The sequence below is a fragment of the Siphateles boraxobius genome, unplaced genomic scaffold (genome assembly GCF_051911475.1).
Source record: "Siphateles boraxobius isolate OS27281-9 unplaced genomic scaffold, OSU_SipBor_1 22, whole genome shotgun sequence".
Classification (NCBI taxonomy): domain Eukaryota; kingdom Metazoa; phylum Chordata; class Actinopteri; order Cypriniformes; family Leuciscidae; genus Siphateles; species Siphateles boraxobius.
The window spans coordinates 10915415-11059593 of record NW_027508833.1 but is presented as its reverse complement, the minus strand read 5'-3'; the positions used below and the strand labels follow the sequence as shown (position 1 = coordinate 11059593).

Sequence of the window (144179 nt, the reverse complement as noted above, 5' to 3'; positions counted from 1 at the left end):
CTGGATCACAAAACCAGTCTTAAGTAGCACGGGTATATTTTTGGGAATAGCCAACATTGTATGGGTCAAAATTGTAAATTTTTCTTTTATGACAAAAATAATTAGGATATTAAGTAAAGATCGTGTTCCATGAAGATATTTTGTAAATTTCCTACCGGAAATGTATAAAACATTTATTTTTGTGAGTGAATGCAGCACAGTCGCAAACATAAATGGAAAACTTTAAAGGCGATTTTCTCAATGTTTCGATTTTTCTGCACCCTCAGATTGGATATTTTCAAATAGTTGTATCTCGGCCGAATATTGTCCTATCCTAACAAACCATACATCAATGGAAAGCTTATTTATTTAGCTTTCATTTGATGTATAAATCTCAATTTCAAAAAAATGACCCATAAGACTGGTTTTGTCATCCAGGGTCACATTTTTGTAATAATCAAACAATATAAAAATGCATACAAAATCGACACCTTGTACAATAGTTATGTTTTCTCTTGAGATAAGGGTTGGTGTATGGCCTATAAAAACAGAGATCCAACATAATGATGTACCGGTATCCATCCATACATCCATCCATCCAATGAGAATAAATTCCAAGGATTGTCCTTGGGGAATGTTGTTGTTATTTGATTTTGTGATTTTTGTGTGTTCATATTTATGTACATTGTTTGTTCTTTGTGTGTATGCATGTTAAATTTCATTGCATCAAATTTTCCCCATGGGTATAATAAAAGTAAAAAAAAAAAAACATCCATCCATCCTATTTGCTTTGCTAAGAGAACATGCAAACTCCACCTAGAAAGGCCTTTTTGCACATCTGGACTCAAACTGGGACCTTCTTGTTGTGAGGCACTAATATGATTTTTTTTAAAATACATTGTAATTGCAGTTATACAGAAAATGACAAAACATGTTTTATATTGAACATGTTTTGATATGTTTGTAGAGCATAAAGTTAACGATGGTTGAGGTATTCCTCAAAAGGCTGAAAAAAAATCTTTGAAATAGTTTTATTTGAAATTTCATTTAGAAGCAGCTTGTTTTAAAAATAACCTATACAATTATAGGCCTATTTGGAAAACAGAGTGAGAAGTACAACATAAAAGTATATAAGAGAAGACTTTCACGCTATAGTGTTTCAAGGTCTGAAGGTTTCATATATCAGTTATCACATTTTATGACATGGCAAGGTTAGTTCAGGAAGTCAAATGGAAGAACCTCCAGAAAGCTTTATGATTCTCATAATTTCACAATCATACACTGTCTGAAAAACAGCAGCCTGTCACTGGGGAATACCCTTAACCCCGGTAATGCCTGAAATAATAGTCAGAAAATACAAATTTTATGTGTTTATATATATATAAAGTGCACAAATTATTTTTTTAAGTATCAAATTTTATATATCAGGGTTTTATGGCAGATATCGTGAGGATATGGAGCTCACACTCAAGGTGTTAGGGTTCTGCAAGATATAGGACCCAGACGCAAATGAGCAGACAAGGTTTTTTATTAACGGGACTGAAGACTTGAGACAGCAGGGAGTGAAGCGTGAATCACAGTAAAACAGTAGGGCAAGGCAGACGACAACGACAGGCAGGATGGATGACCAAGGAGACCGTCAGCAAGATGGCGATGACGTGAGTGCAATAGAGGCAGCTCTGAAGGATAGACCAGGCAGGAACTCTAGGAACATACAGCTTGATGTAGATCTCAGATGTAGCTCCAGTCTTGCCACCAGGTAGAGGCTCACAGAACCAGAGGCTCGACACAGGGGATAGCTGCACCAGTCAGGCAGTTGAGAACCAGTGGCCAGGGAACTCCGGATACAGGACAGAAACACATAGAACAACAAGACGAGACTCAAGACAAGATAAGGCAACAATTAAGATAAGCAAAACTAACCTGATAAGATCAATGACAAGAGAAACAAAAAGTAGAGAAATAAATATATAAAAGCAAACTAATGAAAACAACTAAGACAAAAAACTGGAGTAGCTAAAAAGACTTCCACTTGACAGGGAAAAATAAGAACTAAAGAAAATAACTAAAAAACATAATTCTAAACAAAAGAGAACTCTAACTAGATTACCAAGCACAAGTGCTAAAGCTTAAGCTTAAGCAAAACAAAACAAAATAGTAACAATGATAACAAACCAGCGTAAACACTAGGATAACTTCAAGATCACAAACCAGAAAACACTGCAATGTGCATACTCACAACACACAACGAACCAGCAAAGACATGAGGGAAAGAGGCACAATATGAAGGGACCAGAGCACATGAGGATCAGGTGAGCACAATTAACGAAACAAGGACAAGACGTGGACTAAACAAGGGGGCGTGGTAACAGGAAACAAGGAGGCGGGACATGAGGAGCACATGGCAAACACAGACCAAGACAGAGCCATGTGCTCAAACACAAGACAAACACAGAAACATGAAACCACAACAAAACAGACAAGGCTGCCAGGGCAGAACCCGGACACAAAGAGTAAAAACACCTGGCAAAAATATGGAATTTGGTGCAGATGCTGATATTTATATGGCCAGAAAGAAAGATGAAATTCTGATAGCTTGCAATGTAAATCAATGAGATCATTATAACAGTATAGCAGCCAACTTAAGTAAACTGCATATTATAAATATCATATATCAACTGCAATGCAATACAATGATTGAGAGATGAACAAATAAATGTTCCTTAGAAGCCTGATGATCATGATTGATACTCACATTTTAACACGATCAAGTAAACCTAAGCTGCTTCAGTCCAGTAGGTGTTCATCTTGAAATATGAACAATATCAAAGTTATTCTTATATTTACTTAATAAAAATCAGTAAATATTTCACAAAGAAAAATGAAAAAAGAAGGGGTGAAGGGGGACGTTTTTTTTATAATTATCCTAAAAGGCATTTTACTTGCTAAAACAGTATAAACTATTAGTCAGACGACAGAAGGCATGTAGTAGATTGTGTGCAACAGGTTTTCACCAAAATTGTGATGAACTTGATCTTAGAAATTTGCGTATCAAATATGACACTGTAGGCTTTATAAGGTTAAAAGGACAAATCTGCACCTTATCTATCCCTGAAAGATGCATATTAGTACCTTAGAATAACCCTTCAGAGGTAAATAAGGTACAAAGATGTCCTTTTGAGAGTACTGACCCAGTGACAAGATGTTGTACCCCTGAAAGTAAAACATTTATTCAAAAATGTTTATGTAAAGTTAAAAAAAATAGATTTTTTCACCCCTTGAAAAATGTATGTAATATTACATTATAAAGAACTACAAATATAATACATGACAGTGTCAATTTACACTTACACAAGACAAGTATCTCCTAACCCCTAAGAGTAAGTCCATCACTCTGGGAACATGGCTAATTCATTTAAAGTCACTGTTTATCTGTTTGCACATGGCTTGTGTCCACTAATAAGCTTAATCAAGTTTAATTAAGTCTAGCAAATTAAAAGACCACTGCTTGCTTCATTAAGTGGAGATGAACCTAAGAATGTTGGCACATTTGTTATTGTGTGAAATCCCCTCATACAAACAGAGCAAGACAGGCCTAATATGCTGCGTACACAAGGCCAAAGAGCAGCGCAGGACCACCCACTCTCTTTCCAATTATCATCTTGCGACAACCTGTCTACTCTTCACAATTCATCAATAGACGCACCACTCCAAAGAGGGCATTACAATTAGATGCCTGTTGTTCCCCTTAATAAATTTCTAGACTGTTGCTCGGAATCAATAGCTGGCAGTCCATGTTCCCCGGATGACAAACAGGATTACACCCCAAATCCCGCTTTCGGTCTCCTGCGCCTCCTCCTAAGTCAGCCAGGACGTCAAACACTGAGAGCTGGCTAATCAGCAGAACACAGGATTGAGCTGCGGACTGAAATAAATTAAGATTTCTCTTCACAGCTCCTGCAGTGCACTCACAGTGGCACACTTTCAAACTCTTTCTGTCTATTTGTTGCCCTCTTTCCTTACTATTCGACAATTATATAAACAGAGAGTGTGCGTCTGATCGTATGTAAATTTATCTGTGCATCCTGCATCACTTTTCAGGGCCATTCCCTGCTGCGTTTATCCATAACCTGCATAATAGTATGATGCACACGACCCATGTATATTATGCAAATAAAGCCAATTAGGCCAGGAAGTGCATGAGACAAAAGTGCGCTACAGCTGGCTAGCCTCTTGGCCACGGCAGACGGTGGAGTGTTTGCTTGCCCTGATTTAAGCGGATGGTCACAAAGGTTAGGCTTGGACGCATTCACCCTGCTTCACAGGGGGTACCGACACACTCAAAGAGAAAGTTAAAGAAGTTTTAGCTCAGCATTTACTTTTGCTGGTGGGGGTCAGTGATGATAGCGAAAACAAAGATGACATGCAACACAGGTTTCCCACAAATCCTCGGTCTAGCCGCACTTAATGGTTAATTAGCAGAGCTTGGGCAGTTCCCTAATCATTACACAGCACATTAAACCTGTCCTAATCAGGCCTAATCCTGAATGTGTGCTCCTGATCTTCCTCCTCGACTCTCACCAGAGATGGACGCTCTCTCGTAGTATTGATTAAGTGATAAGTGCCTGCTCAGATGTGTACATCCTAATAATTAGATTCTATATTAAGAATGGGACGTTTTTTTCCTGATCAATAGCTGCTTTGGGCATCATCAGGATTTCGATTTTCTAAGGCCGTTTTCATCAGTAGCAATTTGAGATACTATGGAAGATAATTTCACGTTTCATTTACATTAAAAAAATTAACATTGCATTTGCAAATAGAAAGTAGGCTAATTGCGATGATAAGTTTTAAAATGTCATCTTTTCTAACCAACCAAGGCTCACTGGAAATACACAACTCTGGTGAATTTCTGCAAAACTGAAATTAACACTAGAGGCAGTAAAACAACAACAACTGTTGTTCTTTTTTCACTCAGATTTTGATCTACGATTCAGATGAATGATTAATAAAGATTTTTTTCTTGCTGAATACTATCTCATGACCAGAGTTGGGGAAAGTTACTTTTTTAAAGTAATGCATTACAATATTGATTTACTACCTACAAAAGTAATTGCGTTACTTAGCTACCTTTGCGTTAATTTTTCTCACCTGGGTTGGGCTTGCTTGTTTGTTTGTTTGTTTGTTTTTTAATTACAACAAAATTGGCAAATGTAAAGGCCCTCTCACACCAGAAGTGAAATAAATAAGCATCAGACTAAAGGCAATGTAGATTTACACCTGTACAGTAGAGGGCGCTGTTCAAACAAACCTCTGTGTTGCCATTTTGGATTGAAGAAGAATGGGATTTTTAACAAATGTGAGTTTTATCTAAAGTCTTTTTTTGCATAGTATCGTTGAATTGGATCATTGAAGGTCAGCAGCAAAGACATTGGTTAAAGCGACAGGCCTAGTTCACCCAAAAATGCAAATTCTGTCATAATTTACTCACCCTCAAGTTATTTCAAACCTGTATGAGTTTCGTTTTTCTGTTGAAAACAAAAGAAGATATTTTAAAGAATGTTGGTAATCAAACAGTTGATGACATAACTAGTTGCTCATTTTGTTGCTTATTTTTTTGATACAAAAAGTATTTTGATGACAGAATTTTTATTTTTGGGTGAACTATCCCTTTAAAAAAGTGAGATTAAATACATAAAGTATTTTTGTGTGATTTCATATTTAATTATTGCAGGTTTGTGTAATATTCCAAGTTGGCATTTCACTGTTTATTAGAGTTGGGGTACTCGAACTCAAGTCCGATTTTTAATGAACTCGGACTTGTCCTAACCCTAACCCTAACCCTACTCGGGTGAATTTGTACTCGGACTTGACTCTGAAAATCTTCCGAGTACAGTCGAGTCCGGACACTGGAGGACACAATATAGCCTAGTATTATTCAAAACCGAAACAAAATTACTTACATTGTGTTGTTTCAGCGTTGAGTATTGTAGCCAATTACAGACATAGATTCACCAACAATTACAATTACAGAGCTCTCTAATTCAATTATTACTAGTAAGAATTACAGTTGCAGAGCTCTCCAATTCAATTCTCACTAGTAACAATTCCAATTAGAGAGCTCTACAAATGAATTTTTACTAGTCACATGTCTCCATTGACTTCCATTCATTTTTAATTACCGAGCTCTACAATTGAATTGTTACTAGTAAGAATTACAATTACAGAGCTCTCTAATACAATTATTACTAGTAACAATTACAATTAGAGAGCTCTCTAAATAAATTCTTACTAGTAGAGCACTACAGAGCTCTGTAGTTGAATTAAATAGCTCTGCAAGTGCATTCTTACTAGTAACAACTGAATTTCAAAATTTCATTTGTAGAGCTCTCTAATTGGAATTGTTAGTAGTAATTGAATTAGAGAGCTCTCTAATTGAATTCTTACTAGTAAAAATGCAATTACATCGAGTAACGCTGGGTACAATTTAAGCTAAAACGGCTTGCCATACCAGTGGTTACGTTCAGTCTGTTAAATATAAGGAGTGATAACTGCATTTTAAACTGTATTTTAACTGCATTTAGTGAATCTTTATAGGACTATAAATTATAGTCCTGAGAGTCATGACATTGCGATGATTGACATAGTAACCATAGGAACATGAGAACGTGATAACATAGCAAGATTTTCGCATCTAATAATGTTATGATTTTTGTCACATTTTGCCTAACTTTAGTCATACGTTTAGATACACCTTGCAGAACCTCCAAAATGTTGTTTTTATTTATTTTTTAATAAAAAGGATCATAAAAACATTGTTTTTATTTAGTGCTGCCCTGAAAAAGCTTACAAAATACAGGACAAATTACATACTGTACGCTTGATTTTTAATATTATGTGTCATTACCTGGATGATCCACAACTGTTTTTTTTGTATTTTTTTGTAATGGTTGTTCACGAGTCCCTTGTTTGTCCCGAACAGTTAAACTGTCCAATGGTCTTCAGAAAAATCCTCCAGCTCCTGCACATTCTTTGGTCTTCCAGCATCTTCCAGCAACTCCTTAGCAGTGACTATGATTGTAAGATCCATCTTTTCACACGGGTGACAACTGAGAGACTCATACACAACTATTAAAAATGCCTAAAACATTCAGTGATGCTCAAGAAGTAAACATCTATTAAGAGCCAGGGGGTGTAAACTTTTGAACGGGATGATTGGTGTAAATTGTTCTTATTTTGTTTAAAAATTCATTAATTCGTTTGGTACTGCCCTTCAGAGGCTAAATAAGATATTAACATGTAAAAGAAAATAAGAAAGATTTACACATCACCATCGTCTTGCTCAAAAGTTTACCCCTGGCTCTTAATGCATCGTGTTGCATTCTTGAGAATTACCATGCAGATTCTGAAAGATGTACAGTAGATAAATGTATGACTGCAACAATACATTGCAATCCTTTTGTAAAGGTTAAAATATTAATTTAAGAGCACAGTGTTGAGACCTTTTGCCGGAGTTTGATTGACAGGCAATCTGACCAATCATAATGCAGATATCCGCCATTTTTGTCCCACAAACAAACCAAACCAGTTAGTAGATTAAAGTCAGTGGACTTGAAAATGGTGTGTATTGATGTCTTTTTTGCAGTTCTGATGTCATTCATGTTTAATTCATGCTATAACTAGAAGAGATGATCAGTTACCTTAGTTACTTCAGTTATCAGTTATCAGTTATCAGTTACTTAGATAACTAAGAGGGGCGGGCCTTTGTGAAAGGTCAATTTCAAATAATTTAAATCTTTGTGGACTCGGCCGTACTCGACTCGGATGCGTTACTTAACGTTAAGTAACTTGCGTTACTTATTTGAAAATCTAACTTAGATATTTTGCTGTAAATTTAAAAGTTATGCATTACTTGAAAAAAGTAATCTAATTACATAACTCAAGTTACTTGTACTGCGTTACCCCAACACTGGTCATGATCTCAAAGCACTTTTACTATACTGCATGCTTTGCAATGTTTAAAACATTTAGTTTGTATCACATAATCCGTTCCTTATGTATGGCTTTTTTATCGTAGCAAAGTTGCACGCTATTTAGAGCCAGTCACTGGACATTGAAATATGATACAACAAATGCACTTTTTTCCCCCCATGACATTATGGTGTTTAATTAACCTGCATCTGCAATAGAGAAAAACATGATACTGCTTATAGCGCCTCTTGTGGACCTGTCACCTAAAAAGTGCAGCGAATTGTTTCTAATTTGATACGCCACAGTTTATTCCCTGGGAAATGCTGAATTTCATATCTCAGACACTGGCTCATTTAACTGCGCTCAATTACTTTGCTCCTCCAAAAAAAATGAGCTGGTCAGAACTTTCCAAGCGACCACATTTTATTCTGAGTGCTGTGCTGCAGAAAACAGATCAGGTAATTACTGTACTTTCCAGGACTATAAGGCCATACATTAAAATCTCCAACAACTTCTCAAGTGACAACTCATCTAATCACAAGGACAATCACAGAGAGGCTGTGCTGTTTACTGATTGCTCTAATCAAAAATAGCTTCTTCAAACACCGCTAATTGGTAAGGTTATCCAGCGAATCACATGGTAGACATGCAGGGGACACGGTCCTGATTTACCGAACCCAAATATCCCATTTGCATTAAGTGCCACCAGAATGCTCTTGACTCCCACAAGTTATCAGCAAACCAGGCAATTATTCATCAGCCGCAAATTGGCACATCAAAGTCAAATCAGAGAATTACGGAGAAGAAAACCCAACACCGGGGCTGAGAGATGTTAGGTGGCCTTTGATTGACCGCATTGCCCTCCCAGAGTCTTCACCGACATTACAACGCTTAAACCCCTACCGAGGCCCATTTGCCTGCTGAACAAGTGTTATATTCAGATAATGGCCATTTAGACGGCGAATGAAATCTGGCCCCGTTTTTCCTTATAAAATTAGGATATACCGCTCAGGGTCTGTACATCTCATGAAATTGATAACTTTAGCAAACTAAGAAAAGAAATTCTGCACCAATAATAGTATTAGAATTTAAATATCAGTTTAAAGTTACAAGAAGTTTTTTGAGACCATGAGACAAGAGCAGTCCTGAAAAAAGGAAAGATGGAGGTGTAATACAACACCGCATAAATCTAATTACTGACTGAAAACGAAATACTGTATGTTTTGTTTGCTGTGCCTGAAGCCAAAAAGGAGTTACTTAGTTACAGTTAGTTTAACACCATTAACAAAATGTTATTTTCCAACAGTGATGCTCAGAAAAGACTTCCAACTGAGAAACTACATAAAACAAGATACTAGAATTGAGATGTTGCATGAATGACCTCTCCTTTCAGAGTCAAGCTCAAGAAGAAACATGGGTGAAGAACAGTTTGGAAACAAATGAATTTTAGGAGTCACATTAAATTATGTTTAATGGAAATTAAATGAGTTTATAGGGAATGGTTCTGCAGCTGAAAGGTAGCTCGAACAGTAGATAGTCAGCGCTTCAACTACATGAATGCGACTTGGCCTTCTTTTTGCTTCGGCATCGCTTGACGGTCTTTTATCATCAGCTGAATAGCATGTTTTCACTGCTCTTGTACGAGTCCATCATTAATAAAAGACAGAGATGTGTGTATACGAACAGAAAGACACTCTCGTTCGAGGACTAGCCATTCGCAATTTTATCACTGGCAACTGAAACAAACCATACAAGCAGCTATCCAGCGGTGGTCGCAAAAGAAATGCACTTAAGGGCAGCCAACCCATTTTAATCATACGCTGTAAATCGAAAATGTGTGGCCTTGCTTCTGCTCGATGAGTCTTTTAATGCAAGGTGATGATATTTTTGACGAATTGGAGCATCTTTTGCCGGTTCCTCTAATTTCAATAAAAATTCAACTTGATCAGTCATATTGAATAAAGGTGTAAGTTAAATACAGATTAATATTTTGTGAGAACAATTTGCACCTAATGGCTGGTTTATATGAAATTAATGTCTAGGATAACAAAAACATACTCAAGGGTTGCAATCATACACTAAAATGTTGCTGATTGGATGATCAGCAACAGTGTCCCTCCTCTGAGTCTTAACCACATTGCATCAGTCAAGTGTTAAGATTTCTTTGACTCGATTAAGATTATTAAGATGATGTGGGTCCTTTATAAGGAAACTGATGGTGCTCACATCTTATTCAAAGTATGTGATATTCACATAAACACAAATTCAGCATTAGTGGCCTCTTAGTATATGGAAAGCATTGAAACTTGAGAGCACTTGTTCCTTATTTCAAGTATGGTGCAGCACAGTTTGCTTCTGAAATGCTTCCCTTCTCTTCACACATGCACCTTGAGTCCGTTTATTCTGGCAGAACATGCTTTGAAGTCATATGGGTGATGTTTCAAAGTTTTGGGCACAATGTCTTATAACCTATATGCATTGCGGTAAACACTTAATGGGTAAACACATTTCTGTGTGTATTTACTCCTCTTTGGGGGAATTCTGACAATTATTTCAATGGCTATTTAATATTCAAACTAATACATACACATTTAAACCTTCCAACTTCAGTAAGTATAATGAATTACTATATTAAACTATACGAAGAGATATTTTTAAGTGAAGGCAAGGTTATCCAAAAACATTTTTAATATATATTGCTCATGCACTTAAGGGGGAGTTCTAACTAAAAGTATCAAAGCTGCTAACTTAACTACATCTTTCAGTAGCTCAACAGTTTTTCAAAGTAGCTTTTTTCAAAATTAGTGGCGTAGCGTGACTAATGCTTCATTGCTGGTTTTCATGTCACATTTTAACAGCTTTAAAATCAAATGCAGTCTGCCTCTTTCAAATAGCATCGGGATGTCTGATTCATTTTAGCGATGTTTCGTTGCATTAATTAATTTCTCTTCTTAAAGCAAAATTATGAGGTTAAGGTTGCCGTTCATCACTACGCTATATTTTGATAGGTTTATTCAATTTATTAATTGTTTATTCATTAAAATATCCTCATTGTTTTTTGTTAACACTTTGTATGTATATGTATATACACATACACAGATATAAATTATGCTTAGTTATAAGCACCCCCCCAAACCAAACCATAATTATATAGAAATTAGGCTACATGTAGTCAATTCATTTTACTCGGTACTTACTGTGTAATTACAATGTAATAATGACACCTTATATATTAAGTTATAGTTTAATATGTTGTTACTTTTGCGTTACTTTTTCTCACGTTACCCGAGCTTGCTTGTTTGTTTTTAATAACAAAACCAAACAAAAAAAGTTATATTTTGGCAAAAATAAAGCCCTTTCACACTAAAAGTGAAATGAATAAGCCTCGGACTGAAGGAAATACATATTCATGCCTGTACAGTAGAGGGCACAACTCAAACAAACCTTTCAGCAGTACTGGCATTCTGGATTGCAGAAGAACAGGATGCAGGAGAAGAAAGTGGAACACTCTTACTTCAGCAATAAAAAAAAGAAACAAACGTGATGTTTAACTAAAGCTATTTTTGCTTATTTTTATGGCTGAATTAGGTCATCAAAGTTCAGCAGCAAAGACATTGGTAATAAAGTGAGATTAAATACATAAAGTGTATTTGTGTTATTTAACAGATTTAATTATTCCAGGTTTGCTTAATATTTTGAGTTTTCAATTCACTGATTTAATTCATTTTGAGGAATATTGAATCTGTTTTTATTCAAGTGAGATGAGTAAATGCATGTTCACATTTATTTTAGAACTATATACACTGAACAAAATTATAAACGCAACACTTTTGTTTTTGCCCCCATTTGTCATGAGCTGAACTCAAAGATCTAAGACTTTTTCTATGTACACAAAAGGCCCATTTCTCTCAAATATTGCTCACAAATCTGTCTAAATCTGTGTTAGTGAGCATTTCTCCTTTGCCAACATAATCCATCCACCTCACAGGTGTGGCATATCAAGATGCTGATTAGACAGCATGATTATTGTACAGGTGTGCCTTAGGCTGGCCACAATAAAAGGCGTTTTCTGACAGTTTGTGCAGAAATTCTTTGGTTATGCAAACCGGTTGATGCAGCAGCTGTCGGGGTGGCTGGTCTGAGACGATCCTGGAGGTGAAGATGCTGGATGTGGAGGTCCTGGGCTGGTGTGGTTATACATGGTATGCGGTTGTGAGGCCGTTGGATGTACAGCCAAATTCTCTGAGACGGCTTATGGTAGAGAAAATGAACATTCAATTAATGGGCAACAGCTCTGGTGGACATTCCTGCAGTCAGCATGCCAAATGCACGCTGCCTGCAAAACTTGCGACATCTGTGGCATTGTACTGTGTGATAAAACTGCACTTTTTAGAGTGGCCTTTTGTTGTGGCCTGCCTAAGGCACACCTGTGCAATAATCATGCTGTCTAGGATTGCTCCTGTTTGATCGATTGCTCCTGTCTGCAGGGCCGTTTCAAGATATTTGGGGGCCCTAGGCAAAAGAGTGAAGTGAGGTCCCAAGTCCTCCCTCAGGAAAAAATTTAAAATTCAGATGGGATTTCTTGTATTCTGGTGCATTTTAAGAGTCATGAATTACTCTGTAGTACGCTACACAAAGTGGCCACTAGAGTGTAGTAAAGGACAGTGTCTTCAATGAGGCATTGTTGATGGGAATGACAATTTGATTAATGTTTATTTTTGTCAACAATTCAATTCAATTCAAATTTATTTGTATAGCGTTTTTCACAATATATGTTTCAAAGCAGCTTTACAGAAAGTGCATTTCAGAAATGTACATAGAAAAAATACAGTTAGTTAATCATGTAGTAATTTAGGGCATAACATATCGCCGGTGTTGAGTCGTCTCTTCACAGGCGTTTAGTCATCTCATCGCAGGTGTTGGGGGATCTGAAGTCACCGTGAGAGGCTGGATACAAACTGGAGCTGACGAACGCTATTTACCTAACAGCAAAAGAGCAGATGGGAGATAATTAGCATAGCTGCTGTTCAAATTATTAATGCATTCGATCTGATTCAACAGTGATATAAAAGGTAAGCATTATGTGAATGCTTGGCTAAAGAGATGCGTCTTTAATCTAGTTTTAAACTGGGACAGCGAGTCTGAGCCTCGAACAATATCAGGAAGGCTGTTCCAGAGTTTAGGAGCCTCCCTCCTTTAGTGGACTTAGATATCCTAGGAATGACCAGAAGCCTCGAATTTAGTGATCTTAAAGAACGTGATGGACTGTAGGGCGATAGATGGTCCATTAAATGCACAGGAGCTAAACCATTTAGGGCTTTATAGGTCAGTAGTAATACTTTGTAATTGATACGGAACTTAATAGGTAACCAGTGTAGAGATGATAAAATTGGTGTTATATGATCATATTTTCTTGACCTAGTAAGAACTCTAGTAGCTGCATTTTGCACTAACTGTAGCTTGTTTATTGAGGATGCAGGACAGCCACCTAATAAAGCATTACAGTAATCTAGTCTCGAGGTCATGAATGCATGAACTAACTTTTCTGCATCAGTAACAGATAGCATGTTACGTAGCTTAGCAATGTTTCTGAGGTGGAAAAAGCTGTTATTGTAACATATGAAATATGATTTTCGAAAGACAAGTTGCGGTCTAGTATAACACCAAGGTCTTTTACTGTTGTGGATAAAGTAACAGGACATCCTTCTAAATTAAAGTTGTATTGTACAAGGTTTTGTGGGTAGTTTTTTGGAACAATAAGTAATACCTCCGTTTTATCAGAATTTAATAGCAGGAAATTACACGTCATCCAGCATTTTATATCTTTGAGACACTCTGTCAATTTAGATAAGTTAGTGTTTTCATCTGGTCGTGATGAAATATATAATTGAGTGTCATCAGCATAACAGTGGAAATTAATTCAATGTTTTCTTATAATATTACCAAGTGGCAGCATATATATTGAGAATAGCAGAGGGCCTAACACCAATCCTTGCGGCACTCCATAGTCTACTGACGTTATCTTCAATTTTTCCCCTTTTAAACAGACAAAATGATAACGGTCTGATAAGTACGATCTAAACCAGCTTAATGCCTGTCCCTGAACACCAGTGTAGTTTTGTGGTCGATCCAAGAGTATTTTATGATCTATAGTGTCGAACGCAGCGCTAAGATCGAGTAGAACTAGTATTGAGTCAGAATACTACAGAATACAGAATACAGCCTTGGTCAGAAGCTAAAAGTAAATCATTTGTAATTTTAACTCTCGCAGTTTCTGTGCTATGATGCGGTCTGAATCCTGACTGAAATTTTCATGGATATCATTTTCTTGCAAGAAAGAGCACAATTGAGCGGACACAACTTTTTCTAGAATTTTAGACATAAATGAAAGATTTGAAATGGGTCTGTAATTTGCTAGGTTATTCGGATCTAATTGCGCTTTCTTAATGAGAGGTTTTATTACTGCCAGTTTGAATATTCTTGGATCATGACCTAAAGATAAAGACAAGTTAATAATATTGAGAAGAGGCTCTTCCACTACAGGTAACACTTCTTTCAGTAGTTTAGTGGGTATTGGATCTAATAAACATGTTGTTGGTTTAGATACAATGATAAGTTTATTTAACTCTTCCTGTCCTATAGTTGTAAAGCGGTGTAGTTGTTCTAGAGGGGCGATAATTGAGGCTGAATCATATAAGACACCATGAAAGGTTGTACATTTACAATTGTGTTTCTGATGCTTTCTATTTTCTCATTGAAGAAATTCATAAAATCATTACTACTATAATGTAACGGAATATTTTTCTCTGGTGATGTTTGTTTATTTGTTAGTCTAGCTACGGTGTTGAATAAAAACCTTGGATTATTTTGGTTATTTTCTATTAGTTTGCGGAGATGCTCAGCCCTGGCTGCTTTTAGAGCCTTTCTATAACGTGACATACTGTCTTTCCACGCGATTCTAAACACCTCCTAAATTAGTTTGTTTCCATTTACGCTCTAAGTTACGAGTTTCTCTCTTGGTAGCATGCGTAGCACTGTTGTACCATGATGCTTTAGTTTTCTCTCTAACTTTTTTTAATCTAATTGGTGCAACAATTTCTAGTGTAATAGAGAAAATGGTGCTCAAACTGCTAGTCATTTCCTCTAGTTCATCTGTCTGTTTGGGTTCACTGAGCAGCTGAGATAGATCAAGTAAGCTATTTGAGAATCTATCTATAGTGGTTAGAAGGATTGTTCTGCATGGTTGATAACGTGGCGCAACATGACAAATTTCAGCAGTGCGTATTATGCAAGTTATCATGTAATGATCAGTGACATCATCACTTTGCGGTACAATATCTATCGGTTGGATTGGTTCCATATGATATAATTAAATCTAGTGTATGATTTAGATGATGAGTGGGACCACTGACATTTTGCTTGACCCCAAAGGAGTTTAATAAATCTGTAAACGCAGCCCCTAACGCATCATTTGTGTTATCTACGTGTATGTTAAAATCTCCAACAATTATTGCTTTATCGACATTGACCAATAGATCTGAGAGAAAGTCTGCAAACTATTTTAGGAAATCAGCATAGGGCCCTGGAGGTCTATATACAGTAGCCAAGGCTGGAGATAATAGGGATTTGTTTCTTACATCTAAGAGCGTAACATTTAGCACAAGTACTTCAAACGAATTAAACCTGTGACCTGTTTTCTGAGTAACATTTAGAATATCTCTATAGATTGTTGCAACACCACTGCCACGACCGATCAGACTGGGCTCATGCTTATAACAGTATCCTGGTGGAGTAGACTCATTTAGGCAGAAATAATAATTTGGTTTAAGCCAGGTTTTAGTAAGGCAAAATACATCAAAACTATTATCTGTGACCATTTCAGTTACAATAACCGCCTTAGGTGTGAGCGATCTAATGTTTAGAAGACCTAGCTTTAGAAATTGTCTTTGTTCACTGATATTGAGATTTTCTGGTTTAATTACAATACGATTTTTCCTGTATCCTACAAAAGATTTATTGTTTGGCCTCACTAAACAAGGAATAGACACAGTTTCTATATAATGTTCTACACTACTTATATCAATTAAGTTGGGACAGCAAAGACTGTGATTTGGACTTTGACTTACTAGTCATATGGTGTGTAACGTCTTGGAGATGTTGTCCGACAGAACCGCCACTCCGATTCTGCTGGGGTGCAGGCCATCAGCACGGTAGAGCCTAGGTCGCTCCCAGAACAGATTCCAATTATTTACAAAGAGCAGTTTCTGTTCATTACACAATGACATTAACCATTCATTTAGTCCAAATAATCTACTGAACCTTTCCTGTCCTTGTCAGTACGTGGGAAGCGGTACAGACACGATGATCGCTGCTTCAGGCGATGTGCTGCGTACCGTCTCGATCAGGCTCCTGTAGTCCTTCTTCAGAACCTCCGTCTGCCGCAGCCTGATGTCGTTCACTCCCGCGTGCAGCACAACAGCTCCGACGCGCTCGTCACCGTTCAGGATTTTGGGAACATGTGCAGCGACATCTAGAACACGAGCACCAGGAAAGCAGTGAGTGTGCACCTTACCCTTACCTGAGGTAGCACGGACATGACAGACGATGGAACTGCCGATGATCACGGCGTCGTCGCGTTCCGACTCGCGAAGAGGGGAGAAGCGGTTCCGGGTGGAGATCTCGAAGACCGGGAGAGGCGGAGAGGATCTTGGTCTGGTCCTGGCTCGTGTCTTCCGCTGAGGAATCACCCAGGGCCCATGGTGTTGTGTCGGTGCCGGAGTGAATGAAGCCAGGGATGATCGCGTCCTGGGTGCTTGCGTCCTGAGCAGAGAAGCACACGGAGTAGATGAGGTCGGAGTCAAAAGTTACTAACCACTGACTTGTGAGCATCGGCGCGTGATATTTCAAGCGCTGATCGCTGATCTCGCAGCTCAGCTTGCCTCTCTAGCAGACCACGGATCTGCTTCTCCATGGACTCCAGCTCCAACAGCACCGAATGCACTTCGAATGTGTCCTCACCTGCACTCAGAGGTAACGTTAGACACACATCCGATATATTCGCCATTATAACAGATGAACAGTAAATTAGTAGTGATACTACCAATATCACTACTAATTTAGGACTGAAATCCTGGATATAACCCGTATCATTTCAGTGAAACGGGTGTAAATGAGACGATCAATAGGCGAGAGGCCACGCGTGCGATGCTAGCGGGCTAAAGGCTAGTAGCGGAGATTCGGAAAGTTGGATCTAAGTAGCGAAATCAAAGCAATCCGATTGGTTTTTTTATAAGGAAAAGTATCGAAGATAAGTTCACATGCTATAAAAATAGAAAGTGCTTGTTTATAAATAAGTGGTAAAGAAGAAAATCAAGGATTTATGAATCAATTCGACGGAGCTCCAAACACAAACACAAACCGCACACGCATTTCACATGTTTTCAACAAGGCAAAACCAAGGTAAAAAAAAGTATAATTATTCATATTATTATTATCATTCTTAACCTGCGTACACGGACTTGATGGATTATTTTGTTTGGACCTAACTGCATGGGAGTCATAGGACCAGCTTATTTTGCTTGGAATTGACAAGGTTTTTACCATGGCCGCAGCCGCGGGCAGACAGCCGTCAAGAGTAAGTGACAACACTTCTCTAGCTTTTGTCTTTATATATGGCAAAAAATCTCATGCGATCGAAATCTGGGCTCGTGCATTCAAAGGATTTAACGTTAGCTCAAAGGAAGTTTTCGAATGCTGTAACGTTAGCTACAACAGTGAAGGGGCGAGAAGTTGTCTAATGTGTGTATTTAATGTTTAAATTCTGCAAATAGAACAAAGTTGTGTATGACTATTAATTAGTTTAACTTTTTCACCCTCTAACAACGCTCACATCTACCGTTGTGTTTGGTCACTGATGTCAAGGTTTATGTTCGCAGAGATGTGAAAACACGTCAGACAGTTGTATTTGGAGATAATAATGGTTTACTTACTGCTGTGTCTTTGGCGTTTTTCCTCTTCTTCTTTCTTTCTCTGTCTTTTGGAAAATCCGGAAAGGTATGAGCGCTTCATGATGACATTTTTAAATTTAAATGCCCGCGTAGCGCTAAGTGTGAGAACTTCAGTTTCTCTTCAACTGACAGCTAGTGGGGGACCTGATGGGGGGTGCGCGACGGTGGATGTCACTTCAACATTACAGTGATTAGGGCACTCGTAGTGTTTGTCATTGCATAGGAGGAATCCCTTTAGTGAGCCCTGTCTCAGTGTGGTGGTTGTTTACAGTGGTTGATACTGTTTGACGAGGGCAGATACACAACCTAAACGATTGTGCAGCCATCGGGGGCCCGCTTCAGCTGGGGGCCCTAGGCAGCTGCCTACCTTGCCTACCCCATTGCGACGGCTCTGCCTGTCTGCCTTGCTGCTGGTCTGCGTCTGTAAGCTCCGTATAGTTTTCTGCTTGAATCTCTATTTACTATCATTCCTTGCTGTTCTTATTTGCTATATTTAACTTATTCGTAAACATATATTAGATATTGTCTAATATTGCCTATCATATTAATCTGACATCGCTAGCTTTAATCTAAATCATTATCGCTAGCACAACACGCTAGTATCTCGCTAGCCTGTTAACCTGCCATCGGTGCTTGCCGTCTTCTTTTTTTTTTCTCTCTCTTGCGTGCTCGCACCTTTTACGAGTCAATCAAGCTACTGTGGTAAGTATAATCAGTCAACAAACACGGTGGGTAATGTCTTCTCCTGTTATTGTCACTTGCACTTCATGTCACATGTATAGTATAGCATTCTCTGTCAACATTGAAGGATTTACATGTGATAAATGCAGGGAGAAAGTCAGGCTGACAGAGAAGATTTCAGATTTCAGACACACATCCAAACTTTAATCGAGGATAGTAAGAGTGCAAGGGCTTTAGATACTGCTTTGGATGCGACTAGCTTAGTGAACTCTGTACATTGTTCAGTTCCAGCTATAGAGCCCGTGCAGCAGGGCAATTGGGTGACCGTGAGACGCTGTAGTCACGGGACAAAACACGACTCTTCCGTTCCAATTACAACATTAAACAGGTTCTCCCCTCTCAGTTGAACACCCACTGAGAATCCTGTTGAAAGTGCCCTAGTTATTGGCGATTCTATTACACGGAGCGTGAAAATAGAGACACCAACCACCATAGTCACATGTTTGTCGGGAGCCAGAGCGCCTGACATCAAAGCAAATTTAAAAGTGCTGGCTAATGCTTATTAGATTATTATTCACGTCGGCACTAATGATGTTCGACTTCGCCAGTCGGAGAACCCCAAAATTAACGTTAAAGAGGTGTGTGAACTCACAAGTACGATGTCAGGCACTGTAATTTGCCCTGGCCCCCTTCCTGTTCGCTGGAGTGATGAGATACTTAGTAGACTGTCCTCACTCAATGGCTTGCTGTCTAAGGGGTGTCCGCAAAATAATATAGAATTCATAGACAATTGGAAAAGTTTTTGGGGCAGACCTGACCTGTTGAAAAGAGATGGTATTTATTCCTCCTGGGTTTGGTGCTGCTCTTCTCTATAGTAATATGGCACATAGTCTTAGACCTCAAACATGAATTGGGGCTCAGTTCAGGAAGGCTGGCTAAACCGACCGTCTGCTAGCTATCTCACGTCACTGAGGTCAGATAAATCCCATCACACAGAGACTCTTTCACCTAGATAGCATCATATAGAGACTGTGTCTGTTCCCCGAATTAGGACATACAAAAACCCATTTAAGGGTAAAAATGTAATTAATGTTCAACAAAAAAAAGCATATATAACACGGATGAACTAATGATATAGCTTGGGTTGCTGAATATTAAATCCTTTACTTCAAAAGCACTTGATATGATTACAGATTATAACCTAGATGTGCTGTGTTTGACAGAAACCTGGCTAAAACCAGACAATTACATTACTTTAAATGAGTGCACCCCGAAATATTACTGTTATAAACATGAGCCTCATCTGAAAGGCAAAGGGGGAGGTGTTGCTGTAATTTATAGTAATATCTTCAGAATTACTGAGAAGTCTACTTTTAAATATAATTATTTTGAAGTGTTGGTACTTAATGTAACATCTAGTGTAAATGATAAATCACGTTTGAGATTTGTGCTGGCTACTTTACAAAGGCCACCAGGGTACCATACAGACTTTATCAAAGAATTTGCTGATTTTCTATCAGAGTTAGTACTGGCTGTAGATAAAGTCCTAATAGTTGGTGATTTTAATATACATTTAGATAACAAAAAAGATGCATTGGGATTGAGATTTAAAGACATTCTGAACTCTATTGGAGTTAGACAACACGCGTCAGGACCTACTCATTGTCGTAATCATACTCTAGATCTAATATTATCGCATGGAATCAATGTTTATGCCGTTGAAATTCTACAGCAGAGCGATGACATCTTAGATCATTATCTAGTCTCGTGTATACTTAATTTAGCCATACATGTATTCATATAGGCCTTAAAAGCTGCTATATATGCTTATTTTTCAACCATATTAGAAGAAAATAAACAAAATAGGTAATTATTTGAAACGGTGGCTAAATTATCGAAAAATAAAGCTTCAACCCCAGACGTTTCCAAGCAGCACAGCAGTAATGACTTAATTAACTACTTTACTTACAACATTGATAATATCAGGGAGAAAATTATAACTATGCAACCGTCTACTACATTATCGCATCAGGCAGTGCATTGTAGTCTCCCTGAGGATAAATTTGATTCATTTATTCCTATAGACCTTACGCGCCAGAGAAACGAGGGCGCAGCCATCTTTAGAATATTGTCTTTGAACTTCCGTTTTTGCAGTCACTCTGTATATTTCTATGGCATTGCTGTCCAGGACTAATTAGCATTTGAAGTGGATTTGCTTAATGTAAAGTTAACGAAAGTTATCATGAGGATTGTAATGTTTAAAGGAGATGTCTTAATAAATGTCAGTAGACAGGGAATATTTTAAAACAAGCCGTTCATTTATAAATATTCAAGATCGCAGTAAAAATACAGACCGGAAGACAAAAGACAATAAGGGCGGGGCTACATAAGGTCTATAGGAGAGGAAGAGTTTTCTAAACTCGTTAAATCATCTAAATTGACAACATGTATGTTAGACCCTATACCGACTAAGCTATTGAAAGAGATGCTTCCAGAGGTCATGGATCCTCTTCTTAATATCACTAATTTATCTTTGTCATTAGGATACGTACCAAAAACTTTTAAGCTGGCTATGATTAAACCGCTTGTTAAAAAAACGCAACTTGATCCTACAGAATTAGTCAATTATAGGCCGATCTCGAATCTACCTTTTCTGTCAAAGATACTAGAAAAGGCAGTATCCTCACTATGTTCCTTTTTAGAAATAAATGGTATCTGCGAGGATCTCATCAGAGTCACAAATGATTTCCTCTTATCATCCGATCGTGGTTGTATCCCTCTATTAGTGTTACTCGATCTTAGTGCTGCATTTGATACCATTGACCACAAGATTCTTTTAAATAGACTTGAAAATTATGTTGGCATAGTGGAATTGCATTAGCATGGTTTAAATCATTCTTATTTGACCGTTATCAGTTTGTAGCAGTAAATGAAGAGATGTCTTATCGATCAAAGGTTCAGGATGGCGTACCACAAGGCTCAGTACTAGAACCATTGCTGTTCACTCAGTACATGCTACCCTTAGGAGATATCATTAGGATACATGGCATTAGTTTTCACTGTTATGCTGATTATACTCAGCTCTATATATCTTCAAGCCCTGACGAAACCTACCAATTCACAAAATGAACGGAATGCATATGTCAGAATGCAACAAAGGGATCCAAATGCAAAGGTAGCTCAAAAGAAAAGTCTTTAATGTTCAACAACACAGGCGGATTCGATAATACAGAACTGGAACTCAAAATAGGCTCTCCAGAGACAGCTTAACAGAAGATGCTTGATAGGAGAGAAAAACGTGGAGCAGACGAATCTCTTGGTCAGAAGGAACTAGTCCTAGTAGAAAGCAGGTCGAGCAGAGTTGGTTAGTCGGGGCTCACCACAGCAGCTGACAGGACACAGGTAGCACTTTGACGAACACTGCTTCACAAGACAAAAACAAGGTGATAATAAGCTGACAAGAGAAGAGAGCATAACGCAGAGCGTAACACACACACACACAATAATCCAACACAGAACAGAGAGAGCAAACACCAGAAGTAGACAGAGTAATCAGACAAGACTAGAAACAGGTGTCACTGCAAATCAGCGCGAGCACTGATTGAGATGATCAACAGGTGATGAATGAGTGGAGGCATGTAAGAGTGTGTATGCTGGTGTGTGAGTGAGATGAGTGTGTCAATGAGTGTCAATGAGTGTGTGTAATAGTGTGAGAAAGAGAGAGAAGCAACCCAGATCCTGACAGTACCCCTCCCTCAACGAGCGCCAGCAGGCACTCCAAAGGAAGAGGCCTGGCGAGCCCGGTAGAAATGCTCGATGAGCGAGCGGTCCAGGACGTCCCGGGACGGAATCCACCGCCTCTCCTCAGGACCGTAGCCCTCCCAGTCGACCAAGAACTGGTGGCCACACTCCCGAAGCCGAACATCAAGCAGCTTGCGAACTCTGTAAATGGAAGCCTCTTCGTCAAGAGGTGGAGGAGGAAGGGTGGGACGGGTGGGAGTGCGAATGAAGGGGCTTAATATGATACACATTAAATACAGGGTCTTCACGGCATAACTGACGAGATAATCTCAGCTTAACTGCTACCGGACTAAGTACCTTCAAAATAGCAAAGGGACCGACAAAACGGGGCATAAGCTTACGTGAGCCCTCGTGTATGGGAAGATTCTGAGCGGAAAGCCACACCTTCTGCCCAAACACGTATCTAGGGACTTTAACCCGACAACGATTTGCAGCTCAACGAGTTCGTTCTCTAGTGCGACATAACGCAGATCTCACTCTCCTCCAAGTACGCTTGCACCTTTGAATATAGGCCTGTACAGAAGGCCCAGATGTCTCTAAATCCTGAGATGTAAAAAGTGGAGGTTGGTAACCGAGACAGCTCTAAAATGGGGATAACCCAGTGGCGGACGAAGGAAGTGAATTATGGGCTTATTCAGCCCAGGATAGCTGGTCGCTCCAAGATGCTGGGCTCTGTGAAGTCAAGCTGCGCAACATGCGTCCGAGAGTCTGATTGGTTCATTCGGCCTGCCCATTAGTCTGAGGATGGAATCCTGATGACAGACTGGGGGATGCCCCAATCAGTCGGCAGAATTCCCTCCAGAACTGAGAAGCGAATTGGGGCCCTCTGTCAGAAACAATGTCAGAAGGAAGACCATGAATCTTAAATACGTGATCGGCCATTAACTGGGCGGTCTCTCGAGCGGACGGTAGTTTAGGAAGTGAAATGAAATGAGCCGCTTTAGAAAAACGGTCGACCACAGTGAGAATAACCGTGTTGCCAGCGGACGACGGAAGACCGGTAACGAAATCCAAAGCAATGTGCGACCATGGGCGTGACGGAATGGGCAGTGGTCTGAGAAGGCCAACAGGCAGAGAATTGCTAGATTTAGTCTGGGCGCAGACAGGACAAGAAGCTACGAAGCGACGTATGTCACGTTCTCTAGTGGGCCACCAAAATCTCTGGCGAATAGCGGCCAAGGTTCCCCTAACTCCGGAATGTGCTACCAACTTAGAGGCATGACCCCATTGAAGAACGGCTGAACTAGCGGTCTTGGGAACAAATAACGGTCCCTCAGGGATACGAGGCAGTCTGACAACGTGTGAAAGAGCTCTCCTCACGGTCTGCTCGACTCCCCAGACGACAGCTCCAACCACGCAGTGTTGGGGTACAATAACCTCCTTGGTTGAAGCCTTTTCTGAAGAATCGGACTGCCGCGAGAGAGCATCGGGTTTAAGGTTCTTAGAACCCGGCCTAAACGAGAACGAAAAGTCAAAACGACCAAAAAATAACGGCCAGCGGGCCTGTCGAGCGTTAAGTCTCTTAGCCAGCGGCTAAATTTTCGTATAATTAAACATCGTATAAATTTTAAAATATTGCTGATTACTTACAAAGCACTAAATGGTTTAGCTCCCCAGTACTTGAGCGAGCTCTTAACGCATTATAGTCCTTCACGTCTATTGCGATCTCAAAACTCCGGCCAGTTGATAATACCTAGAATATCTAAATCGACTGCTGGCGGTAGATCCTTTTCCTATTTAGCACCAAAACTTTGGAACAATCTTCCTAACATTGTCTGGGAAGCAGACACAGTCTGTCAGTACAAAGCTAGACTAAAAACACATCTCTTTGACCAAGCATTCACATAACACTCTATAGACTTCTATAATTCAATATTAGGCTGCTTAGATTAGGTCAGCCGGAACTGGGAACACTTCCCTCAAATCCTGATGTACTCGTTACATCGTAAGAAGAATGGCATCCCGCAGCCTGCTGGATCCAGGCCGTTTCCAGATCTGACGAAGGACTTTCGCCTGGACCTGATGACAATGCAGTGCTGAAGTGCCAACTAGCCTCTCCCTATGGAGGATCCCTATACCACTCTACAGATAAAGCGTTGTGGAATTTTTCGGTTCGCGTACCTACCCAAAGTGATAAGATAAAATAAAAATTCTGCATCAAAATTTATAGACAAGTAGTTTGTTTAGGAATGGTTTGTAAGGAATTACAAACCTACGCATATATATTCAAACGCACATAACTATAGAATCAATTCTTAATGCGCATGTGAACGCCATCAGCGTCTATCACAGGTTCACGTTTAAAGTCTGTTTAGAGAGAACAGTGTCGTCTTAGCGGCCCCTAATTTAATAACAAATGATCATTTAGACGGAAGTGAATCAATCAAAACTAACTTTAGTTGGAAAAAACATTTTTCAAGAGCCACTATAAAACCAAACTAATCTCTGTTACCTTAAATTATATGTTTATCTCTGTAAAGCTGCTTTGAAACAATCTACATTGTTAAAAGCGCTATATAAATGAGGATGACTTGACTTAGCGGAACGGATGTATTCGAGGTTCCGGTGGTCCGTCCGAACAATAAACGGAACACTTGCTCCCTCCAACCAGTGCCGCCACTCCCCCAGAGCTAACCGAATCGTCAAAAGCTCCCGATTACCAATGTCATAATTGCGCTCAGCCGTCGAAAGACGATGGGAAAAGAAGGCGCACGGATGGACCTTGTCATCAAGAGAAGAACGCTGCGACAAGATAACCCCTACCCCAATGTCGGACGCGTCGACCTCGACTATAAATTGTCTCTCAGGATCCGGAGTGACTAAAATGGGCGCGGAGGAGAACAACCTCTTTAGTCGATCGAAAGCATCTTGCGTCCCTTCTGACCAAACGAATCGAGACTTAGTCGAGGTGAGGGCAGAGGGGCGACGACCTGACTAAAATTACGAATAAATCCTCTGTATAAGTTAGCGAACCCTGAAAACCGCTGGAGAGCAACTCGAGACTCCGGAACAGGCCAATCGAGGACCGCCCGCACATTCTCGGGTCTCATGCTGATACCCTCAGCAGAGATCACCAAACCAAGGAACGTGACCGATCGAGAATGAAATTCACATTTCTCTGACTTGACAAAAAGGCGGTTTTCGAGTAATCGTTGTAGGACTCGGCGAACGTGTTGGACGTGTACTTCAAGAGAGGGTGAGAAAATGAGGATGTCGTCTAGATAAACGAACACAAAGACATTTAACATGTCTTGCAAGACATCGTTGACCAACGCCTGGAATACTGTGGGAGCGTTGACCAGCCCGAAAGAAAGAACGCGGTATTCAAAGTGACCTATAGGGGTGTTAAACGCGGTCTTCCACTCGTCCCCCTGTCTAATACGAACAAGATGGTATGCGTTACGTAAGTCCAACTTTGTGAAGACTTTTGCGCCTTGCAAGATCTCAAAAGCCGACGACATAAGGGGCAAGGGGTAGCGATTCTTGACCGTTATGTCGTTCAACCCTCGATAATCAATGCAGGGACGCAACGAGCCATCCTGTTTTCTTCACAAAGAAGAATCCCGCACCGGCAGGAGAGGAGGACAGGACAATAATCCCAGCATCAAGAGACTCGGAGAGGTATCTCTCTAAAGCCTCCCGTTCAGGCGCAGAGAGAGAATATAATCTACCGCGGGGTGGCGTGGTGCCAGGATGGAGATCAATGCAACAGTAGTAAGGACGGTGAGGCGTAAGGAAACGGCCCGGGAACTGCTGAAAACCACTCGCAAATCTTGGTACTCATCCAGGACACCTGACAGATCTCCAGGCTCCTCCTGAAACACAGAAACAGAAGACACCACAGGAATAGCAGAGACTAAACAGTTAACATGACACGAAAGACTCCAAGATAACATGGTACTCCTGGCCCAGTCAATATGAGGGTTATGTTGAATTAGCCAGGGATGTCCTAACACAATGGGGGTATCGGGAGAACAAAAAATTCGATAGGAAATAGTCTCTTGGTGGTTTCCAGAGATAGTGAGACTCACCGGACTGGTGACGCGATGGACCCTAGACAAAATACTACCATCCAGGGCAAAGACGGTGGTGCTATTGTTCAAGTCCACCAGAGAGATGTTATGTTCTCGAGCCCATCTCTCATCAATGAAATTCCCTTCTGCCCCGGATTCGATTAGTGCGGAACATGAAATGGAAGAACCAGCCCAACGAAGAACCACAGGCAGGATGGTGCGTGACTTGGATGGAGAGGAAGTCACAGTAGCGTTCGTCAGTACTCCTCTGTCTACTGGCGAGTTCTGGCTTTTAACTGACATGAACTGACCGGGCCAGAGACTGTTCACGTCATGCCCGCCGAGCCAGAGACTGTTCACGTCATGTCCGCCTCACCAGAACCCTTGTCTCTGGCCAAGTCGACCACCGTCACACCCCCTGAGCCAGTTCCTGAACCTGTCACTGAGCCGTCCCTAAAGCCCATAGTTCCGCCCAAGAAAATTTTGAGGGGGGGGGGGGGGGGGGCTATACGTCTCTACCATGACCGTCTGAAGGGTCCTCTCCACCGTTGACGCCCTAAGGGTCCTCTCCGCCGTGGCCGTCTGATGGGTCCTCTCCGGCATGACCGCCTGAATGGTCCTCTACGCCATGGCCGCCTGAAGGGTCCTCTCCGCCGTGGCCGCCTGAAGGGTCCTCTCCGCTATGGCCGCCTGAAGGATCGTCTCCACCGTGTCTGCCTAAATTGTCAGCTCCGCCCTGGTCCCCTGAACTGTCAACTCCGCCCTGGCCATCTACACAGCCTGCTCCACCCTGGCCGCCTGCACAGCCTGCTCCGCCCTGGCCGCCTACACAGCCTGCATACATACATGTATGTCCTATGTTTCCCCTTTCTTAGTGTTTTTGGTTCAGTCCTGTGTCCCAGTTTTCCCGCTGCTCGTTAGTGTTCAGTTATAGCACCTGTGTCTTGTCACCATTTTACTCACCGGTGTCCTGTTCAGCTCCCTTTGTTTGCCCATTCATTTATACCCTGTGTTCTCCCTCAGTCCTTGTCCGTTCTTGTTTATGTGCAGCGTGGTTTTTGTGTTTCCTGAGATTTTGATTATTAAAATTATCCTGTTTCCTGTTCCTCCTCGGAATGCGATGCGAGATGCGAGCTCTTAACGCATTATAGTCCGACACGTCTATTGCGATCTCAAAATTCCGGCCAGTTGATAATACCTAGTATAGCAAAATCGACTGATCCTTTTCCTATTTAGCACCAAAACGTTGGAACAGTCTTCCTAACATTGTCCGGGAAGCAGACAGACTCTGTCAGTTCAAATCTAGACTAAAACACACCTCTTTGACCTAGCATACACATAACACATTATAGACTTCTATAATTCATTGTTAGGCTGCATAGATTAGGTCATCCGGAAACACTTCCCATAAATCCTGATGTACTGGTTACATCATAAGAAGGATGGTGTCTACACTAATATTAATCTCTCTGTTTATCCCGAGGTTTACCGCAGTCCGCCGGATCACGGCGACCCAAATTAATGTCATATTTACCTGTTTCCCTTCCTACCAGTCTAACAGGTAGGAAATATACAGAAATTGAATACATTTATCAAACAGTCTGCACTGCATGAATTATAAATTAAATATAGATTAGTCCTTATTAAAGCTACAAATGTTCTTTAGTCGGGCAGTGAATAATTTTCTCTGTTACCTTGTTCTTTGATTAACATTAATGACAGAGATAATTAGTAGCTGCTGTCACTTTAAGAACTGCTGCTGCTGCACACTTTTCACTTTTTACGTTCATTTAAGACGTTATTTAACTCATTTAAGACTGCTCTTATGAGGATATTCGACAAAACTGACATTCTGGCAAAATTGTGTGTATCATTGTTCATTCAAACATGAAAGAGAACCTGATACTGTCGCGTTCTCTGCTGTCGCAATTGAATGGTTTAAAATCATTTGCATGAATAAGAGCAGGATTATATAATGTAACGGCAGCCAAATGATGACAGAAAAAAATTGATGCTGCGTTAAATATTTTTAACGCGTTAAACTGGAAAAAATAACATTGACAGCACTAGCCAAAACAATTATTTATAAACTTCAATATTTCATACAAAATAATCACAAAATGCAATAGCACAACGTGATATCAACATAAAACAAATATACTATATGCCTCACATTGCTTGAGTCTGTCAGAGAATACAGATTCAGGAGAACGGTGAGTACAATGATGAAATAGTTTATTAACCAACAGAGTGAAGTGAGATGGCAAATGTAGCAAATCACAACAAACAGAGTGGATGAGGAATGAAACCGTCCAGACAGATAAGTTGCACCACACACACCTTGATGATCACTGAAGATGAAGATAATGTCTCTTATCGTTGTAGGAACATAACAGATGATAATGGAGGAAAAAGGAATCCAGGGAAGCAGGAACAGATGAATAGAGCACAGGAAGACAAATCAGGTAATTAGATGCAGATATGTAGCTATTAGCAATTCAAGCAGTCCCAGTTAACAAGGATGAGACCAGACAACCCCTGTGTGCGCGTAGTGCTGGCTTTAATGGAGAGTTGATTAGCATGATGGCAGACAGGTGTGGTGATTAAGAAAGGTGTGCAGGTGATATACAGGGAGGATTATGGGAAATGTAGAGTGTAAAGGAAACAGGCATGGTGACTTGTGAATGGTGATCCTGACAGTATACCACCCTTCTGGAAGGCACGACCTCGCGCCAGACAGAATCCATCCAGGCTGGGAGGGCGGGTGTCCTGGAGCTGTGACAGGTGACAGACAGGTGAATAGTGTGGTGTTGGCAGGTTTGGAAGCCGGCAGTACAGGGAGCCAAGGACGATCTGCCTTTGTGGCCTTGCCAAGGAAGCCAGGCTTGGCCACTATGGCCAGGGACTATAGGAACGGATTGGAGAATTTCCTTCACTTGAACGGACTGGGGAATTTCCTTCACTGGAACGGACTGGGGAATGTCTCTCACTGGAACGGAAGCGGGAACTTGTCTCATTGGAACGGACTCGGAAACTTCTCTCACTGGAACGGACTCAAGATCGGACACGGGAACTTCACTCTCGGGAACGGATTCAGGAACTTCTCTTTTAGGAACGGACTAGCGAAGGTCTTTCTCAGGAACGGACTAGGGAACATCTCTCTCAGAAACGGACTCGGGAATATCACTCACTGGAAACATTGTGACCATTGGAATTGGCAATGCTATGGTCCTTGGAATGGGTTGTTGTTCAGGGGAAAACTCTCATACAGAAACAAGGACTGAAGGGGAATTTAGAGTAGACTCACAGGTGGGTACGGATTCTGAAGTGGACTTGAGAGTTAGATCAGGTTCTGATGCAAGCTCAGGGGTTAGAGTGAGCTCCAATGCAGACTCCGGAGCCGGGATGGGCTTGATACTGAACTCTGGGTCTGGAACAGGGTCGATGGAAAAAACGGCAGAACCAGGAGGGCTAGGAAGACAGCAACTGAGTAGGGCTGGCGACTTCTGGAACCATGCCAACGCTGAATTACAAACCACTTCACCACAGCACCTGATCTATGTATTGTGCCAGAGTACATGGGGTAGTACAAGCTGGTGCTTGGAGAAACATCTGGTTGTCCAAACCACTTCAAAAGACAGTTTCCAGTTTCTCATTGTTTCATGGTACCTGGTGGGTTAGCTGAAGATGAAGATAACAATGTCTCTTATCGTTGTAGCTGCAGAACAGACGATAATGGAGGAGGCAGGAATCCAGGGAAGCGGGAACATAGATGAATGGAGGACAGGAAGACAGGCAAGTAGATGCAGGTAAGTAGCGATTAGCAATTCAAGCAGTCCCAGTTAGCAAGTACGAGATCAGCCAGAGCCAGTTGCTACATCCGTCCCAAGGCCAGAGTCTGCCACCATGTCAGTTATGGAGTCCGCATAAATAAATCCAACCATCTTCGAACCAGAAGCCAAGGTCTGGCTCATCAATTTGGAGACAACTGAGCCAATCCCAACCTTGTCCCACTCTCCAACTCTTTCCTACTCCACCTGTCCTGTCCGACTGTTTAAATGTTCCATCCCGCCTGGAGTCCATCCTCCTTCGATGACACCGTCCAGTCTCCTAGCTCCATCATGCTCCCTTGGCTCCACCCTGGTCCATCAGGCCTTGGGCACCACTGAGCTTCCTTGTCCCTCAGGCTCTACCTTGGTCCTTCAGAGGTCTGGCTAGCCCTTTGGCTTCTCCGGGCTCCTTAACTCCTCCTAGATCCTCACTCCCTCTGCCGTTGCACCAATCTGCACCTTGATCCCATGAGTCAGCGGCACCACCTTGGGCTTCTGGGCCAAATCAACCATATCACCCTGTAGCCTAAAACTGGTTGACCACTGAAGCTAAGCAGGGTTGAGCATGGTCAGTACCTGAATGGGAGACCACCTGGGGAAACTAGGTTGCTGTTAGCAGAGGTTTTAGTGAGGCTGACAGGGGGTGCTTACCCTGTGGTCTGTGTGGGTCCTAAAGCCCCAGTATAGTGATGGGGACAGCCCTGACTCTCTGTGGTCATTAAAAATCCCAAGGCAGTTCTTGTAAATGAGTAGGCGTGTAACCTCGGTGTCCTGGCCAAATTCCCTCCATTGGACTTTATCAATCATGGCGTCCTCATAATCCCCATCAACTGAATTGGCTCTATCACTCTCTCTCCTCTCCACCTACAGCTGATGTCTGGTGAGTGCACTGGCGCTGTTGTACTCTGGCTACCATCGCATTATCCAAGTGGATGTGGCACACTGGTTGTGGTTGAGAGAGACCCCTGACATGATTGTAAAGCACTTTGTACAGCAGTACATAGGAGATGCACTGTATAAATACCTCATTCATCAATATCACCCTGGTCCGGCGTCCTCTCGGCTTCACCTGGGTCTCCATCCCTTCTAGCTCCACCTCCATCTGTCGTTCCCGAGTCGGTTCGGACCACTGTTGGACTAGGTTTGTTACGGTGCGAGGGTGCACTTTATGGGGGAATACTGTAACAGTTTGAATCAATTCTATGGATTCTAATTTTGATATTCTGTTCTGTCCCCTAAAGTTCCTGTTTCTCTGCTCTGTTTAATTTTGGTTTCCGATTATGTCCTTGTTTGTTTCTATAGTTACCAATTATCCACAGCTGTCTCATTTAGTTCTCATTGTATTTATACTCCCGGATTGGTTATGTCCTTTGTCGGTTATCGTAATTTAGTGTGTGCAATTATACTAAAAGGCCTTTTAATTGCTAGTAAAAAAGTATAACTATCAATCAGATCATAGACTCCTGCACGCAGGTGGGTACCAGACGGGGGATGTGCTAATATTTGATGTAATGGGTGGAATAATATTTACGTGTCAGGTGCAGATCAGACGCGTGGTAAACACGGGGGGGCTGTGGGTCCAGTAGCCAAGACTATTTCAACTCAATTCGGTGCATTTGACAGCTGCTTTCAAATGGTCCCGTGCTTATTAGCGTTCACGCTCTGTCTGAAGACTTAAAGGCTTCTAATTGCAGCACGATTTGCAGAGCTGAGCATTGTAGCCAATCGCGCTGCATCTGATTGGAAGCTAAAGTGATTATATTAAAGGGAGTGCGCTTTCCTCACTTTATGCATTTAAACATATTCACAATTTGAGTAAAAGTTTTAACCTATTTGTCATGCTGCTACTTATAGGACCAATGTCCAGGTAAACACTGCTAAGTTTCAGAAGAGACAACCGCGTTTAAATCCCTAAGTGAATCTGCTAAAATATTTACTAGCTTTAAGCTTACTGTTAAATAGTCCTACTAAACATTCTTTGTTCTATTATTTTACGTGTGTTGTTTAATGCACAGTTTAATTAATTGCATTGACTCAGAATGCCCTAATGTTGGTTTTATTGCTTGTGTTAGGCTATATGAGAAAATTATTTTTTTCTACCTCATGTAGTAGATTTAATACAGGTGCGGTTCTGGTCGTGGTTTTTATGTCGGTCGGGTACAGACTAAAATTAGTGTTTCTGTCGGATATCGGGTCGTTCTGTTAATTACTGTGGGAGCGGGGCAGGTTCGGGTTTATTAAACAGGATCCATGAAGGACTCTGATAAAAGGCATGTAGTAGATTGTGTACAACAAAGTTTTAAGCAAAGTTTTGCTCATCTTGATAATTAAGAGGCCTTTGAAATGTGCATATCAAAAATGATGTTGTAGGCGTTATATGGTTAAAAATATATTGTACCCTTAAATAGCTTCAGTGTAGTTAGCTTTGTTGGTAACTAGCAACTTTTCAAAAGAGTAGCTGCACAGATTGGGAAGCCATTGTTTCAAAGAAGCTTCCCCAATGGTGGTGCCCTGTATACATTCATGAATCACTTCTTTAACTGCTCTGAGCTAGAAGCTCTCACCACGCGTAGCTAGGACCGCTGCTGAGGAGCAGGTGTCTGAGGCTTTAAATTAGCATTCCCTATTCATGCTAATGGCTGAACCCTGTTCCCCCCGTGAGGAGAGTTGAGCGTGCTCTCTTCTCCAAAGCACAGTGAATGCTAATAAGAACACACTCCAAAATCCCTGCTCTGTGTGTCTTGGCTAATCTTGTTTTATCACCTTTGTTAACATCTCTATGAACAACAGATTTAATCCAGGCAGAGATTACCGTAATGTGACTTCTGCTTTCCCAGATGGAGTCTGCACCCTTCAGTCTATAAACATTTGTATTCCCTGTGGTAGGACAGACAAAGAAGGATGAAGTGAAATGCTACCTATGTTACGGCAGGTTATGAACTGCGCCTGAAGTGCAGAGGTTAAAAATACGCTACGAACCATCACATCCGCGTACAGGACGCAAATGACAGGTGAATGCGAGAGGTGACCCCTTTTGAGCCCTCGGCGCTGTTCTGCGGAGTGAAGAGTCAATAGTTTTGCACGCCAAAGAGAAACAAGATAAACTAGTTCTCCTTTATCCGTGATGATTAATTCTGTTCATCTCAGGAGATTGTCTTCAATCATGGAGCATAAGGTGCCAGTGCTTTGGCCCTGTATTCAGGGAGCAGTGAATTACCTTGTGCCAGATTGCCAGACAGCTGTAATAAGACTCAGCTTTGGGTTAATTATCCAATAGGAAGTCAAAGCTCACAATCTGGGCTACTTAACAAGAGGGCAGGGTCACCCTTGGACGAAAGCAGGTAGCAGAGGGTGCACAACCGATCAGTGAAGAAAGCCCTCAAACATTCTGTTGCAAACATTCACATCCACCTTCGTAACCAATTGATGGAATGCATGTGCAGCAGATATACATTTATTACAAAGCATTATATTGATGTCTATAATATCTCAATGCCTTATAGTTACACTTAGCATATTAGAGCTGGGTGATACTAGTTTACTTTTTATAGACGATTGAGATCTGCTATGTATTTTATATCACCCAATGGAAGAATACTGTATGTATGGGGATGAAGTTGGACATACTTTTATATCCAACTGAATATAAATAACAGAGTGATCATTTAGTTACATTTTGTGGCAAAAATAAAAGTCAACCAGTTGAGATTTGTTATACAGTATATATTGCTTTACTGAGTGATGCCAATTATCAGCAAATTATCTGCAAAACGAAATCTGGCTGGCTGTTTTAGTTCTGAATAATAGCTGGATTTGGAGTTCACACTAATTGAGATATGACCGGTACATTAATGCCACTGCACAATCATGGCATATGTAAAATTTCACTCTAAATGGTTCATAACTGATGGAGAAACCCAGACTATAGGTAATGGGCAGTAATCATCCTAACTCAGAGTACACCTTTATTTATTTATTTCCGTGCCCTGATGTGTGGGGTTAAAGTATCACACTGTTGTCGTTCCATTTAGCAGATCACAGAAATTGATTTGCTGCCCAAGGAACGGCATTTTTCCCGCTTCACTCGTGCAGCAGGATGGAATTCCGCTCACATAATCAAGGATGAACGTTGTCTGTCTACCCAATCTAGCCCTCGGTCCCAATGGGAGAGAGGACTAGTAGCGAGAAAATCTGCATGAATACTAATTCAGCCTCTCGGCTTTAACAGCTTTCGCAAACCCATCTCAAAGGAATTCACCGAACATGATGTCTTACCATAATTACTCCATGGGCATGAAGTGGAAAAAAGAGGCAGAGATCACAGGAAACCTATAAGGAGGGACTTGCTGCTCCAACTTAAATGTGGTTAATTATAATTTGATTTTGTGCATTAGATGGAAGGGCCCAGTGGTTTTGAGTGATGCTGAGAAGTTCCTCTGCTATGGATCTGCCCGCCGGGCTGTTCTCATCTATACATTACATATGTAGCTTACGGCTTGACGTATAGCATTACAGCTTACTGTTGCATTAGGGGAAATGCACAAGCCTATATTTGTAAAAGAACATTTTTCCGTAGAGAAATTCATTCATACAGATGCCTCGTATTAATGTTTTTGCTCACAGTGTGGAGCCAGTAAGACATTTTCCTTTTGGTTTTCAACAAGTATGTTGAAACATTTTCCTAAATTTTTTTTCTCTTGATATTTCCAAATCATAAACATTTACTCTACTATTGTGTTAAATCTATACATACCTTTCATTTAAAGTTGTTGCTTTTAATGCATGCTTATAATGTTCACATTCATTTTCATTTATTGATTGTCATTTAGTGTGATTTTAAATGTTGATCAACAAATTGTTCGGTAGACCTATACATTTTAAACTGGTTTGATTATTTTGTATGCATTATTTAAATTACATGTTCAAAAAAAAGTGTAATCATCCAGAATAAATACTTATGGCATTACAATATTAATAACCAATAAAGTATATTGTAACTGTTTAAAATATACATTCAAAGTGTGTTTGTTTGTGTGTATGCATTATGAGTCATAATTTCACAGTATGCTACATAATAATCAAAGGCTGGCAAATTACTATAACAAAACCCAAAGGTCAGATACAGTACCAATTCAGTTTTACTTGAAGAACATTTTATCAAGATAAAATGTAGGCTGCAGGCTGTGCTGTCCATTGCATTATTTTAAACATTATTTTAAATTGCATTTTTTTTAAACAATGCCGGTGTCTTCATTTATCATGGAATTAGTCAATTTGCTTATGTAATGTAAGTGTTTAACCCATTATGACTATACATTACAGCACTGGGCAATTTGAAGCATGTCTATTGTATTGTGAAAGGAAACGTACAACACTGAAAAACAGCACAAAAGCAGGTTTTAAATGAACGACAAGTTGTTTCAAGAGTGATCAGTGTGGATTTTTGTACTGAGGGCTTCGAAATGTTACTTATGAAAATAGTTCCAAAGTGTTTAAAAAAATGTTAAAATACAAAGAAAAGATGCCAAGGTCATGCTGACTTGGAAACAGGCATAATGAAAAAATCTTGAATGTGTTGTAGGCCACTTTTTACGAAAATGTTTGCTCAATGACCTGCATAAAATGACCTGTACATTGGGAAATGCAGGCTCAGTACAGACAGGCTGGTAGATTGATATTGTCTCTGCAAAAACATGACACAATATGCAACATGGTCCAAGAAATCTAACTGCAGTCAGGTGGAAAGTGAATTCAATGAGATCACGACATTCATATTGCACTGATTATTGTTCATGTATTAGATGTATTAGAACACACAACAAACTACAGTACATTTAGTCTTTACAATCCTAAGAAAAATATTCAATATTATGTGCAGCCCAAATTTCCTCAACCCACAAATCGGCATATTACAAAATGGCTTTTGCTTGGACACCTATAAACCCTCTTGTTAGGTAAACTGTAGGTTTCTAAGTAAAAGAAGGTATAATTATCAATATCTGTATGAATCAAAACTTGAAACGTAGGTTTGAATGATGAAAAGCGCGGCCTTTGTGTCTTCGCTGAACATCCTCAGAAACACTGTCAGAAAAACCACAGGCGAGTAAATGAATATTTCATTAAGGTCTATTGAAACAGAAGATCAAATGACCTTGTTTTAAATCATTATTCCCTGATAAAAATAAAAGTGGATAGGGGGAGAGTGGAAGGGACACACTTGAAACTTCAACTTGTCGAATAAGCGTGCATAAATTACACAAACATGCAATATGCAAATAGCACAATGCTGGCATATCATTGTTAATGAGAGTGTTTAACTTCCCTACTTGCTTTCATCTAGGTCTTCCTTTCTTTTATTGTCTGAGATTGTTCCAGAAACAAAAACAGGCATGTCTGGGCTTTGCTGCATAATATATTGTTTATCAGCAGAATACAAGTTTAGCTTAGGTGCCTAGTGATGCTAGCAATTTAGCCACTTAAAAAAGGATCCAGTTAAACACGCTGACAGATAAAAAAATTTAATTAGCGAAAATGGTAAAAAAACAAACACATTTTGTGTATATATATATATATATACACACACACACACACACAAAACAAAATATGTTTTTTTTAACCATTTTCAGCTAATTATAAGAATAAGATTATTAGGTTACACTTTATTTTAAGGTGTTCTTGCTACACTGTAATTATACATTTAAGTACTGAGAAAAATGAATTAACGTACTTAGTACAGGATTAGTTGCATGCAATTATTCATAATTTTCTGCTATTACTACAGTAAGTACATGTAACAAGAACACTAAAATAAAGTGTTAACAATTATTATTGCAATTAATAATAATAATACAATTATTAATAATAAAACCATGAAAATTAATAATAATAAAATATATTATATATTTCATCATTCTGCCAAAGAAGGCCTCTCAGAGTGACATTGTCCCATGCATAACACTGACAATAGCTACATAATAACACTTTCTTAATAAAATAAAGACTTGAACATGTAGACTTGACTCCTTTTATTCATTAAATGATTGGATGTTTATAAAGTGCACGCTTATAAAGTGGCTTAGTACACACATTTTTGCAAAAGTAATGTGGGCAAGGTCTATTTTGAAACAAAACACTCTCTCTGTTTTGATGTGGCACCATTTGCAAGTCAAACTCTGCGGTTTTATTATTATTTTTTTCCATTACCCAGTCCATGGGCTGTGCTGCTCGGAAGACAGTTCCTTTAAAAAGTGTTTATTGCTTTGTTACAGGCCGGCACGATGTAATTCTCTCGCACGGCTTCCTCCATCACACAAGTATCTGTTGACATGATCCTTAACACAGATATTATGTGAGGGGAGCTTTTTAGCAATCCCCAAATTATGCAGGCGCGTTTTGACGCGTGCGGGTCAAGGCTGGCTGGAGCCATTACAGCTAATGAGAGTGAAGTCCTACTCTAGCAGGTTCGGCCTCATAAAGTTACTTAAAAGCTAACTAATGGAATAATACTGATGGATAGAATGCTGCAGGTTTTGTATCATTACAGGATAACATGCCTGTGTGCATGTTAAATATACCAGCACAATGATGAAACCTAATGAACCTGAGAGTCACAGACAAAATTGACAATCCCCTGTCACTGGCGATGTAGATTACTGATCAGGCTGGAGAAACAGATCTGGAAATCCATGCACTGCAATTTTAGTTTGCAATGTTATTTTCAGGTCCATTAGAAAATTGGCTGTTTTTGAAAAAATAACCGTTATTACTGTAATGATATTGCTGTGTTTGATCGGTGCTCTTTTCAATGCCTAATCATAATTATCCATAATTGTAACTATCATTTTGAGTCTAAAAATAAGCATTAGAAGAGAAAAACTTTTAACAATGAATCGAAGCAAGCACGTCACATATTTTGCACGGCAACGTCTATGTCTGTGATGCAACATGCTTAAAAAGCAACCAGAGAATAAAGTGTGAAAATGAATAATAGCACATTTTAAAAACAGTCGAATTTTGAAGTGGGTGTAAAAGAGTCGGGGAGACGCTGTCGCGTTCAGCTGACGAAAACGCCTTTCTACCACCGTAAATACAGAGAGCATTTGTTTCTATATTGAGATGAGCACAACGCATTTTGTCCTCCTAAATGGGCCATGGGTACTTGAGTGAGTTCAAAGGTGTTTTAGCAGCATGCAGAGTGGCCATTGTGCACTGGCTTTTCATAGGAGTTGACTCAGAGCATTCCACTCCAACTCAACGCCAGATACCTGCAGCATCTAAAATGCGTAATATTCAACACAGTGCAAAGGAATCACTTTAAAAAACAAGTTTAATCTATTTCAACCAGGTCCAAGTGTTGTTCAGCTAAAGAGACTCAAGCAGGGTTAACACCAACATGTTTTGAAAACCCTTCACAGTCTTTGGCCACAATAAAGTGGATGGCTCTTTTTTGTTTTCACGGAATGTCGCACTCATTCCTCGGTGAAGATTTCTGTTTGTTTTGCGATCGCATAAAGGCATCTCTTTGAAACATATTAACTGCTCATTGGGGAAAAAAATGTGAAAAGAAACATCAATCATAAAAATCATCAAAGTCATGGCTGCTGGTGTTGCGGGACTGAGGACGCAAGGCCATTTCGATCTCAGAATTGCTGTCATCTGATTCTCCCCAAAATGCTGCAATCAAAAATATGTACGCACACCATTAACATTCTGTTGCAGTAAGGGGGAAGTAATGAATTTGCGCAGGAGCGTGATCCGCAACAAAGCAAATAATTCCAGAGACACTGGTACAAAAAAACAAACAAGAAAAAACAAATAAAAACTAAAAACTAAACGCACATGGTAACCAGGCATACTGGCCAAATTTTGGAGTAATTAAGATTTTTTTATGTCTTTGAAATGAGTCTCTTATGTGCCCAGTAATAACATTAATATTGTGAAATAATATTATATTATGTTTTTTTTAAATAATATAATGTGTTTTCCATTGATCAAAGCTGAATTTTTAGCATCATTACTCCAGTCTTCAGTGTCACATGATCCTTTAGAAATCATTCTAATATGCTGATTTGCTGCTCAAGAAACATTTCTGATTATTCTCAATGTTTTGCTGCTTAATAAATGTTTTTTCGTGGAAACCATGATACACTAACATTGAAAAGTTTTGGGGTAAGGAAGATTAAAAAATATCAGCAAGGATGCATTAAACTGAACAAAAGTGACAGTAAAGACATTTATAATGTTACAAAAGATTGAACATTACAAATAAATGCTGTTCTTTAGTTCTTTATATTCACCAAAGAACCCTGAAAACATGTATCATGGTTTCCACACAAAAATTAAGCAGGGAACGTTAAAAAAACTAGTAAAAACTGAGCACTGAAAATAATTGATAACCGAGTATATATTAGAATGATTTCTGAAGGATCATGTGACTGAAGAGTGGAGTAATGATGCTGGAAATTCAGGTTTGATCACACAAATACAATTATATATTAAAATATATTGAAATAGAAAACAGTTCTTTAAAAATGTAATAATGTTTCACAACATTGCAGTTTTTACCGTGGTTTTTCAAATAAATGCAGTAAGTATGAGAGACTTCTTTAAAAAACAAATATGAATCATTCCAAACTTTTGCCTGGTAGTGTATTCACAAAATATAAGTAGTGCAGTAAATCTAAGTAGTAAATAAGTACTGTAATCTGATTATGGAACATAAGCATACATATAGTTTTTTAACATATTTTAGTCATTTGTACAGTGGTCTTACCCTTTGACTGGACAGCAGAGAAAGCTTTACATTTTGCACTCTTCCTGTGAGAAATGAAAAACAAGAGATTGTGAGACTACACATTTTCTTGTCTGTAATTATGAACAACAACATTTGAAAACAAAATGAAAACACACAATAATAATTAAAATCTCTGTAAAAACCATATCATTCAATCAGTTGCTCAACATCAGTTCAGCCACAACACACAACAAAATCCTCCCGGAAGCCATCATTTCTTACACAACATCGTCTTTTCTTTGCAAGGTACTAACCAAACCCTGAAGAACATCATTTCCCCTCTAAGCCTGTTCTCAGATGGGGTGATCGGCCAAATAAACTTCCTTGACTCTTTTTCTAATGGCACTGAAGGACCCAGTCAAGGCTCTCTATTCACAAGTGGACTGAGCGCTGGGTTGCCGGGTTTCTGGGTTCCCATAGCATCACTGATATCTCTATGTAAATGCATGACCCCTGACAAGCCTTTGATCTGCATTGATGCATATGCAAAAGCTCGCGCTACTTTTCATACAGCCTTCCTTCTTCATTTACATCAGCACAGGGCTATTCAGACCTCAACAATGACGTCTTCATCTTCGCCCTCCGTGTCTTCATATATTCATATCATTGATTTTGTTTTCACCTTGATGTACTTTAAAGGATTCAGGGAGCAAGAGTAAGAATATTTAGTTTTCCTTTGATGGATTTGGATGAAAAGATAAAACAGTGGTTGTATGTGTATTCGCAAGACAGCAAATTCAATTACGTACGCTCAACCTTGACCCTGACCAAAGGATCTGTGAAGACGTAGTTGAACTCAATTAGGTTGACTCTCACATAATTCAGCTAAGCTCTTTTGTTTCCAGAACATCTCTGTACAAGGCACATCATTTCAGAAATTCTTTTGATGCATGCATGCAGATGCTATGATAAGAGTCATGAAAAAATACGTTACATAAATCACCTTTGGCTCAATAAGAATACAATGGCAAATTTATGAATAGTAGAGCACCAAAGTTACAGTTGACAGATATAAAAAGTACCACATAGATGTATTCAGTCCCAAGGTCAAGGGACATGACTGGCTTAAACCCTTAAAAAACCTTTCTGAAACAGATACTGGCGGCTGAATTCTCTTTCAAACTGACTATTTGTATTTAGGTAGCAATTTTGCACAGCACAACAATACAACAGAAATCATTATCTTGTTCAAAATGGCCATTTACGATGGACTAAGCACAATTTGTATTAAATATTATCGACATAAATATGTGGTATTTGTGTTGCATAGACAGAGCATATTGGCAGCACATTCAAAACATACACACATGATGAACATCAGACATGTTTTAGTGTAGCTCATTATTTGTTACAGCATATTTTAATATTTATTGCATGGTTCTCTGAAATGCTCAGTTACGACTGTCAATGGGGCATTTTTTTTCTAATGCTGACAGACAATATCATTGTGGTAGATTTAATTTTTGCATTATAAAATAACTTCGACTCAGAACAACATTTCATGTCAGTTTATTTATTTGGCAAGAAGCTGCATAATAAATCGACTGACTGTTCATTAATCCTTACATACATCACCATGGTAAGATTTAAAGCTGCATTTAAACAAAATTAAAGTAAAAACAGTGTAATGTTGTAAAATATTATTACCATTTTAATAACTCTTTTCTATATGAATGTATTTTAAAATGTAATTTATGTGTCACATGATCCTTCAGAATTCACTCTAATATGCTGAAATATGCAATGTTGAAAACAGTTGTACTGCTTAATATTTTTGTGGAAATCAGGTTACTTTTTTGCAGAATTCCTTGATGAATAGAAATGCCAAAATAGTTTATTCGAAATGGAAATAATTTGTAACATTATAAATGTTTAACTGTTACTTTTGATCAATTAAATCATCCTTTCTAAATAAAGTATTAAAAAAAATCTACTGTTGAAGTTGTCATCACGTCCTGGTGTATAAACTGAAACTAGAAAAATTGCTTTAGAGAGTTTGACATAAAATACATGACTCAAATAATTATGCTTAAAAAATGCTTTTTAGAATTTATGCAAATTTAAATACTAAACTCTGCAAAAATGAATAAACTAACAAACAAACATATTGTGTCCAATTTTCCTTCTGCCTTTATATGTTCAAATTGAAAATATGGGAGGCCGTTCTCTTTTGTGAACATTGAACGCTAAGCAAAATTTGAGGGCTTTCCCCCCCTTTAGTCATGATGAGCTCAATAATAAATACATGTTTTGGTGGGTAAATAGGGCTATTCTTTTATATAACTTGCTTGCCATGGGAATGCTCTAACCGCTGAGCCACTTCAGACAGTTACGAGTCTGATTTCAAGACACTATTATCACAGAGAGCTGTGAATGCACTGACCCTCCAATCTAATATTCCATTTCCATAAACATTTATGCCAGTTCATCTTGCACTGAGGTTCACTTAATTGAGGCAACGAATCTGAATATGTAAGACAGGGCTGGCCACTGTTTGGCTGCGTCTCACAGACAGAGGTGAATGTAATGTGTAAAATGATGCAAATTACAGCTTTGACGGCAACCTCTCTCTATTTCCCTCCGCACCAGCATTTACTTTTTCCGCTCTCCCTCTGTTCTGCGTTGTTTTGAGCATTTGGATGTATTTGTGATATTTGATGAAAAGTGCCCCAGTGCGTTTTTATGCAAGCATTTGATACATTAATATATGGGGTGTGTGGGTTGTTGTTATGATATCTGAGCTATGAATAAACTACGTCTCTCGGCATCCTATGCAGCAATATGCATCATGTAAATAGACTGCAGTTACTCTGCATTTGTTGTCTGGGCAAAGTTATTTTCATAATACCTGTGATCACCTACGATTACAGCTCTGCTATTGGTTTTGATGAAAGTGTAACATTGTAATATCATTCCTTTTGAAACATTCTGTTTATAAAGCGGAAAAATATATGTGTGTCTTGTCAAATACAGTATTACTGATATTCACTTATATTTATTAAAGGGTTAGTTCACCCAAAAATGAAAATGAAAATTACTCACTCTCATGTTGTTTCAAACCCGAAAGGCTTTTGTTCATCTTCAGAGCACAAATGAAGATATTTTTGATGAAATCTGAGAGCTTTCTGTCCCTCCATTGACAGCTACGCAACTACCACTTTGACATTTCAAAAAGTTCATAAATAGATCTTAAAAATAATCGATATGAATTGAGCGGTTAGCCAAATTTTCTGAAGACACTTGATCATTTTATATGATAAACATATTGAATTTAGTCTTTTATTCACATATAAAAGACAGAACTCGGTTATTGAACTCATATTCATCAACTCAAGCATGTTCGTTAGAGGTGTGAGAACCAATAAGGTTCATTCTCGTGTTACGCAGCACATTTGAGCTTCTGCAAGAACCAATAAGGTTCATTCTCGTGTTACACAGCACGTTTGAGCTTCAGCAAGAACCAATGAGATTCATTATTGTGTTACGCAGCTCGTTTGAGCTTCAGCAGGAACCAATGAGGTTCATTCTCGTGTTACGAAACACGTTTGACCTTCAGCAAGAACCAATGAGTGTTACGCAACTAGTGTGAGCTTCTGCAAGAACCAATGAGGTTCATTCTCGTGTTACACAGTACGTTTGAGCTTCAGCAAGAACCAAAAAGGTTCATTCTCGTGTTACACAGCACTTTTGAGCATCAGCAAGAACCAATGAGGTTCATTCTCGTGTTACACAGCACCTTTGAGCTTCTGCAAAAACCAATGAGATTCATTCTCGTGTTACGCAGCTCGTTTGAGCTTCAGCAGGAACCAATGAGGTTCATTCTCTTGTTACACAGCATGTTTGACCTTCAGCAAGAACCAATGAGGTTCATTCTCGTGTTACACAGCTCGTTTGAGATTTAGCAGGAACCAATGAGGTTCATTCTTGTGTTACGCAGCTCTTTTGAGCTTCAGCAAGAACCAATAAGGTTCATTCTCTTGTTACACAGCACATTTGGGCTTCTGCAAAAACCAATGAGGTTCATTCTCATGTTACACAGTACATTTCAGCTTCAGCAAGAACCAATAAGGTTCATTCTCGTGTTAAACAGCACGTTTGAGCTTCAGCAAAAACCAATGAGGTTCATTGTCGTGTTACAAAGCACGTTTGAGCTTCAGCAAGAGCCAAAAAGGTTCATTCTCATGTTACACAGCACGTTTGAGCTTCTGCAAAAAACAATGAGGTTCATTCAAGTGTTACACAGCACTTTTGAGCTTTAGCAAGAAAAAATGAGGTTCATTCTCGTGTTACACAGCACGTTTGAGCTTCTGCAAAAACCAATGAGGTTAATTATCAAGTTTCACAGCACGTTTGAGCTTCAGCAAGAACCAATGAGGTTCATTCTCGTGTTACGCAGTACGTTTGAGCTTTAGCAAGAACCAATGAGGTTCATTCTCGTGTTACGCAGTATGTTTGAGCTTTAGCAAGAACCAATGAGGATCATTCTTGTGTTATGCAGAACGTTTGAGCTTCAGCAAGAACCAATGAGGTTCATTCTTGTTACGCAGAACGTTTGAGCTTCAGCAAGAACCAATAAGGTTCATTCTCGTGTTACACAGCACGTTTGAGGTTCTGCAAAAAACAGTGAGGTTCATTTTCGTTTTACGCAACATGTTTGAGCTTCTGCAAGAACCAATGAGGTTCATTTTTGTGTTACACAGCATGTTTGAGCTTCAGCAAGAACCAATGAGGTTCATTCTTGTGTTACACAGCAAGTTTGAGCTTTAGCAAGAGCCAATGAGGTCCATTCTCGTGTTACGCATCATGTTTGAGCTTTAGCAAGAACCAAAGAGATTCATTCTTGTGTTACGCAGCTCGTTAGAGCTTCAGCAGGAACCAATGAGGTTCAGTCTCGTTACTTAACACGTTTGACCTTCAGCAAGAACCAATGAGATTCATTCTCGTGTTACACAGCTTGTTTGAGCTTTAGCAGGAACCAATGAGGTTCAATCTTGTTACGGAGAACGTTTGAGCTTCAGCAAGAACCAATAAGGTTCATTCTCGTGTTACACAGCACGTTTGAGCTTCAGCAAGAACCAATGAGGTTCATTCTTGTGTTACACAGCTAGTTTGAGCTTCAGCAAGAACCAATGAGGTTCATTCTTGTTACACAGAACGTTTGAGCTTCAGCAAGAACCAATGAGGTTCATTCTTGTGTTACGCAGAACGTTTGAGCTTCAGCAAGAACCAATGAGGTTAATTCTTGTGTTACGCAGAACGTTTGAGCTTCAGCAAGAACCAATAAGGTTAATTCTCGTGTTACACAGCACGTTTGAGCTTCAGTAGGAACCAATGAGGTTAATTCTCGTGTTACACAGAACGTTTGAGCTTCAGCAAGAACCAATAAGGTTTATTCTCATGTTACACAGCACGTTTGAGCTTCTGCAAAAAACAGTGAGGTTCATTTTCGTTTTACGCAACATGTTTGAGCTTCTGCAAGAACCAATGAGGTTCATTTGTGTGTTACACAGCATGTTTGAGCTTTAGCAAGAACCAATGAGGTTCATTCTCATTTTACACAGCTCGTTTGATCTTCTGCAAGAACCAATGAGGTTCATTCTCGTGTTACACAGCACGTTTGAGCTTTAGCAAAAACCAATGAGGTTCATTCTCGTGTTACGCAACATGTTTGAGCTTTAGCAAGAACCAAAGAGATTCATTCTCGTGTTACAAAGCTCGTTAGAGCTTCAGCAGGAACCAATGAGGTTCAGTCTCGTTACGCAATACGTTTGACCTTCAGCAAGAACCAATGAGATTCATTCTCGTGTTACACAGCTTGTTTGAGCTTTAGCAGGAACCAATGAGGTTCATTCTTGTGCTTCACAATACGTTTGACCTTCAAGAAGAACCAATAAGGTTCATTCTCATGTTACACAGCACGTTTGAGCTTCAGCAATAACCAATGAGGTTCATTCTTGTTACACAGCTCGTTTAAGCTTTATTAAGAACCAGTGAGGTTCATTCTTGTTACAGAGAACCTTTGAGCTTCAGCAAGAACCAATAAGGTTCATTCTCGTGTTACACAGCACGTTTGAGCTTCAGCAAGAACCAATGAGGTTCATTCTTGTGTTACACAGCTAGTTTGAGCTTCAGCAAGAACCAATGAGGTTCATTCTTGTGTTACGCAGAACGTTTGAGCTTCAGCAAGAACCAATGAGGTTCATTCTTGTGTTACGCAGAACGTTTGAGCTTCAGCAAGAACCAATAAGGTTAATTATCTTGTTACACAGCACATTTGAGCTTCAGTAGGAACCAATGAGGTTAATTCTCGTGTTACACAGAACGTTTGAGCTTCAGCAAGAACCAATAAGGTTCATTATAGTGTTACACAGCACGTTTGAGCTTCTGCAAAAAAACGTGAGGTTCATTTTTGTTTTACGCAACAGGTTTGAGCTTCAGCAAGAACCAATGAGGTTCATTCTCATGTTACACAGATCGTTTGATCTTCTGCGAGAACCAATGAGGTTAATTCTCGTGTTACACAGCACATTTGAGCTTTAGCAAGAACCAATAAGGTTAATTCTCGTGTTACACAGCACGTTTGAGCTTCAGTAGGAACCAATGAGGTTAATTCTTGTGTTACACAGAACGTTTGAGCTTCAGCAAGAACCAATAAGGTTCATTCTCGTGTTACACAGCACGTTTGAGCTTCTGCAAAAAACAGTGAGGTTCATTTTCGTTTTACGCAACATGTTTGAGCTTCTGCAAGAACCAATGAGGTTCATTTGTGTGTTACACAGCACGTTTGAGCTTTAGCAAGAACCAATGAGGTTCATTCTCGTGTTACGCCACATGTTTGAGCTTTAGCAAGAACCAAAGAGATTCATTCTCGTGTTACGCAGCTCGTTAGAGCTTCAGCAGGAACCAATGAGGTTCAGTCTCGTTACGCAATACGTTTGACCTTCAGCAAGAACCAATGAGATTCATTCTCGTGTTACACAGCTTGTTTGAGCTTTAGCGGGAACCAATGAGGTTCATTCTTGTGTTACACAGCTAGTTTGAGCTTCAGCAAGAACCAATGAGGTTCATTCTTGTTACAGAGCTGGTTTAAGCTTCAGCAAGAACCAATGAGGTTCATTCTTGTGTTACACAGCTAGTTTGAGCTTCAGCAAGAACCAATAAGGTTCATTCTCGTGTTACACAGCACGTTTGAGCTTCAGCAAGAACCAATGAGGTTCATTCTTGTGTTACACAGCTAGTTTGAGCTTCAGCAAGAACCAATGAGGTTCATTCTTGTGTTACGCAGAACGTTTGAGCTTCAGCAAGAACCAATGAGGTTAATTCTTGTGTTACGCAGAACGTTTGAGCTTCAGCAAGAACCAATAAGGTTAATTCTCGTGTTACACAGCACGTTTGAGCTTCAGTAGGAACCAATGAGGTTAATTCTCGTGTTACACAGAACGTTTGAGCTTCAGCAAGAACCAATAAGGTTCATTATAGTGTTACACAGCACGTTTGAGCTTCTGGAAAAAAACGTGAGGTTCATTTTTGTGTTACACAGCTAGTTTGAGCTTCAGCAAGAACCAATGAGGTTCATTCTTGTTACAGAGCTGGTTTGAGCTTCAGTAGGAACCAATGAGGTTAATTCTCGTGTTACACAGAACGTTTGAGCTTCAGCAAGAACCAATAAGGTTTATTCTCATGTTACACAGCACGTTTGAGCTTCTGCAAAAAACAGTGAGGTTCATTTTCGTTTTACGCAACATGTTTGAGCTTCTGCAAGAACCAATGAGGTTCATTTGTGTGTTACACAGCATGTTTGAGCTTTAGCAAGAACCAATGAGGTTCATTCTTATTTTACACAGCTCGTTTGATCTTCTGCAAGAACCAATGAGGTTCATTCTCGTGTTACACAGCACGTTTGAGCTTTAGCAAAAACCAATGAGGTTCATTCTCGTGTTACGCAACATGTTTGAGCTTTAGCAAGAACCAAAGAGATTCATTCTCGTGTTACAAAGCTCGTTAGAGCTTCAGCAGGAACCAATGAGGTTCAGTCTCGTTACGCAATACGTTTGACCTTCAGCAAGAACCAATGAGATTCATTCTCGTGTTACACAGCTTGTTTGAGCTTTAGCAGGAACCAATGAGGTTCATTCTTGTGCTTCACAATACGTTTGACCTTCAAGAAGAACCAATAAGGTTCATTCTCATGTTACACAGCACGTTTGAGCTTCAGCAATAACCAATGAGGTTCATTCTTGTTACACAGCTCGTTTAAGCTTTATTAAGAACCAGTGAGGTTCATTCTTGTTACAGAGAACCTTTGAGCTTCAGCAAGAACCAATAAGGTTCATTCTCGTGTTACACAGCACGTTTGAGCTTCAGCAAGAACCAATGAGGTTCATTCTTGTGTTACACAGCTAGTTTGAGCTTCAGCAAGAACCAATGAGGTTCATTCTTGTGTTACGCAGAACGTTTGAGCTTCAGCAAGAACCAATGAGGTTCATTCTTGTGTTACGCAGAACGTTTGAGCTTCAGCAAGAACCAATAAGGTTAATTATCTTGTTACACAGCACGTTTGAGCTTCAGTAGGAACCAATGAGGTTAATTCTCGTGTTACACAGAACGTTTGAGCTTCAGCAAGAACCAATAAGGTTCATTATAGTGTTACACAGCACGTTTGAGCTTCTGCAAAAAAACGTGAGGTTCATTTTTGTTTTACGCAACAGGTTTGAGCTTCAGCAAGAACCAATGAGGTTCATTCTCATGTTACACAGATCGTTTGATCTTCTGCGAGAACCAATGAGGTTAATTCTCGTGTTACACAGCACATTTGAGCTTTAGCAAGAACCAATAAGGTTAATTCTCGTGTTACACAGCACGTTTGAGCTTCAGTAGGAACCAATGAGGTTAATTCTTGTGTTACACAGAACGTTTGAGCTTCAGCAAGAACCAATAAGGTTCATTCTCGTGTTACACAGCACGTTTGAGCTTCTGCAAAAAACAGTGAGGTTCATTTTCGTTTTACGCAACATGTTTGAGCTTCTGCAAGAACCAATGAGGTTCATTTGTGTGTTACACAGCACGTTTGAGCTTTAGCAAGAACCAATGAGGTTCATTCTCGTGTTACGCCACATGTTTGAGCTTTAGCAAGAACCAAAGAGATTCATTCTCGTGTTACGCAGCTCGTTAGAGCTTCAGCAGGAACCAATGAGGTTCAGTCTCGTTACGCAATACGTTTGACCTTCAGCAAGAACCAATGAGATTCATTCTCGTGTTACACAGCTTGTTTGAGCTTTAGCGGGAACCAATGAGGTTCATTCTTGTGTTACACAGCTAGTTTGAGCTTCAGCAAGAACCAATGAGGTTCATTCTTGTTACAGAGCTGGTTTAAGCTTCAGCAAGAACCAATGAGGTTCATTCTTGTGTTACACAGCTAGTTTGAGCTTCAGCAAGAACCAATAAGGTTCATTCTCGTGTTACACAGCACGTTTGAGCTTCAGCAAGAACCAATGAGGTTCATTCTTGTGTTACACAGCTAGTTTGAGCTTCAGCAAGAACCAATGAGGTTCATTCTTGTGTTACGCAGAACGTTTGAGCTTCAGCAAGAACCAATGAGGTTAATTCTTGTGTTACGCAGAACGTTTGAGCTTCAGCAAGAACCAATAAGGTTAATTCTCGTGTTACACAGCACGTTTGAGCTTCAGTAGGAACCAATGAGGTTAATTCTCGTGTTACACAGAACGTTTGAGCTTCAGCAAGAACCAATAAGGTTCATTATAGTGTTACACAGCACGTTTGAGCTTCTGGAAAAAAACGTGAGGTTCATTTTTGTTTTACGCAACATGTTTGAGCTTCAGCAAGAACCAATGAGGTTCATTCTCATGTTACACAGCTCGTTTGATCTTCTGCGAGAACCAATGAGGTTAATTCTCGTGTTACACAGCACATTTGAGCTTTAGCAAGAACCAATAAGGTTAATTCTCGTGTTACACAGCACGTTTGAGCTTCAGTAGGAACCAATGAGGTTAATTCTTGTGTTACACAGAACGTTTGAGCTTCAGCAAGAACCAATAAGGTTAATTCTCGTGTTACACAGCACGTTTGAGCTTCTGCAAAAAACAGTGAGGTTCATTTTCATGTTACACAGCTCGTTTGATCTTCTGCGAGAACCAATGAGGTTCATTCTTGTGTTACACAGAACGTTTGAGCTTCAGCAAGAACCAATAAGGTTCATTCTCGTGTTACACAGCACGTTTGAGCTTTAGCAAGAACCAAAGAGATTCATTCTCGTGTTACGCAGCTCGTTAGAGCTTCAGCAGGAACCAATGAGGTTCAGTCTCGTTACGCAATACGTTTGACCTTCAGCAAGAACCAATGAGATTCATTCTCGTGTTACACAGCTTGTTTGAGCTTTAGCGGGAACCAATGAGGTTCATTCTTGTGTTACACAGCTAGTTTGAGCTTCAGCAAGAACCAATGAGGTTCATTCTTGTTACAGAGCTCGTTTAAGCTTCAGTAAGAACCAATGAGGTTCATTCTTGTGTTACACAGCTAGTTTGAGCTTCAGCAAGAACCAATAAGGTTCATTCTCGTGTTACACAGCACGTTTGAGCTTCAGCAAGAACCAATGAGGTTCATTCTTGTGTTACACAGCTAGTTTGAGCTTCAGCAAGAACCAATGAGGTTCATTCTTGTGTTACGCAGAACGTTTGAGCCTCAGCAAGAACCAATGAGGTTAATTCTCGTGTTACGCAGAACGTTTGAGCTTCAGCAAGAACCAATAAGGTTAATTCTCGTGTTACACAGCACGTTTGAGCTTCAGTAGGAACCAATGAGGTTAATTCTCGTGTTACACAGAACGTTTGAGCTTCAGCAAGAACCAATAAGGTTCATTATAGTGTTACACAGCACGTTTGAGCTTCTGGAAAAAAACGTGAGGTTCATTTTTGTTTTACGCAACATGTTTGAGCTTCAGCAAGAACCAATGAGGTTCATTCTCATGTTACACAGCTCGTTTGATCTTCTGCGAGAACCAATGAGGTTAATTCTCGTGTTACACAGCACATTTGAGCTTTAGCAAGAACCAATAAGGTTAATTCTCGTGTTACACAGCACGTTTGAGCTTCAGTAGGAACCAATGAGGTTAATTCTTGTGTTACACAGAACGTTTGAGCTTCAGCAAGAACCAATAAGGTTAATTCTCGTGTTACACAGCACGTTTGAGCTTCTGCAAAAAACAGTGAGGTTCATTTTCATTTTACACAGCTCGTTTGATCTTCTGCGAGAACCAATGAGGTTCATTCTTGTGTTACACAGAACGTTTGAGCTTCAGCAAGAACCAATAAGGTTCATTCTCGTGTTACACAGCACGTTTGAGCTTCTGCAAAAAACAGTGAGGTTCATTTTCGTTTTACGCAACATGTTTGAGCTTCTGCAAGAACCAATGAGGTTCATTTGTGTGTTACACAGCACGTTTGAGCTTTAGCAAGAACCAATGAGGTTCATTCTCGTGTTACGCCACATGTTTGAGCTTTAGCAAGAACCAAAGAGATTCATTCTCGTGTTACGCAGCTCGTTAGAGCTTCAGCAGGAACCAATGAGGTTCAGTCTCGTTACGCAATACGTTTGACCTTCAGCAAGAACCAATGAGATTCATTCTCGTGTTACACAGCTTGTTTGAGCTTTAGCGGGAACCAATGAGGTTCATTCTTGTGTTACACAGCTAGTTTGAGCTTCAGCAAGAACCAATGAGGTTCATTCTTGTTACACAGCTCGTTTAAGCTTCAGCAAGAACCAATGAGGTTCATTCTTGTGTTACACAGCTAGTTTGAGCTTCAGCAAGAACCAATAAGGTTCATTCTCGTGTTACACAGCACGTTTGAGCTCCAGCAAGAACCAATGAGGTTCATTCTTGTGTTACACAGCTAGTTTGAGCTTCAGCAAGAACCAATGAGGTTAATTCTTGTGTTACGCAGAACGTTTGAGCTTCAGCAAGAACCAATGAGGTTAATTCTTGTGTTACGCAGAACGTTTGAGCTTCAGCAAGAACCAATAAGGTTAATTCTCGTGTTACACAGCACGTTTGAGCTTCAGTAGGAACCAATGAGGTTAATTCTCGTGTTACACAGAACGTTTGAGCTTCAGCAAGAACCAATAAGGTTCATTATAGTGTTACACAGCACGTTTGAGCTTCTGGAAAAAAACGTGAGGTTCATTTTTGTTTTACGCAACATGTTTGAGCTTCAGCAAGAACCAATGAGGTTCATTCTCATGTTACACAGCTCGTTTGATCTTCTGCGAGAACCAATGAGGTTAATTCTCGTGTTACACAGCACATTTGAGCTTTAGCAAGAACCAATAAGGTTAATTCTCGTGTTACACAGCACGTTTGAGCTTCAGTAGGAACCAATGAGGTTAATTCTTGTGTTACACAGAACGTTTGAGCTTCAGCAAGAACCAATAAGGTTAATTCTCGTGTTACACAGCACGTTTGAGCTTCTGCAAAAAACAGTGAGGTTCATTTTCATGTTACACAGCTCGTTTGATCTTCTGCGAGAACCAATGAGGTTCATTCTTGTGTTACACAGAACGTTTGAGCTTCAGCAAGAACCAATAAGGTTCATTCTCGTGTTACACAGCACGTTTGAGCTTCTGCAAAAAACAGTGAGGTTCATTTTCGTTTTACGCAACATGTTTGAGCTTCTGCAACAACCAATGAGGTTCATTTGTGTGTTACACAGCACGTTTGAGCTTTAGCAAGAACCAATGAGGTTCATTCTCGTGTTACGCCACATGTTTGAGCTTTAGCAAGAACCAAAGAGATTCATTCTCGTGTTACGCAGCTCGTTAGAGCTTCAGCAGGAACCAATGAGGTTCAGTCTCGTTACGCAATACGTTTGACCTTCAGCAAGAACCAATGAGATTCATTCTCGTGTTACACAGCTTGTTTGAGCTTTAGCGGGAACCAATGAGGTTCATTCTTGTGTTACACAGCTAGTTTGAGCTTCAGCAAGAACCAATGAGGTTCATTCTTGTTACACAGCTCGTTTAAGCTTCAGCAAGAACCAATGAGGTTCATTCTTGTGTTACACAGCTAGTTTGAGCTTCAGCAAGAACCAATAAGGTTCATTCTCGTGTTACACAGCACGTTTGAGCTTCAGCAAGAACCAATGAGGTTCATTCTTGTGTTACACAGCTAGTTTGAGCTTCAGCAAGAACCAATGAGGTTCATTCTTGTGTTACGCAGAACGTTTGAGCTTCAGCAAGAACCAATGAGGTTAATTCTTGTGTTACGCAGAACGTTTGAGCTTCAGCAAGAACCAATAAGGTTAATTCTCGTGTTACACAGCACGTTTGAGCTTCAGTAGGAACCAATGAGGTTAATTCTCGTGTTACACAGAACGTTTGAGCTTCAGCAAGAACCAATAAGGTTCATTATAGTGTTACACAGCACGTTTGAGCTTCTGGAAAAAAACGTGAGGTTCATTTTTGTTTTACGCAACATGTTTGATCTTCTGCGAGAACCAATGAGGTTAATTCTCGTGTTACACAGCTCGTTTGATCTTCTGCGAGAACCAATGAGGTTAATTCTCGTGTTACACAGCACATTTGAGCTTTAGGAAGAACCAATAAGGTTAATTCTCGTGTTACACAGCACGTTTGAGCTTCAGTAGGAACCAATGAGGTTAATTCTTGTGTTACACAGAACGTTTGAGCTTCAGCAAGAACCAATAAGGTTCATTCTCGTGTTACACAGCACGTTTGAGCTTCTGCAAAAAACAGTGAGGTTCATTCTCATGTTACACAGCTCGTTTGATCTTCTGCGAGAACCAATGAGGTTAATTCTTGTGTTACACAGCACGTTTGAGCTTCAGCAATAACCAATGAGGTTCATTCTTGTTACACAGCTCGTTTAAGCTTTATTAAGAACCAGTGAGGTTCATTCTTGTTACAGAGAACCTTTGAGCTTCAGCAAGAACCAATAAGGTTCATTCTCGTGTTACACAGCACGTTTGAGCTTCAGCAAGAACCAATGAGGTTCATTCTTGTGTTACACAGCTAGTTTGAGCTTCAGCAAGAACCAATGAGGTTCATTCTTGTGTTACGCAGAACGTTTGAGCTTCAGCAAGAACCAATGAGGTTCATTCTTGTGTTACGCAGAACGTTTGAGCTTCGGCAAGAACCAATAAGGTTAATTATCGTGTTACACAGCACGTTTGAGCTTCAGTAGGAACCAATGAGGTTAATTCTCGTGTTACACAGAACGTTTGAGCTTCAGCAAGAACCAATAAGGTTCATTATAGTGTTACACAGCACGTTTGAGCTTCAGCTAAAACCAATGAGGTTCATTCTTGTGTTACGCAGAACGTTTGAGCTTCAGCAAGAACCAATATGGTTAATTCTCGTGTTACACAGCACGTTTGAGCTTCAGTAGGAACCAATGAGGTTAATTCTCGTGTTACACAGTACGTTTGAGCTTCAGCAAGAATCAATGAGGTTCATTCTTGTGTTACAAAGCACGTTCGAGCTTCACCAAGAACCAATAAGGTTCATTCTCGTGTTACACAGCATGTTTGAGCTTCAACAAGAACCAATGAGGTTCATTCTTGTGTTACGCAGCACATTTGAGCTTCTGCAAAAAGCAATGAGTTTCATTCTCATGTTACACAGCACGTTTGAGCTTTAGCAAGAACGAATGAGTTTAATTCTCGTGTTACGCAGCACGTTTGAGCTTTAGCAAGAACCAATGAGGTTCATTCTCATGTTACCCAGCACGTTTGAGCTATACCAAGAACCAATGAGGTTTATTCCCATGTTACACAGCACGTTTGAGCTTTAGCAAGAACCAATGAGCTCATTCTCATGAGGTTTATTTTCGTTTAACGCAACATGTTTGAGCTTCTGCAAAAACCAATGAGGTTCATTCTCGTTTTACGCAGCACCTTTGAGCTTTAGCAAGAACCAATGAGGTTGATTCTCATGTTAGGCGGCACATTTAAGCTTTAGCAAGAACAAATGAGGTTTATTTTTCTGTTACGCAGAACGTTTGAGCTTCAGCAAAAACCAATAATGTTCATTCTCGTTTAACGCAGCACCTTTGAGCTTCTACAAGAACCAATTAGGTTCATTCTCGTGTTACGCAGCATGTTTGAGCTTCAGCAAGAACCAATGAGGTTAATTTTTTCTGGTACGCAGAACGTTTGAGCTTCAGCAAAAACCAATAATGTTCATTCACGTGTTACACAGCACGTTTGAGCTTCTGCAAAAACCAATGAGGTTCAGTCTCGTGTTACAAAGTACGTTCGAGCTTCAGCAAGAACTAATAAGGTTCATTCTTGTGTTACGCAGAATTGTTGAGCTTCTGCAAGAACTAATGAGGTTCATTTTCGTGTTATGCAGCATGTTTGAGCTTCAGCAAGAACCAATGAGGTTAATTCTCGTGTTAAGCAGCTCAATTGAGCTTCTGCAAGAACCAGTGAGGTTAATTCTCGTGTTACGCAGCACGTTTGAGCTGTAGCAAGAACCAATGAGGTTCATTCTCATGTTACGCAACATGTTTGAGCTTTAGCAAGAACCAATGAGGTTCATTCTTGTGTTACGCAGAACGTTGGAGCTTCAGCAAGAACCAATAAGGTTAATTCGTGTGTTACACAGCACGTTTGAGCATAAGCAAGAACCAATAAGTTTCACTCTCATGTTACACAGCATGATTGAGATTCAGCAAGAACCAATAAGGTTCATTCTCGTGTTACACAGCACGTTTGAGCTTTAGCAAGAACCAATAAGGTTAATTTGTGTGTTAGGCAGAACGTTTGAGCTTTAGCAAGAACCAATAAGGTTCATTCTTGTGTTACACAGCATGTTTGAGCTTCAGCAAGAACCAATGAGGTTCATTCTCGTGTTACGCAGCACGTTTGAGCTTTAGCAAGAACCAATGAGGTTAATTCTTGTGTTACGCAGGCATGTTTGAGCTTTAGCAAGAACCAATGAGGTTCATTCTTGTGTTATGCAGAACGTTTGAGCTTCAGCCAGAACCAATAAGGTTCATTCTCGTCTTACGCAGCACGTTTGAGCTTCAGCAAGAACCAAAAATGTTCATTCTCGTGTTACACAGCATGTTTGAGCTTCAGCAAAAACCAATAAGGTTCATTCTCGTGTTATACAGCACGTTTGAGCTTTAGCAAGAACTAATGAGGTTCATTCTGGTGTTACGCGACATGTGTGAGCTTCTGCAAGAACCAATGAGGTTTATTCTCGTGTTACGCAGGATGTTTGAGCTTTAGCAAGAATCAATGAGGTTCAATATTTTGTTACGCAGAACATTTGAGCTTCAGCAAAAACCAATAAGGTTCATTTTCATGTTACGCAGCACGTTCGAGCTTCACCAAGAACCAATAAGGTTCATTCTCGTGTTACACAGCATGTTTGAGCTTCAACAAGAACCAATGAGGTTCATTCTTGTGTTACGCAGCACATTTGAGCTTCTGCAAAAAGCAATGAGTTTCATTCTCATGTTACACAGCACGTTTGAGCTTTAGCAAGAACGAATGAGTTTAATTCTCGTGTTACGCAGCACGTTTGAGCTTAAGCAAGAACCAATGAGGTTCATTCTCATGTTACGCAGCACGTTTGAGCTATACCAAGAACCAATGAGGTTTATTCCCATGTTACACAGCACGTTTGAGCTTTAGCAAGAACCAATGAGCTCATTCTCATGAGGTTTATTTTCGTTTAACGCAACATGTTTGAGCTTCTGCAAAAACCAATGAGGTTCATTCTCGTTTTACGCAGCACCTTTGAGCTTTAGCAAGAACCAATGAGGTTGATTCTCATGTTAGGCGGCACATTTAAGCTTTAGCAAGAACAAATGAGGTTTATTTTTCTGTTACGCAGAACGTTTGAGCTTCAGCAAAAACCAATAATGTTCATTCTCGTTTTACGCAGCACCTTTGAGCTTCTACAAGAACCAATTAGGTTCAATCTCGTGTTTTGCAGCATGTTTGAGCTTCAGCAAGAACCAATGAGGTTAATTTTTCTGGTACGCAGAACGTTTGAGCTTCAGCAAAAACCAATAATGTTCATTCACGTGTTACACAGCACGTTTGAGCTTCTGCAAAAACCAATGAGGTTCATTCTCAGAATCAGAATCAGAATCAGAATCAGAATCAGAAAGAGCTTTATTGCCAAGTGTGCTTGCACACACAAGGAATTTGTTTTGGTACTGAGGCTTCCAGTGGACATATACAAATACAACATGAAACATAATACTACAAATTATAAGAATAAAAAATAAAAATATAAATATATGAGAATAAAACTATCACAGTTGGGTTTAGTCAGAATAGACATTTTCAGATTTACAGATTATGAACCTATTTACAGTGTTTTGAATATTATAAATAAATAAATCTACATATAGATTTATATGTATTGTGTTACAAAGTACGTTCGAGCTTCAGCAAGAACTAATAAGGTTCATTCTTGTGTTACGCAGAATTGTTGAGCTTCTGCAAGAACTAATGAGGTTCATTTTCGTGTTATGCAGCATGTTTGAGCTTCAGCAAGAACCAATGAGGTTAATTCTCGTGTTAAGCAGCTCAATTGAGCTTCTGCAAGAACCAGTGAGGTTAATTCTCGTGTTACGCAGCACGTTTGAGCTGTAGCAAGAACCAATGAGGTTCATTCTCATGTTACGCAACATGTTTGAGCTTTAGCAAGAACCAATGAGGTTCATTCTTGTGTTACGCAGAACGTTGGAGCTTCAGCAAGAACCAATAAGGTTAATTCTTGTGTTACACAGCACGTTTGAGCATAAGCAAGAACCAATAAGTTTCACTCTCATGTTACACAGCATGATTGAGATTCAGCAAGAACCAATAAGGTTCATTCTCGTTACACAGCACGTTTGAGCTTTAGCAAGAACCAATAAGGTTAATTTGTGTGTTAGGCAGAACGTTTGAGCTTTAGCAAGAACCAATAAGGTTCATTCTTGTGTTACACAGCATGTTGGAGCTTCAGCAAGAACCAATGAGGTTCATTCTCGTGTTACGCAGCACGTTTGAGCTTTAGCAAGAACCAATGAGGTTAATTCTTGTGTTACGCAGCATGTTTGAGCTTTAGCAAGAACCAATGAGGTTCATTCTTGTGTTATGCAGAACGTTTGAGCTTCAGCCAGAACCAATAAGGTTCATTCTCGTCTTACGCAGCACGTTTGAGCTTCAGCAAGAACCAAAAATGTTCATTCTCGTGTTACACAGCATGTTTGAGCTTCAGCAAAAACCAATAAGGTTCATTCTCGTGTTATACAGCACGTTTGAGCTTTAGCAAGAACTAATGAGGTTCATTCTGGTGTTACGCGACATGTGTGAGCTTCTGCAAGAACCAATGAGGTTTATTCTCGTGTTACGCAGGATGTTTGAGCTTTAGCAAGAACCAATGAGGTTCAATATTTTGTTACGCAGAACATTTGAGCTTCAGCAAAAACCAATAAGGTTCATTTTCATGTTAGGCAGCACGTTCGAGCTTCAGCAAGAACCAATAAGGTTTATTCTCGTGTTACACAGTAAGTTTGAGCTTCTGCAAAAACCAATGAGGTTCATTTCTTTCGTTACAAAGTATGTTCGAGCCTCAGCAAGAACCAATAAGGTTCATTCTTATGTTACGCAGAATGTTTGAGCTTCAGCAAGAACCAATGAGGTTCATTCTCGTGTTACAAAGTATGTTCGAGCCTCAGCAAGAACCAATAAGGTTCATTCACGTGTTACACAGCATTTTTGAGCTTCTGCAAAAATCAATGAGGTTCATTCTCGTGTTACAAAGTATGTTCGAGCCTCAGCAAGAACCAATAAGGTTCATTCTTATGTTACGCAGAATGTTTGAGCTTCAGCAAGAACCAATGAGGTTCATTCTCGTGTTACAAAGTATGTTCGAGCCTCAGCAAGAACCAATAAGGTTCATTCTTATGTTACGCAGAATGTTTGAGCTTCAGCAAGAACCAAAGAGGTTTATTCTCGTGTTAGACAGCACGTTTGAGCTTCTGCAAAAACCAATGAGGTTCATTCTTGTGTTACACAGCTCGTTTGAGCTTTAGCAAGAACCAATAAGGTTAATTCACTTGTTACACAGCACGTCTGAGCTTCTGCAAAAACCAATGAGGTTCATTCTCGTGTTACAAAGTACGTTTGAGCTTCAGCAAAAACCAATAAGGTTCATTCTTGTGTTGCACAGGACGTTTGAGCTTCAACGAGAACCAAAAAGGTTCATTCTCGTATTACACAGTTGAGCTGCTGCAAAAACCAATGAGGTTCATTATCGTTGTTACACAGCACGTTTGACCTTCAGCAAGGACCAATGAGGTTCATTCTCGTGTTACGCAACTCGTGTGAGCTTTAGCAAGAGCCAATGAGGTTCATTCTCGTGTTACGCAGCAAATTTGAGCTTTAGCAAGAACCAATGAGGTTCATTCTCGTGTTACGCAACATGTTTGAGCTTCTGCAAGAACCAAGGAGGTTCATTCTCGTGTTACGAAGCATGTTTGAGCTTTAGCAAGAAGCAATGAGGTTCATCCTTCTGTTACGCAGAACGTTTGAGCTTCAGCAAGAACTAATGAGGTTCATTCTCGTGTTACACAGCACGTTTGAGCTTCTGTAAAAACCAATGAGGTTCATTCTCGTGTTACACAGCACGTTTGAGCTTCAGCAAGAAACAATAAGGTTCATACTCTTGTTACACAGCATCTTTGAACTTCTGCAAAAACCAATGAGGTTCATTCTCGTGTTATAAAGCACGTTTGAGCATCAGCAAGAACCAATAAGGTTCATTCTCGTGTTACACAGCACGTTTGAGCTTCTAAAATAACAATAAGGTTCATTCTCATGTTACGCAGCACGTTTGAGCTTCCGCAAGAATCAATGCGCTTTGTTCCCGTGTTCCACAGCACGTTTGAGCTTCAGCAAGATCCAATAAGGTTCATTCTCGTGTTACACAGCACGTTTCAGCTTCTGCAAAAACCAATGAGGTTCATTCTCGTGTTACGCAGCACATTTGAGCTTCCGCAAGAATCAATGCGGTTTGTTCTTGAGCGTCAAGCAGGTTCGGTTGAGCTTCTGTTTATGTTAGCTGGTCAATGTTTAAATGTCAATAAAAGCCTAAATTAAATCTGTTCATCATATAAAGCAGTTGAGTCTCTTAAGAACATTTGGACTAAACCGCTCAAAAAATATGCATGTCATTCAATTCAATTCACATTTATTTGTACAGCGCTTTTCACAATACACATAGTTTGAAAGCAGTTCACATTACAATTTAATGTCAAATTTGACAGGTATTCACTTATATTTAATAAATATAATAAGGTTGAAAAGTAATTGTGATTTTTTTGAGTTCTACGTAAAACTGATTATTGAAGTAAATTTTACAAGAGAATACTCTCAGCCTTTGCACTTAAAAATTTCATATTTTTCATAAATTTCATTTTCAAACATTAAGTGTTTCCGGCTCTAAGTTTGCTGTCAGGTGGGGACCTTTCATAAGTTATATTCAAATTTAGTTATAGCTGAAGGGGATGAATCGATACTGACGGCTGGTTTTGCCTGTAATTTACTGATGTGCTTTACTTTTTTTTATAAATTTATATTTTATTATTTACTTAAATTTACATATAAATTTCATATACACACACTCACATATATATATATATATATATATATAAATACATAAATATATATGAAAATGTATGTGTGTGTGTGTAGATATTTGAAATGTACGCAATGTAAATCACAATGTCTGTACACATGTATTGTTGTTGGTTGAGTTGACTGTGAGTGTGTTTGTTGTTTAAATAAAAACAGTAAAAAATCATGTTTGATTCAATTTGTTACTTGCTGATTCTTTGTAATTACTTGTCAAATTTACTAGCAATGTCTGAGGGAAAAAATTTTCTACACCAATGTGTATGAGTAAAGGATCTATACCTATCATAAGATTTTAGCATATAAAAACATAGATAAACATCTATATGCCTCCACAGCTATGCTAATAGAACATGCTCTTTGGATCAGTGTTTGTGCAAGGTAGCAGTAGCACCTCCTACACCCGTCCCAGCTGTGACCCACAGCAGCACTGATTTACCATTGATTGGACCCCTGTAAGAGCCAAGAGATCTGGAGTGAGGTAATGATTCAGAGCAGCAGAGAGAGCGCCCTCTACTTGTCACCAGCTGCCACTGTTGGGTACCACAGCTAGCCTAAATATGAGTGCCCTCTGCTGGCGAACTGTAAGAACTGCAGGAGGATAGGCAGGAGACTTTTCTTTTTAAATGTGCTGTGTACACACAGACATCACCTCAAGAGAACTGGGTCACTTTATTTTTTTCTTCTCCTGTATTATTTCAGTTTACAAATTGAAGACCTCATCTAGGTAAAGAAAAAAATGGGCTCAGTGAAATACATTTTGATATGTGTACAGAGAATATTCTTTTTTGTTAGACAAATGATAAGAGGCACAAAGAAAGAGAGTGACCCCCACTGGCTACTGCTGTTTAGTGCTATCCCGTCCCACCCACCACCACCCTACACATTCATTCACTCTAGACAACAGAAGACACCAGTAACAGGGATATTTTAGTTAACTAAAACAAAAATCAAGGCAATATTTCTCATTTTCATTTACTTTAACTTGATGTACTAAAATAAATGAAACTGAAATAAAATGAATAAATGTAGACAAATAAAAATGACAAAAACAAAAGTATACTATAATAGTATCTCAATGATGCAAATTTGTTAAACTGGGAAAACTCAAAGTCTACATACAAACGTATTAACCTCCCGCTGCTGTTACACAAGCACAATTGTTTCAAACTGAAGAAATGTTGGTGAAGATGTTCCGCTAACCCGTCACTACTCCTAACCTGTTATTTTCTCTAAAGCAACAGAGCGGGACACTAAGATCCAGCGACCGGGCGAGACCTGCGCTTCATGCCTGCAGTAGCCGAGGACACAATAGCCACTGAAGAGGAGGAAGCTGTGGCATGCAGTCTTAAACAAAGCACAGGAACAAGAGGTCTTTACATGGAGTGCAGCTGCTTATTGCAGCTCTCCCCTTCCCGAATCACTGCAGCACACAGGCGTAACAAATTCCATCCGCACAGCCTCTGAATTATAACACAATAAAACGCCGTGTTCCATAAAAGTATTTAGCAGTAAAAATGGCACGTTGACGAGAGGAGAGCGCAGGGAAGGGAATTAAGGGAGAGAAAAAACAAAACAAAAACAAAAAAACGGGGGAGGATATGAAAGACCCCAATTCTCTTCAGTGCTATAATAGTGAAATGAACACACATAAATGTGTTAAGAGTATCTCTTTGCATCTTGTATGGACTGCATGTATTTAATCTGGAAAGCTTATTATGGGCGAGTCATTGCTATGCAAAGCAGCGCCTGACGCTTTTCTCTGGTCTTTTCAGCCCAGCGCAGTGTTTGGCCAATAGGCCTGGCCCCCCGCCTCTCATTGGGCATTCATAACATGCAACATTTGCACAATGTATCTCTCAAAGACTGCTGAATAGGGGGCCTTAATACTCATGTAAACAACTGCAAACCAATTACTTAATGAATCAGCCCCACACATAATGAGGAGGCGCACAAAGGCCCATAAATGCATTTTTTTGCACCAAAGTGCCTGCTTTAAACTACGATTCTTCAGCAACGGTCCTGGCTTAAGCGCAAAATCATAATTATGACTAAGAAAGAGAGGCACTTGATTTATTTTATTTTGCTTTATTACTATTTTTTGTGAGTTTTGGACCGAAGCAGACGGTCTTTTAATGTGCCCATCGGCTCAGTGACAGAATGACAACAGTAAGTGACGGAGAAGAGAGAGCAAGAGAGGGGGAACAGCACATGTAGTGTTCTACTGGTGCTCGAGTGCAGGGTACTTGTAGAGGCAATAAAGCGCAAGAAGTGACTGGCAAGAGGAATTCTTCAGCATGCCACAAAATGGTTTACCTGAATGTAAAGCGAACGCTGCAATGCTAACCATCATCTTTAACCATCATAACCCCATAGAGGGTCTTCTCTCAGGAGCTCTGTGTGACTACCAGGTTCTGGGATGTTCCAAAAGCATCTCGCAACAGACACGGCTTATGTTTATTCATGAGGCCATTCATTGGGCAGACTGTGGCATCCATCAGAGAGCTCTGTCAGAGTGCAATCATTATACCCTTTCCTCTGCAAATATTGTAAACTAGCTGAGTGAGTGCGGGGGGAGGCGGGCAAAGAGTGGGCATAAAGACTGGGCAGAAAAAAAAGACGGAGAGATGGGGAAAGAGACTTTCGACCCTTGTGTCAGTGTGATGCTCTGAAAAGCATGTGAAATCAGAGACGATTACTCTTCACAAGGTTTACCCATCCATTACCTGCCCTAATGGATTCATGGAGGAGAGGCACTGCTGGGAGGGCTTGCGTGTCTTAGCTGATTGTGTGAACTTGTGTTGATGTGAAAACCTAAACAATGTACCCTCAAGATCCTTTTTCATCATTCAAAGTCCTGATTTACTGAAGCAATCAAATAATGCATATGATGAGAGAGGAAGCCCTGAATGAAAATACAGCTTGACTGATGCCTCCCACGTGAACTTGTGTTAATGATGCTAAGAGTGTTTCAAGGACAAACACACATTGCTTTTTTATTAAAAGAGGACAAATAGAAACAAGGATTTTTTATATAAATATAATTCTGTAAGTACTTACTGGCTATTTTGTGTTACAGGGTCCCGGAGCGCCTCAGACCTCTTTGATTTGTTGATGTCTTAGCATAACAAATTAATCAATTAAATAAAAAGAGAAGGAAAAGAGTGCATTATTATTACACATTTAAACTCTTGTTAATTTGTATGATCAGTGTAATCATAATGTATATAGAAATATTATATATTTTTCTGTTAAAACGCAGATAATATTGACAGTGAATAACTCTCCAAAATATTTAAAAATGTAACTGGGTTAAATAGCCATTGCACAAAACAATGGCCATTTAATAGCCTAATTTTTACAAATAAAAGGTCATTTACAATTAGGGGTAATAGTTGCTGCTGTTTAAAATAAATAAATAAATAAATAAATAAATAAATAAATAAATAAATAAATAAATAAATAAAGTTTTATGTTTGTCCCCAAATGTCTATGGAATTTATGACCCTGGTACTTTGGGCCTGAGGTGGGGGGAACAATGAACTTGAAACTTTGGGCACAAATGGCAGTTTCCTGAGATTGGGCCATCTAAAAATAATAATTTACAAACACAATCTGAACACACAACTTGCTAACTCTCCAGTCAATTTAAATAATTGTAATAGTTAGATTAAATTCAAGAATAGTGACGTCAAGAGGTTAAATAAGGTTCAACCAAATAAATAATATTTTATATAAAACATTTAAATGTTTCCATGCTAATAAACAAAGCCCCTTCAGAATAAGACTTGCTCATACATGCTTTGTCAAACTTTAGAATATTTATTTTCTATTATTCCTCGTTACCTGACGGCTCCGAATCCTCCTCCGAGTCACTCCAGTGCCTCTCTTGTGCCACAGACTGTTTAAGCAGCTGATATGCTTTGGTCTCTATAAAAAAAGAGACAGAAAAAACAAAAAACTAAATGCAAGAGCAGCTAGTCAAATATTTGCTAAAGACCTCAACTTCCAACTTTCCAGAGCCCTGATGTTTGATGAACCAACATCAGCTCTTTAAGGCCTCTGATGAGCAAAGAGAGGAGGTGAAAAACAGAGTGAGTGAGCACTAAACTATTGATCTAATCCAGACCCACACATACAGGGTGTCGTCTACAAAAAAAAAAAAGAACCCGTCAGCGTTTGTGTTTGCGCACCATCCTGTAGGATTCCTTTAAAAACACTGTCTTTCATGTTGAATAATCTTTCAAAATTGAGATCTTTAACCAGAGAGCATTCAAGCTTAAAATACTTTTTGATAACGAGCGAAGAGAAAGAAACGTGCCTTGTAAAACAAAAAAATATGTCAGTTTTAAATGTTGAAAGCAAACAGACAAACAAATTGCAAAGTGGTTATGCCCCCAAAGCAAAATACATTCCAGCATCTCGTTATTCAGATATTTGTAGTATGGCTGCAACAAACATGTTGTTTGTTGCTCGTTTCTCCCGGTGTAATGACTGCAAAATATAGGCTTCAGTGCCATGAAAAAAAAAAAAAAAAAAGAGCATCTTAAGATTTCCTTTTTGTTCGCCATATACATAAAACACTATTGTGCAAAATGCCGCTTTACCGGCAAGGACGGCGGAAGGCCAACGTTCGGACAACATTTCCACGGATGATTGCAAAGTGATGTAATACGAAAGGCAACAGAACTCAATGCAGTCTTCATTAGCCGCATGTAAACAGCTCATAAGAAGCCAGGGACAGCAGAGGCGGTTTTCGACTACCATAATGCCTTTGATTAGTTGCAGTGAGAAGCTGGACTTCTCTCTCCGTGGCGCTCTTGGGCTAGCCCTGAGCATGAAAGGCACAGTTTGAAATCAGATAGCCAAGTGGAATAATGGATAGTTTTACATTTCTGAGCTGGCGCTGGGACTTGCTACCCGAGGCTTTTCAAAGGATGCCTTGACATCCAGTCTTTTCAAGTCCGCCTCTGGCTGGCATTGTTTAGCAGATAATGAGAACCAATGACAGATCTTGTGCGGCACCCCCAACCCGGCCGGCGGACAATTAAACCTCCGCATTATGCGCTCTGAGAATCTCAGTTTCACCCATACCTAGGGCAGAAGAAAAGAGACGGGTTTGTTTTCTCTGCCGATAATTAGAGGAACTGTTCCACTCTTCAGGTGGGACTTTGACCTCTGATTCACCTTGATCATCTTTTCAGTAGCCATCCAGTTGGGAAAAAAAGGGACCCCCATTATCTACTGCGTGAGGAGAAAGAGAAAACAGACACAGAAGAACTCCCGGACGGTCGCTTATTCGATCTGCCTTTTTACCTCTAATAGGAATACTTTCCACTGGGCTTTGGTCGGCACTGTCCTCTTCAGCACTTTGAATTTCTGAAACAAAGAAAAGAGAAGGAAAGCGCAGCTCAGAGAGATGGTGGAGGAGTGAGACAGAGGAGAAAAGAAAAGAAAAATCTGGTAAGGGGGGGCTGAGCTTTTCGAATCTGAACAGCAGGACTGATTGAGACAGGTTTAAAGAGAGAATGAAGGCTGGCTGGCTTTGTCAGAAATGAGATTTGGGCAAAAGTGTATTCTCATGAGGGTCAGAGCTCTGGCATCCTGTGAGTACTCGAGATCCTTCATCAGAACGGAGCCACCGAGCTGATGTTTCTCTGCTTTGTCAATGAAAACGAGCCATTAATGCGGTTTGCCTGATTTTAGGGCATCCCTCTCGGTTTCTCTCATTGATCTGTTCTGACTGGCCGAGCACAGCTCTTAACATCTGTGTGTATTTAAACTGCTCAATAATACATGGATTACAGGCTATTCATTTGAATCTGAAAAAACAGATATTTGAGATAAGCAGAATTTGCAAATGCCAGCTGAAATGTCAAACGAGCGTATTACCTTGTGTTCTAGCTGTTTGAAGATTTTTCCCAGAAGGCCCGGCGGGCGTTTTCCCCACAATGTCATGCAGAAGGGAGGGCAGGCTGCAAGATGATGAGAGTTCACTTTCTGATGGCTGATGGGTCTCAGATTCGTGGGTCAGAAGCCTCTTCAACAGCTCTCCTGCCTGGATGACACAAAGAGACGACTTATCTTCATTTCAGGGTTCTCACACCTTTTAAATTTTCCATTATTTTTCAGTCATTCATGATTTCTTATTTAAAAACTTTTTATAGACATTACTAGGGCTGGGTAAAAAATATCGATTTCTCGATTTTAATCGATTCTCATTTTTACGAACCGATATCGATTCTTAAATCCCAAGAATCGATTAGTCAGCCTGTTTTCAGTTGATGAATGAATGGAACATTGTAGCGCGCATCCCATCCAATAAACACAATAATCTTTGTGCTTTGTTACTATTGATATGAAACAAAGTCTCAGATTTCAAATTACGTCCATTTTCTAACGAAATTCAATAACATAAATACCGTTTTGGCGCTGTGGCGTGAGATCGCTCTGGCGCAGCTCAAGAGAAGCAGCAGCGCCGAGCACACATAATCTTCTCTTCCACCTTAATATTACCGGTTACAGCGTGAAATAAACATGAATGAGCCTCTGAAAGTGTGTTAAAAGATAGAGTATAACTTATCGAAATCCTTGATGTCACATGGAATCGCTCAATCATTGTTTCAACCGAGGAAAGACGTCAGTGAAACAGTGAAACAGCTTGTCATGTCATGTAACGTCACATTTACCTCAGAAAAACCATATCCAGTGACCAGTGACCATGAACTCGTTAGTCAGCTAGAAAAAATAACTCTAGAGAGGAGCATTTTGCTAAATATATGCACCATATTACATATGCATTTTATGTTATTTTATAATTATTTTATGTTTTTCAATATGTAATGCATGTTTGAATAAATCTGGCAAGTTTTTATGTCAGCCACCATTTAAATATATATATTTCATATAACTTTATTATTAGAAAAATAAATAAAAGTGTAATTGTTTGTATACAAATCAGTAAATCTTTACCTTTAATATTAGGCTATAGTAGGCTAATGAAACAATTTTAATGAAACAACTGACTCCCATAGTTTACAGCATTGGTTAAGAGATTTGTTTTCCTTGAGAAAATTTTCCATGTATTGTACCTAATATCCAAAATAATCAATATTGAATCGAATCGAATTGTAATCGAAATCGAATCGAATTGCAAGCTTGTGAATCGAAATCGAATCGAATTGTGAAATTTGTGTCAATACCCAGCCCTAGACATTACATTGACGATTACTAATTTCTAGCCAATTACATATTTTACAGCAAAACCTAACTTGACAAAACCTAAAAAATGACAGTGACCATTTAAAAAAAATAGCAATCCATGCAATAAACTGCATGATGGAATCCAGTGACATAATAGTGCATGATGGAATCCAGTGACTTAAATTATTATCTTTCTTTAAAGCTCTACTCTCAACTCAAAACTGGCATTCCGCAATATTTAAAAATGCTAATATTACTGATCTGGGTAGATCAGCTAAATATTAAATCTCAAACACTTCAAACTGCAATTAGATTGTCAGTGAGCATCCTCAGGTCAGTTCCAAAAATTCAGTTTCTCTGCACGAGGCTAAAAGGTACAGGTTAGACAAAATAACAAATAACAGAAATACGAATAAAAACACGTCAAAGACAAGCCAAAAAGTCACTACATGGATAAACAAACAATACAACTGTATCACAAACAATGTCAAGGAATAGAGGTCAGATATCAAATATTATCATACCCTTGCAAAAGATTTACACCTTGCAGGCCAAAAGCCACATAACACAGTCTAATAACAACATGAGAGTATCACCACCCCCCCACCCACCACATTTTAACAAAAAAGTAGAGCACTTTATAAAGCTGGAATTTATGTAATGTCACTAAGAAAGACTGCTTTCAAAATGCATCTACAATTACAGGATGAGGTCATTTTACTAGACCAGGTGCATCATATTCTACTACCTTTCCTCGTAATTATTCCAGATTCAGGGATAATAATGTCTCCATATACACCAGCAAACATTAAAAAGTGGTTTTACGGAAAATAACATGAATCGCTGAACCTTTAAGAGCAGTTTTGGCACTGCTAAAGTACATTTCCAGTTTAATTTATTAAAAAAAAAAATTTTTTCCTAGAAGAATGGTATACAACCATATTAAATATTAAATAATAATAAAAAAGAAAAAAAATATATATATATCATATTTCAATCTCAATCAATCAGTCAAGTTTTGTAAGGTTTGTTGCGATGCGTGAAAACATTCATGTCTAACACTGGTTGTACAAGCATTAATATAATCCTTGTAATCACAGCCCTGTTATTAGTATCAGTATGTTGGCACTTCATGGTGGCAGTTCCATACATCATATAATGAAATGGCAATAGAGTGTAACAGTCAGGTTTCGGAAATAAAAACTCCATTCATTTTCTTCATGGGGAAATTGAATGGTATTTTTACTTCAGGAACATGACTGTTGGATTTTAAACTTGCTACGGGCACGAGTAAGTGCATTGCCGAGTTTGACGTTGTTTGGATTAGAAATGCAAAAGATATTGTTAAATATATCGGTAAAAGAAGCACACATTGAAGTTGTGGTTTAAAAATAAACATTCTAACATTAGAGAGGGTTGTGGTTTAAAAATAAACGTTCTGTCAGCTAAACATTAAAGGCCGTGTTGCAGGGTTAATTTTTCAACGAATTTGTGCTATTTGCTTGTTGGTAATAAACATTTAAACTGTTATCCATTGTATTTTATGTTGTTGGGTATCATAAAATGGAATATAATACGAAAAAGTAGGTACAATCTTACAGCGGTTAGCAACGATTCTCCTTTCCCCCACAATGCATTGCATTACGTCACCTTGGGTAGAGAATTTACCAAAGCCCGCCTTGAGAGCATTGAGAGTTACTAGAGAGACGAGTAGTAGACGAGAGTATTCAGATAGCACAGATTATAGATAAATACATAGATATAGATAGATAGATAGATAGATAGATAGACTAGATATATAGATAGACAGACAGATATATAGATATAGATAGATAGGCTAGTATATGCGGCAACTACACATTCAATGGCGCGGGCGCCTCTGACGTGCGACCAACTCTATGTTGTCAATCTACCTACTATATATTTCTATGTATCTATCTATCTAGCTGCTAGCTATCTATGCTAACGTTATGCTATCTGGCTGTCTGCCTTTCTCTCTCTATACCGCCCACACAAGCACCTGCCAAACACAGCGACAGACACGCGGCGGCTACATTTGCAACAACATTTTCACCGGAGGAAGAGATAAACGCTTAGAAACGACCATATAGCTAGCATGATGCCTTCTATTTCTAGATGACAAAGACAAAGTTTACCAGTACTACGACACTATGACAAAGGTTACCGGTACTTATCTGAACTAAAGTTATGATCACTGCCACTAGATATAAAGAAAACGTTGATTTTTCACTCGGTGCTATTCAATGACAGTAAAAAAAAAAACTGTCGTTGTTGTGCACTGCTGCTCGTAGACTAGCTCCAGTGCTCATTGCTGCGTTGCTAAATGATAGCAACTCACCAGGACACTTCACCAACTCTCCACTCATTCTGCTCGGACCATGCATTTAATTGGCTTTGACGGCCATCAGTTCATGGCAATTCCTCATTTGCCCTCTCACGTCTGGCAGGTTCGAAATTATACGGCTGCGGGCCATCATACATGTTGGCTCTTGCCACATCTTCCTCATCCCAGTCAGTCGCCATAGTTCTAATACTAGGCTGAGGCTACCTTTCCTCCACTTCTCCCCAACGTGACATCATCACCGAATTGCGTAAAAAAACCCCATAAATACCAAAAACGTAAAAAACTGGTCTTTAAGACCATTTTTGAGACATTTTAAAAATGATATATATCTTGAGTGATTCATGTACCCATTAATCGACAGTGGTGGTTAACCTGCAACATGGGCTTTAAGTCAGCTACACTGTTTACTTCTGAATATTCTGAATATTGTAGTTATTAAGTAGTTAGTTGTCAGTAGTTAGTTATTCATGTAGTTCAATTTTACATATTTATTGTATGTCAAATGATCACTCAAACACACCAAACCAACAATTACTAAAAACACACACAAAAACTGATTTTGCACATACGTACTGTCAAATCGATTAATTGCGATTAAAAAACTATACAGTACACACACATGTATAATATACAGTATATATAAATATAATATAGCCTATACACAGACATCTATCTATAAATTACAGAAACGTCTGTCTGTGTGTCTGTTATTCGCATACCTCTGTAAAAGAAGCAAACATTGAAGATGTTTAGATGATATTTAGAAGGCTGTGGTTTAAAAATAAACATTCTGACATTAGAGGGCTGTGGTTTAAAAATATCTGAATATTATATTTTATTCACGGCCATCATTTGTAGTAGCCTATTCACAAACTGTTTGCTCAAGCGTAGCGTTTTCTCAGAGTTCACTGTGTAGCTGCTCCAGCCAAGGTCTGAATCTCCCTTGAATCGTCACGCTTATTTATTTGTGGATGTTAAGTGAATCTGTAAGTCAGCTACACTGTTTAATTCTGAATATTATATTTTATTCTGGTGCGCTTAATGTTATCGTTTTCTCAGAGTTTAGGCTCCTGTGTAATAGTAGCCTAGGCTAACTCAAACATACCAAACCAACAATTACTAAAAACACACAAAAACAGATTTTGCACAGGCATTGCACTAGTATAATGAAATGGCAAGAGACTGCAACAGTCAGGTTCCGGAAGTAAAAACTCCATTCATTCTCTTCATGGGGAAATTGATTTTGAATGATAATTTTCAAAGACAGTCCTACTGTGAGCTACTACGAAGCTGTAAATCCATTGTATTTGCTTCTGCTGAAGCCGTCAGCCTGCATTATTTCAGCTTATTTTGAAAATAATGCATGTTTTCATGAATCCTGGGGCCGGATTCACACAGCAAAGCCCGTCTTTTTGCACTGCCTGTAGATTACCGTAGTTATCATAATAAGCGCTCAGACTATTTTCGTCGCGACTGGCTTGAAGGGGGTTAATCACTCCGCGCTGTGATTTTAATGTACCAAGTCAAGTTAAAATAGTTCTTTTAAAAGAGCCTGTCTGAAAAATACAGTGGTCTTTCCCATTCATTTGCACATTTTCTTGCGCTCTTTCTAATATAATTAAAATAAAATAATTATAAAGTGATTGTGTCCTGTATCTGTGTGCTGCCTCACTAGTTCTAGCTAGAGTAACTGCATCATTTATCTTAAGAATGTTTCATTAATTCGGCTGCAGGATCAAAAACTACAATACCCATGATGCTGTACAGAAAATTACACAAATCAGAAATATCTCTTTAGCTCCACCCACTCCCACTTAGCACTGCGAATGACAGAATCGAGTCGATCTTTTTACGCTCTCAAAATATTTAAATGTATTATATGCAAGGAGTAAAGGTACAGTAATTTTAAAGGAGTAGTTTTATATTTCTCCATTTTAAATTCGATGTCATATGCAATGCTTCATGACTTCTTAGTTCTTTCCTCACTTAAGCCATTAAGAACACGGTCTTGAACCTAATGGTGAGTGATATGATCAAAATACTACATAAAGTAATCAAATGTATAAAAAACACTGTATAGTACATTAAATATACAGGTCCTTCTCAAAAAATTAGAATTTTGTGATAAAGTTCATTATTTTCCATAATGTAATGATAAAAATTAAACTTTCATATATTTTAGATTCATTGCACACCAACTGAAATATTTCAGGTCTTTTATTCTTTTAATACTGATGATTTTGGCATACAGCTCATGAAAACCTAAAATTCCTATCTCAAAAAATTAGCATATCATGAAAAGGGTCTCTATAAACGAGCTATTAACCTAATCATCTGAATCAACTAATTACCTCTAAACACCTGCAAAAGATTCCTGGGGCTTTTAAAAACTCCCAGCCTGTTTCATTACTCAAAACCGCAATCATAGGTAAGACTGCCGACCTGACTGCTGTCCAGAAGGTCATCATTGACACCTTCAAGCAAGAGGGTAAAACACAAAGAAATTTCTGAACAAATATGCTGTTCCCAGAGTGCTGTATCAAGGCACCTCAGTGGGAAGTCTGTGGGAAGGAAAAAGTGTGGCAAAAAACGCTGCACAACGAGAAGAAGTGACCGGACCCTGAGGAAGATTGTGGAGAAGGACCGATTCCAGACCTTGGGGGACCTGCGGAAGCAGTGGACTGAGTCTGGAGTAGAAACATCCAGAGCCACCGTGCACAGGCATGTGCAGGAAATGGGCTACAGGTGCCGCATTCCCCAGGTCAAGCCACTTTTGAACCAGAAACAGCGGCAGAAGCACCTGACCTGGACTGTTGGTCAGTGGTCCAAAGTACTTTTTTCGGATGAAAGCAAATTTTGCATGTCATTCGGAAATCAAGGTGCCAGAGTCTGGAGGAAGACTGGGGAGAAGGAAATGCCAAAATGCCTGAAGTCCAGTGTCAAGTACCCACAGTCAGTGATGGTCTGGGGTGCCATGTCAGCTGCTGGTGTTGGTCCACTGTGTTTTATCAAGGGCAGGGTCAATGCAGCTAGCTTTCAGGAGATTTTGGATCACTTCATGCTTCCATCTGCTGAAAAGCTTTATGGAGATGAAGATTTCATTTTTCAGCATGACCTGGCACCTGCTCACAGTGCCAATACCACTGGTAAATGGTTTACTGACCATGGTATTACTGTGCTCAATTGGCCTGCATCTCTCCTGACCTGAACCCCATAGAAAATCTGTGGGATATTATAAAGAGAAAGTTGAGAGAAGCAAGACCCAAAACTCTGGATGAGCTTAAGGCAGCTATCGAAGCATCCTGGGCCTCCATAACACCTCAGCAGTGCCACAGGCTGATTGCCTCCATGCCACACCGCATTGAAGCAGTCATTTCTGGAAAAGGATTCCCGACCAAGTATTAAGTGCATAACTGAACATAATTATTTGAAGGTTGACTTTTTTGTATTAAAAACACTTCTTTTATTGGTCGGATGAAGTATGCTAATTTTTTGAGATAGGAATTTGGGGTTTTCATGAGCTGTATGCCAAAATCATCAGTATTAAAACAATAAAAGACCTGAAATATTTCAGTTGGTGTGCAATGAATCTAAAATATATGAAAGTTTAATTTTTATCATGACATTATTGAAAATAATGAACTTTATCACAATATGCTAATTATTTGAGAAGGACCTGTACATATATTCTTATTAAAGTTACAAAAGTGATTCAGTCAAGAACAATGAGAGATTTTCACTTTTGTTGTTGTTTGATTAACATTAATAATGACAGCAGATAAATTGGATGCTGTTACTTTATGACAGACTGCACAGATCCAAATCCAATATACTTGTGTGCTTTCTTTCTAAACTGTTTGCGTTCACTTAAGACATAAATTACTGTGTTTACTTACACATACTTATGTGTTCAGTTCTCATACGCTTTATGAGCAGCGGCTTCATGTGCACACGTCTCTCTGTCAGTGCTGAGAAACAGTCTCTCAGACAGCTCTCTTTCGCCACTTACGGCACTTCAGCGGTTTAAATGTATTTAAAAACGCATGCAAATGATAAGCTTTCGTGACTGCGTAGCACAGCAGCTTTCTGTGAAAGAGGCGATAGTCCAAAATGTCTACCAGTTGACAGATTTACACAGGTGAATCGTGCCCCTACTTGTACCTTTGTCTTTTTGTATAATTTTTAAAAACTTTTTTTGCTTCAAATCAAAGTTTGTAATTTTGTGATTCACCTATACAGGGGTTAAAGTGAAAAAAAAAGTTCCTGAGCCTAAACTTTTTTTTTTTGTTTGGGGGGGGGGGGGGGGGGGGGGCTGCACATACGGACTTATCTTAAATGGAACCATTTATTTTCAAGTTTGGCATCTTTTTAAGAATGAAGGCCAGTATCACTGATATTAATATAGCTACTGATGTCTCGATGAAAATGATTCCCCCCCAAATTTTAAACATTTGTTAGGCTTCAAAAACAACTTTTAATTAAAGTGAACTTAAAACAGTCCTCACTTAAACCCATAATAAATGTCATATTTACCTTTCTGTCTAACAGGTATGAAATTTACAGAAATTGAATAGGGTTATAAAATAGTCCGCACTGCATAAATTATAAATTAAATTCGATTAATCCTTATTAATGCTACAAGCGTTCTTTAGTCAAAGAGTAGTTAGTAGTTTTCTCTGTTCCCTTTGTTCTTTGTAACTTTACTGACATAGAGAATTAGTAGCTGCTGTCACTTTAAGATATGCCACTGCTGACAGCATCACGCATCTCATTCTCTCACTACTCTTTACTTCCATTTAAGATTTTATTTAACTCATTTAAGGTTTATAATGATTGGTTCTTGTGAGGATACTCAAAAAACCTGACATTTTGGCATAAATGTGTGTGTTATTGTTCGATTGTTAAGCGCAAAAGAGAACTCGATACTGGCACGCAACCTTTTGTGCCTCGTGTGTGTGTGTGTGTGTGTGTGTGTGTGTCAGGCAGGAGGACATTTACTGAAGCGCGTTCTCTTTTGTCTTGTAGCTAAGAGCTTGATCATAACCCTAGATAAATAATGACAGAAAGAACAGATGCTGGGTTAATTGTGTTAAATATTTTAACACAATAAAGCTGGACAAAAATAAATCGCATACATTAACGTTGACAGCACTAACTTTACTTTACAAAACTCATACATTGCTGACAGAATATGATGCGGTGTAAAGTAGACTCGTTTTTATGGTAGGCCTACACAGAATGTTTTTTTAGTAAGCGACAGAATGTTCTACATTAAATATTTAACTAAAAGTTACCTAGCAGCAGTGTATGTTAACGTTAGCTCAGTTAGCGACGTAAGGTTAACATCAAAAGGTGTAAACAGAAAATATGATTATCCTGACCTGAGTTAATTAACGCAATCAACCAACTCACATCTCCTTTCTTTCTTTTCATCGATGATGACATTAAAACTGTCTGTGCCGCAACCGCTATACCTGCTCATTAGAACATTAAGTCAGTGAGCCATACACACAGGCTCGGTCCTGCTCCTCTGTGGCAATGATGGCGTGCGGTTAAAAATCATAAATGAATTTGAAAGTGGGGGGACACAAACGGGATTTTGAAAAGTGTGGGGGATAACTCCCCCCTATCCGTATAGGAAATTACGCCCGTGGGTAAGACATCATTCCCAGGCTTCATGAACTTGCGCTCCATGCTTTCACCGACGACGCTAACATGACGTATGGATCTCAATCACCTTGTGTTGCCGTGTTGCCAGGATCCGCCCTGCTCTGCTTCTGATAGGCTTGTGACATTAGTTAGAGCTGTGTTCCTCTCATATGATTGATAGGTGAAATCAATTGACTCGAAAATATTAAACCGCATGCATGTTCCCAATTTCATTTTATTTTTTTTCCCTCACGGTGGCACGCCGGAGATCCGGCATGGTGCCGGAATACTTTAAGCCCCGCCTATAGCTGTTTGGCTTGGTTCATGGCTTATATCACTTTAACAAAGACTTAAAAAAAAATCCCTATGGGAAAAATGAATGGGAATAATACTTGAAAAAAGAGGGCGCTCACTGTTGCCCTCTAAACAAGTAGACAAGGCCTTAAACTAGTGTTAATTTCGTTAAAATCTATAACAAAATTTTTAGTGATAGTGATGGCTCACACAATCCTTCATGTTAACTGAGCTTTCAATTTTGTTACGGAAGAGTGTGTAATCTTATTGTTTGGTTCTTGTCACATGACCTGCGGTGCGCTAGCGGCATTCTGAAAAGATGAGATTTTTTCATCTGGCTGCGCCTGGAAAAAATGAGCGCCTCGCACTTTTGCGTCGCTTCTATTATAAGCGCACTTGCCATGCGTGCCTACATTTGAAATAACGCAGTGTTTCCCATGCATAAGGCGAACTGCCCAGGAAAATAAAATTCGAATTTCACTTTCCCATTTTCTGTCCTTGGTTGGATGACGAGAGTAAATTGCGTAAATCTATCGTTGACTGTGAACTGATACGCTTTGACTCATCCAAGGCGGCAAACTGGAGATCAACTGAATGCTGAACGGTTGTTTCATTCACGACCTAATTCAGGCAAGTTATCTTATTTTTTTATTTTAATAAATCCTGATAGTCCATGAAAAATAAACAGCAAAAAGATGTAGTAAAATTTCAGTCATTTTCTCTTCAGTGGAGAATTGATTCTGAGTCATCTATATGATATCCATTTAAACAACATAGACTAAACAATATGTAGACTGAAATCGTGAAATGGCCTTAATATTATGGCCTTAATATTGAGGCCATTCCACGATTGAATGGATTAAAACAATACAAATACAAAATATAAAAGTTGAATTAAGCTTGTATTTCCTGTATTTCCTGTATAAACCCTGTATTTCTTCCCTCCTAAATTGTCTTTGCTAGGTTATCATATAAAAGTGAGTAGTGGTCTCTGTCACGTGAGAATAGCTTGCCTAACCAAAGGCAGCCAATCTCATCACAGTATATTTTGGAGAACAAAATTACCATCCAATCACAATTCGCTATCGCAAACTCGCGGTTTGTGAAGGCGGGATATAGAGAGCGTGGAGGAGTACAGTTAACAAAAGGCTATTTCCAAAGTGTTTATCACATTATTATGTGCAGTAATTTGTGAATAACTCAATGTGGTCTTGCGCTGAATGACACATACCAGAAGCGTACTCAGACAGCACACGATACCGAATCTTCAGTTAATTTTCTCTTGTGAGAAACTGACATGCGAAATAAACTTCAAGGAGAGCACCTTGTGGCATGCTTAAGGATTAGTATAAAAGGACCTTCCCCTGAAGCCTATCCATAAAGACAGGCCTTAGAAAGTTTTTTTTTTTTTTTTTAAAGCAGAGAATAATTAATTCTTTAGACAGAAACTGTCAACTTTGTAAACAGGTTTGGAAATCTGAAGATTTCATTTTGAAAATATTTGTTCATGCTTTTATAATTTTATAAATATGAATTTATGCATAATATAAATTTGTTAACGCTATTAAGTATTTTCTGTAATAAATAGAGTTCATAAACCTTTGTTTGACTAGTTTATTATGAACCCACACAATAAGCACCGTGCCACATCACCCTACCCTGCGCATCGCCCTGCCCACCACCACAAGTAAATTCTCAACCTATGGGAAATCATGAATAACAAACTTGAGAGTGCAAAAGACGCAATATGTAAAATATGCTATTTACATCTGATATCATCAGTAAACTGCTGCGTTACCAAGGCAACGACTGACACATTTGTATTAGACTGCCCATTATCAACCCCAGTGGAAAATGAAACCTTATCAGTACTGGCTGGCCCTGATCGGCACAGCATGGAACGGTTAGGCAAAGAGAACGCTTTGGCCCGATGGTGGAAAAGTCCTTAGTCTTGTGTCAAATGTACTTTTTATGGTTAAATTGATAATCAGGATTATTTTGCTCATATTATAATCAATAAAAAATTATTTTTAGATTTCATTAGAATTATTGCACATTCACCTAATAAGCACAAATTCAAGCGAATGTGCATGGTTTATTTTACCTCATCAAGTTTCCTGATTTATTACAGCCTATTTATCATATAGGCCAACTGGTAAAACAAGAAACTTCTCTCAAAAATTACAAAAGTACATTTCCTAGTAATCCAATATTTCCAAAGTACATCAAGATTTTTCCATTAAACCAACAGCAAAAAAGACTTTGTATTGTCCCACAGAGTAAGTGCATTTATTCAGCAACCACCATCGCAAATATAGTCGAGATCCATGTTTGGATTTATTACAGTTCATCACTGAGAAGGTTTGATCGCAGCAAAGAGTGCCAGCGCCTCGTAGACACTTTCATTTAAGCAGAACATCTCAAATGGAGATCACTGAACAACAGCTTACTTTTTGTCAGTGTTTTCAGATCATTCGCCCTCATCATTAGAATTACTATAAGGAATTTAAATTCAGTTTTAATTTCTGAGAATATGAAAAAAAATCAGCAAACTAGATATGAACCATTTATGAATGGTAAAAGGAACCATGAGTAGACATCCTCTTGATTTGTGCTTATAGGTGAAAGCGCAACAATTCAGATGAAATTTAAAAATAAAATCTAAAATGACAATAATCGCTGTGATTAGAATTTTGAGCAAAATAATCCTGATTATCAATTGAACTATTATGCAGCATGACAAAATTGTGACAGTTTTCATTGACTAAAACTACACTAATGCTCAGACATTTAATCGACTAAAAATTGACGAAACAAAAACAGGACAAGGTTGACTAAAAATGATAACTAAAAAAGTACATTTGACACAGGACGAAGACCAAGAAAAAAACCCTGACAAAATTAACAGTACATTTAACTCAAATTTGACCCATTTTATTCACCACAAACTGATCCATGGCTGTAGAACATTTTATATAAAAGGCCTGTGACAAGAATTCCTGAAGTATTAAAAACATCTGTGCTGAGTTTGGGAGATTGCTGTGAAGCAGAGAGCAAGTGAGAGCGAGACCTTGTCAGTGTAGGTGGCATTCTTTGTCACCAGGAGTTGAGTGAAGAGCTGGATGATATGTTCAGTACTGAGGATTTTCTGTTGTTGAAGCTGAATGAAGTGCCTGAAACAGCAATCCCACAGCTGAACGCTTTCAGCTGACAGACACAACCTACAAGCCCAAACCAGGACAAACTAATTTAACACAGGCACATCATTTCCATGATCTTATCTAATTATGACAGTATGAAAATAAGAAAAAACATATCAATAAGTATCAACTGTTATCTAAAAAGCCATTGAACAAGTATGCATGCAAATAACCACAATCGAATACAGCAAACAGCAATAGATTAAAACTACACTCACTTAAAATCATTCTCAAAATAAATAAAAAGGTAAAATAAGTCTCTTGGACTGCAATAATACTTTTTAATGCTTTTTTAAATTTAATTAAAGCTGCCAATATTAGCCGACGATATTATTCAAACAATCTCTTGCAACAGTATATGTACATAACAGTGAAACAACCTGAATAGATACTAAGACTTCAGAGAACAGTAAGCACTATACCTGATCTCTTCTGGCTTTGTAGCTGATGACCAGTGTGTGTTGACTAGATCACTGTGTAACAGGCATCCATGAGACAGACTGCAGGACAGCAGGGGCAGCTGCTGCAGAACCACAGCACCACACGCATGCAGATCCACACCATCCAGACGCCCACACTGACCACTTTTGCTGGGGAAGGCATGAAGAAACAGGATAAAAATTACAATATGTGGAGTGCAGGCACACACATTTCATCTCAGCTTTAAAAACCTCACTAATAATGCAGTATTACTAAGAGATTAGTACAAATATTCTCCACGTCCTTCAATCTACACAAATAAACACGGAGGGTATTAAAACGCCACTGCAAAATTGTCACTGTGACCCAAAACCCCTTAGAAACCAAGATTTATTGCTAGAGTGTTGTTGTTGCCAAAGTAAAGGCACTTAATTTATAGCGAGAGCCCTTAAAAGCAGGATAATGCAATTTCCACTGAATCTGTGAACACTACACCACCATGAGAGGTAGCAGACTCAAGTATGGGAACAAAACATCTTCCTTCTCTGACCTGATGATATCACTGAGTTTCTGCTCATTGACTTCGCTTCTGTAGAGGTACACGTCTTTCTCTCCGAGACGGCGCTCAATGCTGTCCAGAAGAAGACAAAATCCTTCCATGGAGAGCCTGGAGAAATGTTCAATAACAAGAACAAGAAGGTCAATTATTGGTTTATACTGTTATTGTATATAGCCTTATTAACTTATAGTGTCTTTCCTTTTGCATTAATGTTACTGAGATTAAAATCAACAGTTTTACTTGTGTAATGTAACATATTTCTGAGTAAAATAAGGGTGTGAAATTTGAAAAATAGGGTGGCATTATCCACTGGGAATTGACATTATCAGAGTGAACATTCTATTCCAAGGCATGACCTTTCAGACCTGAAAGTGAGTTTGCAGTGGATCATGGAGGACTACTTTCCTCCAGAAAACCTCCAAAACCCACTTTTAAGGGGAATTTAGTACCGAGATGAGGAGGCCGAGGGTTGAGTTCACAGATAGACTTATCCTTTCCTTTTTCATATCTACCATTATTTATCATTATTGCTTTCACATTAATTAGCATTAATGTGATTTTATAAAGGCTGCATTATCTATAATAATAGCATAAGGCAATGCCTAATTATATCATTATCCAATAGCCCACAGAAAACTATTTCAGAAATGGAGCATTTAATTACATTACAAGGTTATAAAGACATTTTCGTTTCTTAATTTTTTTTTTCTGAATATAATGCACTGATCCCCAGTAATCGTCAATGTGTACTGAAAATGAAAATAGAGTAAATTCTGATTTTGTATTGAATTTAAGTATATTAAAAACATTGTACCAATTAAAAATTGTTTTTAATGAGTAAATTAATATTTACACTTTCAAAGAATAAAAAAAATACAAATAACCATATTGTTTTTAGGTTTGGCATTGGATGGCTGCAGAAATGTGAAATATTGTTTGTGGCTCATTTTGTTCTAGCGAATCCATATCTCTCACACTGACGTATTAAGCACTGGGTGGCCCTTATAGAATAGCTTCTGCAAAACCTAAACCCAAATCCTAAAACCCCCACCACATAAAATAGCCAAAAAGAATTTATGACAATCTATAATGGGCCCTGGGGTCAGGGGCCACCAAACAATCGCTGTCTCTCTTTGGCAGGTTGTTTCCTGGAAACACCCTGATTAAGCTGCCTGTGTGAATTATATCCATGACATTCTGTGGAGCACAATCCATCTGGGCAAAGTCCTCTTCAGAGTGTCTGAAACAGCCTCCCCCATACATCCCTCTGCTCCGTCATCATCTTCCCACAGTGTATTCGCCAGGGCTCTTCAAAACACCTAACACACCTAAACAGCAGCTGATTACAGAATATTGTTGGCAACATCTATAGGTGTTTGCTCTTGAGACCATTTATATGGAGCATGTTCTCTATATTTCAGCTATTTGTTTTCTCCATAACAGCAATAATAGTTCCTCTAGCATATATTTGAGTCCACCCTAGATACAGAATGTAACAAGGGAACTGATGTGACTCTTTCTGAAAAGCAGATAAAAAATGAAAGTGACAAACTGAGATACAAATCTATTAACAAATCAATCGGTGAAGATACAGAAGCATTATACTTGCAAGGGCTTGACAACGGATCCATTACAGGGTGTTTTAGTGCTGGTCTCTCCTTTTACAAAGGTAGACGTACAATGGGTTAGTCGAAAGATCAACTGAAGCACATCAAGATCTTTGAAAACACAAACTTGTGCCGTCATATGAGAGGCTGAGAGGACAGCCTCATGAAGGGAACGCTCGAAAGAATACAATGATACACTCTCCTCTCTAGACCTGAGCACACGATAGCCTTGACTCCACTTTCGCATCACAAAATGTGTGACACGGTATTTACTAAATGCTAAGATTGATACTAATGGTTTCTCCTTCGTCTGCTTACACGCACAATAACGTTACAAGAGCTTTGTTTCTTGGCCAGGCCTCTTCACAAGGCCAAAAAAACCTCACATTCATGTTTAACAGCAAACATTCACAAAGACGAATAATATGCCAGAGAGGTCACGGCAAACCATATAAATTTAACAGACGGCAGGAAACGTAGTAGCCCATGTGGTGGGTTTTGTCAATAAAATGTCATTTTAATCTATTGAAAAGTCTTATATTGCTAGGAAACACTTTACAATCACTTCCATAGGGAACCACTGGGGCTTTGCATGCACATTAGCATCTAAAGTGAAGGGGTTGTTTGTTTTGATAATCATCTCATTTGATCACAGGGCCTTTATGCATGAAGCAAACAAATTATTCTGCCAAAAATGCAGAATTTGCATGCATACCTTTGTGCTAAATATGTATTCAACCATGATAAAGCAGGCTTCATTAATCTATTTATTCAATGCAGAAATAATAAAATAAGCAATAAAGAGCAAAAAGGATATGGCTGGAGTAATTAGTATAAACATTTATACACTTCCTGGAGGGTTATGAAGTTCGTCATAACACACTGTTTAAATTGCTGCATGTCATTCCTTGGTTTCTTTTTCTAATGTGATGTCTATAACCTATACTGTTTCCATCTACTGGAAACAGTAGTTAGGGTGTGTTCACAGTTGTAGTTCGATTCGCTTGGTTTGTTTGGTCTGGACCAAGAAAAAAATGAAGTTACCTAACATCCAAAATAATGCTGTGTTCGGGTTAAATGCGCTCGTTGTATTTGCGTAGCCACATATGATGCAGTTTTGACCAGCTGAGAACTCGTGAAGAGCTTATAAAATGTGTAAAGGAGTCAAAACAGCGGCAGGAATCCCTATTTCACACACAAACACAGATCTGCTGCGAGGAGATGCGGTTCTGATGCCTGTACCGAACTGTGATGGGCAACTTCGCGACAATGATGAGAAAAAACGGGTATGCTTGAGCATTCTATCCTTGTTAGGGTCACATCTTGTGACATCATGTACCGTTTTTGGTTCGTTTAGCTGTCTTTGATCCGTGTTGCGTTACCAGATAACACCAGAGTTCGTTTGTTTTCATCAAACCAAACATCCTAAGTGTGAATACACTCTATAACTTATGAACAGTCCGAAATCTCCACTTCAGTAGCACTTATATACACCAAACTTTCCAGTCTTGTACCTAGTTATATTATGAAGATATTTACAGAGGGATTTGTAAATATATTATTCCTAGCCTGATTTATGTAATATTTTATTAGAGTTCGTTTGGAAGCGGAGCGAGACCTATCTTTTCAGTGGTCTCGGTCCGCTTGATTGGTGCAGACCAGGGTTCAGATGGCAGCAATCACACTTACTGTATTCAAATGAACAGCACTAACAGAGCAATCGCACCAGAGTTTGTTTTCATCAAACCAAACATGCAAAGTGTGAACATACTCAGTATTCTAAAATACTGTGTAAAAAGAGGGAGAAACAAAAAGGATTAAAAATCTGGCATATTATCAAACAGGCATGTAAACAGAATCTGTATTGGTATCAATCATAAAAAATAAATTCGATCTCTAGTATTCAGAAATGTTTGTATATGTACCAAGTACATTTTATAGTGCAAATGGCCCAGCTTTTATATGGGCATTCAATTAGGCCTATAAATTTAACATGGCACCTGCTTTTTTAGATTTATCTTAAGATTACATAACAGTTTACTTTCAAAAGTTCTATGTCCATTTGAGAAGTGTACATATTTATGTTGTGTATTATAACTAGTATTGTATACTATAAATAGTATAAGTCCATTCACATCATGCAAACCTTCTGACTATCTGTCTGAGCAGAGCCTTCATGATGCCCAGACTTTTATTCTTCAGAACATTCTATGAAGTCCAGAAATAGTTGAGTCTCCTGGGACTTGGGGTCAAATCTCCCAAGGAGAAAATTGCTCCCTTACAGCATTATCTGGGATTAGGGCAATAATGTTGGATTCAGGGTCTGAGCCGTCCATACAAGGTGACCTAAAGCCACAATTGAGCCCCGCTGAGTTAGGTTGTTGGCTGTAGAACCCCAGTTCATTATATCTGTACACCCATGTGCACATGTACACGCATCTCCCATCCCAGAAAACCACACACAGAGAAAAAAAACCTCCCTGTTGTTGTGGTTTGAGTAGAAACTCTACTACTGACTGCATTAGCGAGTGATTTCAACATGCTTACTACAACACGCTGCAAAAAAAGATTTTCTTTGCTTTATATCTTGTTAAATAATTAAGGCGAGACACGGCAGGCAAAAACAGTTTTTTTTTTTCACTGGTCAATTTTGAGATTTTGGGATATTTGTCGTCAATAACATGTCTTTCAAACTTGTGGTGAAAAAAAGTCCGAAATACACATTTAGGTCTTTATTTTACTACACTTTGTCTGTTTGCGTCTGTAGATTTCGCCTAAATTCAACAAAGGTTGCCGTTTTTATGCAAAGGTTGCATAAAAAATCCCGCTGCTCCGCGAACTGCACCCTGTCATCACACACACCGTTACTGTGCGTTCACACCAGACGCGAATTGAGTGGCAAATTCCCGCCCGACGCGTCTAGTTATACGCATGTACACTTTGAATCCATTCGCGCGTCAAGAGCGAAATTGACGTGCGTAAAAGACAAAAGTTTGAAGCAAAATTTACACGCGTTACGCGTGTCGGAGGCGAAATCTGTTGGTGGCCATCTTTTTACAAGATGGCTAATGTTGATCGAGCATTCATCTAGAGTCACCGCTCTGTATTTGCTCTGGAGAGCAGAGGAGTAGGGATCATCGTCGCCGTATTTGGGTCCACCAGACACTTCGGAGGTGAACCCAGTTTGGCGAGTGTCACCATTTGCTCCAGGAGGTGCGCCTGGATGACGGCCGCTTTCAGTGGTACTACCGCCTGTCCCGCGCCCAGTTTGATGATCTGTTGTCCCGCATCGGAGCGAGGATCACCCTCGCCCTCACCCACCTAATCTGTAATTTATTTTTGTTTTGATGATAAATGGATCCAGCCTAGGCTACTACAAAAGTGATTAAACTGTCCTGTGATTTTTTTCCCTCACACAACACTGTCCAGACACGAACTATGTTCTTGCACTAAAGTATGTTGGTTCTCTTTACATTAGAATAATAATGTTTCATATAATCTAGATTAGATATGGAATAAATAGCATACAAAATTAATGTCTCGTATAATAAAATCAAGTTTTTATGTGATAAAATATTTACTTCACCACGTGACAGCAGCAAGCTGGCTCCTGATTGGTTAACGCGGCGCGAATTGACGCAGAAGTTCAGATTTTTCAACTCGGGCGGCAGACGCGAATTCGCGTCAGACGCGTGAATGCACAAAAAGCACTAAATGAATTATTTGCGCATAACGCGCCAGACGCTCAATTTGCGCTATTCGCGCCAACTTGACGCGCGAATGAGGTGAATACGCGTCTACCGCGCCAGGCTCTACGCCTCATTCGCGCCGCAGGAATTTTTTTACGCGCGTAACGCGTCTTTGCATTGACTTAACATTGAAATCACTCGCGCTAGACGCTCTATTCGCGTCCGGTGTTAACGCACCATGAGAAAGCTCTCTCTCTCATGTACAATGCTGTCTGATCCAAATATGGTGATTTCCTTTTTATCAGCAACCAATCGTGAAAGTAAAAGGGCGGATTTAACTCTAAATGCGCAATCTCGTTTTACAATATAAATCTTTAAAGCCCGTTTTCTCATAATGACTTTTCTCACATACTCCAAGTCCAAAATCTCCACTTCAGTAGCACCTGTATACACCAAACTTTCCAGTCTTGAACCTAGTTATATTATGAAGATATTTACAGAGGGATTTGTAAATATATTATTCCTAGCCTGATTTATGTATTATTTTATTACAAAAAACATGGTGGAAATCATTTTTTTAAGACTATTGACAGTATAGCAAAAGTAGATATCCATAAACCCCTCTGTAATTTTTTTTCCATCTAATTTGTGAACACAATGAAAAAAGAATTTTGAACCTGGCTTTGTCCAATACTCAGATTTTGTTTTTTAAAATATATGCAAATTAGCGCATACTTATTTAGACAATGCCTAATTTGAATATTTAAACATTAAATTACAGAAAACTTGTAAAAAAAAATTCTCATCTTAATGTAGGTAATCAACTGCGAATGTTTCATGAATGAATGAATGAGGCATTTATATAGCGCTTTCATATGTAATACTATACACCCAAAGCGATTTACAATCATATCAGGGGTTCTCTCCTCAACCAGCACCAGTGTGCAGCATCCACTTGGATGATGCGACGGCAGCCACAGTACAACGGCGCCAGTGCGCTCACCACACACCAGCTATATTCATGGTGATATCTGCTAGTTAAAAATGTTACCCTATTCACCTGTAGTGTCTCGCCTCAAGTAAAAATAATAGGGGTGTAATGATACACGTATTCGTATTGAACCGTCCGGTACGAGGCTTTTGGTTCGGTATTGCATTACAAACCGAACGATTGCCGGGACGAGAACAATTTTGTTAGCAGTCGCGATCACCATAACGTTGCCCAACATCACATGGCAAACGTGATGAAAGTGGAACGAAACTGCTCTACTTTTGTGGTTCACGGACCGTTTATCAGTGCAGCGCGAGCCGATCTTGAACAAGCGACACTGTTACTACACAGCGCTAAGAGATCCAGTAAAGAAAGCATTTGAATTTGCCACAGAAGTAATAACATCACTGCGAGATCTAGTGAGACGCATTCAAATTTCTCCGTTATTAACCGTAGATCTCTATTAGATCAAACTCTATTAGATCAGACATGGAAACAGGAGAAACATTGTGTCATGAATAAACTAGTTATAGGCATAAGGTCAAACATCAGCAACATTCACCGTGGACTTCATGTAGTAACACAAACTGTAACAATGGAAGTTTGGCAGGAATAGTAAAATGCTTTCATGTACGTCACACATCTTTTTCCAGCACTTCAAAACTCAAATATTACCATATTTAAATGTTATTTTTAATGTGATGACCAAAACATCATTTGTTCATCCTTCAAAGACTACGGTCCCTATTTATAAAACTAAACGTTTCAAGATGTAGGAAAACTCACACTTATTTAAAAATAATATATTTTTTCTATACGTAATTTTATTTATTTTTTATAAAGGAAATTTTTCTGGCATTTCTTTCTTTTTGCTGTATCGAAAACGTACCGAACCGTGACAACACTGTGTCGTATCGAACCGAACCGTGAATTTTGTGAACCATTACACCCCTAAAATATAACCAAATATACTTAAAACTAAATCTTCAGGTTTAAGCGAATACTATCAATCGGGCAAGACAAACAATAATTTAAAGGGAAGCCAATATCTTAAACGGCACTTTAATCTTTTACAATTTTGTAAAATATGCAAATATGCAATTTTGCATCTATATGATTATACTTAAATAAGTGAACACGATACTGTAATTGGATCGATAATGAAAAATCTAATACTGCGTAGTAAACATTCAGTAGGGCCGAGTCTTTAGGTCTAGAGTTTAGGTCTTTCAGAAGAGAAAACCGTGGAGTAATCCAAGCAACTGTACCTGTTGGGGGATTCGAGAGAGTCAGGCCTTCCATACTGCCGTGTGTTGACCTGCTCGTGTGTGCCACTGCTGGTTTGAAAAGGTATTACACTCTCCTCTTGAATTACATCATCTCCTCTCGAGGTGTGATGCCCACTTTGACTCGGTGAAACTGAAACATCACTGTCCGTCTCCATCGAAAGGTATGGTTTAATTTCACCAGCTGGATTGAGAATGCTGGGACGTTTGCTGTTAGTGTGATCTGAAATGTGTATAAGACTACCATGAGTAAGTATAATTCTTAAATTGGGCTAATCAATTAAAAAGTGACAAACATTGATGAAACTTGGCAAGTCATGTCAATACACCCGTTTACTGACAATGTGGAATTAAAAGTAACTGAGCAGGAATTTCAAACCTGGAAGATCTTGACGTCTTGGCACAGAGTGACCTTCATCCTCTGCAGACACTTCCTCATCCTCATCTTCAGAGTTCACGTACTGTGAGGAATCTCTTGGATCGGTGGTATCTGGGGAAGGACTGCGGGTTGGGCACCGCTGTAATGCCTCAATGTCCGCAGGCTTCTTCACGGTCACAGATAGAGAGGACACTTCAGCTTCCTTCAGAGTCATGTGAGGTGAGATTCGTTCTTCCCATCTTTGCTGCTCTCCTGCCCTCTGAGAGAAGTCCCAATCAGACTTCATCTGCTTTCCATGCACGTCACTCAAACATTTGTCCTCAAGGAAATCACCTGAGTTTAGAATGTTATCAGATAAAATGGCAGTGCCACTGGCTTTTGAAACATGGGAGTGCATACAAAGGCCACTTTGTAGAGGAGAGAGTGAAGGATGATTAGACATCAGCTCTGTCTGAGATGGTGAACGTTGATCATTTCTTGATGAGAGGCTGGAGGTCTGGTGACCCGTGGAGATAACAGCACTCTGTGATGAGCCGCGTGTGCTGGGGAGCTGGAACCTGCTCAGGTGCTGTTCAAGTGAAACAATAGATATGGTAGATATAAGTGGTGGCAGAAAGAAGTTGATGGCAATTAGGGCTAGGCACAAAAACGATAACGATAATTATCCTGACATAATTTTCCTCTATAAAATTACAACAAAAGTTCGATAAGTGTTCAATATAATGTTTATGCACTATGCAAATAATGCTGGCATGCGTGTTGCAGACAGTCACACTGGTGGCAATAACTGATAAGTGCTGCCATTTCCGTTACGTATGAGAAACACAAACTGCAAACGCAGAAAAAGCGGAACGACAAAAAAGAGCTGCTTGTTTGAGCCGCACGGCACATGGAACATTTATCAGTTCGGCTCAAATCACGCAACCACTAAACAGGGCTGTGAGATCCGGTGAGAAGCGCTCAAATTTAGTTCAGAGTTCTCACATACAAACCACAAATCAAATGCCTTGTGATTTCAACTAATTTCAATCCAGATGAAACATTCTCAACAACACTGACACAAAAAAACAGCAGAAACACCAACCCACAACAATACAGTTACAAGGTTTTTCAATCCACAAGTCTCCAACATTTACCATGATTGACAGTAGTAACACTAACTGAAACCAAGGGATTGTGGCAGAAATGTGGGACATTCATATTGAATTTGATATTATTAATGTAGACATTAAATGTATTAAAAGAGTAATGGAACATAATTGGAATATTTTTTGTTATTAAGCTATAGCATTTATATTATACCCTATCGGGTACAACGGGGCTAAAGGCGCACCTGGGTAAAAGTCGCATTTTACTTTATTATCCTTTAAACCACTAGATGGCACAAAAATTCACCTCAGCACTTTTCTAAAAAATGCGTTTAAAGATGCACGTGGAAATTTGGCTGATCCTTGACACAATCGCGTGACATGGTTAGATTCAGATGGTAAATATAATATATTAAGTTGGGAGTCCACCTTAGAGATAATCACAACACGATATAATGAAACCATCATATTTAATCATATCATATAATAAATATATTACATCTAACATTAGAACTGTAAAGCTACATAAAATTATTATACCCATTATTTACATAAACCCCTCCTCCGAGAATACTTAATAAGCGGGGCGAGGCCATTTTATATTGCTGTTTTGGAGATGAGTTGTCGCAAATGCCGTCGGAACACTGCTGTTATTTTCATCCGGATTGCAGGTACGCTTTGTTCAGCCTTCCTAGGGACGAGGGAGTTAGGGATCAATGGTTAAAATTTATTTTTAACTCGGCCCCTCATAATTATGACCCAAATCTCGCTCTCTGTGCTGCACGTTACGGAGGAAAGCTTCCACAATCGTGGCGAGTTCAATGCAGGATTCACACAACGGCTTGTCCTGTGTAGATCCAAGATGGCGCCGCGGATGGCTGCCTCGGTGTGGAGCTCTCCAGCTATTGTGTTGTTTTTGTTCGTTTGTTCTGCGTTTAGTCATTCTTTTCCTATCAGTTTCACCAAAGACGAACTACTGGACATTAGGAAACACACACCAGAAACCTTTTCTACAGTTTTTGATTATTCGGACGTTTTGCTGGACATTCTCGTCGGAGGTGCAGCGTTGTTGTTCAAACGCGCGTTCAGACGCAAACGCGGGAAGCGAGCCGGCGCGCTGGTTAAACTCCGCGAGCGCGGCCTGCGCACTGCACTCCCCAGCATTCATCTCGCGAATCTCCGATCCCTTCCAAACAAAACGGATGAACTTCTTCTCCTCACCCACACTAATAAGGATTTTTTAAACTCTGCTGCTTTGTGCTTCACTGAAACCTGGCTGAGTGAAGCCATACCGGACAACGCAATACATCTGCCGGGCTTCCAGCTGTTCCGAGCGGATCGCATCGCGGAGCTAACGGGGAAAACGAGAGGTGGTGGATTGTGTTTCTACATTAACGAAAGTTGGTGTTCAGATGTAACAACACTGAAGAAGATGTGCTCTCCTAATTTAGAGGCACATTTCATAAACTGTAAACCCTTCTACTCGCCTCGGGAATTTTCCTCTTTCATTCTCGTGAATGTTTACATCCCTCCAGACGCGTGCGTGAGCGCGGCGCTACAACAGCTGGCTGAACAAATATCTGAAACGGAACAAAGGTACCCAGACTCTCTTTTAATCATTCTTGGGGATTTTAACAAAGCAAATCTTTCCCGTGAACTACCAAAATACAGACAGCACGTTACATGTCCCACCAGAGACAGTAATATACTGGACCACTGTTACACCACAATAAGAAATGCATATCACTCCGTCCCACGGGCAGCTTTGGGGCTCTCTGATCACTGTTTGGTTCATCTCATACCGACCTACAGGCAGAAACTGAAATCAGCTAAACCTGGAATAAGGACTGTAAAAAGATGGACTAATGAAGCAGAGCAGAATCTACAGGCCTGCTTTGATTGCACTGATTGGACTGTTTTTGAAGCTGCTACCAATGATCTGGATGAGCTCACAGATACTGTAACATCATATATAAGTTTCTGTGAGGATACATGCATTCCTACCAGGACATTCTTATCATTCACTAATGATAAACCATGGTTTACTGGGAAACTCAAACACCTTCGTCATGCCAAAGAGGATGCTTACAGAAGTGGGGATAAAATCTTGTATAACCAGGCCAGAAACAGATTGACAAAGGAGATCAGAGTTGCTAAAAGGAACTACTCTGATAAACTGAAAAACCAGTTTTCATCCAACGACCCATCATCAGTCTGGAATGGCCTGAGGAACATTACCAACTACAAGTCACCATCCCCTCGATCTGTGGACAATCAACACCTGGCTGACGATTTAAATTCATTTTACTGTCGGTTTGAAAAGCCCTCATTCACACCACACACCCGGTCTGATCTGCACTTCACACATTCAGCATCACCTCCTGTTCTCCAATTATCACTCCCCCCTCCTGCCATCCAACCTGAGCTTAAGGTCTGTGTGGAGGACGTGAGCCGAGTCTTCAAAAAACAGAAGACTAGGAAAGCCTCAGGCCCAGACGGCATCTCATCTGCTTGTTTAAAAGCCTGCGCTGACCAACTGGCCCCGGTCTTCACGCAGATCTTCAACAGATCATTTGAGCAGTGTAAAGTTCCCTGCTGCTTCAAACGCTCCACTATCATTCCTGTCCCCAAAAAACCCAAAATCACTGGACCTAATGACTACAGACCTGTCGCCCTCACGTCTGTGGTCATGAAGTCGTTTGAAAGACTGGTGCTGGCCCACCTGAAGGACATCACTGGACCCCTGCTGGATCCCTTTCAGTTTGCTTACAGAGCAAACAGGTCTGTGGATGATGCAGTCAACATGGGACTGCATTATATCCTGCAACATCTCGACAGACCAGGGACTTATGCAAGGATCCTCTTTGTGGACTTCAGTTCGGCCTTCAATACCATCATGCCTGGTCTTCTCACAGCCAAACTGACCCAGCTCTCCATACCATCCTCGATCTGTCAGTGGATCACCAGCTTCCTGACGGACCGGCAGCAGCGAGTGAGACTGGGGAAACACACATCCAAGACACTCACAATCAGCACTGGTGCTCCCCAAGGGTGCGTTCTCTCCCCACTGCTCTTCTCCCTGTACACTAATGACTGCACTTCTAAAGACCCCACTGTCAAGCTCCTGAAATTCGCAGACGACACCACTGTCATCGGTCTCATCCGAAACGGTGACGAGTCTGCTTACAGACTGGAGGTTGAACAGCTGGCTGCCTGGTGCAGTTATAACAACCTTGAGCTGAACACGCTCAAAACAGTGGAGATGATCGTGGACTTCAGGAGGAACAGCTCAGCACTCCCCCCACTCACCATCATGAACAGCACTGTGGAAGCAGTGGAGTCATTCAGGTTCCTGGGCACTATCATCTCTCAGGACCTGAAGTGGGACAATCACATTGACTCCACTGTGAAAAAGGCCCAGCAGAGACTGTACTTCCTTCGCCAGCTGAGGAAGTTCAACCTGCCACAGGATCTGCTGATTCAGTTCTACTCAGCCGTCATTGAGTCTGTCTTGTGCGCTTCCATCACTGTCTGGTTTGGTTCAGCTACCAAATCAGACATCAGGAGACTACAACGGACAGTCCGGACTGCGGAGAGGATTATTGGTGCCCCCCTGCCAAACCTCCAGGAGGAAGAGAGCAGGTAAAATCATCACAGACTCCACTCACCCTGGACACCACCTGTTTGAACTGTTACCGTCAAGACGGAGACTCAGATCACTGGCCACAAGAACATCTCGGCACAGGAACAGTTTCTTCCCACAGGCCATTTCCCTCCTGAACAGTTAACACTCCTCCCAAGGCATATGCCTGTAAGTGCAATACTCCCACTGTTTAGTGCAATATCCCACAACTCAGGTGATACTTATATGTAGATTTATTTATTTATAATATTCAAAACACTGTAAATAGGTTCATAATCTGTAAATCTGAAAATGTCTATTCTGACTAAACCCAACTGTGATAGTTTTATTCTCATATATTTATATTTTTATTTTTTATTCTTATAATTTGTAGTATTATGTTTCATGTTGTATTTGTATATGTCCACTGGAAGCCTCAGTACCAAAACAAATTCCTTGTGTGTGCAAGCACACTTGGCAATAAAGCTCTTTCTGATTCTGATTCTGAAAGATGGAGCAGTTCCACTCTTTAAGAACAGAAGCTTTCGTTTACGAGCCACAACCTGTAAGTATGATTTATTTTTCATCGATGTGTTTTCCTGTAATAGTTCGTATTGTTAATTGTACGTTGTAGCAAGGAAGTAAACAAATGGCAACGCTGTTTGGCTCTGCTGGTTTGTTAAATGCTCATTCATACTTAACGTTATCTGACAAACAACTAACGTTACAAACTTTTTTTTTAATCTCAACAGCGAACTTGGAATTAGTGTAAATTATTCTTTGATTCGAGCTTTTATGTTTATCTACATGCTTGTTTATCTACAGGCATGCTAAACATGGTTCTGTCTTCTGTGTTTGATTTGGCTAACTTACTGTAGTAAAGCCAATGTTTAGTGTTCGTTTTGGGTTAATAGTTCTGGCGACAGATATTTGGCTACAATCGTTCTAAAATACAAATGTAATGGTGGCATACAGTCAGAAACGATCACTATAGATCCGCAGTCTTTACTCAAAAAAATCGCTTTGAGTACTGTAGTATAATTTGTTAGAACGATTATATGAAATTCTTGTATATGAAGCCTATTTTTTTGTAATTCTATAATAATTAGTACAATTAAATAACAGCATATCTAAAAAGTAATGAAATAACAACAAAAAACAAACCTTTCTGAAACGTCGTTTAACAGCCGTTCTTGAACAGGTTCTGCCTGATCATCTTCAATATCTTTTCCCCGGGTCCGATTGGTTTTATTGACGCCATTGTTTATAATACACCAAAGCGCAAACTACCGGTAAAGGTACGGGGCGTGACATTTCCGGGAGACGTGCACTAGACGGTTAGCGAATCACAACACACTGGGCCAGCTAACCAATCTGAGCCCATTGCGTAGTTTTGAGGGACTGGCTTGACAGAACCAGGAACCCATCAGACCGTTTTTACAAGGAGGAGAAGAGCAGTGTAGAATAAAGGTAAAATATATGAAAAATAATGAAATTTTTAAAAAACGAAGCATGAACACGTTACAGTGCACCCCACAAACACAATCAAACCTTCAAAAAAAAGCGTTTTACCACCCCTTTACAAAACCAACCACTTTTATGAATTATTTTAACACAAAAATGTTGCTACATCAATGTTCAATAGGATATATATATTTTTAGTGTATACCATACACTATGAGAGTAGTGAAAAGCACATCTTTCTTAAGGTGTGCCTTAAGCTTCGTTGTACCCTACTAAATGTCTTTAGGCCACTTTTTTTCATAACAAATACCATAGAAGCAATTTAGTTTTAACCATGGTAGTGAGGTGCAATCCATGGTTTTAGCTGTGGTTAACATGATACAAATACTATGGAAGACCTATAAAAATTAGATTGTTACAATTTGTACAGAAGTTACTGTTTTTGTTAATGAACATATATTTACATCTGCATCCCTCAAGCTACTGTCAAAAGTTCATTTCTAAGGGACAAAACATAATATTAATTTGCGAAATGTTCACCTGTTTGAGTTCAAGTGCTTGTCATGTTTGATTATAAAACCATAATTAACTGTTTGGTTTCTACAATTTTCACTCAGGAGAAAAGTTCTGCCTTTAAACTAAAGAATTAAAGATTTGACATTTATCGTGATAATTATCGACATAGACTGATTTGACAAATTTTATAAGGATACTTTTTTGGCCATATTACCCAGCCCTAATGGCAATTCACTTAAAAAATGTAATTCTCTCATCATTTACTTACCTTTATGATGTTCCAAACGTTGTTATTATTAAAATAATATATCATAACATTATAAACCATAAAATAAAATGTCATTATATAATAAACATTAACTGAAAAAAAAATTAAACTTAATTTTTCAGCTTTTGTCATCTATTATCATTTATCATTTTTTTTTTTAAGTTGAGATAATAAAATCACAAAAACTTAAAAACTAGACATATATAAAAAAAAGAAAACTAATAAAAATGACAAAAGAAAACACAAAAAAAAAACTTTTACTGTAATTAAATAAATAAATATATATATCAAACATCTGAAAATTACAAAAGATGTGTACTACTTCGGGTCTTCTAAAACCATATAATGGGTTTGTGTTATAAACAGACCTTCATTCTGCACATTCAAACTGGTATGTAGCAACCAGTTAAGATATACTTGGAATATTGCATACTAGTCATGTGGAGTACTTTTTTGATGTTTTTTGTCCTTTTTGAGATCCTTAGAGCAGGGGTTTTCAAACATTTTCAAGAGGGACCCTTTTTTTTCTTTTTTTTTTGACGCGACCCATAGGCTTGTGCGCCGAAAAAAATCAGCTCAGCACTTTTTTAACCACTTTTGATGATGCACGTGCACATGCTGATCCTTGACGCGATTGCAACGCAAAGTCGATTCTGAACTAATTTGATCAAGCTATAGGCCTACATACAGGAATTTTAACCAATTAATAGTCTATCGTTTGCTGCATGCTTAAAAAATACACAAAACATATTCCACAACAAATTCTTTAAATGTAATATTCAGAACAGAACAAGAATTTAAAAAATAATAACTATAAACAAGCCAAAACGAAATAATTTAAAGCGAAAGTAAAAGTAAGTGGCATTATGCTCACATAACTATCTCATTAGAATCATAATGTTTCAATATTCGCGAATCGCGATGTATTTGATGGTAAACTATTCTTTATTATAGGCTTTGTACAGTGCTTGAAGTGGGAAAAGAAAGGTGCCGGTACTCTCTTGCATTGGCAAATCATGACATTTGAGATTTCTACAGTGAAAAACAAAACTTATAACAAAACTTATTGTGCGTGTGTATAAGTCCTGCGTGTGTGCACGTGCGTGCGAAAACGGAACTCCTCCAAGTCTGCAAGTCCAAAAATACATTTAGATTACTATATTTTATTTAATTAAATGCATTTATGGTGAGATTATTATATTTTCATGTCAATCTGTGTTTTGACCACGAACCATGAGCTGTCACTTTAATTCACCACGTGCAGCACAGCAAAAATAGACTCGGAACGATCTCTGCACTGCTGTATACGCACAGCACCAGGAGCGCATGGACGGACCGCATGCGTGTGCAGTGTGAAAGCTCGAACCTGTTAACATGGGTGCGGAAAAAATACGCACTGCATACGCACTGCAAACGAAGTATATCAACGGGTGTGTCACTGGCGCTTTTTCTGTCAGTGGTCGAGTACCGGCCTCATGCGAGAAGTAGCGGTAGGCTACACAAGAAAAAGTGCAGGTACGCTTAAGAGTAAAATGTAGAAGTGCCGTTCCTGCGTATCGGTGAGTAGCTACCGCCCCACTTCGAGCACTGGCTTTGTCAACTTCACTCACGTTGCAATATCGACAGGAAAAAATCACCCTTTTCACATGCGCAAAAATGTGCATGGAAACATCACAGTTGAGCGGTGCTTACGCTGAATGGTACGAATTGTAGCGTACTACTGCTATTTAAACAGAGCTGTTTTTTTTATATTAGGTAGACCATTTTATTATTTTAAAACACAACATTGTGCTTTTGTCAAACTGTAAACTCTTGTCAAACTTAACCTACCACTGTCACCCAACCAAAATCACACACAGTTTAAAAGCAAACATATTTATAATTCAAATGAGAATAAAGTTAGTGTTAATTCCAATTTTAAGGAAAACAAATATATTGATCTGAAATGTGTGTGTTGCTGCCAATGGAGCGAACGAGAGTGTGCTGCGGAAGCCGCAAGGAACGACGACTGTTTGTGTGTTGCTGCCGATGGAGCGAATGAGAGTGTGTTGCGGAAGCCGCAATAAAAGACGAGTGTTTGTGTGTTGCTGCCGATGGAGCGAACGTGTGTGTGTTGCGGATGGAGCGAACGAGTACGTGTTTTGTGTATATTTATGAATGAGAAGGGTGGGCCTGCTTATTCTGCATAATCTGGTCCCAAGCCGGTTCGCAGGACGAGAGGGCAACACGCATGTCAGGAGAAGCATTCAGTTTGTTTCGTTGTTTCTTCATTTTGGTCAGGTGACTTGGATTATTTATTTTGCATGAATTTGAATGTTTTTTAGTGTACTTCTGATCAAAGCTATTATTATTAATATTATTAGAAAACGGAATTAAATTTTTTTATTTAATGGCGACCCATTTTTTAATTCTCGCGACCCACCCGAGGTTCGCGACCCAGGGTTTGAAAACCACTGCCTTAGAGTCAGTCCCAATGCACTTCTATTGTATAATGTGAATACCCTGGCATCTCCTTTTGTGTACGACAGAAAAATGAAAGTCGTACAGGTTTGGAAAAACACAGTGAAAAACAAAAGTGAGATAATTTTCATTTCTGTCGGGTCCATTTAAGTCAAGAACACACATGACAATAGAAATGATTAGGACATTTGTATTGAATAAATTGCAATTCAGTTGCTAATAAAAATTTGGCGGTATGGCTCTGTTCAGGGAGTCCTCTGACCTTTCATGAGCACAATGAAATAGCAGAGAGTCAGAGGACAGAAGCAGCATTAGGGAACGCTCACAGTTTAGTACTGGGAGAACAGAACTATTCCCCCATATGAACAGAGCAACAACGATGACATAATAGCAAACGCCACGTTATACACGACAAGGAGGAGCTGGGGAGGTGGTGGGTTGCAGAGAGCGAGCAGCAAGCAGTTAGGAGCGAACTGAATCTGTTTAAATAGGGCGCCCATATTTGAGCGTAGTCATTAGTAGCGAGGGGAGATGTACAGCTGATGTGCTGATGCAGCTCAGCTGAGCAGATCGCTGATGAGACCGTCTTGGCCAATAGCGTTAGCAGCATCTTGATTACTTGGCCTGCCAGAACTGATGCTGCACTCAATATTTGGGTAAACTAACTAACCCTTTGACGCATGTCCTTTTGAATACTCATGGGAAGAGTTTGGGAATATTTAACCAATGTAAAAAGTGAAATATTTCTCAAATATATCTGTAAAAATGTGATATACTACTTTTCTATATTCATGAAAATGAAAGGAAATAAAACTGCAGAAAAACAAAAAAGGCATGACAAGTACACTGAGTCAAGGCATTTACAAAGTGCTCGAATTATTTGGCCGGTCAAGGATACCTCATTGCCAGTAAGTGGGAGCTAAATGTCTGCTATATAGTTCTCTCATTGCTTTACTTCCACTAGTCCTTGGCCCTAAAACTCAACCCTGACAATTCAGGTTACGGTGGCTTCTTTTCAAATAAACTTTAATCCAAAACATTTCAAGGTATCATTTTTGTAGCTTTAGACAGACCGACTAAGATTTATTTTGGTCAAGGTTAGATTTTCTTCCAACTGTCTGTTCAGCTGAGTGCACTGAGATCAGTGTCTTAACTTTTAATCTTATTAACAATCCTATGCTCCTAAACTCTGTTTCATGACAGAAATATTGCACTATGGAGGAAGAGTGGTGGATGGGTACAGGAAAAAAAAAATCAGCACACATAAAAAACCCCCCAAAAAAACATGGCTTCTGTTTCTTTTCTGATAAGGGTCTTAAATACCAACCCGTTAGCTGCTTAATAACATCCACTGTAAACCACGCGGTCTGTCTGGCAGATCCAGTGTGGAAGTAAAAAAAAGAAAGGAAAAAAGAAATGGAGTGAGAGGAAAAGTTAATTTCTTGGCTGAGTGATTCCATCGCTAGCTGCAGGGCAAAGTAGAAAGTGTTTCGCTAAAGTAGCAATTGATTCTTCTATCAATCTGCGGCACGCGCCTGCTCTTCCAAGGAATATATTAAATATGAAAATCATATCCCGTTATCATGGCTTCCCAGCTTTCAGGCTGGTAAGCTCCCCTTAATGAATGCTGCAGCCTCGGGGACATGCACGCAGCCAGTGGTGGCGCCTATGCATAATGGAGTGATTCCTCCCATCTCTGCTCATTACAATATCGGCAGGCTGGAAGGGGGGGGGGGGGGGATACGGCACAGTCACAAGTGACTGCTCTAGACAGAATGCTCTAAGTCATTATGAGCTGTCTTCCACATTTCATCCGAGAGAGCTCGAGTCGCTTGAAGAGAGGGAAAGCTACAGCCACGGGCTTGAACTACATTGTCGGTTCGGGCAAAAGCAGCCAGGATTAGACACCTGCGGCACTACAGATACGAGGGGGAAAATGAACAGCCTCACTACCACCGCTGAGCAATCTACATAACAGCGACTTTTATTCAAGGGACTGACAGAAATCGCTTGAATGCATATTGTTTTAGCTGTCATAAATGTGATGTGCAATACTGCAGACTGTCACAGAGAAAAATATGACACATGGTTAGAGGCTTTAAAAATACTCTTTTCCATTTGTGTTTTTTTCTTCTCATTTTAAATGGCCTTTTAAAATGTGTAATATCATTTTGTTTTAAGACTGTGATACTCCTTTGTTAAACCAAAGCAGTCATTTGAGCAAAAAAGTAATTACTTCAAGCACTTTCCAATTTGCTTTTGATTATAAATTAATTGTGGCCTTTGAACACTGATACCCCATATAAACTGTCAAAAGTGTCTCCTGAAGAGGGAGGCTGAGCTGAATAATGGTTGTGGTATTTTTCTCTACAACTCTCAACTCTCTTCTTTTGAAAAAAAGACACACAATTCCATTGGATCCCATCACAGCACTGCAGTTTTATCAAAGGCATAAAGATAGCTTTGTAAATTTCCCACTGAACTGTAATTTCCATAGATGACATGATAATTTTCTCTTACCTCGTCCGCTTCTGATTCTCCCCTGCTCCACGTGTTCTTCTTGTCTTTCTTCAGTCTGGTAATATGATTCTTATACTCCGACTGAAATTAATTCAAGTCAAATCATTACTAACATAGATCGTTTCAACTATGTAAAATATTTGCTTATAAACACTAGTTGTAACACGGCACTGGCTTAATAACATGGCAGTCAAAGTGACCACAGTTACGAGACACATCACACACAAAAAAATTCCAATATAACCTCTTATTTCATTAAACATTACAAACAAAGCAATGGGAGAGAAAGATTACGCTTCTGCCCCTAAATGTAGCACCAATCAGCGTGTGTATTCCTTTGTGAGTGCCCTTAATAGTGCCTGCCAAGGCTCTTAATCAGTTTGGCGAGTTAACCAGTGGCAGTGATGAGGGCGCTGGGATTACCTCCAACCTCCCACTTCATTCTCGTAAGACAATAGCTGCACTCCCAAAAGAGACCAGAGTTACCATTTACACCAATTTTACACACGATAACGCATAAAGTGGTCCATGCAGTTACAAGCAAACAAATATTAGCATTGTTAAAATCAGAGTGGGAATGAAAAATCGTCCGGGAAGAAAAGAGAAATGAGAGCTTAACGATATGAGGTGATGGTATGAATTTGAGCAATTAAGCAATCAAGTTCAATTAAGTGTAATAGAAATTAAAGTAATATTCTTTGACTGGCAGCTAGATTAGCAGGTATCTCTTACAATTGCAATTTTAGGCTACCACTGCAGCAACAAAACAAAATACAACACGCACAAAAAGGAGGAAAACGGGTTTCTTTCTCAAAAAGGGAAATTCAGTGGCACTTCACTATCTGAATACAGGGCGATTCATTTGTGGTAGTGTAATTAAACAATTTGTATAATTTGATATTAAGCTGTAGAGCACTGTTCAGTTTTAAGTGACAATCTGACAGAGCTGTTGTTTTCTTTTTTTCATTTGCGAGCAGGGATAAATGAGTGCTGGAGTGTTTATGATTGTTTCCAAACAACAATAAGTGTGAAAGTTTAAACACTGGAAGACAATTAGACAGACAATTACAGGATTATGCCAATGGTCTAATTGAGGCTCATTATATATGTATGGGGGGATCAGTGCCTCAAAATAATGCCTTAGTTTTGGGAAATGCAAACATTCAGACAACACTAACATTTTTGGTACCGAGCCGCTATCATTTGGGTCACTGCACGTTTCCTTTCACCTCTATGATCAGAACAACACAAACATGTGCTTTGGCATGAGAATAACAAAAACTAAAAAAAACTTAAAAAAAACACAGCTTGGAATGATAAAGCGGTAAAGAGTCAGTACTTTTTTAGGAAGCACATATGATGAATATTGGGACAGATTTGGCTGTCCAAGGTTGTTACCCTCTTTTGAAGCAGCCTGCTACAATCAATGGAGAATTCTTTTAATGTCGATGCCAAGTTTTCCACATTCCCCAGAAGCTCAAGGTTGCGTGTCTTTGCTTGCTGCTCTCTCTCGTGCAGCTCCTTGTAATAGCAGCGCATCTTGGCACACTTCAGCTTAGTCCTGTGAGCAAGAGACAGATGTGAAATGGACAGCTTTGCTACTCTCTGTATATAAAAAGGCTGCACCTTTGCAATAATGGAAATAAATATAGAAACCTGTAACAAATAGGTCAAACATTACTATAAATAGGTTAATGCTAGCTTATTAGTATTACTAATTGCTCCTCACTGTGCAGATTACAGGACAAACTAAAAAATTACATATTTGTCAAGAGCCACTTTACAGTAGTACTAATGGATTCTCCACAGCTAAGATGGAGTTTTGTGACTAGCAAAGGGCGAAAATGGATAATGATGGTTGAAATGTTAAAATGAATGATAAATGCTGATCTACTAACCTCTCACACATCCTTGACCATCATGGCCCCATATCAAAATTCTTTATTTTTATAAATGCATTTAATTGAGCCATCATAAAAACAAACTGGCCTCAAGTACTTAAACAGAAACAGATGACCCCAAATCATCAATGAGTGAGTGTATTAGTCTACTTATTTATCCTGATATAACCAATTTTCGGAGAAAGCCTGCTATATAGGTGAAACAATAAAAGCAACAAAAGACATATGTCACTACAATATAGACTCAATCAAATTAAATTATAATAAACAAGATGATTAACAAAAAAAACTCTTTTTTATTTAAATTATCAAAGTACTAAGTGTAAGCTTGAATGTAAATAAATAAATAAATGTAATACTGTAGTAAAACATTTATTTCAGGTTGTAAAAGAATCCCTAAAAATGTCATCTGAAAGTCAGTGTTGGGAGATATACACTGGAAACAGTACTGTATGGAGCAAAAAATTGAAATACATTTTCTACTTTCTACTTTTTCTGTTTTTTAATGTTAAAATAAGTATCATATTTACACTCACCAATGCTGCATTTATTTGATTAAAAATACAAAACAAACAGTAATATTGTGAAATATTATTACACTTTAAAATAACTGTTTTTATTTTAACTGAATATATTTTAAAATGTAATGTATTCCTGTGATCAAAGCTGAATTTTCAGCATCATTACCACAGTCTTCAGTGTCACATGATCCTTCAGAAATCATTCTTATATTCTGATTTTGCTGCGCAAGAAACATGCTGTTTCATAAAAAAAGTTATGTAAACATTTTTTCAGGATTCTTTGATAAATAGAAAGTTCAAAAGAACAGCATTTAGGCTATTTTAAATATAGCCTAATCTTTTGTAACGTTATAAATGTCTTTACTGTTATTTTTGATCAATTTAATGCATCCGTGCTGAATAAAAGCATTAATTTCTTTCACTTCTTTCCAAAAAAAAAAAGCTTACTGACCCCACACTTTAGAATGGTAGTGTATAATGTTACAAAAGCTTTTTATTTCAGATAAATGCTGTTGTTGTAATTGTACACAACTGTTTTCAACATTGATCATAATAATAATAATAATAGATATTTCTTGAGCAGCAAATCAGCATATTAGACTGATTCCTGAAGGATCATGTGACACTGAAGACTGGAGTAAAACAAAATATATTACATTCATATTCAAACAGAAAAAAGTTGTTTTAAATTGTAATAATAATTTAACAATATTACTGTTTTTTTAATTAAATAAATGCAGCCTTGGTGAGCAGAAAATACATATTTTAAAAACATCAAAATGTATAGGTTTCTTGATATTTACTATTAATTTCATAATTTCTAACTTACAGTCTTTCCTCTGATCTTAAGTAGACAAACAGTTTTTCTTCCAGTTCATGTCTTCTTCTCTCCCTAAACAAAAAGTAGTATTAAACAATTATTCTCCACAAATACTAAATTAGATCAAAAAGTAGAAGAAAAAAGAACTACATCGACTAACGTTAACGTAAATAAATAGCTTGAGTAACGTTAGATGACTCCAGAGAGCGTTAACGTTACCAAATTGACGTATTTTATAATAGTAAGTAACAGTAAGTTAATAGTTCTTTACATCCCTCACAAAAAACTAAAGAGAAAAAGAACTAATATTGTGATAGGCTAACTTGACGTTACTGATTCTGTCATCCTAATACAATAACGTTAATTATGAAAAAAGGCGACATCCAAGATAGATAGACATCCGACATAACGTTACTAACTTACTTGAGCTCACTGCTATACGGGTGATTATTAAAAAAGCTACAAAAGCTATTTCAAAAGCTACAAAGAGTCGTTCACCGCTGTCCCTTTGGTTATTGTCACTCTCCTACTCACCGAGCCAGACAGCTAACGTTACAGTCCGCGAGAGCTGAAATCTACCGCGCTGCCTCATTTAAGGCCCAGTTAAATTTCCAAACATTTAGACAATATACAGTATTTATTCTGAATAAGCTAAAGGAAAAAGTACACAGCATTCTTACCGTTCGTGTATGCTCTTTTGAATATTTCCGATCTGATCAAAATACTCGGTGTTGCAGACAGCCATGGCTGGTTTTGATCGCTATTCACCTCAGTGCTGTAGGGCGCGTTGTTTACAATGGTTACCATACGCACCGTTACCCAGGAGACCGCGCGAGCTAGTTGACCGAAGGGCGCCAATTTCTCTGAGTCTGAGGCGGCGTGGAGACACATTTACCTCGGTAAGAAACTGAAACTGGGGTTTCTATAAACGTTTATAGAAACTATAAACGTTTACATTTGTTCACATTAAGTAGCCTCTGTTTCTGGATAATCGATCGGATTTCTGTTTCCTGCATAAATGAGGTCTGTAGCACTAAGAGTAAAGATGATACAAATTAAACAATGTCCCAATTGCTTTCACTCACTCACTCACTTTACTTTCAATCTCCAGTAATTAGATCAAATACATTTTTTTTGAACGAAGGAATAATTCCACAGTTGATCATACAAAAATAACTGGGTTGATCATGTTAAAGTCAAATCGATCATCTGGGTTTAAGCTTCGCTATAGCGTGCAATGACTATATTGACAGAAATGGGAGATTGATAAATATGCTGAAACAATAAAAAACATTCAACATTTAAAACATAAAAAAATCAGATTCCGATTATTCCCCTGGCAAAGCAGCGTGCACCTTCATGACTGTGATTGTACAGGCGATCGCCTCGTTCAGATAATGTTGCAAAATTAAAATGAAAAATGCCACATAGTATGCTATCATGTAAGTCTAAATAAACTGTTTTAAAGATTGACGTTTATTGTAAGGTTCAAATAAGTTTCATTTCTTGTCTAAACTGCGTCTGGCCATTATTTTCTAACAGCCACGTGGAGAGACTGGGCGGGGATTTAAATTACGTCCACCTGTGAATGCAGACACAATGGCTGGATTGTGTTTACATTACACTGAGATCCGATAACAATGCGTCCTCGACTACCTCCGAACCTGGACACGCTGATCGGATAACATTCCGATCTGATGTGCGTTTACACTTGTCTTTTCAATGTGTATGTGGACAACATCCAGATACAGGTCTCATGTTAATGCCAATTGTAAACGCAGCCTTAGTTCTCAGATAGAGGAGGGTTACTGCTAGCTCCGTTAAGGTATTTCTGTCCCTCCCAAACTGCATTGAAATGGTATGTTTAGCAGCCAGAATTTAAAAATGTTCAGGGGGAGAAACTATTTTCAAAGGAAAGTAGCTAACGCCTTCCCTAAAAGTCGCTAAATGTCGCTAGATGACGTCATAAATCAACTAGCATATTCGTGACGTCATCGCGTCGTACTTGGGTTCTGCTTGTCTAATGTGTTTTCTGAATGTAAAATAAAGCTGTTCTCATTTCCTATATATGTTTTGTCAGACAATAGAACGAGAAGCTATGATATAGGCCTAGTGAATGACTAATTTCTTTTATAGTCCAATGTGGAAAATTATCTGAATTGAGAGAGTTCGGGAGCCGGATGAACAAAAGCTTTGATAGTGAGTATTACAAGTAATACCGTAAGCACAAGAAAAGGAAGGAAACTAAATTATTTAATTAAAATAAAAAAGAAAAGCAGATAATAAATCCGTGGAAAAACACTGCTCATTCACGTCTCTCAGCGGCCGTGCGCTCAACAGATGAATGTGCTGCTGCTCCTCTCAGCCATTTACTGAACAGGGTAGACGTAGCTAGAGTGAGTAACGTTTGAAAAGTCGCTAAAAATAGCGACTCATTTGCGCAATTCTTTTGCAGTCTGTACGCGGAGGGGTGCTCTAACTGCAGCTGGGAGGGGCTGCTGCGCGAGGACTGGGCCGCCTGTGAGTGCTTTGGGACGGGGTTGGGACCCACGGCAGCACCCGCTGCTCGTTGAGAAGAGTAAGAACGATATGTGCTTTCACGTCAGAGAGTCTCCAAAAGTCTCCAATAACACCAGAAAAAGTCTTTAGATTTGTCGCTAGTCGCTTTTTTGAAAATGTGTCGCTAGAGGGTTCTAAATACTCGCTAAATATAGCGACAAAGTCGCTAAGTTGGCAACACTGCGTACGCGTTTCATAGTGTTTGAACTTGGAATCAAATAATAAAGAAATGTGGTCAGTGCTTAACTCAAGGAACTTCCCGGATCAATATCCTTGAGCTAAACGTTGTTAAAACACAAACGACACCTATTTACAATCACAGTAACCTAACGAGCTACAACCCAATTTTCCTCAAAACTAGCTTTATAATATAGGCTAAATGGATCTTTATGTGCAGGCAGGCTGAGAGACAAGTCAAGGGACCATCTGCAGAGTGCAATATAACCCCAAAAACGACTACAGCATCAATTCATATTCAAAAATACAAAAATAGTCATTAACTTCAATGTTACAAACTGTAGTGCCACCCAATTCAGCTTACACATCAATGGTGACCAACTGGTCATACTACACTGCTTTTGCACATTTTATATAATGAAAAATATTCAATAACTTCACTGTAACACACCAAATTTAGTTCACACATCACTGCTCTAATATTGGTTATACAACACTTTGTCTTCCAAATGCATAACTGTAAATGTAACTCTTTTATCCAAAGATACACATTTACATTCTTATGAGTTCTTGCTCTTCCCTGGGAATCGAACCCATGACCTTGGCATCGCAAGCACCAACACTCTATTGTTTGAGCTACAGGAAAGCTAGTATAAGAAGTAATTCCACATAAAAAATAAGTAGGCCTATTATTTACACAAATTATATTGGTACTGTGCGCAGCTAACATAATAGTTACAATCATAGCTTATGCATTATATTTGCTTACTGAATTTTGATGGCATTACACTGTATTATTGATTTTATTTCATAAAAAATCATAACAATTATGCTTTTTTTATCAAAATAAGTATTGTAGTATAACCAGCAGGAGAGTGGTGATGTGTGAACTGAATTTGGCCACAGTAGTGTTATAGTGAAGCTATAGAATATGTTTAATAATATAAAATGTGCAGAAGGGTTTGGGGATTTGCACTTTAAGCACAGTAATGCATACATACAGGGAGCTGGTAGCCTACTATTATTAAAGGTTAAAATTAACAACTCAAATATTATGTGTTTTTTATTATAATAACGTTTTCATATTTATAATGAATGATATGAGTAAAATATAATATGTAATATAGGGCATATATTTAGCAAAATACTCCTCTCTATAGTTAATTTTTCTAGCCATGCTGTGGTCTGGTCATTAAATGGGTTTCCTGAGGTAAATGTTACATTACGTGACATTGTTCTCAAACTGTTTTATTGACCTAATTCCGCGGTTGAAACACTGATTGAGCGATTACATGAGACATGATACATATCAGCAAGTGGTAGGCTACTGCACTTTCAACATATAGTTCATTCGTGTTTATTTACTATTAACTAAAGAAGAAGTTAAGTTCACGTGCCGCTTGAACTGAGGTGCTACAGTGATCTGTCACGTCACATTAAAGAGCGCCAAAACGATATTTATTGTCTGAATTTTGTGGTGGGAACCAAAAGGGGGAGACGGGATCTGGCTAACGATCAACATAAAGTTCAATGACACAAATAAGCCAACAACCAAACGAAAGTAAAGTGGCAGCCCCTCAATGACGCTCGGTCCGACCGTTGCACCCTTCGAAGGAGTAGCCTCTGAATTGGGTTGCAGCTACTGTATAGTAGTTAGTTACTACATTTGGTTCGAAACTTCGTGACTGTTAAAAAAGTATGTTCAATATGTTGTCACTGTCATTTGACCTACGGCGCAGTTGCGTCATTTCACCTACAGTAGTTTTTTTCAGTGTTGCCAACTTGACGACTTTGTCGCTAGATTTATCGACTTTTTCCCCAAAAAACGCCTAGCGACTCTCACTATCACAGAGCTTTAGTTCATCCGGTTTCAGATCATTTATTTTAAGGGTGCTCCGATTGATCGGTCGCCGATCATAATCGCCGATAATTGCTTTAGGATGTGTGATCGGCGGTCTCTATAAAGGGCGATCCAGAAAAGCCGATCAGATGACACAAAACTCTCTTTTTTTCTCTCATCAAAACTGAATATGTTCATCAGTGGTTACAGTCTATATCAAGCAGGGACATGTTTGTGTGCATTTTATTTTGTGATTTCACCAGAATGAATAGAGTCTCCGAGCGAAGACTGCGCGAGCCACAGAGAACACTGTATCCATGACACTGATTGCCGCGGCAACGAGTGCTCAGCTTGAGTAAAAAAAAAAAAAAAACACACATTTTAGCGCTAGATTTCTTATTTAATAGAGAACAAAATGAATGCTCTGCTAGTTAACTGGAGATGTTTTATTTATTTGTATTAGGTACCTCCGTGCCTCAATGTTACAAAAATTGGTGGGGGACAATATCGATCCTTAGAAAAAAGTGGTGGGACACGACTTCACTGGATCTAACAAATCAATTTAACCAATAGATGTGACCAGTAGTGGTGGTTTTCTTAATCTGTTTAGAATAATTTTGCAAGGGTTCTTGCAAAAAAAATAAAAAAATAAAAAATTGATACTTAAGAAGTAAACTTTGGGAGAGAAATTAATCTAATAATCTCTATCCCCACTCTCGCTTTCTCTACATCACTCTCCCTCTCTCTTTCTCTCTAAATTCCCACAAAATCTGACTGAGCATCCCAGAAAAAAAGCAAAGTTATAGATAGATATAGATATGGAAGCTGTTAGTTATTTGTATTTTTTGTTGCTGTGCACTTTACTATATAGTAGATGTTAATGTAGTTTAAGGAGTTTTAAATGAGTGGATCGTGTTAAAAGCTGCATACGGTGGCCTTGCTTTTAGAGCATTTCCTGATCATCAACCCGGTGAGTGAACGACACTATGAGCACAACATAACAAGGCTAATGATAAGCATAGAATCTAAAAATGTCTGTAAAACCGATTATCGGTCGGTCTCTAATCTATATGCATTTTATAGATTTTATTGTGATAATTCATCTGTGCATCTTTCAAAAATATTGACCTTTTAATATTTAATCAAAATGTCGTATCTGGACCTCCTGATGAAAATGACAAATTTCTCTCTGATGACGTATGCGGAACTTCTCCAATTATTTAGTCCACTTAAACCCTGTCCCTGTAAGCTCACATTCATTTGCCTGCACCTTTGAGTGCCATGCCCACATCTCAACATCCAATTAACAACTGATGCATTGAAGTCTCTGCCCTGAATTTTTATTTTATTTTTGATAATACGCAATAATATATATATTTGGCTAAAGTCAAGATGAAACATAAGTAGCAACAAATATTTTCTTATGTTTTGTGACGTAAACCCGAGTGTACTCAGGTGTAGCCTACGTCACACTACGTTTAGGCAAATATATACCTTATTTTGCACATAAATCAAAATCCACCATTCTAAAAACCCATAAGAAATAACCAAGGAAACTCACGGCTTGAAAATGATAATTCTCTTCTGTGTTTTGGGACTACAGACTGAACAGATCTATTGAAATTTCTGCTTCACGAGTGTGGATTTGTGACCTATTAAGACCTGTTGCTTACTGTTGAAGTATTGGGTCACTGAGTGGAATCTTGAAGGAGATATTGGTTATGTCCGCTCTTCTTCCTCAGTTTAGTTTCATCTTCCTTTCAACGCTTCTTGTGATTCTGTCTTTGGGCTCTTCCACACTCCTTAATGAAGGCATGTCCACAAGGTAAGCACAGGTGTCACTGCCTTCAAAAATAACTACCCTCATCCAAATGGTCCACTAAATTATCTTTTCTGTCTCTAGCTGTGTGGTGTCCACATCGAAAAAAAAAAAAGCTGAGTGAGAGTTTCATGTGTCTATTGGGTATTTCTATCAACACAGAGGCTGACATCAGTTAGAACGCTCAGAACATGAAGGTAAGTGTCTCTCAAGTTGATAGAGGTGAGTAATCAAGCATTGTCAGGGATACGGGGACAACACTACTGGCTGTCAGTTGAGATTCGCTTTAGGTGGTAATCTTCAGGATTCTTACCATTTCTCTAAGATAAGACAGAAAGAAGTTAAACCCACTTACTGTAAATTGCTCTCTTATTCTGACATCTATTACACATATTGGCAGTTTTTTCCATTTCCCAGCTAGACTATTCTACTATAGAGAAGGAAACTCCCCTCAGAACGGGCAAATTGCGACCACTAACCTACAGTTGCAGTTGCCATTTATTGGCATTATGTCTTATGATGATAGAAAGTAAAAAGCTAATTCTTTATAAAAGGACAGGAAATGTACGAACACACACTTGTACAGGTCCATGAGTCACTTCATAAGATAATCTGGAGACATGATCTGGAATTTGTCTATCCTGTGCAAGTACACAGCAATAAAGAACAACATCCAAATATTCCAAATTGCATTTGTTTTTTTGGTTGTTTTTTTTTGGTGGCTCATGTAGAGGAATATACAGTTCCCTTTCATCCTGGGAACTCCGATGTGTCGTCGGGGGAGTTCCCTGAGGAATTGGGATCACGCTAGGGAGCCAATTGCCTTCGAGAGAATTAAAAACGAGCCAATGGACATTGGCATGCAAGTTTTGCATTACACAGCCCGCCTACCAGCGCGGGTATAAAAGGCGGAAGTAAACATTGCGCAATGCTTTTTGCTTCGGAGCCATCCAGTGTGTCTCTGTGTGAGCTGCTGTCTTTACCGAAGAGAAATAAATTTAACTACGAGTCCTCTTTGGAAGGAGAAGATCCTCTGCTGCTGGTGTAACGGCACTTCAAGCAACCATCGCTTCTCGCTGCTGGCCGTTTTTCTCTTTAAAAAAAAAAATAGCTGTTTTAATGGCTGGTAATTGCAGAGAGCAGGACACGGGCTTGCAGTTTCCCCGTTCTGTCTGCCGCGGTGGTCCCTCTGTGCCTCGCCACGTAAAAGAGTATTTTTCTTTTTCTAAAAGAGCTTCACGGGCGTTTCGTGTCCTTTTCAGGATGTCGTTTCACCCGTGCATTTCTGGATGCGGTCGACTTCTCCCTCAGGAAGATGGTCATAAACACTGTCTCTCGTGTTTGGGCTTAAAGCACGCTGAGGCAGCGTTTGTCAATGTGTCATGTTCTCATTGTGGGAACATGACTCTGGCGATGCTGCGTTCAAGACTAAGAACCCTGAAACATGGGGGAGTCCCTTCAGAGAATCCCCGATCTAGTTCATCTGCCAGTTCACTTCGGCAGATGGCTACTTCGAAGATTCCTGTTGGTGAGCGGATGAGGATTACAGTGCAGAACACTCCATCTGGTGAAAGATCCTCACGGGCTTCTCACTCCTCTAGTAGTTTGTTGCCATTGGTTATCCTGGGGGAGCTTCCGGGGCCGCCTCGTGCGGTTCCGTTTGTCTCCTTTGGGGCGCCGCCTGAGGATCAGATGTCGATCGCGGAATCGGAGGAAGAGCGGTCATCTTCTGGTGATGACTCAGCGGGTCTACCCCCTTCGGGTGTGGTGGCTTCAGCTGAGCAGGATCCGGAAATGGCCGTTATGCTCAAAAGGGCAGCCGCGAATGTCGGGCTCGTCTGGAACCCTCCACCGGGTCCCGAACCTTCGCGGCTGGATGATTGGTGTCTCGGAGCAGGCCGTGCTGTTGGCCCACAGTCTGCTCCAGTACCATTCTTCCCTGAAGTTCATGAGGAACTCTTGGCTGGCTCTTCTGGCGACCAGGCGTAGGCAACCTCGCTCCTCCTTCCGCACCACTCTTGATAGCAGATGGGCGCACGGGTACGAGGGAATCCCCCCAGTGGAGCGGTCGGTTGCGATGCAGTTGTGTCCGAAGACCGCTTCCACTTGGCGGGGTGCATCTGGTCTGACCAGGGATGTCTACATGGTGTGTGGAGATGCCACTTCCGCTCTGCATGCCATGGCGCTGCTGCAGGTCCACCAGGCCAAGGCACTCCATGACATACAGGGGGCTGGTCTCGACCCAGGGTTGCTGCAGGAGCTGCGTGCTGCGACGGACTTCGGCCTCCGGGCAACGAAAGTCACCGCACGTTCCCTGGGTCGGGCGATGTCCACACTGGTGGTCCAGGAATGCCACCTGTGGCTTACCCTTGCGGATATGCGGAAAGCTGAGAAGAACAAACTTCTCAACTTCCCCATATCCCTAGGGGGGCTCTTCGGCGACGCGGTGGAGTTCTCCACCGCCCAGAAGCAGTCAGAGGCGATACGGCATGTCCTGCACAGGAGACGAACTGCTGCTGGTCCGTCCCCTCTGGCCGTAGAGCCTCCGGCTGCTCGTCACCGAGGTCGCCCTTCTGCGGCCGCTCCTCCTTCAGGGCAGCAGTCTACCCCTGGGGGACGGAGGTCTGGTCGTAAGAGTTTGTTTTTGTTCCGCCTGTTTCTGTTTCTCACCCAAGTTTTCAATAAAAGAGCAGTTTCTACTTCCTCTTCCAGGTCATTCACGGCCGAGACTGGTGGGCACACAGTCTCCCCCGTCCGAGAGGGTCAGAGTGGCAGTATGCGCCGCCTCCGAACGGTTACACTCCCCTCTCCCCAGCTTGCAGATAGCAGTGACGCGGCCTCAGCTGCGTCACTCCTGTCGGCAGCTGGGCCCGGAGGCGCAGAGACCAGCACACGAGGAGTCAGGGCCTGGTTCCTTGTCTCTCCCCATCCCGTCGCCACTGGGCAGCCCGCAGCAGAATGCCCACGGGCCTTCTCTGCCGTCTGCCCACAGGTGGAAGCAGGTTGGTGTCAAGTTCCACGCCCAGACCCCGCTCCCGGTCACTACAACGCCACCAGAGCCGGGTCCCTGTCTTCCACCTCGCTGCCTCTCCGCGGGTACGCTGGTGGTTTGGGTGGGCTTGTTGGGACGTTATCTGGAAGCCTGGCTAGCGCTTCCGGGTCCGTCCCGATGGCTCATCTGCACCATTCGGTTCGGCTATGCAATTCAGTTTGCACGCCGACCTCCCAAGTTCAGGGGCGTACACTTTACCCGTGTGCGGTCAGTGGACGCCCCTGTCTTGAGGAAAGAGATCGATGTCCTGCTGGCGAAGGACGAGATCGAGCCGGTCCCCTCCTGCTGAGATGAGGTCTGGGTTTTACAGCCCCTACTTCATTGTACCCAAGAAAGAAGGTGGGTTACGGCCAATCCTGGACCTGCGAGTTTTGAATCGGGCTCTGCACAAACTCCCGTTCAAAATGCTCACGCAGAAGCGCATTTTCGAATGCATCCGTCCCCAGGATTGGTTTGCAGCGATCAACCTGAAGGACGCGTACTTTCACGTCTCGATTCTTCCTCGACACAGACCGTTTCTACTGTTTGCTTTCGTGGGGCAGAGCGTATCAGTACAAAGTCCTACCCTGCGGGATGGCCCTGTCGCCTCGTGTCTTCACGAAAGTCGCGGAGGCAGCAATTGATCCCATGAGAGAACAGGGCATTCGCATTCTCAACTATCTCAATGACTGGCTCATTTTAGCTCACTTGCGAGATGTGTTGTGCGATCACAAGGACATGGTGCTTCGGCACCTCAGCCGGTTGGGGTTTCAGGTCAACTGGGACAAGAGCAAACTCTGCCCCGTACAGAGGATCTCTTATCTCGGTATGGAGCTGGACTCGGTCGCCCAGACTGCGCGCCTCACGGAGTCAGTGCTCACCTCCCTCAGGTCCTTTCGAGGCAGGACAGTGGTTTCGCTGAAACAATTTCAGAGGCTCCTGGGGCATATAGCAGCCACAGTAATGCCGCTCGGCCTGTTACATATGAGACCGCTTTGGCGCTGGCTTCATGATCGAGTCCCGAGGTGGGCTTGACACAGCGGCACGTTCCGGGTCAAAGTGACCCCGCACTGTCGCCAAACCTTCTCCCCTTGGTCGGATTCTGCGTTTCTTCGGGCCGGAGTGCCCTTAGTCCAGGTTTCCAGGCATGCTGTGGTTTTCACGGATGCCTCTGCCATGGGTTGGGGGGGCCACGTACAACGGGCATACAGTCTCGGGTCTGTAGATGGCGCCCCAGCTCCATTGGCACATCAACTGCCTAGAGTTGCAAGCAGTACGCCTAGCCTTGCGTTGCCTCAAGGGGTTTCTCAGACACAAGCATGTACTGGTCCGTACGGACAGCAATGCGACCGTTGCGTACATCAACCATCAAGGTGGTCTACGCTCCCGTCATATGTCCCGACTCACCTCCCACCTGCTCCTATGGAGTCAGAAGCGTCTGAGGTCGCTTTGTGCCGTTCATGTTCCAGGGGAGCTCAACCGTGTGGCAGACAAGCTCTCACGGCTGCCTCCCCTGCCAGGAGAATGGCAACTCCATCCACAGGCGGTCCAGCTGATTTGGAGTGTCTTTGGAGTCGCACAGGTAGACCTGTTTGCCTCTCCAGACACGACCCATTGCCAGTGGTTTTACTCCCTGACTGAGGGGACCCTCAGCACGGAAGCCCTGGCTCACAGCTGGCCCCGGGACCTGCGCAAGTATGCGTTTCCCCCAGTGAGCCTTCTTGCACAGACCCTGTGCAAGGTCAGGGAGGACAGGGAGCAGGTCCTTCTAGTAGCGCCGTATTGGCCTACCTGGACTTGGTTCACGGAACTCATGCTCCTTGCGACAGCCCCTCCTTGGCCGATTCCTCTGAGGAAGGACCTCCTTTCTCAGAGACGGGGCACTCTTTGGCACCCGTTAGGAGGACCCCCGAACTTGCCCGATCAGAGTCGTGCTTTCCTTCCTGCAAGATGGGTTGGAGCGAAGGCTGTCTCCCTCCACCCTCAAAGTGTGTGTCACTGCTATAGTCGCACATCACGATGCAGTAGAAGGTAAGTCCTTAGGGAAGCACGACCTGGTCATCAGATTCCTTAAGGGTGCCAGGAGGTTAAATCCACTTTGTGTTTTGCACTCTGTACCCTCTTGGGACCTAGCTCTGGCACTTAGAGCTCTTCAAAGTCCTCCCTTTGAGCCTTTGCTTACCCCGGCTCGGATATGTGCCCAAGGTTCCTACCACTCCCTTCGTTGACCAGGTGGTGAACCTGCAAGCGCTGCCCCAGGAGGAGGCAGACCCAGCCCTAGCTTTTCTCTGTCCCGTCCGCGCTCTGCAGGTTTATATTGACAGAACGCAAAGCTTCAGATCCTCAGATCAGCTCTTTATCTGTTGCGGAGGCCAGCAGAAGGGGAAGGCCGTCTCCAAGCAGAGGTTAGCCCACTGGTTAGTGGATGCTATCACCCGAGCGTATGAGTCTCTGGGTGAGCCTTGTCCTCCCAGGTTGCGCACTCACTCTACTAGAGGTGTTGCCGCTTCCTGGGCTTTGGCTCAAGGTGCCTCGCTAACAGACATCTGTAGAGCTGCGGGCTGGGCGACACCAAACACGTTCGCTAGGTTCCATAGCCTTCGTGTGGAACCTGTTTCCTCCCGAGTTCTGGCTACGGCCAGTGGGTCGAGAGAATAGGTTTTTTCGCCTTCCTACGCCACTCCGCCTTGCAGCGGATACGCGTGTTCTTGCTCCGTATGGCACCCTACGTTGGTGAGCCTCGTGAGTTCCTCCGTCACCCCTCGGTGCTGGGCGCGGCGGACGGCCCCGTGCCAGGTCTGCTACCTCTAATAGGGAGTTGTTTGTAGACCGGGTGCTTTCAGTGGTCTCTACTGTGACCCATGATGCCACGTGCAGTTCAGCCGTGTCTTCCCCTTGACGGACTCGTTCGTCGTCCTTGTTGAGTACGCTCCCACTTCCCTCGGATTGGGACCACCTCAGGGACTGCCATATGTTTCACTATCCCATTGGGCTAGTGCATATGTGTATTCCTGGCCTTCCTCAGTCAGGCTGGGGCTTAAGCAGCGTCCCCCCCCCCCCCCCCCTTTTTTTTTCCTTTGGGGGGAACGCTTTCCCATTGTTAAACAATATCCGCTGAGCGGGTCTTGCGGAACAGCAGTGTGATTCCCTTGCTAGCTCCCGCAAACTTGTTCAAGAAACTGCGGCAGGGTAGCTTAGCTGGGCGCTGGAAGGGGCCAGTACCATGGCGTTTTATTAGGGATCCCAATTCGTCCGGGAACTCCCCCAAAGACACGTCGGAGTTCCCAGGACGAAAGGGAACGGGTTACGTATGCAACCCTTGTTCCCTGAGTACAGGGTACTGAGTACTGTACCTTCGCGGAGGACTGGACACTGTTCGGCTCAAGCGAAAAGCATTGCGCAATGTGTACTTCCGCCTTTTATAACCGTGCTGGTAGGCGGGCTGCGGAATGCAAATCTTGCATGCCAATGTCCATTGGCTCGTTTTTAATTTTCTCGAAGGGAATTGGCTCCCTAGCTTGATCCCAATTCATCAGGGAACTCCCCCAACGACACGTCTACAGGGAACAAGGGTTACATACATAACCGAGACGTTCTCAATTAATTGGAACAGATTACTGCTTTAACCCTCAGGGGTCTGAGGTGTTTTCTGGGTCCTGGAGGTGTACTGACATGCTCTGACATTTGTGCTTATTTCTGTTACTTGTGACATTTTCATGGCTAAAGTCTTATGACATTGTATTTATGGAATTACTTTTGTGCCAATAATAATTAACGTAACTTTTCAAGAAACTTTTCGAAAATATCTTTGAAACTGAAAAAGAATAAATGGAGGGCACATTGTTTTACTTCGTTCTTAATACACAGAATGTTTTGCTAACTATTTCTCATATTTCGTTCGCTGATCTGAACTTACAAATGTGCTTCCAGAGTTTTCAGTTACTCTTCTGAAGTTTTCGTTTACCCTCCCTGAGTTTTCGTTTGCAGTTCTGACACATATCTCTCGTGGGGGCGGGGCTAGTAGCAGTGTGTTCCCTAGTTGCTGGATGTTTTCAGTCATAATTACTTGCATGTATTAAGTTTTGAATTTGGACATATATTTATTATTAAAGAGTATTAAATATTAAACATTTTTCTCAGAAATTTTTGCATTATTATTAGTCAAATATGGATACAGAAAAAGCATTTTGTTACATATACTAGCTACATATAATAGCTTTATCAGTCATCTTTATCACACAAAACTAATCAGAATAAATATTGTGACCAGGGTGATACTTCAAAATAATTGTGTGTTTACATATCATGAACAGAGACGTGGTCTGTGGTCTGAGTTCAAAAACTCTGCATCACAAATTAATCAGAAATTGAGAAATTCAGGTTTAAATAGCTTTATTGGCATGGTAAAAAAAGGCTTTACATTGCCAAAGTTGAATCAGGCAGTGATTGACAGCGCTTTGCTCCAATGGCACCGGTCATTGTCTGATACAGTACTTTTTGTACTGTAGGCAGTACTGTACAGTACTCTAGCCCAATGTTGTTTGGGGTGGCTGGGGGGAATATTATCTAATCGAAGCAACTATGATCTAATCAAAGACATAATCGTATGTAGATAAACAAGTCATGCAATGATTGGGCTAACAGTTGAATCAAGACAACACTGTATAATGTTAAGGGCTCACTGAGCTCTAAAATGCCTCACCACCTTAAAAAGCAAGTACTGTATTATAAATAATATTAGTATTGTATAAAAAACAAACAAAAAAAAGACTTACCACGAGTATCCAGTATCCTGATAGTGACGATGACTAATGATAATGATATCATTCGTCTGTAGGCTACTATTCCTTCTATAAGAAATCCTCTCAACAATATAGTGTACCAGCAAATAAATACAGATACAAACTTAATATCAGTAAAATGAAGTCTGCGCTTACAGACACTCACATTCAAACATGTAAACAACACTGACGTCTTCACTTCCAAGTCACGAAGCTGTCAATCAAAAACTCAGTAGCCAATGAGAACTCACTGCTACTAGCCCCGCCCCCACGAGAGCTATGTGTCAGAACTGCGAAAGAAAATTCAGGGAGCGTAAATGAAAACTTCAGAAGCGTAACTGAAAACTCTGGAAGCGCATTTGTAAGTTCAGATCAGCGAAAGAAATATGAGAAATAGTTCGCAAAACATGCAGTGTATTAAGAACGAAGTAAAAAATGTGCCCGTGATTTATTCTTTTTCAGTTTCAAAGATATTTTTTTTCAGTTTCAATTTATATTTTCATTAGTTTCTTGAAAAGTTACGTTCATTATTATTGGCACAAAAGTAATTCCATATGTATTCAGCACAAACTCTGCTACAGTAATATGTCAGCAGCATATATGTAAAAGTTTGTAGTTTAAAGATAATAATGTTTATGCGTGGTTTGTGAAAAAACAAATGTCACTGAAATAAGGTCATAAAACCCATAGTGATTATTTCTTCACAAGACTTTTGAAAATTGTATCACGTAGCCTAGAATATTTGCTCCAAAACTATGTGAAAATCATCCTGCATACTCATTTAGATAAGACAATATATTGATTTAAAATTTGTATGACGTGTTTTGTGTGAGAAAGCTTTATGCGAGGAGGCGTGAATCTCTCATTAATATGAATGCATTTTACACCTGAGAAAGACAAAGACCCCCCCCCCAAATGGACATATCAGGTGCTATCAGGCCCGATCATTATGTGGAGCCTTGCACAAAGAATGAGGAGAAAATAAAAAAAGAATGGCTTTTAGATTGTCTGGATTTATTTACAACACAACATAATCAGAAGATACACAACAAAGGACAAAAAGCAAATTAGTAAACACACTGATCTAAAGACAAAAACTTAAACAGTCACACACTTTTGTGCCATTCCTGAAACATAGTAGCCTACATACCTGTCATGTCCAAGGTGTTTGACTTTTCATTTTACCATGTTCATGTACAGAGACTCATGTGAATGTTGAAGTCAGCAGGACTCATCAAGTGGCATCTGGTCCCTTTCTAAAAAATAAATAAATAAACACCTGTAAACATGTCAAGACGATATCAAGACAAACTTGATCATGCGAAAAAGGAGAAAACCCCTTGGTCACGAGCCACCACTGCAGGGGTCTCATGTACAGAAGCCCAAAAGTAACTACGTTGGACGCAACTACCATGAGCCCCAACAGTCTCAGAGACTGTTTTGCAGTGAGTGACTGACCTAGTTTTACATTCTTTACGGCTGTGAGAATCGCAGAAATACGTGCAGGAGACAGACGTGCTTGCATTGTTGTCGAATCCCATAATACACCTAGAAAAGTGGTCCTCTGAGCTGGGAGGAGTACACTCTTTTTGGTGTTGAGCCGCAACCCCAACCCCCTTATGTGGGACAGAACGACATCTCGATGTTGAACTGCCAAAAGCTCGGACTGAGCTAAATTCAACCAATCGTAGATATAATTGAATACGCGAATGCCCTGGAATCTCAGAGGAGCCAGAGCTGCATCCACGCATATTGTAAAAGGTGTGGGGTGATAACCTAGGCCGAAAGGAAGAACCCGATACTGGTATGCTTCGCCCCTGAAAGCAAACCTCAGGAATCTCCTGTGATGAGGATGGATAGATAAGTAAGCGTCCTTTAAGTCTATTGTGACAAACCAGTCCTCGGACTGAGTCTGTGACACAATCATATTTAGCGTAAGCATTTTTTTCCTTACTTTGAACTTAAGATTCTGAAACCTGCTGTTTAATTGATGCAGGTCTAGAGTAGGACGCAACCCCTCATCCTCTTTTGGAACAATGAAGTACTGGCAGTAAAACCCTGACTGTCTGCCGGGAGGAGGAACCCCTTCTACAGCTCCTTTTGCAGAAGTGTCAGTGCTTCCTGCTCCATAACCAAAGCCTGCTCGGGGTCCACCACAGTGGGGAGGACCCCTAATCTGGGCGGACAAGAACCGAATTCTGAACCCTTTTCTATAGTGTGCAGGACCCACCGAGAAATATGTGGCAGTAGTTTCCACGCTGCCAGAAATTCTACTAGGGGAACCAGTCTCTCAAGACTGGCCTCTGGATTTGGTTGAATAGTCACTACGGTGCCCTGAAGCGGCGAACCGGCAGGGAACAACCGAACTGACTGTTCTACGACGCTCCTCGGAGGATCGTATGGGGACGCTGACACCTCGGTGCCCTGAACGCCGAACCGGCAGGGAACAACTGAACTGGCAGCGCTGCGACCCTCCTCAGAGAGTCGCACCCCAGAGGGTGCCGAGGAGAAACGATTTCTCAAAACCGTCCCTGCCCCGGAGGAGCTCTCAGAAGCCTGATAGCCTCGTTTTTACGACAGGACTTCCTGTCTAAGCTTTATTAGAGATGACGACAGTCCTCAAATCTTGCCTACCTCTAAATAACTTAGTTCCTACGACCCTCCTCAGAGGATCGTATGGGGACGCTGACACCTCGGTGCCCTGAACTGCGAACCGGCAGGGAACAATCGAACTGCCAGCACTGCGACCCTCCTCAGAGAGTCTCACTCCAGAGGGCGCCGAGGAGAAACGATTTCACAAAACCATCCCTACCCCGGAGGGGACCACCCTTTAGAAGCCTGATAGCCTCGGCGTCAGGGCTTCCTATTTGTCCAAGCTTTTTTAGAGATAAAATAGTCCTCAGATCTTGCATATCTCTTACTGGCTAGACTGCTACCGCCACCATCCCACAATCCCGCCACAATCCCCCTCGATTGTGGAGGACCCAAATGGCGATGCTCGTTTTGCACTCTGTGCTGCGAGGAGCTTAGTAGACCGAGACCGCCCAGCAGTCTCAGGAACATTAGATTGGTGAGGAAGAAACCTCTGGAACGCCGCTGAATGGTTTATTTCTTAGTTTTTTGAAAGCGGAGTGTCCAGAAGAACAGACATAATTTTATCTTATTTTTCTTTATTTTTAAATCAGAAAAACGTATATATATATATATATATATATATATATATATATATATCACTCCGTGGCCACCAGCAGGAAAACAACCGAACTGGCCGTGCTGCGACCTTCCTCAGAGAGTCGCCCCCCATAGGACGCAGAGGAGAAACGATTTCTCAAAAACCGTCCCTCCCCAGTATAGTTTATCTGTTTTTGCACGACGCAATTCTCGAATAGCGTCAGTGCTGACAACCTCACATTCATCCATGTCTTTATAATTCACCCACCAGCGCTGCCTAATAAAATTTTTCTTTATTTATTTAGGATGGCTGGTGGTAACGTCGGGGTTAAAAATGATGACGCCGACTCGGGAGAGAGAAAGCTAGCAAGCGTCTCTTTAACCCGAGGAACTGTCATGCCATAATACTTAATGCCCATAGCATTCCTATAGTTAGACGTTTGGGCATTAAACACATAAAATAGAAACCGGCTTATTCCACGATCTCGACACCTCAGTGTGGTGTGGAGATAGGGAAAAACGGCAGTCCCCGACGAGGAGGCTGAGATACAGAGTTTTTCTGTTTTTTTCACTAGATAAACCTCCTTTTAAAGCTCCTCTTTATTCAACAGAGTTATGAGCTGACTTATTTATTCATTTATTGAAAACTCAAACATCTGTCTTTTTCTTAATATCTTTATTTGTTTTGTTCTCTTTTTTTAAACAAAACACTAACGATACCAATTCCTCGGAACTGGAATCTCCAGCACTGGATCTGGCAGGTGAAAGCTGAGATAGGGCGGGGCCCGTCCCAACCCCCACTGTCAGATCCGTTTGCGAACCCCAAAATGTGAGTCGCCGCCGTGCATCGGCAACACCGGGACCCACGTGGTGAGCGCAAAACCGAACCGTCCTCCTCGAAGAACGCCCGGCGGGAGCGGAGCGTCCTCACGGACAGCTTCTCGCAATGCTCACAGTCAGCCCACTCGAGAACTGACTGTGGCATGCTCCACTCCCAAATAGTACCAGAAAGCTGATGTGTGTGTCCCCACCCGTGATATAACGTGGGCAGGGAACAACACGAAGCTGCTTGCTCTCTTTTGCCATAATATATATATATATATTGCAACTCGACAGACAACAATAAATATGACAAGGACAGAATACACAGATCGCTTGCTGAAGGCACAGAAGCTGTCGCTGTCTGTTTTCAGGTGTGCTTTATAGCTTCCTGGTCTATGACATCACCCGCCTATGACGTCTAGCTCTTCCATTGGACTGATTATACACGTGCTTCACGACGCAATCACGCAGAGCGTTCCCACCGCGTCTCAACGCAGCTCGAGTTCCCTTGAAAGGGAACACAGATACACCTTGTGATCTCCTTGGCTCTCGCACTCGTCGCCGCAAGTGGGGCTGCAAATCCTCCGGTCAGTGTGGTTTGGCCCATTAACAGGTTTTTCAGTTCATTTGTATGTGCAGACGGCAGTGACTGGAGCTTTTCACTGTCGTGACGGTTTGTATGCTGCATCATGTTTGTTGTGCTATTGGTGTATATTAAAATCCTCTTGCAGTATCTGCACACAGTTTTTGTTTTGTCCGTTATCACCTCACCGCTTTCATTTTTAGTCTTCGGAAAGCCAAAATGCCGCCACATGTCCGATTTGAATGAGGTTCGGGCTTCCTCAACGACATCTACACTTGCCGCCGCCATTTTTGCTACTGTTTGTTCGCTGCTATCGCGCCTATAAAGCGAGGTCAAAATATAGGCTATTGCTTCAGCGCCCCTGCTGTTCAAAACGTGTATCGCGATTTGTTTAACATCTTAACCGACTTGAATCGTGACACATTTTTATCGATTTTCAACCGGTTGCGAGTGAATCGTTACATCCCTACAGGGTACAATCTAGAATGTCATTTTGATGTACCAAGGAACATTCGTCTGGTCAATAGCCCTCCCAGTCACTCAGGAGCAGCAGTAGAGGAGGGTCTGTAGCTGGACCAAGCTCTGCAGAAGAGGGTAAGAGAGAGGGATGGTAAGGTTTTAATCTAGACACATGAATTGTGCAATTAATCCGATACTGAGGAAGCTGAAGCTGGTATGTCACAGGACATACAGGACATTTATCTGCCTTTGAATGTTGAAGGGACCAATGTAGCGGGGACTTAGCTGTCTAGACAAGATGTGAAGCTTGATGTCCTGTGTTGAGAGCCATTCCTTTTGCCTGGGCTGGTATGTTGGAGGGTCTGGTCTAATCTCCGGGCATCGGCATTTCTCTTTTTGCGTTGCAAAGTCCCAAACCCTCTCACTCTCTTTTAACCAGTGGTCAACACCTTGTACATCAGATGGTTCTCCTGACCATGGAATAAGCGGTGGTTGGAAGCCAAATACGCATTGACATGGAGTGAGTCCGGTAGACAGTTGGCAGAGGAAATTATGTTTACTCAGTCCAGGGTAAAAGTCGACTCCAGGAGTTCTGGAGTTTTTTTTTATTTTTATTTTTTTATGATATCCAGAAGATAAGCTGATGGTCACCTAGAAAGAAAATAATTTATTTCACACACAAGTGATAAATTGAGGCCCTCTGTCAGAAACAATATCTTCGGGTAAGCCACAATTTTGAAATAACTGTTTGAACAGAAGTTCTGCTGTTTTCATTGCTATAGAGAGGCTTTTAAGAGGTAGCAGTTTGCCTGATGTAAGGTGTCAAGGTATTTTTTTGATGGCACAGGTCGGGCAACCTTGTATGAACCTTCTGACATCATGGTTCATATTAGTCCACCAGAACTGGTCTTGGAAGAGTTAGAGGGTGGAATTGGTCCCCAGTGCCCACATGGACTCCATGAGTTTGAGGCATTGTGAGGACAATACAAATGTGTGGATTGATTGACACCGAGGTAGAGCTGGCTCAGTGTTGATGGCTTCAGCGGTCCTCATCCAGGGACACAAAGATCTTGGATTAAACGATGGGCTCGAGTTTATCAGGACTTTAAGATGGGGAATGGATACAGGAGAGTTCATCTGCTTTGTTTTTGATCGCTGAAAGATATGATATAGAAAATTGTAATTGTGTTAACCATCTGGGGTCTAATGTGTTTTTGGGGTCCTTGAGATGCTTTAACATGCCCAGTGAAATCATTTGTCGATTGGGAAGCCATTTCGACTGACCGGCACGCGATTGGTCCAGCCACCCTCCTGTCAGACTCGCAATGAGCGCTCTGTGTAATAAACAAGTTAGCAGATCTTCTCAGAAAGATTAAATATTATTAATTTGAGAAATGTCGCTGTCAAAAGAGAGCAAAGTTGCCAAAGAGTCATCAAGCCCCCTGGCCATCAGAGTCTGCGTTTTTTTCATATGCGTTTTTCGTATTCGTGATTCGATGGCTCTGAATTGTCAAAACGCCATTCAAACTGCTTGCTACGGATGCGAAAAACGCCGAAAATCGAACCCGATCCGATTTTTTTTAATATAACGGATAAAAGTTTCGTAGACAATGTGCAAGCGTGATTGACATAACGTGAGGTTGAATGTTTTTTTAACGTGCGCAAATTTCGGATGCGAATTTCAGACTCATTGTGCAATGGCATTTATCTGTACAAAAATATCCGTGAGTTTTGCCCAAAACCGCCAGTTAAGAAAGTAAGTTGTCCCTCTTATCTCCCTGCCCAGCTTAGAAGAAAATAGCTGAAAGGATTTGTCGAATTTGAATCTGAGTGAGTGTATTTACTGTGTATGGATGTGAGTAAGTACAATTATTGTGTGAGTGTAGCTATTTATCTGCAAGGAGAATCCATTACAATGTGTTTGATTTACCCAATATACAGTATAACTGTTGGTATCTCCATTATGAATTTGTTTCACTGTTATTGTCAACTAGCCTACACAAATCAGTGTTGCCAACTTAGCGACTTTGTCGCTATATTTAGCGAGTATTTAGAACCCTCTAGCGACACATTTTCAAAAAAGCGACTAGCGACAAATCTATCGACTTTTTCTGGTGTTATTGGAGACTTTTGGAGACTCTCTGACGTGAAAGCACATATCGTTCTTACTCTTCTCAACGAGCAGCGGGTGCTGCCGTGGGTCCCATCCCCATCCCAAAGCACTCACAGGCGGCCTCGCGCAGCAGCCCCTCCCAGCTGCAGTTAGAGCACCCCTCCGCGTACAGACTGCAAAAGAATCGCGCAAATGAGTCGCTATTTTTAGCGACTTTTCAAACTTCACTCACTCTAGCTACGTCTACCCTGTTCAGTAAATGACTGAGAGGAGCAGCAGCACATTCATCTGTTGAGCGCACGGCCGCTTTTCTTTTTTATTTTAATTAAATAATTTAGTTTCCTTCCTTTTCTTATATTACTTGTAATACTCACTATCACAAAGCTTTTGTTCATCCGGCTCCCGAACTCTCTCAAACCAGATAATTTTCCACATTGGCCTATAAAAAAAGTTAGTCATTCACTAGGCCTATATCATAGCTTCTCGTTCTATTGTCTGACAAAACATATATAGGAAATGAGAACAGCTTTATTTTACATTCGGCTATATTATATTATAATATATTAAATACAGTATGTGAGCTGAGCATTAATTTATAGAGAAAACACATTAGACAAGCAGAACGCACGTACGACGCGATGACGTCACGAATATGCTAATTGACGTATGACGTCATCTAGCGACATTTAGCGACTTTTAGGTTAAGGCGTTAGCTACTTTACTTTGAAAATAGTTGGCAACACTGACACAAATAAATGATTGCATAGACTAGCATTATTTGTTCCCTGTTTCCTTGTCTCTCTAACTCTCTCACTTTCTCTTACACACACACACACACACACACACACACACACACACACACACACACACACACACACACACACACACACACACACACACACAGAGAGAGAGAGACACACACACACACAGACACAAACAGACACACAGCCTCTCTCTCAAGTAAAAATTTAGCACCTCTGTTCAATCTTTCTGATTTTAGTACATTTTTGTAAAAGGTACTTTTTAATTAGCCTGGTTTAATAGCATTTATATATATATTAATGTCTTTGGTCAATTTAAGCTGTAAAATAAATAGTTTATCCCTTTAAATGCAATGGATTTTCAAAGATATCAACAAAAAACGGGCAAAAAACTTTAAAAGCGATTTTCTCAGGTTTTCAATTGGAAAAAGAGGGCAGACGACCATAATTCAAATGTGTATATCTTTACAACCATTCAAGGTATGACTTTGACTAGGATATCATTTGTAAGCGCATGGTCTCCTCTTTCCATTAATACCAAAACCTCAGTTTTGAAATTTGGGTCACTGTGACTCATTTTGCTGGATCAGGTCACCTATATATTTAACATATGAGCAGAAATTGGCGAACAAGAGTTTATTTAATGTGGCAGTAGTCTTTTTTACAGTAAAAACTTTATAATCTCTCCAAAACTAATCAACGAAATCTTGTCTAAACATTCATTTTTAGTCTGTAACTTATCGTGTTTATGATATATTAGCATATACATGTTAATTTGCAGTTTGCTGCTTATACAGACATTTTATTTCAACATATTTCAGTCTATTTTTACTCATCTCAGTAGGCTATAGCAATATAGTTTGGACGTGTTCATGTAAAAATAGCATGTTTACTAATGTAGGTGTGAGAGTGAATGAATGACACAAACACGCGGTGTATTACTGTAGAAAACAACAGCGTGCACGCGCCTGTGTCGTTTATTCATCATTCACACACAGACACGCAATTAATGTTTAAACAGTCTTTTTGTGGTTTACAGACACTATTCAATATCGTGATTAGAACAAAGCACTTAAGAATGAATAACTTACTACATCAGCTGGATCCGTTACTCCTCGAAATGAAACTACCAGCACTTCTGGTACATTTTCCACGATTATTAGATAGTATTATTCCTCACAGTGCAGCAAGACTAGGTAAAGTGCAAGATTCTTATTAAACTTGATGTGTTTTATAATCCAGCTGATGTGGGCGTTGGCATGTTTGCATGGCTTGCCTCAGATCATTTGCGTTTGAATAGCGCGTGCTCTCCGTGGGCATGGCACATTAACACCTAATCAGGTATAATGAGCTGAAAAGAAAAAGACTGATATCTCTCTATTTTCATACAGATTACATAAACTGAGAATATTTGTTTTTATAGAAATTATTTCATTTAAAAGAAGAGAGTTCAAGCTTCATTATGGAAAAACACTCATGCCTGTATGACAAGTATCCGCGGAGTTACAGTTAATTTTCGGACGCGTTTCAGAATGGACTTAACTGACATAGAGAAGGCAAAACTTGCATCGTGTTTATTTTTCTTTATTTGACAAAAAGCACAATACTTTGTTTTTATTGTGAGTATACACAAAAAAATAGACACTTAACAGGATCGAATGATGTATAACACTTATATGTAAGATCAAAATCAACAGAGTATTTTGAGTCTCTTTTGCACTGATAAGAAAAAAAGTGCGATAGCCAACCTCAGACGGTTAAGAAGAGGGCCCAACGTGCCTGTCTGGGGTTGAGTCTGTTTGCATCTCTGAGGTATTCAAGGTTTCTGTGGTCGATTACGAGCCCCATCTAACCAATACTACCACACCTTCAAAGCGTGCTTGATGACTAACAATTTCCGGTGTGGTTGGAGTAATAGACATATGGATGGAGACGAGGAGAATTTCCCTGCTGCTGATAATGAATAGCTTTCACGCCTGTAGTAAATGCGTCGACCTCCACCATATTTTTTTTTTTTGTTGCAGGTCAGAATAGATGAGTGTAGGAGCGGTGGTAAATACTAGTTTCTGGAAGGTGTGGAATGCTTCCATGGTCCAGGACAGAGACTTGGGCTTTACTTTGTGGAGTGTTGATAGGGGAGATACTGTAATGATGGATGATGGATGAATTTCCCTTCGTCCATCTGGATACCCTCACAGCTGATGTTGTATCCCAGGAACTGGGTGGCACTCAATTGGAATGAATACTTTTCAGCTTTCAGATGGTATTCCCTTTGCTTACTCAACACTAGTGCAACATGATGGCGATGTTCGGCCAGGTTCTGGGGGTATACTAGTATGTCATTGATGTAAACCAGGACAAATTTGTGGAGGTACTCCCAGAACACCTCATTCATGAATTCTTGGAACACAGAGGGTGCGTTTACCAGGCCATACAGCATGACCCTATATTCATAGTGGCCTTTAGGGGTAACAAAGGCGGTCTTTAATTTTATCCCCACTCTGGATCCAAATGAGGTTGTATGCACTGCAGAGATCCAGCTTGATAAAGATGGTCTCTCCACGCAGTAGTTCCAGGGCAGCCAGAAAAAGGGGAAGAGAATAACAGAATTTGACAGTTATCTTACATTTACATTTATTCATTTAGCTGACGCTTTTATCCAAAGCGACTTACAATTGCTATATGTCAGAGGTCGCACGCCTCTGGAGCAACTAGGGGTTAAGTTTCATGCTCAGGGACACATTGGTGTCTCACAGTTGATTCGAACCCGGGTCTCTCACATCAAAGGCATGTGTCTTATCCACTGCGCCATCACCACCCAATGTTGTTCAGGGACGGGTAGTCAAGGGCTGCAAGCATCAAAAAATAGCTTAAAGCAGCAATGGAGGTAAATGCGACCTTGATGATGGATCGATGTAACCATGGCCTTTTGCTAAGGAAGGGATAATGAGCTCACCAGGCAGAAGATCTATTGCATCGTCCCATAGTTGATGAGGAGGTAATTGATTAACTCGTTGGGGGCAGAAGAATGCCAGAAAGTAGGAATAGCAAGGAGAAATGTCCATAGATAACTGTTTGATGGGATTTTTGATAGATGTAGTACACAGGTCCATTGAAATGGCTGGTTCAGAGTTCTTGGGAAGTCTAAGAACAGGTAGCTTAGGAAAGCATTGTTCTCTCCACAATGACTGAATGTTGAATGAGCAAAGTACACCCTATCTGATCACATTTGTGTTGGAGCTGTCCAGAACCGAAAGCACAATATTCTCTGTGTGTAACAGCCCAACTCGAATTAAGGGTTGGCCAGTTAATGTGTGGATCTTGAACAAAGATTCACAGGTTGAGTTTGTGGCAGAGCACCCTGGAGATAAAATTGCAGAGCGGTAATTTGCAAAATCGGATACATAAGTAAGAATTTAGTTCAATAGTAAAGCTGAAGGATGCCAGGAGGAGACGAGACAACAGAGAAGACAACTGATAAGGAGCAGACACTGGAGACTACCAGAGAAACATACAGGAACTCGCTGGAGTAGAAAGGATGCGAGCAGGTGAGTCTTTATTCCAAAACAAGGCCAGATGCTGACTGAAAGGTGAATCCTCTTTTTATTGTTGAGTAAATGGGAGTAATAATGACTGACAGGTGTGGTAGATTAGTACACTGGACAGTTTGATGGTTGTATGGATGGAACTTTAGAGCCTGGTGTGCATGTTGCAAATGTAATTTTGTTGATTGCAGTGATGAAATGCAGCATAAATTTGTGATAACCGTTGATGTTTTTAACTCAGTAAAACAAAATAAAGCTTATATTGTCTGTTGTTTTCCCTCTTCCCCTCTCCACTCCACATTATACCACTCCTATTTTTCTTTGCATTATCTAAAATTGTAGTGAGAACTATTCGGTGCTGAAATATGGTTTTTAATGACCCTTTAACTTAAGAGAGACCTAGTCATTCAGAAAAATCCCCTACAAATGTGGCCTTTAATCATACAATTTCCCAAATTTTAGCCCTATTAAATTGCTCTTTAGCCGTTGAACGAGGGAGTTTTGCTCTGCCTTTCACATGCTAATCTTCTCCATTCATGGTCACTCTGTGAGATTATTTGTTGGCTAATAAATCCCCTTGTTTGCCTCATGCATGTATAATTGACATTGTCACAAGGCTCTTTGAGCAGTTGAGAGCTAAAATGTTCAATGCTCTTCTACTAAGAAATGTGTCATTCAGCAAGCACTCATAATGTAGGAGTGTTTTTGATATTGTACTAAAGGATGCAGCGTAGAATAGCACTTGAGTTGAATATAACAGACGATGTTGTGAAGAGAGAGTCTATAAGGTGGTGAAAGGAAGTGTTTTCCCATCTAGACTTATTGTGACTCTTTTGCTTCACATTGAAATAGTTGAATAGATTTTGGAATTAGTTTTGACCTGGATACTTAGCTTGAACTGTAAAGCTTGTCTTGTCATTTTAAGTTTCTTCACACTGAAATTACTCAAAGATGTACTTAAAGGTTATTTTGAATGCTGACTCATTGAGTTGGTGCATTATATTTTTGGTTTTTGCATTTAGTGTAAGCAAGAAAGAGTGTCTAAACTATTTGCATTTCAGCAAGCAAAAGGATAGTATATATACTGTATCTTTTTTTTTATCTAATTTCCTGCAATTAACATTTTTTCTTCTACCTCATAAATTAGTGCATGGAATTTGAATTAAGCATGTATGGAAAATACTTGTCCTCCTAATAATTGTCGATCCTTTTGTATCTCCGCAATTATTTTGTGGTTTGTTCTATTCCCCTCTCTTACACTGCTCGCTGTCCCTCAGATACAGTACGTGAGGTAATTGATATGCTTTAACGGAGGTCAAAATTTGCATGTGAATTAACAGCAGTAAATTAAATTGATATTCTGGGCACATCACAAGCCATTCCTTTAGACCTTTGTTGTGGTGCCTGGCAGATCCAGGGTGTAACTGTGAAGCATTCACAAGCATCTGTCTGCTCAATAATTTGATAAACCGCTCATACAAATAGTCTTCAAATTATTCCCACTGAAGGCTATGTTTTGTCTCCAGTGTGAAAGCTGGAACATAGAGCTCAACTGAATGCAACATGTTTTTCCTTTCTTTTAAAAAATGTATTTCCTCTTTATTCTGCTGGCAGTTTTTCAGAGTATTGGTTGTAATGGCTGTCTCTCATGTTCAAGTCACAATTGGTGTGATTTTAAGCAATATCCAAGGATTAATTTAACTAGGGATGACAATAATTAGAGACTAGAATTTTATTTAAAATGTACAAACATTTAAAGAGAGGAAACATAGTAAGTTGCAGATATCGGACCATGTTTTTCCAGGTACAATGTGAGCGACATATTCAGTCAAGTTCACATTAGAGATTTTCCTTCTAAAAATAATACATTTTCTCCATGCAGCTTAAGAGTCCCACAGCAATTGCAAAGGAGGTGAATTCATTTTTATTCCAAATGTATTCTGCATCAGAGTATAAAAGCTTTCAAGTTCTCTGTGTTAATTCAATAGTCACTTGATTTATTTTAATGGCCTTATAGCATGAGGAAGGTGAATTTGACTAAGCTTTTATCATCGTTCCAACAACTGGACACTTATGTTAATTGATGACCTTTTGTTTTTGCTTTATTTCGCATTTGACCAGACTAGCTTACTGATCTGTTGTGTGAAACTGGATGGGTTATATGGAATTGAAACGTCTCGGTTACGTATGTAACCCTTGTTCCCTGAGAAGGGAACGGAGGCGTTCTGTCGTGACGACGAATGGGGTTTCGCTTAGAAAGTCTATCGACTTCGAGTACTACAAAACGAGCCAATGGCAAAGAAATGCCATGGGTCTGTGGAATTTGCATGGCGCAACTCCGCCCCATCTCGTAGGTATAAAAGGAGGACGCTGGCAACATGCAGATATGTTTCTTTGCTGAGGAACCAAGACTGAACTTAGGCGATCCCCGTGGTACAGCGGAAGTGGTAGGAAAATGTAACATCTACATTCCCTACTCAGGGAACGAGGGTTACATACGTGACCGAGACGTTGCCTTTCGTTGTCACTACGAGTTCCGTCGTGACGACGAATGGGGTTCCAGTCTAATCGCGCCACCTTCTCGGCAGTCTTCCAGTGCCCTGCGTAAGTCTGAGCTCCCTGTCTTGAGACTGGCACGGACACTGGGGTGTCCAGCCCGCAGGGTGGAATATTTCAACCCCAGAGGTGGCAAGGTGGCTTGTCAAGGGAAAGACACATGCTTAGAGAGGCTTACAGTGGAAATACACATGTGGGGGTCGCCCAGAGGGGGGACCATGCACACGGAGGCACCTAGCCAACGCGCAGGCAATAGACACTGGGGTCGGCGTCAGCAGTGCTGGAGGAACTCAGGGCTTGTCGGTGAAGCTCACCTGATGAAATATCGCACGTATCCAGTCCGTGGAGTGGAATGGCAAGCAAGCGAAGACACCTGAGCGAGGGTCCTAGTACTGGCTGGTTGAAGTGAGTACACGAGAGGACACAGACTCCACTCGGAGATTGTAGAATCTGGCGAATGTGTTGGGTGTCACCCAGCCTGCAGCTCTGCAGATGCATGTTAGTGAGGCGCCATGCGCTAGAGCCCAAGAGGAAGCCACACTCCGGGTGGAGTGGGCTGTCACACCAAGGGGGCATGGTCAACCTTGCTGCTGGTATGCCAAAGCAATGGCGTCCACTATCCAGTGAGACAACCTTTGCTTGTAGAGAGCCTTTCCCTTCAGCTTCCCACCATAACAGACAAAGAGCTGGTCTGAGGTCCTGAAACACTGTGTTCTGTCTACATAGGCGCGAAGAGCGAGTACTGGACAGAGCAATGCCAAGGCTGGGTCTGCCTCCTCCTGGGGCAGTGCTTGCAGGTTCACCACCTGGTCTCAAAAGGGAGTTGTGGGAACCTTGGGCACATATCCAGGCTGGGGTCTCAGGATCACTTGAGAGTAGGCCGGCCCGAACTCCAGGCACGCTTCGTCAACGGAAAATGCGTGCAGGTCCCCTACCCTCTTGATGGATGCCAATGCAACCAGGAGCATTGTCTTCATTGACAGGAACTAATCGGGCATCTCCGGGGGTCTTATCGGTGAGAAAAAACACCAGTTGACGAAGAGGTTCCAATTCAACGCGTAGGCATGCCGCGTTGACGATGCCACAAGCGGAAGTGATGGTAGCCACCACCGCTGGTGGTAGGGTACTCAAACCTGCCTCGTGCCATCCAAGAGCCACACATGGAGGTTCCAGAGATCGAGACAAGGGTGCTATATGGTGCCCCGTCCCTTAAAAAGAAGGTCCTTCTTCAGGGGAATTGGCCAGGGAGGTGCTGTCCCAAAGAGTACAAGTTCGGGGAACCAGGTCCAGGTGGGCCAGCGAGGCGCAACCAAAATGACCTGTTCCTCGTTCTCCCTGATCTTGCACAGGGTCTGTGCAATAAGGCTCACTGGGGGAAACGCATACTTGCGGAGGCCCCGCGGCCAGCTGTGCGCCAGTGTTTCCGTGCGGAGCGTGCCCTCGGTCAGGGTGTAAAACAGGGCGCAATGGGTCGAGTCATGGGAGGCAAACAGGTCTACCTGTGCGTCCCCGAACAGGTCCCTAATCAGCTGAACCGACTAAGGATGGAGTCACCATTCTCCAGGGCGGGGCTGAAGCCGTGAGAGCTCGTCGCCTGCACAGTTCAGGGCTCCGGGGATATAAATGGCTCGAAACAACCTCAGATGCTTCTGACTCCATAGGAGGAGGTGGTGGGCAAGTTGTGACATACGGAGGGAGCGTAGACCACCTTGACGGTTGATGTACGCTACTGTGGCGGTATTGTCTGATCGGATTAGTACGTGTTGACCCTTGACCAGCTCAAGAAAGCGGTGCAGAGCAAGGCGTAGTGCCAGCAACTCGAGGCAATTGACATGCCAAAGGCGCTGGGGTCCTGTCCAGGAGCCCGCATCAGCATGTCCATTGCATATGGCACCCCAGCCCGTGATGGAGGTATCTGTTGAGACAACAACATGCCTGGATACTCGTTCCAAGGGCACTCCGGCCTGTAGAAAGCTGAGGTTCGACCACGGGGTGATGGTCTGACGGCTGGTCAGAGTTACATGTACTCGGAGCGTGCCGCGTTGCCATGCCCACCTCGGGACTCAGTCGCGAAAGCCAGAGCTGAAGCAGTCTCATTTGAAGCAATTTGAGCGGCGTTGCCGCGGGTGCAGATGCAATATGCCCCAGGAGCCTCTGAAATAACTTCAGTGGAACCGCACTCTTGCCCTCAAATTGTCTCAGGCAAGTCAGCAGTGACTGCGCACGCTCGCTCGTAAGCTGCACGGACATGGCGACCTAGTCGATTTCCATTCCGAGAAAAGAGATCCTCTTCACGGGGCAGAGTTTGCTCTTCTCCCAGTTGACCCGAAGGCCCAGACGAGCTAGGTGCCGGAGCACTAGGTCCCTGTGTTCGCAAACCTGGTCTCAAGAGTGAGCTAGTATCAGCCAGTCCTCGAGATAGTTCAGGATGCGAACCCTGTGTTCCCATAGAGGAACAAGGGCTGCCTCGATGACCTTCTTGAAAACGCGAGGAGACAGGGCTAGCCTGAATGGGAGAACCGCATACTGCTGTAAGCCTGTCTATTGGTCCAATGAGGGTTTCCAATAATACAGGTGAAGGGTCTCTGCGGGTTACTATCTTTCCTTTTAAGCAACACAACAAGATTAAATGGAACACATTTTCTCATATGTATTGACTCGTTATTTCATCTGACTCCATAAATGAAAAGGGTTTTAATGATATCTGGGTATCATTAAAAGTGAGCAAATGTTTGATTTTTATTTTGAAACTCTTTAACCCTCTGAGGTCTAAGGTGTTTTTGGGGTCCTTGAGATTTTTTGACATGCCCTGACATTTGTGCTTTTTTCAGTTGCTTATAAACATATTAATTGCAAAGGTGTAATTACACTCAATTTAGCACAAACAGGGCTACCATAATATGTGAGCAAGATGTATGTACATGTTTGTATTTTTGAGAGAATACTGTTTATGCATGGTTATTGAAAAAACTAAAACTTAAAGTGTCTGAAATAAGGCCACAAAACACATACTAAATATATGTCCACAAGACTTTTGACTAATGGGTGTTGTTGCCTAGAATTTTTGCTTCAAAATAATCTGAAAATCATCTTGCAATCATTTACACAAAACAATACATTGATTTAAATTTTATAAGGCACCTTTTGTTTGGAAAGGCAATATGCGTGGAGGCGTGTTCACACCTGAGAAGACAAAGGCCGGATAATGTGCCAGCTGCATATTAATTAGCCTTTCACACAGCTGTGTCTCTGGGTACCAAAGAATGCGACCTCGGACAAAAGAAATTATATATATATATATATATATATATATATATATATATATATATATATATATATATATATATATATTAGTGCTGTCAAACAATTAACATATTTAATCGCGATTAATCTCATTAATGTCATAGTTAACTCGCGATTAATCGCACATTTTTATCTATTCTAAATGTCCCTTGATTTCTATTTGTCTCATTATTTTTTCTAATTTTAATGCTCTTATCAACATGGAAAAGTGGATCAGCAGTAAGTTTGTTCTTAGCTGTGGTATCCATGTGCTTCTGTCTGAAGTCATCCATTGTAGAGCTTAGATCGGGCCCAAAAAATCAAGCCCGACCCGAGCCCGTGCGCATTGTGTACGAGCCCTGCCCGGCCCGACACATAAACTGTAATTATGAGCCCGAGCCCGATTTAAACCCGTCAATTTTTTTAATACGTGTGTGGTTATAACTAACGTTCTCAACTACTTTCTATGTTACTTTCTCCCGCCCGCAACATTTTTGTCCCGCTCCCGCCCGCAAATAGACTCTTTTTTTGTAGGCTACCTCCAAATACTTTCGCCTACGTGTCGCCACCATACACATCAGCATAAATGCTCCTGATAAATTATTTGTTATTAAAGCATTAACACACAAACCACTGTTATAACATAAAAGCAAGCAGGCTACTGAGTGCATGGTTTGGCATGACTGAATGCGCGCAAAGTGCGCTCCCTTAATAATTCCTAAAAAGCTGACATCAGTTCATCGCAATCTCACACATCTGTTATTATCAATGAAGCTGACTGCACAATGCATCTTTCATAATATATACACTTTGTTTGTTATAATTTGAGGACTTGCCAGCATACAGAATTCAGCACTGAACAAAAAGTCTGTTTTGAGCGGTGAGGGGAGTCTTTTTTAAATGCTTCTGATTGGCCATTGCGTTCAAGAAATCAACAGATATGTCTGTGATTGGCTACATCCCTCAACGCTGCAAACATGTTATAAAAAGAAACTCTGGCCTGTAAATCGTTTCTATTTTGTTTTAGTTGTTTTTGTTGCTTTTCTGCAACATATGAATAAAAATGTATTAGTTTTTATGTTTTATTCATAGATATTTCTAGTTTGCGGGAGTTCCGCGAATCGTTTTATTCTCCCGTATCCGCACACAGAGTGAGTGCATTACCGCTCGAGCCCGCCCTTGCACTCGGCCATCAAATCTAGTCCCGCGCCGCACTCTATTGCGTTGAGAGTGCACGTCTCTAGGTCGGCGTCTCGCGCTCGCGCCATCCACTCAAAACGTAACGTTAGCCTACTACTCTTTGGCCGGCGCGCAAGCCCAAACAAGTACGTGCGGCGTGCCTGTTGTTTTGTTTCCGGTCTAGCTATCCGGTGTGATGTTGTAGTTTTTCTAACGTTACTAGTTGTTGCAACAGCATGTGAAAAAAATACAGTTTGCTAGGCCAAAAAGAGCGTTAATCTCGCGATAAAAAAATTGACGCCGTTAAAATGTGTTTGCGTTAACGCCGTTAATAACGCGTTTAACGCACAGCACTAATATATATATATATATATATATATATATATATATATATATATATATATATACAATTAGAAATTGTAACCAATTACAAATAGGTTACAATTAAAACAACAATTAAAATTTTAACAATATTTCAAGTGTATTCTTTCTTTGTAAAAAGTATACATTTTATTATACGTATTAAAAAAGGTAAGGATTTATTGGTTTGAATATTGGAACAAACACTAAATAACATAATTGATAGTTCATAATTCAATATACCTACTTTATTTTTGACAAAACATCCCATACTATAGTATATTTAACAAATGAGCAGAAATTGGCGAACAAAAGCCTATTTAATGTGACAGTAGTCTTTTTTTACAGTCAAAACTTTATAATCTATCCAAAACTAATCACGAAATCTTTTCTAAACATTCATATTTAGTCTGTAACATACCGTGTTTATGATATTATATTAGCATGTTAATTTGCAGTTTGTTGCTTATACAGACATTTTATTTCAACATATTTCAGTCTATTTTTACTCATCTTAGTAGGATAGCAATATAGTGTGGATGTGTTCATGTACATATTTACTAATGTAGGTGCGAGAGTGAATGAACGACACAGACACGCTGTATAACTGTAGTAAACAACGCGACGCGCGCGCGCCTGTATCGTTCATTCATCATTTAGCCTACACACAGACACGCAATTCATATTTAAGCAGTCTTTTTGCGGTTTACAGACACTATTTAATATCGCGATTAGAACAAAGCACTTAAGAATAAATGACTTACTACATCAGCTGGATCCGTTGCTCCTCGAAATGAAACTACCAGCACTTCTGGTACATTTTCCAGGGTTATTAGATAGTATTATTCCTCACAGTGTAGGGATACGCTGTGTACACAGCGGTAGTAAGAAACTTACTAAACTTGATCTGTTTTATAATCCAGCTGGTGGGCGTTGGTATGTTTGAATGGCTTGCCTTAGATCATTTGCGTTTGAATACCGCGCGCTCTCCGTGGCCGTGGCACATTAACGCGTAATTAGGTATAATGAGCTGGAAAGAAAAAAGACTGACATCTCTCTCTTTTCATACAGATTACATAAACTGAGAATATTTGTTTTTTTATATAAATTAATTAATTTAAAAGAAGAGAGTTCAAGCTTCTTTACGGAAAAACACTCGTGCCTGTATGACAAGTATTCGCGGAATTACAGTTAATTTTCGGACGCGTTTCAGGATGGACTTAACTGACAAAGAGAAGACAAAACTAGCATCATGTTTATTTTTCTTTATTTGACTAAAAGCACAATACTTTGTTTATATTGTGTGTATACACCAAAAAAATACACACTTAACAGGATCGGATGATGTATAACACTAACACATAAGATTAAAATCAACAGAGTATTTTGAGTCTCTTTTGCACTGATAAGAAAAAAAGCGAGACTATCGCGCCCTCAGAGGGTTAATTATGTTTTACCCGTTCAGATTAGGAAACCATACCGCTTAGAGGTCCTCGCATCTTCTGCGGGTCTCACATTCACAATCTCGTCAGTTTTGTCACTGAACAGAGGTTTTTGACTAATATCTCAGACGGTCGGATTCACCCAAAACACAATCAGAGATACTTTTCTTCTAGTCCCCTTGAATTGCATACACTTGAACTTAATTTAATCGTTATACTTTAGTGGAGGTTTTGGCCCTATTATAGGTATGAGTTGACCAACAATACTTCCCTCATAATAGTTTAGATTGGCTAAGCCTGTGATTTCTCACGTACACTTATCTAAAGTTACATTAAATTAAGACATACCCAAATTTAGGTTGGTCAAGTAGCACGTTAGCTACCCTAAACAGAATTCCCCGTCTTTACAAAACAAGTACACTTGAACTAGTGACAAAGTATTATCCGTCGCCAATCTGACGCAGGCTTGCGGGAGCATACGAATCCGACAATCTACTTGGGAGAACAAACTTAGAGTCAATCAGAGTAAAATCAAACGTTTACAATTTATTGACCGGGTAATGAAGCAATAATTCAAAATCCAATTCATGAGAATAAAATCATCAGTTAATCATATTGTGATGAGGTTCAGAATATGTGTGTGTGTAAGGAAGGAGAAGACAGGGTCGGGACTGGGACTCATACTTTATTTGCAATTAAATCTAAAGAAAACGAAAAGGTGCACTCGTGCACCTTCACTGTAGTTATGACTATAGCACTATTTATAAACAACTCTTCACACTGTACCAGCTCTCGCTGTATGTCTCCAGCTCTCTCAGTTCAGTCAGACGAACACTCCTTCCACTTCAGCAAAACTCAGTCCATTTGATGCACAACTAAGTCCACTTGATACAAAACTCTGCCCGATGTGTCAGCTGTCAACGTGGGTCGCGTGCGAGTCCCAAGCCCTTCTCTCTCAGCCGCTCTCTCATTCTCAGTGGCTTATATGCGGTCTCTCCACGCCAATCACTGCAATCAGACACAGGTGTTCATCATCTGCACTTGACCTACTTACTTACCGCACAGCTCGCTGATTCCTCTCTCGCTACAGACTTCGCGAAATCACGCCCCCCTCGCCACACATATAACAGAAATCGAGGAATTTGTAGAAAGTATTACCTGGCAATGAAAATTACACACAGCGGTTGTGTGGGCAGTCAACCTACAGACTCCCAGAACCTTTTGCCCATTTTCCTTATAAACCCAGATAATTCAATTTGCTTACCAAATGGTGGTGTCTGTCATTATAATTAGATTTGGTCCCCTAGTGAGGGGCTCACAACTGTGAGATTAGAATGGAGGATCTGGGGGAGGGAACACCTTATAGGGACACACTACTTCTCATATTTTGTAACTTCTTTTAGCTTTCCATTATGGTTGGGAGAATGAGACCATTTTACCAGGCGCACTGAGACACTTTAAATGATACCAAACATGCATAGTTACCTTTTTGTACACATTTAACATTTCATGGGTTTTCAGTGAGTTTCAGGTGAGCAGGAGCAGGGGGGAGAAGGGGGAGATTGTCCAAGTGAGGGTTGAGTTGCACTGTGCTGCGTCTTGGATGCTGCTGTTACAGCATTATGCAAGGGAGGGTTCAAATGTTAATTCTCATGAGAGCCTTTTGCTTCCACAAGGGATGGCCCAGACTTTCTGGTACCCGCCCTACACTGGTATGCCTGCCCCTCGAAAGCAAACCGCAGGAACGGTCTGTGTCAAGGGAGAATGGAGACATGGAAGTAGGCGTCCTACAGGTCGATCGCTGCAAACCAATCCTGCGGCCGCACACACTCGAAGATGCCTTAGGCCGTGTGCATCTTGAACGGCAGCCTGTGAAGGGAGTGTTTCAAGACGCGCAGGTCCAGGATTGGCCGTAACCCACTGTATTTCTCCGGGATAATGAAGTAGGGGCTGTAGAACCCAGACCTCATTTCGCCTGGAGGGACAGTCTCGATCGCACCCTTCGCCAGTATGGTAGCAACCTACTGGGTAGCAAAGGACTAGCGTCCTGCGGGGGCCTGCTCTGCCAGGGATCTGGCGACAGAGGAGGATGAGAGTGGTGCGGCCCCGGGGCAGCACACACTGTCATCCAAGAACTCTGTGTGCTCAGAGACGGGAGAGTCAGTTCTTTCTGAGAATAAACGATTGTAAGAAAGGATTTCGGGGGAAGGAGTGGCCCTGCTACCACCTCTTGGAAAAAACTGAGTCCCATCTCTGAGCAGCCCATCTCAGGACCGCCGCTTAGCCCGACGTTTAGCGGGGCTTGAGAGGGCTGTGGCGCCTCGGCGGTGGGCAGACTGAGGGATCTGAGCTGACGGCGGGGCCTTTTTAGCGGACCGTCGGGGCAGAATATAATGGATAGCCTCAGTCTGCTCCTGGGCGGTTGAGAACTGTTGGGGAAAGTCCTCAACCGCACCGCCGAAGAGTCCGATCTGGGATATGGGGGTGTCGAGGAGACGAGTCCGCTCGGCATCCTGCACATCGGCCAGGTTCAGCCACAGGTGTCGCTCCTGGACCACATTGGTGGACATCACCTGACCCAGGGAGCGTGCTGCCACTTTCGTCGCTCGTAGAGCAAGATCAGCTCATTTAAGAGCCCTGGGTCAGTCCTGCCCTCGTGCATGTCCCTGAGCATCTGGGCCTGGTAGATCAGCAGAATGGCCATGGCATGCAGTTAGGCGACTGCCTGTCCTGCGGCTCTATAGGATTTCGCCACAAGCGTAGACGAAAAACTACAGGCTTCGGACGGGTGCTTAGGGTCGCGCCGAGAAGAAGCACTCTGAGGACACAGTAGCATCGCAACAGAGCGTTCAACCGGGGGAACCTCAATGTACCCCTGGGCAGCGGCCCCATCAAGGGGAGGAAAAGCGGAGGAGATCAACGAGGGATCGCGGGAAGACACAGGGCTCTTCCAGGATTTTCGAGATCTCCTCATGCACATCCAGGAAGAAAGGTATTGGGGTTGGACGTCGACGGGTGTCAGCGGCCACACCCAAAAACCAATCATCCAGCAGCGATCGCTCAGGACAGGGTGGAGGGTTCCACACTAATCCGATACTCACGGCGGCCTGGGAAAGCATGGCCGTCATGTCAGGATCAGTCTCGACAAATGCGGTATGCACACCCGAATGTGGCAGCACTGCCGAATCTTCACTTCCTGAAGATTGCCCGCCCTGTAATGCTGCTATGGACATCAGATCCGATTCTGGAACGTCAAAGGAAACCCGAGGGGGGTCCGAAGACGGGCCCGCCGGAATAAGGTGCCCCCTAGGGACATTATACAGAATTACCATGCATATACCTTTCCTCTCACATACACATATGAAACCAAATTCTTTCACATACTATAATGAAATGCTCACAAACATACAAGTGAAATGATTTTGCAAACACAACTGAAACGCTCTCATACATACAACTGAAAATATTACACTCACACACACAACTGAAATGCTCACACACACACAACTGAAATGCTCACACATACAAGTCAAATGCTTTTACAAACACAACTGAAATTCTCTCATACATGCAACTGAAAATATTACACTCACACACACAACTGAAATGCTCTAATACATGCAAGTGAAATGCTTTTACAACCACAACTGAAACGCTCACACACACACACAACTGAAATGCTCACACACATACAAGTGAAATGCTTTTACAAACACAACTGAAACGCTCTCACTCACACAACTGAAAAGCATTTCAGTATGTTGTAAGCAAGCATTTCAGTTGAAACGGAAGTGTGGGGCGCGCCCCACTGGTGGGGAATAGAGACGTGACAGGTCGGGTTCCTCCAAACTGGAGGAAATTTTCCTTTTTATGCCTTCATATCTTTATTCGTTCATGGCGAGTCCGCATCGTCAACTTCATCTTTGCAGCAACACAGAAAACACCAGTTTATTAATAAACAATTAAATGTCTCCTTGCTATTTTTTACTTTTGCCGGTTCTTCTTGAGTGCGGCTATATAACGCTCATTATCATGTATAGCCTATTTAAGTAATTAAATCAATATAAAGAGGCTATTTGTCCACTAATGGCTTAAATGAACAACTACTAGTCAACTAGAAAAAAAACTTTTGTCGGAGGCAGCCCTTATTCCACATATTTTCAAACCAGCAGGCCATTTTGGGTTGAGCGAGCGACCGTGAGTGGAATGAGCGAGCGGAGCAGAATATTCAGAAATGCGCTCTCTGCTCACATGCTACAAAGGAATATTAAAATAATTAATCATTAGTTATATCTTATACACTGCTCATCATTTGGGGCGGTTCCTGAAGTCTGATTTGTTTGCGTTAGACAGCACTCCTTCCAGACTTGCAAAATAAAGTGAAACTGGATTTAAAAGCGTGCACGGCAGTAATGGCTGGAATCATTCACCTTTGATCATGAAATGCAGTTTAGTGCAAGATGTGCAGCGCCAATCTATCATATACATAACATTATAATGAGAACATTATTGTAATAGAATGTTGTATATTCTCTGTGCTTTAGTTTTTCAGCGCGTTGTTAAAGGAACACATAGTTCACTAGTTACACATCAGAGTAGCACGGTCATGTTCATGTGTGCATTCGCGTCCTTTTGTCCAGATGTAAGTTGCAAGATTACTTTTATGTTGTCTATATATGGCAAGCCGTTTTAACTTTTATTTATTTCCAGGATATGAATTGTTGATATCAACAATTACATTTTTGATATCAACAATTTAATTCTTGATATCAACAATTTAATTATTGATATCAACAATTTAATTCTTGATATCATCAATTGAATTCTTGATATCTGTAATTGTATTTTCACTAGTGAAATGTCACCATAGGCTGCCATTCAAAATCAATTGTTGATATCAAGAATTGATTTCTTACTAGTAGAAATATATAATTTTTGATATCAATAATTACATTGTTACTAGTAAAAATGTGAATTCCTGATATCAATAATTCTATTGTCACTAGTTGAAATGTCTATTCTTGATATCAACAATTGAATTGTTACTAGTATAATTTTTTATTTTTGATATCTGAAAATGTATTTCTGATATCAATATTATTTCAGATATCTAAAATGGCTTTCTTACTTGTAACAATTACATTCATGATATCAGAAATTAACATTGTCACTAGTGAAAATTGAATTATTGATATCAAAAATGAACATTGTTAATAGTAGCAATTCAATTGTTGATATCAAGAAAAGATTTTCAACTAGTGACAATTGAATTCTTGATATCAAAAATAAAGGTTTTTACTAGTAAGAATTGTATTTCTGAAATGTGAAATTGGAATTTCAACTAGTAAGAAATCAATTCTTGATATCAACAATTGATTTTGAATGGCAGCCTATGGTGACATTTCACTAGTGAAAATACAATTACAGATATCAAGAATTATAGTTTTTACTAGTTGCAATTCAATATCAAGAATTATCATTTCTTAAGTGTCACCGTCCCACAGGTGGGACGTTTGCCACTATATATTTAAAACAATAATATCTTAGTAAAAACCTAAAGTAATATTGACGAACTATATATCATTTGAAAGCTTAAAATCTCTAGTTTTCATATTTGGTGGCTGTTTTCTAATATAAATTACAGAGGAGCAGTAATTTATCAATTTGCAACAAGAATATTTCATATTCATTAGGAGTATTTAGGCCTTTATTTTGAAATAGCAATAAACATGAAAAATTATGAAAGATTGGTAGAAACCTCAGTTTGTTTTCATGCCAAGAGTTCAAAAGATAACACCAATTCCATTTTATGAGAAAAAAAGGTCTGAAAACATTTTAAATATAAAGAAAAATATTATGGATTCTCGATTTGTGATGCGGCTGCGAGCTATAACGCACATATGTGTTTTTTTTTTTTGCATTTATTAGAGGTTGAATTCAAATCAAATACTGCCAAACCACCCATACTACTTCTGAATAGGATGTCTACTTCATAAATTGTATGAAAATTGTGGAAATACATGGTTCAGATCACTCAAAACATATATGAAAATGGAGGCGCCCTTATATGGGCAGTAATGGAGTCTGGTGTTCACCTAGTGAAAAAGTTGGGTACTGCGCCTGAATAAAA

At 40.4% G+C, this 144179-nt stretch overlaps 1 protein-coding gene and 1 long non-coding RNA gene across 5 annotated transcripts; one reads left to right on the top strand and one right to left on the bottom strand.

The window, feature by feature from the left end:
- Positions 1 to 37292: 37292 nt before the first annotated feature.
- kiz (kizuna centrosomal protein) lies at positions 37293 to 104420 on the bottom strand. 4 transcript variants are annotated; one of them, XM_077238673.1, is made up of 15 exons: positions 104250 to 104418; positions 103579 to 103641; positions 101726 to 101888; positions 100328 to 100408; positions 88390 to 88957; positions 87993 to 88233; positions 80429 to 80545; positions 79881 to 80048; positions 79329 to 79479; positions 66640 to 66805; positions 66064 to 66126; positions 64594 to 64677; positions 63808 to 63865; positions 40055 to 40098; positions 37293 to 38955 (listed from the first exon to the last, which is right to left on the bottom strand). In XM_077238673.1, the coding sequence occupies exons 1-15, from the start codon at positions 104312 to 104314 to the stop codon at positions 38852 to 38854; spliced, it is 2136 nt and encodes a 711-aa protein (XP_077094788.1). In that variant the 5' UTR covers positions 104315 to 104418; the 3' UTR covers positions 37293 to 38851. The 4 variants fall into 4 exon arrangements, with proteins under 4 accessions (XP_077094788.1, XP_077094789.1, XP_077094784.1 ...); XM_077238674.1 differs by lacking the exon at positions 66064 to 66126 and having other exon boundaries at positions 104250 to 104420; XM_077238669.1 differs by lacking the exon at positions 63808 to 63865 and having other exon boundaries at positions 38591 to 38955; positions 104250 to 104419.
- LOC143746694 (uncharacterized) lies at positions 104403 to 110144 on the top strand. Its single transcript, XR_013206599.1, has 3 exons — positions 104403 to 104468; positions 109888 to 109970; positions 110049 to 110144. It is a non-coding gene; the product is annotated as an uncharacterized LOC143746694 (long non-coding RNA).
- The last annotated feature ends 34035 nt before the right edge of the window (positions 110145 to 144179 follow it).

Excerpts from the sequence above, each read along its gene's own strand:
- kiz (XM_077238669.1), bottom strand. The coding sequence starts at position 104,314 with ATGGCTGTCTGCAACACCGAGTATTTTGATCAGATCGGAAATATTCAA. Across the intron at positions 101,889-103,578 it reads TTAAGATCAGAGGAAAGACT|GACTAAGCTGAAGTGTGCCA; the intron begins GTAAGTTAGAAA and ends TCTTGCTCACAG. Across the intron at positions 66,127-66,639 it reads TCAAACAGCTAGAACACAAG|AAATTCAAAGTGCTGAAGAG; the intron begins GTAATACGCTCG and ends TCTTTGTTTCAG.